The 138655-nt window shown below is 44.4% G+C and overlaps 13 protein-coding genes across 22 annotated transcripts in view; 9 read left to right on the top strand and 4 right to left on the bottom strand.

The window, feature by feature from the left end:
• The window catches only part of nhlh2 (nescient helix loop helix 2), a 3756-nt gene extending 1168 nt beyond the window's left edge, over positions 1–2588 (top strand). The window contains exon 2 of the mRNA XM_029143078.3: positions 213–2588. Coding sequence (XP_028998911.1) covers positions 254–625 — 372 coding nt within the window. The 5' untranslated portion in view covers positions 213–253 and the 3' untranslated portion in view covers positions 626–2588. The remainder of the gene's footprint in view (positions 1–212) is intronic.
• Positions 2589–9549: 6961 nt separating this feature from the next.
• Positions 9550–40770, top strand: LOC114844476 (vang-like protein 1). 6 transcript variants are annotated; one of them, XM_029131877.3, is made up of 9 exons: positions 9550–9714; positions 16227–16485; positions 22386–22512; positions 31254–31685; positions 31768–31943; positions 35703–35848; positions 37743–37899; positions 38112–38346; positions 38417–40770. In XM_029131877.3, the coding sequence occupies exons 2-9, from the start codon at positions 16415–16417 to the stop codon at positions 38675–38677; spliced, it is 1605 nt and encodes a 534-aa protein (XP_028987710.1). In that variant the 5' UTR covers positions 9550–9714; positions 16227–16414; the 3' UTR covers positions 38678–40770. The 6 variants fall into 6 exon arrangements, with proteins under 6 accessions (XP_028987710.1, XP_028987720.1, XP_028987735.1 ...); XM_029131887.3 differs by lacking the exon at positions 9550–9714 and adding an exon at positions 9831–10048; XM_029131902.3 differs by lacking the exon at positions 9550–9714 and adding an exon at positions 10249–10307.
• Positions 40771–42187: 1417 nt separating this feature from the next.
• On the bottom strand, positions 42188–46973 carry LOC114851220 (calsequestrin-2-like). Of its 2 annotated transcripts, XM_029142915.3 has the most exons (12): positions 46853–46973; positions 46514–46766; positions 44956–45040; positions 44776–44876; positions 44400–44508; positions 43680–43753; positions 43355–43485; positions 43224–43269; positions 43072–43126; positions 42880–42980; positions 42712–42786; positions 42188–42639 (listed from the first exon to the last, which is right to left on the bottom strand). In XM_029142915.3, exons 2-12 carry the CDS (start codon positions 46754–46756, stop codon positions 42424–42426), a joined length of 1236 nt encoding a protein of 411 aa, XP_028998748.1. In that variant the 5' UTR covers positions 46757–46766; positions 46853–46973; the 3' UTR covers positions 42188–42423. The 2 variants fall into 2 exon arrangements, with proteins under 2 accessions (XP_028998748.1, XP_028998747.1); XM_029142914.3 differs by having other exon boundaries at positions 46514–46959.
• A 395-nt stretch (positions 46974–47368) lies between these two features.
• Positions 47369–53011, top strand: poglut1 (protein O-glucosyltransferase 1). The gene is made up of 11 exons (XM_029139488.3): positions 47369–47525; positions 47995–48085; positions 48174–48317; positions 48413–48548; positions 48635–48756; positions 48949–49008; positions 49215–49314; positions 49451–49509; positions 49737–49904; positions 50851–50907; positions 51058–53011. Exons 1-11 carry the CDS (start codon positions 47453–47455, stop codon positions 51212–51214), a joined length of 1167 nt encoding a protein of 388 aa, XP_028995321.1. The 5' UTR covers positions 47369–47452; the 3' UTR covers positions 51215–53011.
• A 150-nt stretch (positions 53012–53161) lies between these two features.
• Positions 53162–57757, top strand: timmdc1 (translocase of inner mitochondrial membrane domain containing 1). Its single transcript, XM_029139499.3, has 8 exons — positions 53162–53348; positions 53951–54270; positions 54729–54894; positions 55138–55226; positions 55639–55706; positions 55935–56013; positions 57070–57180; positions 57254–57757. The coding sequence occupies exons 2-8, from the start codon at positions 53972–53974 to the stop codon at positions 57405–57407; spliced, it is 966 nt and encodes a 321-aa protein (XP_028995332.1). The 5' UTR covers positions 53162–53348; positions 53951–53971; the 3' UTR covers positions 57408–57757.
• Positions 57758–58826: 1069 nt separating this feature from the next.
• On the bottom strand, positions 58827–62176 carry LOC121202010 (uncharacterized). The gene is made up of 4 exons (XM_041069505.2): positions 60795–62176; positions 60157–60513; positions 59963–60079; positions 58827–59356 (listed from the first exon to the last, which is right to left on the bottom strand). Exons 1-4 carry the CDS (start codon positions 60862–60864, stop codon positions 59238–59240), a joined length of 663 nt encoding a protein of 220 aa, XP_040925439.1. The 5' UTR covers positions 60865–62176; the 3' UTR covers positions 58827–59237.
• A 125-nt stretch (positions 62177–62301) lies between these two features.
• Positions 62302–83573, bottom strand: abcc4 (ATP-binding cassette, sub-family C (CFTR/MRP), member 4). 2 transcript variants are annotated; one of them, XM_029137070.3, is made up of 32 exons: positions 83118–83149; positions 81272–81382; positions 78845–78965; positions 78645–78678; positions 78454–78504; positions 78263–78352; positions 76402–76565; positions 75920–76045; positions 75135–75384; positions 74579–74686; positions 73979–74068; positions 73663–73854; positions 71887–71981; positions 68898–68984; positions 67481–67577; positions 67181–67381; positions 66828–66965; positions 66689–66726; positions 66469–66572; positions 66230–66376; positions 66052–66131; positions 65691–65841; positions 65481–65600; positions 65282–65392; positions 65003–65103; positions 64669–64860; positions 64412–64567; positions 64072–64161; positions 63821–63993; positions 63539–63644; positions 63279–63413; positions 62302–63177 (listed from the first exon to the last, which is right to left on the bottom strand). In XM_029137070.3, the coding sequence occupies exons 3-32, from the start codon at positions 78952–78954 to the stop codon at positions 63088–63090; spliced, it is 3627 nt and encodes a 1208-aa protein (XP_028992903.1). In that variant the 5' UTR covers positions 78955–78965; positions 81272–81382; positions 83118–83149; the 3' UTR covers positions 62302–63087. The 2 variants fall into 2 exon arrangements, with proteins under 2 accessions (XP_028992903.1, XP_028992894.1); XM_029137061.3 differs by having other exon boundaries at positions 78454–78678; positions 83118–83573.
• A 3848-nt stretch (positions 83574–87421) lies between these two features.
• LOC114866516 (claudin-10-like) lies at positions 87422–90823 on the top strand. The gene is made up of 4 exons (XM_029168367.3): positions 87422–88268; positions 89256–89417; positions 89542–89623; positions 89723–90823. The coding sequence occupies exons 1-4, from the start codon at positions 87911–87913 to the stop codon at positions 89847–89849; spliced, it is 729 nt and encodes a 242-aa protein (XP_029024200.2). The 5' UTR covers positions 87422–87910; the 3' UTR covers positions 89850–90823.
• A 1286-nt stretch (positions 90824–92109) lies between these two features.
• Positions 92110–94276, top strand: cldn10e (claudin 10e). The gene is made up of 5 exons (XM_029142394.3): positions 92110–92598; positions 92671–92832; positions 93390–93468; positions 93571–93684; positions 93783–94276. Exons 1-5 carry the CDS (start codon positions 92367–92369, stop codon positions 94105–94107), a joined length of 912 nt encoding a protein of 303 aa, XP_028998227.1. The 5' UTR covers positions 92110–92366; the 3' UTR covers positions 94108–94276.
• Positions 94277–95500: 1224 nt separating this feature from the next.
• Positions 95501–97645, top strand: cldn10d (claudin 10d). The gene is made up of 5 exons (XM_029138731.2): positions 95501–95794; positions 96401–96562; positions 96655–96736; positions 96830–96937; positions 97022–97645. The coding sequence occupies exons 1-5, from the start codon at positions 95563–95565 to the stop codon at positions 97206–97208; spliced, it is 771 nt and encodes a 256-aa protein (XP_028994564.1). The 5' UTR covers positions 95501–95562; the 3' UTR covers positions 97209–97645.
• A 4920-nt stretch (positions 97646–102565) lies between these two features.
• Positions 102566–104552, top strand: LOC114845384 (claudin-10-like). The gene is made up of 5 exons (XM_029133317.3): positions 102566–102797; positions 103052–103213; positions 103313–103394; positions 103496–103603; positions 103732–104552. Exons 1-5 carry the CDS (start codon positions 102566–102568, stop codon positions 103898–103900), a joined length of 753 nt encoding a protein of 250 aa, XP_028989150.1. The 3' UTR covers positions 103901–104552.
• A 146-nt stretch (positions 104553–104698) lies between these two features.
• dzip1 (DAZ interacting zinc finger protein 1) lies at positions 104699–113297 on the bottom strand. 3 transcript variants are annotated; one of them, XM_029133274.3, is made up of 19 exons: positions 113162–113297; positions 112437–112666; positions 111639–112217; positions 110199–110283; positions 109910–110025; positions 109462–109620; positions 109224–109361; positions 109084–109146; positions 108865–108993; positions 108545–108593; positions 108408–108458; positions 108175–108234; positions 107604–107779; positions 107302–107503; positions 106941–107115; positions 105935–106314; positions 105551–105672; positions 105290–105449; positions 105103–105204 (listed from the first exon to the last, which is right to left on the bottom strand). In XM_029133274.3, the coding sequence occupies exons 2-19, from the start codon at positions 112437–112439 to the stop codon at positions 105113–105115; spliced, it is 2739 nt and encodes a 912-aa protein (XP_028989107.1). In that variant the 5' UTR covers positions 112440–112666; positions 113162–113297; the 3' UTR covers positions 105103–105112. The 3 variants fall into 3 exon arrangements, with proteins under 3 accessions (XP_028989115.1, XP_028989107.1, XP_028989124.1); XM_029133282.2 differs by lacking the exon at positions 108175–108234 and having other exon boundaries at positions 104699–105204; XM_029133291.3 differs by lacking the exon at positions 112437–112666.
• Positions 113298–126046: 12749 nt separating this feature from the next.
• Positions 126047–138655, top strand: part of LOC114845378 (heparan-sulfate 6-O-sulfotransferase 3-B-like) — a 16735-nt gene continuing 4126 nt past the window's right edge. The window contains exon 1 of the mRNA XM_029133302.3: positions 126047–127083. Coding sequence (XP_028989135.1) covers positions 126542–127083 — 542 coding nt within the window. The 5' untranslated portion in view covers positions 126047–126541. The remainder of the gene's footprint in view (positions 127084–138655) is intronic.

Consider the following 138655-nt stretch of genomic DNA (forward strand, 5'->3'; position numbering starts at 1 on the left):
ACCCAAACAAGTGCCCGCTTTGGGGTTTCTCATGCAGGGGCCTCGGGGTGACAGAAAAAGCTACGAATAATAATAATAAAATGTATTGGACGGTTTTTCATTATTTGTGGAGAGGGTCGATTCGGACTCGTTATATAAAATGTATGTAAGTTATTGTTTTATGGGAGAGAGTAGAATAAATCGGTGTTCTCTGTCTGGTTTTGTCTGTGCAGGTTCCTCCGGAGCAGCGACAACCAACCACCGCAGATCAAAAATGATGCTGAGTCCGGATCAAGCTGAGGCGGACCTCTCCTGGACCCAGTCCGATCCGGAGACGATGCTCAACGGTCTCAAATCCGCCGGCTGCACCTCGGACGAGCCGGCGGAAGGCGAGGACAGGGCTAAATGCAAAGCCGAGCAGCCCCTTAGCAGGGAGGAGAAGAGGAGGAGGCGGAGGGCCACGGCCAAGTACCGCTCGGCCCACGCCACCAGAGAGCGGATCCGGGTGGAGGCGTTCAACGTGGCCTTCGCGGAGCTGAGGAAATTACTCCCCACCCTGCCCCCGGACAAGAAACTGTCCAAGATCGAGATCCTCAGACTGGCTATATGCTACATCTCCTATCTCAACCACGTGTTGGATGTCTAAAAGTCCCCCACCACACACACACACACACACACACACACACACACACAGGCGACAGAAACGTGGGTTGGTAGTTCGGACTGGAGCGCACGCTGGAGGTCATTTGGGTTTGGCAAAGGTGTCAGTGAGGTTCGACCGATAAATGAGGGAGGGAGGAAGAAGGAAGCCAGTGTCGCAGACATTTCCTGCAGATGTGTCAGTGACTAAGAAAACCCGTAAACAAGGGTGTTTATTGTCGACAAACTCTTAAGAGCGCATCAACAAGTCTAACGAGATCAGCTGCAGAAAAAAACATAACCCGGAAATTGATTCTAATTAAGAAGAAGAAACCTGTTTCCATGCAGATGTGTTTTCCACAGATGTGTTTACTGCGCAACTTGATTGTAAAAATCAATATCAATATAAACTGTCTAACTTGAAACTCTTCAGAGCCAAAATTAGTCACATACTTTCATTCTACCAGATTCGTTCCTCCCGCAACCTGGACCTTTGCCATCTTACAGCCACTGAGTCGAGCCCAGTGAGTCCAGTAGGTTCAAAGCTGGTCCCGTGTAAAAGCCTCAACTTTAAATCCAGACCGCTCACTGAACAAAAGCAACACGCGAGAAAAGAGCTGTTCGATGCAATAATGAGAGTGATAATAATTGTACTGCTCGCAGTGGGGGAGGAGGAGCTGTAGGGGCCCGGGTCACTGATGGTTCCCTCCTGACAGTGATGTGCTGGAGGATGGAGCCCAGATTTCATTTTCCACATTAAATGACCTTACTATACGGTCATGAATCCTTCCCTCGCGTTACACTGGGGCTTTTGTCAAATCCAAATGAGCGGATGTAAACGATATAGCTGCTTTAGATCTAGTTTAGACGATGTTTCCGTAAAGGAAGAAAAAAAAGATTCATTGCGTAAGTGCCACTTATGACATATAAAATTGTGACCTTAATCATTTTTTAAAAAATATGTATGAAGTTATTTATTTAATTGTGTTGATATTTAAGGCTAATTTATTTATGTTGACATCATAGGCTGGCGTCTTTTTGTACAAATGTATATTGTTTGTTGCTTCTATATTTTAGGCTGTAAAATTGAAAGTGATTGTGTTCTACTCTTACAACGGCACTTTCTGTTGACCCATCCTGTAACTTATTGTTTTAATGTTCGTTTTATTTATTTATGTCACGTCTATTGTTTATCAATAGCAACGATAAGCACTTCAACGTGGGCTTCAGTTGCCCCATAAATATTTATTTCCCTTAATGTTTTGTGCTCGAAGATTAGGAATTGGAAAATTGGGCTGCTAAATAAAAACATAAATATAATTTTAATTTATTTTTTAAATTAAAGTCATCGACAAAATCATGTCAAATCAACAGTTTTACGACTAAGATGCTAATTTGAATTAGAACTTTTATGTTATTTATTTATTTATTATTATTTCTTTGCTGTGACCAAAAAATAATAATTTCGGAAAACTGTCTTCATTATGTTGTGGTTGTTTTGGTGTTTTAATTTTTTTATCAACTGTTTTATTTTTTTATATGATTTGTTTCTTCTTTGTATTACAAATCCAACAAGTAATTTTATAGTAAAGAAAAAAACATATCCTCTATCCAAAGATTTTTTGTCTCTTCAGGGTTGTGTAGGCTACTTGTTGCTTTATGCAGATCTTTTGTAGTAGAGGTATCGTGTGACAGCTGGTTTCTAATGGACAAACTTTTCATATTTTCCGGTGTTATTTTTAATTAAAACAGAAATATTTGAAAAAAATGTTTGTCCTCCTTTAAAATGTGCTTCAGTTAATTTATTGGTATTATTTTTAAATTTTTTTGCAATATAGATAAACGTCACAGGTATCGGCCAATCTAAATATTTAGCTATCAGTTAAGATGAGCACGGCGCATGATGACGTCACGCTCGCGCGGTCGCGCGTGCACGGGTGCACGCCACGGCGCTATACTGTAGGTATAGGTTTCACTCGCGCGCCTCTTCACAGCCTACACGCATTTATTCCACTGTACGGCGCGCGCACGCTCACGCGCACACGCAGAGCGTGTAAAGTAAAATAGAAGCAAATCATACAAGCATATTAATAAAACCTCTGCTCAACATAAAGACACTTCTTCTTACATTTATCTACTGTACAAGCACACACACACACACACACACACACACACACACACACTCTCACACTCACACACACTGGTCAGCAGCTAAAGGCAGTGGTAGCCTACATGTGTGCTCCTGGCTGAAAGGCTGTTTCCCTCCCCAGAGAGGGGGCAGGTGTTACTCCAGACGAGCCAAGACAACCAAATTACTGGCCGTCTGGCACCTCCCGTGGGAAACCCGGAGAGAGAGGAGGGATGGAAGAGATGGAAATTTATGAGCGAGAGCGAGCGAGCGAGCGCTGAGATGTAATATTGCCAAATGGTATGAGCAAAAATAAGGAACAGGATCCAAATATTTATATTCATTTGTTGTGTATATATATTATATATATATATATATATATGTATATATATATATATATATATATATATATATATATATATTATATATATATATATATATATGCCTGTTTCCATCGATTGTTCTATAAAAAGCCTTGCTTTGGGAGCAGGATGTGTGGAGGATGTGTGAATGCTTTCATCCCAGCCACATTAGATTATGATGAGTGAACCTTTTTTTGGCACGAGCACGGGTGGCCCCAGTGGGAATCGATCCCTTCACCCCAGAAATGCCACAGTTAAGCTGATCCAATTGAGCAACAGAATGCATTATGTCTAATATGTACCATTCCAAACAATAAAACAGATCTGTCCGTCGCTCCGTGCGTCCGTGCGTCCGTGCGTCCGTCAGGTAGCAGCTGCGCCGGAGCTTTAACAAAGCCACATTTCTCGTTTCAAATCTTTTTAACTGTGGCGACTGAAGGTGGAATGAAATGTTCTCTCCTTTCTCCGCTCAAGGGCCTCCTGCGTCTCCACTTTCCATTTGGCATCTGTCAGTTTGTCAGTCATCTGCCCGACTTGCTGCCCGTACCTTCAGCTGCGTCCCCGGGGGTCACGGAGGTCTCGCAGGGGGACACGCGTCGGCGGGAATGTTTGGAGACACGCGAGCGCGACTGCTTGGAAGCAGGAATAAACCATAAAAAAGTTGGCTTCATGTGCGTTGGAACCCGCTTCCGCCTGAGTTAGCCTCAACACGCAGTTGAGTTTCATTTCTGGGTCCCATTCCACGGACTCTCAGCCCGTTAGTGGCTGCTTGAGGTGAATGGCTTCAGTGTTCAGAACGGAGTTAGTTGGTTAATATGTCGCAGGGTTGAGCTGCTGCAGGACAGACGGGTTCCTGTAACGTCCTCCAACGCGTTTGTTCTGTGAATCAGAAGCTGGAAGGTACCAACCGCCAGTCCAAGTATGCGCCGTGGTTCCTTCTGGCTTGTGATTGGCTGAACACACCTGGTTAAGGTGAGCGGCTGTAGTTAGCGCTGGTGCGGCTGAAAATCTAAGATGCATGTCGACACACGCTTCCCAGCGCCTTTTAGGTGGCAGCCGAATGAGGGATGGATGGAGGCACCCGAGACCCCAACTCAGACGCACAGTGTCTGTGTCTAAATAGGTTTAGATGTCAAGCCCGGCGTTTTTAAGCTTAATTTGAGCCATCTGCCTTTGCATCAGCTGAACGGTGTCTCGGAGTGTCCGTGAACGGCAACCGACCGATGTGATGGTGGACGCCTGAAGCAAAAGCAACAGGAACCAAGGGTCAGGAGGGTTGGACCGGGTCAGTGGTGGGGGGAGGGGCAGCAGGGTCCTGGGTCCGATCCCAGCGCGGTGACCCGTGATGGACTGGGGACCTGTCTCAGACGCTGGGATAGGATTCTCTTACTTCAGTCTGTGTTTCCCCTTCGATAACTGATAAAACATCAGCTAATGCTGCCTCTGCAACGTTGTTCCTTCTAAAACCACAGAAACTGAAGAAAAAAACACATTGAGACTGGCCTAACTAATTAATTAGTATTTTATTGTAGCCTATTTACATCATTGGACTCTGATTGGTCCAATATCTCCAACTACTCTATCAATGAAAAAAAAAGAGAGAAAGAATAAAACACCAATATGTTGCATCAACAGATTGTCCTCTTCAGAGCACAAAACACGCTCGGCGGCTCTGGCGCGGCACGGAGACAGACTTCTGCTCGAGCTTATTGAATGGAGGAGTCCATCTGTACGTCGCCGTGGAGCACTACAAGGCCATTTGTGCTCCTCATCCCCCAAAAGCTTCCGTAGCATCGGTCCTCTTCAATTTATTCTTTACACCCCCCCCCTCCTCCTCCTCCCCCTCCTCCCCCCCAGAAGAAGGGGCAGAGGGGAGAGGAAGGCGCCGAGCGGAGGGCAGAACCGCTGAGGGCGGCGAGCAGCCTGGCTGACAGCGTGGCCGGTGCGCGTGAGAAAGCGCCACGTTTCACCGCGACCCCCCTGCACGCGCTGCGGGCTTATGTAATGGTGGAGGCCGAGGAGAGAGTGACCATATGTCGGGAGGTGCGCAGACGGCAGGGGATTATGCAGCGGCCATTATCGGCGTTTGGACATCAGTCCCCTCGTCGTCATTCAGGTACACTCAAAGCCAGCACTCCACGCGGCCGCTTCATTCTGAGAGAGGGAGTAAATTGGACGGGGAGAGAAAGTATGACAACAAACAGCCATATGTTCACGGGACGAGGAACAACATTTGGGGCTTTTTGTGCCGCCGCGTTTTTTCGCCCTCTCCTTTATTCCGGGCATTCTGAGGCGTTCGCGAGCCCCCCCCCCCCCCCCTCCCCCGTGCGCTTCGTCCCCGTCGCCTCACGCGCGGAGGTGGGTCCGTGGGAGCGCGTGGAGCGCGCCCGAGCAGCGGCGCAAGTACAGGCTACAAAGCCCGGTCCATGTGTTGAAATGCAGCCCCCGGGATGGGCCGTATTATGCCTGCCTACTTCACCAGCAGGGTCCCGGGGCTCGAGCTGGCTCGTGGCCCTTTGTCTCCAAACAGATGGAAATGGGCAGAGGAGAGGAGAAGTGGAGAATCGGAGCGCGAGCAGGAGGGAGGAGGAGAATGGACGGAGGAGGGGAGGGAGAGAGAGTCAGTCTGTTCTCATTAAGTGCTGTATTGAAGACGTCGTCTCCCCACAATGCGTCAGCAGCCGCGGATGGTACCCCCCCCCCCCCCACCCCCCATTCAGGCTCACGCTCGGGCCATCTGTACCTCGGGCCCGTCAGAAGGTGTGCGCGCGTGCATTAGGCCCCAACGCACGGCCCAATCTGGCGAGTTAAAACGGCGACATTCATTGGGTTTCAATTTGGTTAAGATCTTTGAAATCCAATTGCTGGGCCTTTGTTGGAGAGTCACCGTGAGTCAGGAGGGGAGTTTGTTCAGCCTCCTGCTGTCTCCGAGGACACAGAGGGAGAGAGTATTCAGATTTATGATTACCGAATCATAAAGACATTAAGGAAGAATCATCTCAACTTTAATCCTCCGCTCTAATCACGGATAATGCAATGTTTGCTTTTTACCAGCTCGTTCTGAATTTAACTCGAATTTAATGACTCCTTTACAGCTTTACATTCATCTTTATTGCCCTTAAAGGTCCTCTTTGTTAGTTGCTTATTACTGCACAAGACTTTATGACAACCTCCTAAGTAACACAAGTTTTAAAGTAAGGTTTTCTATTTCCTAATTGTAATCAAAAATATATTTATCCACTTCAGGTTGCTTTCAATCAGAAAAAAAATCGAAACTTCAGCTGTTTCTATAAGTAAAATAAAGGCTGAGGTTAAGGATAATGTAATGAAGAAATTAACTTTGTTTAGATTGTACTTTTAAACCCGTTTTGTTACACTTTCTGTAAAGTTTGTCTCGCACAGTTTCTGTGTGTGTGTGTGTGTGTGTGTGTGTGTGTGTGTGTGTGTGGTCTCACTAACTTAATGTCTTTTTGCTTCGTCTTCATTTTTAGACACTTTCATTTTCCCAGTATTACTCAAAACCTTCTTAGCTCATAAACTCCAAAAGGAATCCATCCATCCATCTTTCAGACAGCAAATTGAATTGATCCCAGCCTCCCCACGTCTTTCTCAATAGAGCCATCTGCGTGCGCGTGAAATAGTGACAGCACGTGCTGCTGATTGCACCACTTTCACTGCAGCTGATTGATTCACACCAAGCCATGGAGGCCTTTTGTTACCCTGTAGATGATGATAAACAGTTTCTATTAATCAGGTGATGATATTATTTTTTTTTATAAAAGTTTACCTTGAAACGTTAGAAATGCAAAGTTTTCAGGAGTAAATTTCACGAAATGCATGAGAAGCAGCCACCCTCCAGATGGTGGAGATGAATTTACGGTGGATGAGTATTTGGCGATCAAGTAATGGCCGCAAACCACCACATGGTGGCGCACTAATCTAACCTCTAATCTTAGATGGGCCTGACAGCTGCAGGTTCACAATCTGGCACGGGAGCAGCCTGAACACCAACACAAATGAAAATAAATTTGTGAATAAAGAAAAAACAATTTAAAATCAGATTTTTTTAGCATTTTTATTTTTTACAATGTTTAAAAGTATATAATCATATATCAACTACTTAAATCCATACACTGCTGCACGCTGAGTTTTATTGCAGTTTGTACCCTAATTTACAGAAATTTGTAAAGTCCTTATTTATTTTCGGAAATAAATAAATTTCCCCCCCGCCACACCTCAACCCCCGATTCCTGCCTCAGCTCTGGTGTTTATTTGACTGGTCTGTGGGGAGCCTCAGGGGTCGCGCCCCAGTCACGACCTCCATTGTGTTCTGGAGGGGATGAGATACGTCTCCGGCTGTGTTGGGCTAAGGATGCTGTTCAAAGGCGGACAAACTATTGATTCATATACAGCTGTGTAATTGCTGGAGGCATCTGTTGTCTTATGGTTTAAACTTGTGTGCGTGTGTATGTGCGGCCTGCGCCTCTTTTGTCTCGTGGTAGGAAAAAAAAAGGCAGCAACAGAAGAGAAAATGTGAAATCAATTGGTTGTGATAGATGTTGTGACCTTTATTCAACCAAATCTGCTCTTTAGAGTTAAAAGTGACCAAATATACAGACTTTAAATGTGATTCAGTGATTCTAGTTCTAATAACTGCGTCACACACAAGGACATTTAAGAGGTTTCTATTTAGTAATACCCCTCAAAAATACTAATGTAAATAGTTTTTTTTCTTGAGCTCAAGCCTGCAATACGGTGCTGCAAAGTAACTATTTACTTAAGTAGTCCAGTACTTAATACAAGACAAGTAGTACAAGACTAGTGCATGCATTTAATTGTACCATATTAATTCCAGATTGTTGAGGGAAAACCTTTTCATGTAGTTAGTTCCATTACAATCACTCAGACCCTGCTGTACCTTCATGTGTAATGCTGTATTTATATACACTTTCACATATACAGTATGATTCTAGAATGTGTACATCTACAATATGTCTATCCTCCAGATGTCATCACCTGAAGGTAATACTTTCCATGGTGATGTCATCAGGGGCAATTCTTCTGCTCGAAGCAAATGTATATTTAATAAAGGAAATTTAGAGCAACTCTTACATACAGTACAATTTACAGATATAATCTCATCCTGGGATGCAGATTAAATGTTTTAATATGTCACACGTTAGATGCCCCTGTTCTCTCATCCAGTGAATAAAGTAAGCTCACAGGTTGCAGCAGCTTTAACAGTCAAAGAAAAATAATGTTTACGTTCCTTTCTAAGAGACCACTTCAAAGGCCTGGTTGACTTCATTGTGTTTCCTTCGCTGCCTGTGCCCAGGTCAGATTGCTAACATTCCTCTGCTTGCTTCTGTTGCTTTGAGCGAAGGCATGGTTGTATCGCTGACAACTGTTTACCTCATGAGCGGTGACAAAAACAAAAACTGAGTGTGTGTGGCCGCTGGGCAGGAAAGAGATGGTGCTTATGTCGAATAAAACAATTTTGTTGCTACAAAAATGTTGTAAAGTGATTAACATGTAACTCTTCTTCCTGAGGCCCTGTGGTTAACCTCTTAACCACAGAAGAGGCTCCAGCTTGCTTCCACCTTGTTGACAGTTTTGTTGATTATTGTTATCTATGTGATGCATCAGTGACTAAAGAAGTCTTGCTTTTCTCCTCTCGCTGTGATAATCATCTGCTGCATTAGAGCAACACTGCTGATCAGAGTTTATATACAGTAACAGTTCATTTTAGCAAATACTTAGACTATTGTCTAAACTCCAAATGATGATGCATTATCAACGTTCAAAAGGTTGGTGAACTTCATCGAGTGAACTGTTTCTGGAAAGATTTGCCATCTGGCAAACATAGACTCAACTCTGAAATTATAACTACAGCACACTATATGATCGAGTCAGTGCTTGTTGTGTACATCCTGTTTAGATTCTTATCCGTTCAATGTTATGTTATTGTTGAGTAACGTGAATGTTTGTCTGATTCACTGTACAGAGCAACAGCCAGGACAACGTCGGTAAAGGACAAGATCCCAGATCCCAGATCCACATTAAGAGGAGTCAGTCGAGTAATGAAGCAAATGGACTGTAGTGGGTCTGTAGCTCCTCTTTTCCTTTAAGTACAGCATTGTCTCATATTTATTTTGCTATATTGATTGTTGCACACTTTGCAAGAGTGTTTATATTTAATGTGTTAAAACATATTCATATATTTTATTATTTCCTTTCTACCATTGTTATTAGCGTGTACATTAGTTTTGCGTACCTATACTTTATTCAGCTGACGATAAATGATCTGAAGTGTTGTCGTCGGGGTGCCCCTGTGGCCCCCGTGTAACGCCCTTATCGCCGCCTCTGTACACACTACTTTTCTGCGGCAGGTTTCTTTTCCGCCGAGGTGCCTGCGTGTCGCCCCCTAGCGCCGCCGAGTGCGCACTGCGGCCTCACACGCTGACAGGCTCTGCCCCCTGTGAAATTCCTGACTGCCAGGGTGATTCCTACGGTTACCAAGGGCTGGCGTGACGGGAGCCTCCCGAGCCGCTTCACAACCCCGGGAAAAATTATCAACTACGGGAATGTCACCTCCGCCGACGAGGGGTGAGTTACGGTCCAGCTCCGCCGGAGACGCTGCCGGTCATGTGCAGATGTGAGCGTGCGAAGTGCGGCTTCGGCGCCGTGTGACCGTGTGCGAGGCGTCGGACGCCGCCGCCGTCCGGCGTGTCGCGTGGGAAGAGCCGCCGGCGCGCCTCGCCGCGTTCGTACCTGCGCGACGTGACGCGCTTTCAACTTCGGCCGAATGCTCGCAGGCGCGCGCGCACGGGAAGTTCGCGGCGGTCGCCAGCGCGCGCGGCCGCAGCCCGGACGCCGTTTCGTTTTCCCCTCCGCGTTGCCGGCGTTGGTTTAATCAAGCGGGTGCGAGGCGAGGAACGCGGTGAGTGTCAGCGAGGTCCGCCGTGTCTCTCACGCTCGGCCGGAGCCGCGGTCGCCGGGCTGCTGCCGCTCAGTCCGCCGCTGTGACCGGCGGCGGCGGACGCCTCGCGAAACACTGGGCGACCAGACGGAAAGAGTCCGTTTGACGGCCGTTTGTTGTGACGTGTGTTCCATGGCCAACAGGCGGGAGAGCGGCTCCGAGGCCACGGCGGAACCGGGGACTTTCCTGCCTGTAGGTCCGCCCACCTGCCGGGTCACAGGTAGGGCCGGAGAGGGCGAGCCCGCTCCGCCGGCTCCACAGAATATGCTCAACGCGTTACGGCCGTACGATATGAAGCTGCAGCTAATTAGAAGCTGGTGGCAAAAATAAAACTAACCAGGTGCGTCACACGTTTAATCAATAACCACGAATGGTTCCAGTTTGTTTGCTAAATGGACGTTTTTAAATACAGGAAAAATGCACAATATTTATAAGAAGCTTAAACAAGCCTTTTACCTTGTTATTGGCTCACTATAAAGAAGGCCACAGGTTTCCTTACATACATTCTGGTTTGTTTGCCAACTGCTGTGCGTCACTGCTCTACTGTAAAAGTCCCCATTTGCAGGCTGTAATTACCTGCGTAACAAACGCACTGGAACCCACGTTGCCATTAAACTACAGCAAGTTTCTTCCTCGCTGTAAATCACGCAGGTCCCTCATTATCGTCCGTTTCCCTCCGGAACGTTAATGTCCTAACCTTTTGGATCCTTCCTCCCAGAACCGTGATTTGTGCGCCAGCTGTCAAGCGCTCACAGATGTGGGGCGTGTGCCGCGCGTGGAGCCTCCAACGTGCTGATTAATGGCAGCGAAACCCATCTGAATTAGCAGCTTCCTTAGTTAATGTAACGCTGCATGGTGGTGACTGCTGTGACCTTCCTGTTGCCACGGCGACCGAAATAAACAAGATGAGTGTGTGTGTGTGTGTGTGCTGTTAAAAACATCAGGTGACTGATGACTGAGTTTCTAGGGACGTGGTCAGAGAGATTTGCCTTTTTATTTTTGCTTCAGGTGCACTGTTAGAGTTCTCGGCCTTTCTTGTGATTTTTGATTTCATTTGATTTTTGTGCCTCTTACAACATGTCCAGTCACCTGCGGTGAGTGTGCAATCTGATTGAATTATTCAGATTTAACTTAAATATTTCATGGCAGCTTTTTGTAACACGCCGTGTCAGGAGCGATGACGACATATTCAGCTCAGACATTGCAAGATAGACTGTAGACTGATGTGTACCTTACATTAGACTGGTTACTGTGGTTAAGCTGGTCTAAACAGAGGTTTTATTCTATTGTTGTTGAAATCCAGAGCTGTAAAGTTACTCTTCAAAGATCCCAAAAACAACCAAATGCTTCTTTTCCCTGACTTGCTATGCGTGTTTATAATGAGAATTGTGGTTGCGAGCTCGTTTCATAAGTTCGGGGAGGTGGCGACCTTGGACTCGTGCTTTAAGCTCGAGGTCAAACTTCAATTTAATCGGCCTGTTTGTTTATCTCAGCATCTCGACCCCATCGTCTGTCTGTGTCCAGTACGATAGAGATCTCAGTAGCTCATTGGCATTCAGCCTGGGGTGGGGGTGCAGTTATCGCATCGCTAAATAACCTCACTGCAGCCATCGACCCCTGTAAGGATTAGCTTATCGCGGTTGCCTGGTAACAGCAGTATACTGCAACAGGTAGAGGCCCAATCAATAAGGTTCAGGGCTGGTGTCAGACAGGAAGTAGGTCGACATCAGCTCCAGCTTCCTGCTTGTGCCTCTGTTTGCCGTCTGAGTGGCTCAACTGAGGAATGCTGATTGAATTCCACACATTTAACGGCCCTCATCACTCTCTGGTGGACGCCGTTGCGGTGAGCATGTGACCGGGCCAGACTCCCACACTGACTTGTTTCCACGTCGCCTCATGTCCCGGCACGTCCCGTGACTGCGTCCGTCTCTTGCGGAGCTGCAGTCATTATTGTGAGCTGGTCGTGTCTCATCATGGTGGGGGGCGTGGGAGCGTAATGATAATAGAGGCAGAGCTACGAGGGCGTCGTGGTGCAGAGGAAGGAGGCGAGAGGGAGGTGATCTCAGATATCAGATGCAGAAAAACCAACTGTCAGATGTCTGATGAGGTTTTACACAGTGTTGCTGTTGTCATTTCCTCAACATTTATCTCTCTTGTCAAAAACATTCTTTAAAATGACTGAAACGGTTGCTCCTCGGGCCATCCAGCGCATTTCTGGATGAATTTCCCACTCTGTCCTGCATGAAGGCAGCTCGGGTGAGCAGCTTGCTTGAAAGGAGGCTCCAAATGAGTACCTGACGTCTCCTCTCGTCTGGCTCATTAGAGGCCTAATTGGCCGGTCCGCTCAGGAAAGCGGGGCCTGCCTGTTGTGTCTGCCGGGGGTCGGGAGCGGGTCGGGAGCGGGTCGGTGCTGCGGCGCGTCACTGACCTCGGGCTGCACCCGAACGCACTGGATCCCCGTGGCTCCTTGTTCTGTGTTCATGGTGTCAGTCGTGCGTGTCCCTGGAGTTTCCCCTCAGCAGCTTCACAAGAGTCGGGAACTGTAAACTAATTTAAACGAGCTGCAGCAGCACATGAGCGAGTGGAAGCCTCAGATATTGATATGTATTTGAAACGTGTAACACCTGTAAGTTGGACCAAGGGAGGAAACTGCTACGAGGATTTGTGCTCTCACTGGAATTTGCACAAACTATTATTTAGTGTTATCAGACTGCACATGTTATGAGACGGATCAACAGGTAGAGGCACGACTGATATCAAGGAGGAATTATTGTAGGATCACAACATCATGCAGAGGGTTAGAGAGTGGCGCTAAAAGATAAAGGACAAGTTTGTGGAATTTTTTTTTTCAAAGTTAAACGCGTAACGCAGTGAGGTCAGACCCAAAGCTTCCCGTTGGCAGGTGAAGCTTTGGCAGATGCTGCTTTCCGATGCCTGTGAGAAGGAGCTGTGGTGTAGCAGGACAGATGTTTCCTGGCCTCACCTCTGGCCAGATCAAGCTTTCTTTCTGGCCTGCTGTCGTGCAGGTGTTTTGGTTTGTTCACGCTTCCTGCTCAGACTGACGTGTGTGTGTGTGTGTGTGTGTGTGTGTGTGTGTGTGTGTGTGTGTGTGTGTGTGTGTGTGTGTGTGTGTGTGTGTGTGTGTGTGTGTGTGTGTGTGTGTGTGTGTGTGTGTGTGTCTTTTTACACATTTGACTACTTTTCCCCCCTTTGTGTTAGGTGCTGTCTTACATGTACCTGTGGGAAACGACTGCCAGAGAAAGTGTAGTTTATGTTTTCGGAGGCATGGCGCCCTTCGGGCCTTGTTGTTGTGATATAATTTTACGGTTCCTCCCCCACCGCTGCTTGCTGCCACTGTTTTCCTGTAGAAAGAGACGAGCCGGCAGCTCAGCAGGGTTCTTGGATTACTGTGGTGAACCTGCTGCAGCTCCCTCCTCCCTCCCAGACTCGGGGATTCCTCCTCCACTAACTTGAAGTGGTTCTGCTCACCAGCCTAATCCGGCGTGGAACGACAGAAACCACATGTGAGAACGCCCACGTATCCTGTTTCACTTCAATAAGACCTCTGAGTGGGGTCAGGGCGGCGCTCGCAGGGAGGCTGCTCAGGGCGGAGCGTCTGGAGTGGTCAGAGGTGGGTTGCTTTGAGAGGAGACACAATGGAGCAGGGGAATAATCGATGCGGCGCTCGTGGGTGCACCCTGAGTGAACCTGGACCGCGCTCTCATTTAACCCTGGTAATCCCCCATTTAGCCACGTGCCCTTGCCTTTAAGAGGATTAAAGTAGGTGATGAAAATGCCTCCGTGATGCTGCCCGGCCTGTTTATCGGCTGTTACTCACTGGGTCAATTCCGCAGTAAACCGCGCTGGTGTACGAGTTCCCGAAATGAACGGAAACGTCTCTCGGACACGAGTTTACATCTGAGAGGATGAGAAGCTGCTCAAGTTAACAAAGGCTCCCGGATCAGCTGGCGTACGGCGAGATGGCCCAGAACCAGTCGAGGGAGGCCCTGTCGCCGCGCGGATGATTCAGGCTTTTAAAATGATTTGCAGAACGAGCAGATCCAAATATGCCGTTGCGCAATCTTCAAAGCGTTTCCAGGAGCGTGCGACTGTCACGCAAGCACCAACGCAAACACACACTCTCAGATGCACCGACGCCACGCTCCTCAGAACCGGGTCAAACTCCGACGTGTATTTTTGGACCCAGTTTCCCAGCAAGTTACAGGATTTGTGTTTATCCTGCACCAAATCTGTAAAAGTGGGCTGTGAATGCAGAAAAAGTTGGGTTTCTCGTGGGGGGGTGTAGGACGGTTTGTTCAGTTTACCACCTCCTTTAGGGCGAGTGGAGCCATAAATCAGCTGTAAATTCTTGTGGCTGCGCCCGGAGCTTAGCCTCAGAGTTTCAGCGCATGCTTCTCAGAGGAGGCGTGAAGCGGCACCGGGCCGCGTCCCGATAAGGTCGGGGCATGAAGCGGGAGACAGGAAAGCCTTGATTCACTCATTAAAAATGAAAAGGCGCCGGTAGCAAAGTGTAAAGCCCACGGCATCATGGCATCACTCCACCTCTGAACGCTGTCTGAGCCGAGGACTTGGTCGTCTGGTTAACGTGAGCTGAGATTTAATATCTGCTATATTTGTCCTCTCCTCCGCAGGGTTTACGGCTGTTCAATACCAGCGTAGGCGGGCGCTTCTCAGGGCTGAGTGTGTTGATTTAGGTTCCTTTGTGTAAAATTTAAACCACTTGTGCTTTTAATGCTCACAAATGTTCATCCTTTGGTCTGAGACTCTGCGCCTTATGCGTTTTTACAGCAGGCCTCGGGCTGGCTGCCTCTCGTTTCCGTTGTGCACCTACTCAAATATGTAGTTTTATTCTGAGCTGGAGCCAAATCTACCTCCTTTAAAAACCTCTGCAGCTCCATCTCCTTCTCACGTGTACTAAATCAAGTGCACTCAATAAACAGCCTCTTTTATTAATGCCGCTTTTAAAGCCTCCACCTGGTCTAGACACGTACATGGAGCGTGTTAGCGTTTGGGCTCATCTCTGCATCTAGTCGTGAAACCGTCAGTGTTTTTACTACATGGAGCAAGAAACTAGCTTGATTTAACTAGAAAAGTACTTCAAATCACCTTAAACTGCCCATAAAAAAGTCACAGTGCTTTGTATAAAAGCAGCGGCACCGCTGAATAAACTGCTGCTTTACAAGTACGAGGCCAAATTGCAGCGTGTCAGTCGCATGCTGTGAAGTGAGCATCACCCAGTTTGGCTTCTGGTGTTTGTTGATGGGTGGTGTTCACATTTCCAAACTGTGGCGTGCCTGTGTGTGTCTGTGTCACCACATAGGAATGCTGCGAAGAGGAAAAGAGATAGGTAATAGTCCCATGAGCAATTCTGCTGCTCTTAAATTAAAACACTGCTGCTATTTAAACGTGCTGAAAATAGCTGCTCCTTCCACTCATAAGCCTGAATTTCGAATGTCTAAACATGCTCGAAGTTTCATTAGATGTTAAGAAAGGTCTGATTTGCTGCTTGTGAGGCATTCAGGGACTGTAGGTTGAAAGTGTTGCTGCGTGAGGTTAGTTCCAAAATCCTGAATTCAATGCTGCGTACAGCACTTTACACATGAGGTAGTATTTAGCGTTACAGGCTACAAGAGTGTGTGAAAGACGACGCACAGAAAATCATTAAACCATTTGACTTCATGATCAAAACAACACGCTAGGTCTCGCCGAACCCTGGGCAGCATGGAAGCCATGTACACAGTGTTAAGTGTTCGAGGCGTTTGATCGTCTAAGGTTCTTGTGTGTGAACGGCACTTTTGTCTTTGCTCTGTCCTTCGTGCTTCACCTCGTCAGCGTCAGACTTCAACAGAGCACTGTTTGATGGTATTAAGGTTAGTTTTCTGCTGGGGGCGCGTGGATTAAACCGAGCAGGTTTGCGGCTACAAATGCAGATGCTTTCATGCGCGAGAGGAGCCCCGAGTGTTTAAAATGCAGATTCCCAAATGCTCTTTATTCCGCGTCAGACACACTCTCATCCTTGTTGGCTGCCCTTGTCTCTAACAGTCAAACGTGGGCCCGTTTCCCAGACGCCTCGCACTTTGAATTCAAATCCTCCATCTGTCTGCCTCCCCCTCTCCAGGTTGATGTTTCCTCAACGGGCGCCCCCAGGGTCGCTTTTCAAGCCTGACTGCCGACAGCTCGCCACCTCTGTCGGGCTCCTGAGCGAGCCCATCGATTGCCTCCAGCTCCAGCAGACAGCGGGGAGGGCTAGGCTGTAGCCGCCAGCGGCCGAGCGGAGCCCACCTGCCTGGGTGGGAGAGCATCGCCATGGACACGGAGTCCACCTACTCGGGCTACTCCTACTACTCTGGACGCTCCCGGGGATCCCACAGGCACGGGTAAGAGTTCCTCCTCCTCTGTGTTCTGGGATGCATTCTGTATGTATGTACTACTTGCACAGCGCTCCGCAGCCCCTTCACCTCCATAATCCCACTTCACATGCATCGCTGCCTTCCTCTCCGGCCCGGCGTGTGCGGGGCCCAGAGCTCGTGTAAGAGCATTAGTCTGTCATCGGTGAAATGGCTGCGGCTGACAGGTCTCAGGAAGGCGGCGGGGGACAGGTGCTGAGGAGGCCCGACTGACTGACGGCTCAGTGGATACGACGAGAGGGCGGCTCCTGTTCCATAACAGCCCTTCCCCTGACACGGATGGGCCCCACGGCCCCGCTCACCACAGTATATCAGTATATCTCTCTCACTCCACTGATGCCACCTGTTGCACTTGAAGGGATTTTATTCCCTTTGGGAAGATGTGAAGTTTGCCCTCAGTAGTCTCTCAACCCCTCGTTCTCGTCCGTTTTATCGCGCTCCTCTCTCTTTTTTTTTCTTGCACTGAATGAATGACATGAATGCGGCAGTTGCCGCTTCCTCTGCCGGCTCTTGACCTCCTCTCGGTTGCTATCGCCTCCAACAGCCCCCCGCCCCCTGTCCTGAATGGATTCCTCACTGCCCTCTGAGGATGGCTTGGCGCAGGCGGCTCGCCCGCATTGCTCCATACAGGAATGTGCCCTTGTAGCACAAAGTTACACAAAGCAGAAGTGGTCTCGCTTCATTTAGACGCTGAGCTCGAGGAGGGAGGTCAGTGGTTGGGAAAGGGATTGAGATCATGGCAGCGATGATCGTGGTGTAGTTCCCATCCTCGTCTCTTTTGCTCCTTTTGCAGCCTTTCAAGCGTGTGACAGCAAATTGGGAATATCATACAGGCGTTGCTGCCAAGCTCCTGTTCTGCTCCCCTGCTCCTCTCTTCTGACCATGACTGTGCCAGAGTCACCAGCTGGCCTCTAATTTCATATACAAAAAACCCAAACTGTTGCGTTTAAAGCCCCTCGCCGTTAGACACTTTTGCTTTTACTGTAGTCTAATTAGACTGATGCTGGGGACATGCAGGCACTGGGCCTGTGTGTCAATAGAAGATCCACTGAGTACTTGTCTGTGCAGTCCAGATCTGTTGAATGGGTGCTTCTGTAATGTTCATTGGACTTTACTTCATGAGTTTGTACAGAAGAGCATTAGAGCCAATATAAAAACAATATTCAGTATTCTGAGAATATAGTTCAGTTTTTAAAATTAGTTCTGGCATATAACAACTATGTACTTTTATAATGACCCTAATTCTATTCTGTACCTTTCTAAGGTGCCATGTAATATTTGGTGGAGTGCAGTTACAGAATCATCTGCATGCTCTTTTAAAATCTGTGTACTTAAACAAGAGCAGCTTACACACTTTTACAGCTTCTTCAAACTATAGGTTTCTAATCCACTTTGAGAACCATGATCCACTTCTCAAAAGTTCCCCAAAGCCTGCTTCTGTAAACCCAATCATCATTTATGAGTATGTAAATGATTATTAAATTGCAAATCTCATATTAGCAGCTGCCCATGTGGAAAATTGGTTCTTTTGATTGGTATAAGTCCAATTACAAAGCAGCACACATCTGCAGGGAACTGAGTGAGTAATTTAAGCTAATTCATTCAGTAATAAAACCATTTGAGCTTCCTCAGATGAACCTTCTCTTAAAGGGGACATTTATATGCATTATATATAGATTGGTGAATTGACTTGCATAAGTAAGACGAGAGAATATTAATGTTAGTCTTAGTTAAAATAATCTGCGATATGCTGAATAATGACCAATTACCCAATTGTTGACCAGACTATTTTCAATTATGGCCTTTAAAGTTTAGAATGATCCTCACTAAATATTTTAAAAATGACATATTTGTGAAATGGGATCTCACTAGGTTTTGTTGTGTATGCTGCACTTTTTGCCACCACTTTATTAGAGGCTTTTCAGTCAACATACATTCTGTTCTGTTCTGTTCTGTTCTGTTCAGCAGAGTAGGACTAAACACAGTACAGCTAGTACGTGTAAACAGTGCACCTAATTAAATAATCAGCCGGGTCAGCTGCCGGGCTCACTAGTCGGAACCCAGTCTCCAGTCGGACCCCTCTGAAGGAGTGGGACTGTGTCGTTGGGTAGTGGAATGTATCATCTCACTGCTGTGCGTCTGTGCATTGGGATTTGTTTGGAGTTGTGATGAAAGAGTTCATGAAAGTGCATTAAACCAGACGTTAGTTGGTGCAGGAACAGCTTTACCAAACTTTGTGTCATTATAGGTAAAGACAGGGTTTTTTATAAGTTGCACATAGTGATCGCCATAGACATTTTCCCATTATCAGATAAAAGTTGCTATAAATAAGCACTGAGACTAGAACTGATAAGAACACCTTTCAATTTAGTTTATTTATATATGTAGCACCAAATCACAACCAAATTTACTTTCCAAGGTAAATCCCACAAATAAAAGGGAATCAACCTCCAGCAGACAAGCGACCGTCTACCTCGACCGGGTGCAGTATAGGTTTGAATAAAAAGAATTTAGGCATATTTCCATCAAATTTAAATTAATGATGGAGAGAGCTTTCATTTTCAAAACCCCAACGCACTCACACACTTGTTTCCCTCACTCTCACTCTCCCCCGCCCTGTCTTGCTCTATATAACACGTTTATAGTTTCAGAATGAACTAGCTGAGTGTGTTGGTTGGTCCGTTTTTATTTGGCTCCATGACTCCAGCAATTTGGCTGTGGTTGAGGTGTTCACCACGACTTTGAGTGAATGCAGCCATCTGAGACAAAGCACTGCTTTACACAGGTGTGTAAGTGTTGCTCTGCCAGCCAGCGAGAGAACAAATTGGTCCACAGACAGTTTGGCATGCCGCGCTTGCTGGCTCTAGTCCTTCAGATGACATCCTGCTACCACCCTCCCTCTGTGCGAGGTGGAGGATGCGATCACAGCCACACTTGATTCTCAGGTATTAGGGGGAAACTGTACTCTCTCAGCCTCATTTGCACAATTCTGGCCGAATTCAGCAGCCATCTCATCCCTCTCAGGACCCCTCCTCTCTCTCCCCTCTCACTGTTTCCAAATAGCCATCCCTGTTTCAGGACTACACTGGAAGTCAAATTCCATTAATCAAATCATAGAGCAGTGTGCAGTTGGAATAGCAACGAGCCAACTGCATGCTAATCAGGCAGGAAGAGGATGTGGGAAGGGGAGGGAAGGAGGAGAAGGTGTGTGTGTGTGGGGGGGGGATTGCCCACGAGCTTGCTTCCTGAAGGAGGGCAATGTGAACTGTGGAGAGGAGCTGATGGAGAGAGGTCAGTGAGTTCAAACCACTCACGTTCGTGTGCACAGTTGCCTCATCTGAAGCCTAGGCAGTGTGTGCACCTACAGTAGAACTCTAATTCCAGACCCACCTGCTTTATCTAGTGGCTAATCAATCTGTTGATGGTTAATCCGGTGTAAAGTGTTGCCATGGTGATTTCCCTGCTTCTTGGTGTACCCCCTACTCATTTCTAACTCTTGAATAACAGGTTTAGAAGGATTTTTCTCTTCATGCTTACAGAAACAAGGCCCACCCACCTCCTTTCATTGGGTCAGTTTACTTCAGGTACATTTACTTTTTTAGACACAATTTCTTGGCACTCACACAGGTTAGAAACCATTGTCATCTGCAGTTATGAGTACCGTCATTTCCCACAATTCTTTGCAGTAGCTCTAAAACAGTTGCATACGTCGATAGTTGTAGAGTTCTGCCATAGAGTTCAGTTATTCATCACTAAATTAAATGGACAGTCACAGTATTCTGACCTATTAAAGCTATTAGTGGAGGAATCCACTTTTACGTGTTCGTCATGCTCGTTTTCACACACAGACAAATGCAGTTAGTAATGAAATCATTCATTTATAGTTGGGATGCACCTCAACTTCACAATGAATACTAAAAGCAGACTCTCTAGTTGACAAGCATAGAAAATGACCTCATGACCTGCTCATTATTCTGCTGATGACTCTGAAGCAGCAGAATTGCTGGTTGAGGCTCATTGCTCCTCCCTCATCCCCTCCTTGTCCCCCTCCTTCATCAATCCTCCCTAATTAATAATGGTAATCAGCAACAACCGTTGACTGATGACCACTTCCCACTGGAGTAGCCATCATCAACAGTGCTGATGATAGTTGTAATAATAAGTAACACTGATGGCTGTAATGTACTTAAGGCTTACATCACTTCCTAATCTCCTGGATTTATTCGATAAGTCAGTCACAGTCTGTGAACAAAGCTGCAGCAGGCTTTTCAAAATGAACTTTGTCTCATTGTGTGCAGGTTAAATTTTTTTTGTTAACTTTCCGTAGGAAATCATGTCCACACTCAAAAGGAAGTGCAAGAATAGAGGCGGAAAGCAAAGTGGGTAACACCCTTTAATAAAAAAAGCCTCCATGAGGCTGCAGCAGAGCCTCTACTGATATCACCATTAATCACAGACAGGATGTCCTACACATTATGTGTATGAGTCACTGAGGCCAAATTATTGATGGACAACAGATGTTAATTGGCCACGTCAGACTTTTCTTTCTAATCTGACAGATCTGATCTGTTACTGTACAGTACATGCCCAGTAGACATTTGGCTTCACTCACAGTTTGGTGAGCAGGATATTAGTGTCCAGAGACCAGAGAAGCCCTATAAATAGACTCAATATATTTCCAACATATAGTCCTATATGTTTATATTTTCCTTTTTTCTTTTTAAGTGCTAGAAAAAATGTTTTAGCTTCTCTGTTCAGTCAGTTGGTGCTTTTTCATGTAAAAAAGCCTGTACATTGTTGCTAACAGAACATTTTATGCTTTAGCGTCTTAACAGAAGAAGGCGACAAGGAAACGTCCCCTCAGTGGTGGAAATTAGATTTGTCACACTAGTTTTTATGTTGTTCATACAAAGAAGCGACTACCATGAAAGCAGCAGTCCACTCAATAAGGACTTACTGTAGCAAGAGAAAGAAAACCTGTGGAGATCCTCTTCAGTGTGTACGTGTCTTTCTCTCTCACGTTTGTCCAGTAATCTCTGCACAGCATCTTCAGCCTGTAAAATCTATATGAGATCTGACACGTGTGGTTCTGGAGTTTGGTCGCGTGTCAAACGAAACATCTGGATGTAAACAACAGCTTTAATACTAATATAACTTGAAGTGTTGTGTTGCATGAAAACAGGTTTGCAGCGAATAATTAAATGTGTGTTCAAGACACCAGCAGCTGGAGGGGAAAGGAGACGGATGAGGGATTAAATGGGGGGTTACAGAGTGGGAGCTGAACCATGTGGCGACAGCGATGCTGATGCTGGGTGGAGGCTGCGGCGACCCGCCCGCCGACGCTCTACACAGGATTAGTGCTGTAAGTGCAGGAGAGGTCAGTCTGGCTAATGCCGCTCATATGCTGGGACAGAAGGCCTCCCTCATGAAGGGAGCGGCGCTGTGCTAGGAGCGAGGAAGGATGCGGAGGGAGGGGGCTGCTGTGGGGCTTCACACTACATCATTACTCGGTACGGTGTTATTTCACAGTCAGCTGCTCTGGTCTTATCTGACGCAGACAACAACTACATGCCTCGCTGTTGCTGTATGCACGCCGCGTCCCTATACTATTTTACTCTACATATTGATAGCAGACCAAAAAATGTGCTGACAGAAAAATAGTCAAGCAAGGAAAAGATCTTGAATAATAGCCCTCATGATCAATGTGTAAATGGAAAGGTGCCATTTGACATAAGCTGATTGCAATCTACTGTATGTACTTTAGGGTTTGGCGGTTCTGGAACTCGGCCCCTAGTAGTCCTGTCTATACCCCGGGTCTCATATGTAGTCAAAAAATCACAGTTGTCATCTTATTTTTTGCTGTTTTCCAGGGAGCGAAGCAAAGACCGGCACAAGTCCCGCAGCAAAGACAGCCGGTCAGAAAAGTCTGTGACAATAAACACGCCCCCTGCGGAGCCGCTGCTGGGCGACTCGGCTGTTCGTGGCGAGCAGGTCCAGGTAGGACACCGATCCAAACACTGCACCCTGTTAATCGCCTCCAAAGCGCAGCTACAGTAGCACCAGCGCTGTGTGGCGTTAATACATGCCTCTAATACAACATAGGATTGGACTGCTAGGTTGATTTATATGGGATTTGGAGCACAGGAGATTTATCAGTCACTAGTTGAAATGAGAGGGAGTGATAGCTGTGTTTAGCAGCCTGGGCTGGGACAGGCCAGCTGGTACGTCAGGGCACAGAACCAGGAGGGACAGTCCACTTTCAGTGAGGTCCAGTTTGACCCATAGACGAGACGTAAAACATGCTACAGGATGTAGACACAGCAGTCGTCTTCCTTTTCTTTTTGTCGGAGGAAAGCTCTGTGCGTCACTGCAGTAGTGATGGGTTAATCCGTTAAACAGCACAACCCCCCCCTCTAAGATGGAGCAGGCCGAATCAAAGCAGCAGCAGCTTAGCTGGTGTTGACTGTAAAATTCAAACTGCACTCGCAGAAATCTACGATGGAACGATGCTGCAGCCGACAAACATGGATCATGTGATGGATTATTTGATCAAGCAGAAATGTAAGGTAGGCAAGTGTTCATTGGATAACATGGTGACAGGTGTTCAGCATAGGTGCAGGAAAGCCCATTGGTCTGTGGTTAGCCTTGGTTATGTGCAGTCTGACAGCTTTCCATTCTCATTTTTTCTTCCTCATTTATTTTCATAAACTGAAAAATGAGAGATATAAAATCTGTTTAAATGGATGCTTTCTACATAAATCCTTTAAAAAACCACTATTGTAGCTGTATTTGTGGTTTCCTGCTGAACTTTAGCGTTGCCAAGCGTTGGTCCTTTACTCCACTTTACTCATAGTAGGTTTTACTTCAATTTTACCTCCTGGCAGGAGAACAAGCAAAATGATATTTTGACTTGAGACCTTTACAGTTACTGTTATGTTCATGGACACAGTTCAAATTGTTGAGCAGAAAATCAAACATGCTAACAGCAATTAGTAATAGTTTTAATACTCGTGAATAATACTACTCCTGATGATACTTGAATGTTTTCCTTCCCAAATGTTATTTAACTAGTGAACTTGAGTTAGTAAAATAAGTTGCTTCAACTGATATGGAGTGAGTCAACTTGTTGAATTACTTCCATCGCTGTACGGCTCCTGACACATTTTACGACCTGTAGCTTTTGCTAATTCAGCAGCTCTTTCTTTCTATAAGACTCATAACACCTGAAACCTATTTTCCACATGTGTATCACAGTGATTTCATTGTCTTGTGGTCTCTACGCAGCTCAGTTGATGACAGCCTTCTGATTTTACTTTTTTTATGACCATGAGCCAGAGGAATAAAGGCTTTAGCGCAGCCTGTCTTTTTCCATAGTTTGGTTACAAGCAATTAACTCATCAGTCATTCACATCTGCTGCCCGTCGCTGAAAGCCTGAACATGTGCAGTTACTGTTCAGGCCAGTCCAGATGTTCCCACTGCATTTTGATGAGCAGTGAATTGTTGGGCCTTATAAAATATTTGCAGCTCAGAAGGCAGACATTTCAAGAGCTGCTGTTGACAAGAGTCCAATGCATTTACACACACACACACACACACACACACACACACACACACACACACACACACACACACACACACACACACACACACACACACACACACACCATTCTTAAAGCCAAACAACTGCTACCTTGGACTTCATCAAGTGTTGAGTTTAACCTGCCTAAGGGAAAAGATGAGAAACACCAACGTACAGACGTCCTACGTTCAACGTCGCTTTGTTCCCTGACCTACTTGGCGTTCTTCTTTTCTTGTGGGGAGCCTCGTTAGCGGTGCCCGCGTATGTGCTTTTTTCTGCGCAACAGGATTTGCCACAGAGCACAGACGTCCTCAGCGCCGTATTTTGCTCATTATGTCTTATTCATGCCGAGGCCTGCAGTGGTGCTGCTGACAGGGCGGGGAGTGTTTAGCTTGAGTTCGAGTAATCAGGGCCACGGATTCTTCTGAGAGACGGGCTCAGCACAGATCCGTGTATGTCTGTGCTCCGCTCTCCGGTCTGTGATCTCACATGTGCTACCATATGAATGTTTCGTGTCTGAGTGCGTCATGCTTATGTCACTGTCTCACAGTGCGGCGCTGCCCTCATTACATCGCTGCTGGGACCTAATCAGAGTCTTGACTGGAGGAGAGACTCAGCTCTCGGGGCGGGGATGTCCTCACAATCCAGAACAACCAAACTTTCTCATGCCTCACCACAGGAATTCAGAGAACACAAGAAGACATGAGGCACGACACTAAAGCAGCAGAGAGCTGTTGTGGTTGAGGTTAAGATGATTGAGGAATCTGTGGACAATTTTGAGAGATACATTCTTTATTTGATCCTCACAATTAAGAACTACAAACAGCCGTTGTGTCACCCAGTTAAGTTATTTTAGACTCTTGTTTCTTTAGCTTAGCTGTAAAATGCATCATTGTTGCAGGATATCAGTAGTTTCTGGACTAGCAGCCAACTGAGGTTCTTCATGTTACCTAGGATTGCTTGATATGTTGAAACAAAGTGCTTCCATCAGGTTGCTTCAGTTCCAGGAGGCAGGCCAAAGCTCCAGGCTGTATGCTAATGCGTCAGTGTGAAAAATCCACCCCGGGTGCTCATCAAGCAGCAGAGTCTGTAGGTAGGAACCAAAGGTAGTCTGGAGTCTGCCTGTGCTTCATTTAACAGCTGGGTGTTTGTAACAGACAATGGGAGTGACTACGGACTAGGTGGTGTGTTGGGACGGTTGCTGGGATCAGGTCATTTGTCAGTTTGGCTCCACACACACTTGGTCCAGTTTGAGGTGTGATTGCAGGACCCTCTTAAATCACAGCTCTTCTACGACAGAGCCTTCAGTTTCACTGCTGCACCCTTTTCTCACCCTCCTTGCAGCACAGGTCACTAAACCCAAGTAAAGTCACCTCCTTTGTGATGTCAGCTGCTCGGCACCTCCACCAAGGCCTCACCGTTGCAGCAGCAGCATCAGTAGTTGCAAGTAGCTAATCTGCCTCCGAGTCCCACATTTGTCATGTGCGTCTTGTGTTGACTGCCTCCTGGAGCAGACAAGTCCTGGTTAACTCTAGTCACTTAAAGGAGGCCTTCAGGTTCTCTTCTGCTGTGGTGTGTTTTTGTTTCACTTTTGACAATTTGTTGGCTTTATTGTGTCTCTGAGTCGACTGATCAAATGTATCCTTTAGTTTTTATTTTGCAGCACAGTGACTTTTTATATTTTATAAGTGTGTCCAAATCTCTCAAGCCAACAAAGCTTTTATTGCATAATTAAAAATGATACGTGCACATGGAAGCCTGTCACATCTACTTTTGTTGGATATTTTTAAGGTGGTGTTAGGAGAATCGCCGATTCACCCTTAAGTCTGGTTGGGCAGGTTTCTGGGCTCTGACACACATTAGCGCACACGTAGCCGTGCTGGCGGCAACTCAGCGACACCACAGTGCTCATTGGGTCAGAAGCAATGTATGGAGAGTGGTGCTGAGGCAAGAGACGAGAGGAATAAAAGAGGATGCCTTCAGGGGGAAGAGAGAGGGAGAGGGAGGATGGTGGAGACACATCTTTGGATGGATGGCAATACTGTGTAATTTTGTTTACTCCGCTGTTTATTTAGTATCCTGCACTGCTTCCCTTCCCACATGATGGCCTCATCACCCCCCCAGCTTCTCTTTCTCTTCCACTCTCCCTCACTCGCTGCCTTTGTCCATAAAGACCCTTGCATTATAAGGCAAGTGAGCGCACTGTCCCATACAATACCTCCCAAGGCACGATGGGGGAGATTTCTTCATAAAGACAGATAAAGTGGGGGCTGGACTGGAGATCGGCAGAGTCGCAGCGGTCGCACACACCGAGGGATGGATGTGAGTGAGTTCAGAGTCGATGCTGGTTTGAGCTGGATAAAGACCGGGTTCGAGGCAGGATGCAGTCGCCAGCAGTGATGGAGGCAGGAGACGAACTGTTGCAGGTGTTTGAGCTTTGCGACATTATAGAGGATAAAAAGGAGGTGATTGTCACCACTGTAGGAGACACGAGTGCCAAGTCCCTCTCATCTGCCAGCTATGGAGCAACTCAACCAAGTGTGGTAAGATGGAACACTGTGCATAAGTATAACTGCATATTACAGTTACTGCTTTCACATAGGTTAGGTAGTGATATCGTAAAGTGTTACACGCACATATGCTATCTTCCAGTTGTTTTTTATGCTTAAAACTGGGTCCAGAATTGTAGAGGTCCAACATGTCGTTATAAATGTACCTCAAGAATAAACGTATACTGTAGTAGGAGTGGTGATTGAGGAAAAAATAACCTTGTGGAGGTAGAAATAATGAAATAATGGCTAGTTTTCTGTTTCAGACCGAATTAGACTATTTCAAGTGGCCACTTTAAATTTCAATAATTATCTACATAGTAGTTGTTGTTCCCGGTCTGTGTTCGTGATCTGTCTGTGTTTAATCCATTTAATCACCCCACTGTCCTCCTCTGTACCCAGTGCTCAGCTGTCAGTCTCCCATTGTCTCCCAATTGCTCAGCTGCTCTGTGAATTAGCTCTACAGAGAGTTTTTCTTTTTTCTTTTTTTTTTTAAGCGCTTCCTTTCCTTGTCGTGACAAGTTCTTGGCATGTGGTCTGCTGTTAGAACAAAGGCACTTCTAAATGGCTGCGAAAAGCTCCCTGGGACCGTGTGTAGCTGCATTTCTGCACACGCACAACAACACCTCACTTCCCAGCAGCGAGTAAAGTGCACTGAGAGTGGCTTTGTTTGCGGGACATAGCAGAGCATCAGAAAATAGGCTTTTAGTGCACGTTTGATTTACTGCGAGAGACAATAGCTGCTATTTATACCTGGTGCAGGAGATACATCCTTGAAAGCTTTGGAAATGCACGCTGTGTTGTACAAAGCTAGCTATATATATATATATATATATAGCTGCTCATACTGTACATAGCAGTGACAGGGCATCAGTCTTAAACAATAGTTTACTGCTCAGGTGTGTGTGTTTGACTTTGCCTGTCTGTCTTCAGCCCAGTCACTCGGAACCATGATTAAGATTTCTTAGACTCTATCTGCCAAAATGAGCTGTTTGTGGAGTTTTGGCAAAAACAGCTGAAGCTGTCTCGCCGTTTGACATGGGAGTCACCCTGAGGGACTTGAACAGGGGCCATGCCTCAGAATTTCCCCTGCATCCCGACATTCTGCTGTGTGATGTCTGTAACTGAATATGATGCATCCGAACGAGCGTCTCGCTGGTCTGACTGGGTGAGTTCAGAGCTCAGCGGCCCAAGTTTGATCAAAGAAGTGCTTGATTGAATTATCAAGCGGCTGTTCGTTATGCTGCTGGATCCTCTGCTGCCTGGAATGTGGCGAGAGAAAGTGATTTCCTCCACAGGTGGCTGCACATGATTTTGTTACGGCCTCTTGCCTTCGTGCTAAACTGCTGCTCCTGTTTCTGACAATAGGCTCTTTTTCACGCTGCTTTTAGTTTCAGTGAGTGGCTGAAATAAGTAGTGCTCGTGCCTGAAGAGTCTGGGAAAACATAAAGTTCAATATTCACAATTTTTGACAGTTTTAATATTAAAAGGATGCTGTCTGGACTTGTATGAGACGCTTTTACTCATTTGCTTTGCATATATGTGAAAGAGGCCCTAACCATTGCAAACTAAACCTTTGCTCTTTTTTCAGATGAAGTTGTACCATTTTAAAAGCTTTGATGTTTTTTTATTAGAAACATTTCCTGGTGAAGATAGTAAAAGAAGGGGTGGCGGTATCTTTGAATGCTGATGGTTGTTAACTGTCGTCTCTCTCCCCAGCTTCCTCTCTCTGACTACAAATGTCTGGTATGACATGTTCAGAGGGTTGCTTGTAAAACCTTGCCTTGGTTGAATAAATCACGGCAGATGAAGGACAAGTCAGCGTGACAGGCTGTGACACGTGTATTGATGACTCAGAGTGAATGAAGGATTTCACAAGTTTTAAATTAGTAGTAATTGTCATTGTCAGGGGTACTAAACAGATCCCTCGCTGCCTTTTAACGGCCTTGTTATCAAACCTTCCTGTTGAGCTCTTGCCCTTTTCTTCCTCCTCTCCTCACGTGATGAATGGGCCTGAGCCTCTTGCATGGCTCCTGGGTCTGAGGATCAGATCAGCCCGTGGCGATTGGTTAATCCCAGGAGGAAATGTGGGTCAGTAGTATTATTTATAGACACTCCAGCAGAGGGAAAGCCCAGGTCCAGTAGTGAAGCTCCAAAAGCATCCTGCAAATCAGCAGCAAGTACAGTACAAGAGCGAAGAGCCTGGGCAAAGATGCCTTTTTATTGTTTGAAGGCACCACACCTGAGTCTGTTTCAGGCTATGACACAGGAGTGATGAGTGTATTACAACCACGAGACCGCAGAACAAGTGATTCACGCCTCCCCTGGGCGTGCTCGAGGTGCAGCCTGGTCAGACGGACACTGCTGCTTACAGCTAATGTCTATTGATTTCCTGTCTGTCTACCTGTCTACACTAAAGCTCCTGTCTGTCTTACAGCAAGCAATAAGGTCATATCTAAGCATTGCTGCATGGTTTGCTCGTCAAGCGAAATTGTGGCTCATCTCTTTAAATAATGAGGCTTTGCTCGCTCCTCTTGCCTGTTGCATACTGTAAACCACTTCATTATTAATGAAGTGGCTTTTACTGTTTCAGAAACAATCTCCAACCCTGAAATGCTGAATAATACATTATTAATTATTGTTTGTGTGTGTTGGTTTTGTACGTGTTGACAGATGCAGTGACTCTCAGTTAAATGCATTTAAGTTTTAATGTTAAATTAAAGGAAGGATGCATCATGTTTGTTGACATTTTTTGACATTCTGCACCCCCAATAAATGGCACAAGAGCCAATGTTGGTGGAAATGTTCTTTTATCAGGATACTTCTCACTCACAATAATTTCAGTGTCTTCAACTGAATAATCACACTAAACAAAACAAACCATAGCCATGCTCCCGAAGATGTAGTAAATTTTTAAAGAAATCGCATTTTATTTTTCTAAATGTCAGTTGTGCTTTATTGACTTGCATGGATGAACTGAATGCCATGTGGACACACTGTCCGTCACAGGCAGATGTCAGGCTGCGTGCCGGCGGGACCGTCTTCACTCGCTGACCTTTTGAACTCCAGTCGTGCATTCCACCATGTGGTTTACTGCTCGCTCGTGATGTGTGGCTCCGTGGGACGAGTATTTACGGACACGTTGGGCTGTCAGGTCACAGGTCAGATGGAACTGGTTTTGACTGTCGAAGCTCATCAAAGAGTGAAAATCTATGCCCGCAACCCAACAGTTAAGACGTCGCCTCCTGTGACGGATGGCGTGGCTGTAAATAGACACGTTGGCTCTGCATTTTGGGCCAATGGATTTAAACTATGTGTATTGTGTATGTATTTACACATTCAAATCAGTGTGATCCAGTTCTGCTGTATGTGTAGGTTATCTGAGCATTTGTTGTTGCCATCAGACTCACTTCTTATAAAACCAAATAACCAAAGGAAATTCCGTTCCAGAGCCAGACACCGCGATCTGTATCGAACTTGGCTCAAACTGAAATAAGCAGCACATTTGTTTTGGTCCATTTCCAGCTGTGGGTGAACAGACCACACAACATGGAGGGCTGTTCATTTGTGAATTATTAAACTGTGGAATAACATAAATCAGCATTGGGCTGCTAATAAGCGCTGTCAGTGCTTATTAGATGAATTACTGCTTTTGGCCTTGACTGCAATAAAAAAAATCACTAGACTGGTCCACTGCATACTATACATATAATCTGTATACGTTTAATCTGTGTAAACTGTAGCTTCTTTCCAGCTTCAGCCCAACTGCTTGGTTCCCCCTCATTGTTCTCCCACATCTGTGCTGTTTTACACCCTGAGGCCAAGGGGATATTCGCAGTCCACTTCACCATCCTCCACCTCCCAACCCCCTCATTCTAACCGGATCATAATGCGATGCATTTTTTTTTTTTTTTTTTTTTTTTTTTTTTTGCTAAAACCATTGGCACAGCTCTTAAAATAGGATTCTTCTGTGGTGAAAGTGTCTCAGGGTTCTGTTGTCCGAGCTGCTGCCAGTTCGTCGGCCCTTCCTCTGGTAGCGGGTTCCGCTCTCAGTCGCTCACAGGGCCACATTAGTCCATTAGTCGCTCGCAGTGGCTGCCGAGCAAAATGGCCTTTATCTGTGTTGTTTTAACGGCCGCGCTCCAGCACCGCTGACCTTCATTATCTGCGGATGCAGTCAGACCCAGACGTCAGCATAAAACCTAGTTGGCAGCTCGTCGTGTTTACTTTTTCCATTTCCCTTCTTGTGTTGGTTTCTTTCTCGCTGCTTGGCAATGACCTCCCGGTGATTTTTTCAGTCAGAAGCAAAACATGTATAAACAGTGCAGGTCTGCAACAGCTAAAGGAAAATATTTTCAAAGGTATTAATGGACTTTATCAGGATTTGAGTTAAGACCAAGCTACATTCTGTAGGCACAATTTTAGTAAAGGTTTCTCTGTGTACATCCCCAAAAGCATCATATACATCAGTCTATGTTTTAGTATCAGTATTTAGTATCTCAAAATAATACTAATATAAATAAGTTAATAATACTTCTTACTCAGTTGGAAAAATATGTGTAGATGAAGGAATTGAGATCTACGTGTTAACATCTTTTTCCGTGTCCAGGATGACAACTGGGGCGAGACCACCACCGCCGTCACAGGCACCTCCGAGCACAGCCTCTCCCAGGAGGACATCGTCCGCATCACCAAGGACCTGGAGGATAGCGTGGGGCTGGACTGTCGCCGTTACTTCACCCTGACTCTGGCCGTGATCCTGGGCCTGCTTGTTTTCCTCACGCCTTTGGCCTTTCTAGTCCTGCCCCACCTGCTCTGGTTCGACCGGCTGCAGCCCTGCGGCACGGCCTGCGAGGGCCTCTTCATCTCTGTGGCCTTCAAGCTGCTCATCCTGCTGCTGGCCGTGTGGGCGCTGTTCTTCAGGGCGCCGCGCGCCAGCCTCCCGCGCGTCTACGTGTTCCGAGCACTGCTCGCGGTGCTGGTGCTGCTCTTCGTGCTCTCCTATTGGCTGTTCTACGGCATGAGGATACTTGACTCACAGGTGAGACACACGCGGGTCAATTTGATCTGTTTCGCCTGTGTTTTTCAGCTGGTATAACTGCTATTCGATTGGCTGTGTCCAGGATGAAAACTACCAGGGCATCGTGCAGTACGCCGTGTCGCTGGTGGACGCCCTGCTCTTCATTCACTACCTGGCCATCGTGCTGCTGGAGCTGCGGCAGCTGCAGCCGTGCTTCTCTGTGTGCGTGACGCGCTCCACCGATGGGGAGACGCGGCACTACAACCTGGGACAGCTCAGGTGAGACGCACGGAGGCGTTGGTTCCATTATCTGCGAGGGTTCAAAGACAATATTTGTTATTTAATCCTCAGTAATTATATTAACTAAGTGCTTTAAAGCCTCTTGGCAGTCTAACATGAAAAGACATGGTCTTACACCTCACTGAAACACGGCTCTGCTGTTGATGACTCATTGTTTCAGACATACTTGCGTGTTCTTGGTTTGTGACAGATCAAAAGAAATGAGTTATGAAATATTTTTTCTCCAATAAGTAGTTCCTAGAATTATTTATATAAATCTACTTTGCTGCTTTGTTCTCTGAAAACAACATTTAAAGTTTATCATGTCTGTGCATCTTGGAACTGGCTTTAAATGTTTGACATGGCTGGATGGGCCAAGAACAGATGAGCTGTTGTTTCAGCTGAACATCCTTTAGCAAAAGATGGGACACAGTTTAAAGAATGCAGAATAATCAGATAACCACTGTGCACGTACAGACTGGCAATAGGAAGACAGGGGCACGGATGAAGGAGGGGAAGCGGAGGACGTGTGGGCAAGATGAAGGCAGAGGAAAAGACAGAAACTGGGACACTTCAAGTGAGAGAGATGGGGAAAGGAGGAGGAGGAAGTGAGCGGTTACGCGCCCAGCAATGCCAGGAAGGAATTCAAACAGGAAAAACCCACAAAAGCCAAAAAGTGGAGGGATGCGCCTGAAGGGAATCAGCGGTGCTCATGTAGAAAAAGGAGATTTAGTGACTTAGAGATGGAAGTAAGAACACAGAAGCAAAGAAAGACGGTCAGAGGGAGTGGCTGACAGGCAGAGGGAAAATTGGTGCCAGAAGAAAAGGGTAGAGGGTGGGAAAGACTTCAGAGAGGAAACTCCTCAGAACAGAGCCGCAGACAAAGGGTGGAGTACAGAGGAAGGACCCTGGAGACCGAGGCAGGGCGAGCACTACGGGAGGGAGCGAAGAGAGAATTGGGAATGAGGGATTAATAGTTAATGGGTGGGTAGCGTTGAAGCATCCTTAAATGTATGTGGAGAAGGTGTGTGTGTGTTTGTGCACGGGAGGCGATGGCAGCGACAAGGTTTTTATGACCTCACAGTCTCTGAGGGAAAACAGGAAGATCCCGTTTTTAGCCTCTGACTGGTACCAGTCTCTCTCTCTCTCTCTCTCTCTCTCTCTCTCTCTCTCGTTCACACGGTCCTACTGGCGGGTGGCTAATAAAACCTGATGGATTCATAATGCACAGCTTTTGTGTCAATGCAGATGAAATATGATCATCTTCTGTTCAAACATTGTAAACTTTTTATCTTTGTGGCTGAGGTGAAATCCCTCCTTAGCGTCTGCTCCGATTTTATGGCACGCAGTAAATACCAGTACGATAAAATACAGTTTGGCCTCTAACCAGACAGTGATAACAGTAACAGAATAAATACAGATGGATGTAAAGATAAGGAAGAATTAATGTATCTGATACTTGCAGTAAAAATGTAAACCTTTGTTCAGGAACTTTAAATAATATCTGAGGTCTGCACTATATGAGGGAAATTTGCAATGTGTAATAACATTATGATGAAGAGCAATGAATCTGACACGCGATAAAGCGACTTTGAAGTGTGCATTCCCCCAGTCAGTGTTTCAGTCTTAAGTAGCTACTATGTAAACAAAACCCAGCTATGTATCAATATCCTGTTCTACATGTACTGTAAAGTGTTTGACTGGCTTGACGCTAGCTGGCCTCAGGCTAACTTCGAAGTCACCCAGTATAACTGTTGGATAAAGGATGCATGAACCCATGCTGGTGGTTTCACACCAATTGGTGTTTAAAATGACTGTTGAGCCTCTCATAGACATGTACCTGTAGAACATGGATGTGACAGCTGCCATTTGCTGTGGGACCTGCCATACTTCTGCCAAATGTCATTCTTTTTATGGCTCATATTGATTTTGCATTGGTACTAACAAGTCAGAGTGTGTGTGTGTGTGTGTGTGTGTGTGTGTGTGTGTGTGTGTGTGTGTGTGTGTGTGTGTGTGTGTGTGTGTGTGTGTGTGTGTGTGTGTGTGTGTGTGTGTGTGTGTGTGTGTGTGTGTGTGTGTGTGTGTGTGTGTGTGTGTGTGTGTGTGTGTGTCACTGATGCATCGGCCCTGGGGAGTCGGGCCTCTTGAAAGCTGTGCCGCCGGTCCCAGCTTGGCCTGGCAGCAGGCGACGCTCTGTTGTCCATGTGCGACTGTAAACATGCAGCTGATGGCTGCTCCGTGCAGACAGCGTCGCAGCATACGGTCAGCCTGACACGCGTGGACACGCACGGGCACAGACGCGAGTCCCTGCGTGGCTCGTCTCGCCATATACATGCAAATGACACCAAGTGTGAATCTCCCAGAGAAACCAGACACGAGGCCGGAGCATCTCCTCCGCTTCAGAGCGGCTGCTGCTCACATTCCTGGCTCCGGCGTCCGTCCGCAGCCTTATCGCACTGCTTCCTGCCGGGGCCCTGAAGGCTCGTCTCTGTCTCCCCGGCCTTTGATGCCAATCAGAGGCCAGAGGACGCTTGCCAGGCGTTACTTACAGCTTGTTCCAGCAGGGTGGGGTTGAACACTGACTGGTCAGTCGGGAATAGCAGCTTTACAGCAGGCAGTGGTCTCCACGGTAACCGCCGTGCGCCGCTTTACTTCATTTCCTTATCTGAGTGTACAAACCAAACAGCCGTGAGCCAATCGACGCGCTCGGTTCGAGCACCTTTGTGTCATGTTTGCACAGTTTAATAATTGAGCGAAGTCTGACTCAGCACTTATACAAGTGGCTTCTAAACAATGCCGCAGTCTTCGCTCGCTCTGAGTTGTGCAGCTGCAGCCACTGACCTGCGGCTGAAACGATACGGCCCTGGTCTCGCTCCAGAGCCGGCGCACCGTTGGTGAGTGAGCTGGTTAACGAACTCCTGAAGAAACCCCACCAGGTCTCAGTCTCCGGTAGAAGTGGCCCCACATGAACACAGAGCTCCCATCGTCTCCCGACCCGTGCGTTTAATCTGCAAACCAATCTTAACATCTGTCTTGTAGCTCTATTAGCCTGTCATCACTTCGCTGTCTGTACTTGTCTCGACTGTCTGTAGCATCTCAAATGACCCGCTGCTTGAAGCAGGAGTGAAGGAGGTTAGAAAGAATGCGAGGGCGCCTTCATCCGTGGCTCAGAGGCTGCTCTGTGGTCAGACTCTGCTTAATAGGAAGCGCATGCTGCAGGCGAGCGTGTGCTGCGGCTGCTGTGGATTGAGTTATCTCCCCGCACAGTGAAGGCTCTCGCACACAGACACTATTAGCTGAGCTCATTGGGTCGCGACTGCATCTGGAAAACCAAAAGCATCAAAATAAAGTTGCCAAACGCAGCGAGAAACTGCATAGGTGGGTAATAATGATCAGAGCATTAATCACTGCGTGCATTGAACTGGGCCTGGTGTATTTCTGGCTGCTGAATAAGATGATGAATGTCTGTCTTTAACGGCTACAGTAACAAAAAGGCGGGAGATTATCAAGGAGCGCACAGCATGTGAAAACACCGATTTGTGTACACTTGGTTTAATGGTTCTGATTTATGACGGACAAGATCTGGCATCTCCGGTGTGAAGGCTCAGGATCTGGGTGGGACCGACCTCTGACTGCCTTTCCCATCATTCAATATAAGCTCCACATTGGCGTAAACCCAGTCCCTTGGTTAAGATTTCTCCCCTTTCCTCTGCACCTGAACTGTAACTGAACCAGCCCTTTTGCTGGTCTCCTCCTCAGCATCCAGCGCGCAGCTCTGGCCGTCCTGCAGCACTACTACTGCGACTTTCCTGTGCACAACCCAGCGCTGCTTTCTGCCTCCAAGTCCCGCGCCGCCAAGCACCTGGCCGGTCTCAAGGTGTACAACGTGGATGCCCCGGCTGAGGGTATGTGTTTCCTGTTTTTCCATTAGTCAATCATTTGTGAATATATTGGTTAAAAGGCTGGACTGTGTGTTGACAACATCACCGACCATCATCGTCTGAATTGTCCAAACCTTTTTATTAGAACCAAATCTGGACCTTCCCTGAAAGGTACCAATCTCAATGTAAACTACCTTTAATAGTCCCTGGGGGTTGACATGCTGGAATGTTCCGGCTGCCTATGAGCCAGGAAGTCCATCTGCAAAGGTAGCTCAACTAGAAAACCGCTGATCAGGACGTGAAGCAGGGACGAATCGTAATCACACAATACAACAAGTGTGGCTGTTTTAGCATCATGCGCTCTGTGAAGAACCGAACACACGCTCAGCTCCGCTGTCGACTCTCTCCTCTCCTGTGTGTCTCTCCACTGGTGCCGACTTGTTAACGAAGCTGTTAGAGCTAAGCTGAAAGCCTACCTCCTGGACAGTAAGTGGACACAGCTTCTAAGTAAAGCACCTTCACAGACTGCTGCTGTCCTGTCTCCTCCTCCCCCCACACTCTTCGCATGCCACCGGTTGAAAGTTCAGCTTTCCTTTGCAACATCCTGCAGACTGCAGCACAATCCCTCTATTAAAATATCGCTCCCCCTTAAGTGTACTCAAGCTCCACATAAGTGCACTAACCTGACTCCCTATTTAGTTTTTTTTTTTCCCTCCTTGATTTTTTTCTCCCCCATCTGATATGTTAGAGGGAGCCTGCTGCTGATAAATCAATAGCTATTACGCTGCCGGTCATGTCATTTCTCTCTAGTGTCTCATCCTCCTTTATTTTCATCCTCTAGCAGCTGCTCAGAGGCCTCTTCATCTCCCCCCGTCTAGAGTTTTCACTCCCAGTGTCTTCGTTTGTTTTTTTTTTTGTTTTTTTTTCTGTAGCCACGCCAACATCATAATAAATAAATCTAACTCCGGGACGGATAATAATTTTGGCTTGATTAAAGTGAGGTGGCGCCCAGAGAGCAAAGCAGCTGTAACATTTGGTTTCAATGAGGTTCAGGTGATTTTATGATGCCTGATGAGCTATTTGATCTCCACGCTGTTTTCTCAGCTCTACAAATTGGGAATTATAAATTATTCCTGCAGATTTCAGTCCTTCAAAAACATGGTGTATGTAAAGTCCAAAACTAAACCCAACCTACGAATCCTAAACAAGAGTCAAATCACAACATCACAAATTTGCAACCGTAGAGAGAGCGATGATGTTCTGTTATTACTTTTCTCTTTAATTTCATTGTTTTAATGCGTTGATCGTTTGTCCTAGTACCTATCTAGTCTTTTAAAGGCCACTGTATCTTCCTTAAGGTGTTTTAGCTTCGTCTGCGCTAATAGATGCAGCAACGTACAGAATTCTCTGTTTTCTCGCCTTCTGATATTGTTCATTTCTGTCCGAGTGCACTAACACCTTGAGCATCATGCGCTAAAATCTTTCTCGTCTCTCTGCATGAATTATTCTGCTCATGTACAATTCCTGCCCCGCATTAATAATTCAGCACTTCTGCCTTCTTTTAACCTGCATTAACATTGAGCTCAGTTCATCTGCAAGATGCTCGTTTAATTAGAAACCTCCTCACTGCTGAAGGCAACGAGTGGCACAGACATTTGAATATTGATGCCAAAATGTAAAAATAGATTTGCATAGGTTCACAGGTGATGACGGTGCTGGGAAGAATTAGAAATGTGACTTTGTGTGAGCTCCCAGTGGCAAAAAGCAACATATGCATTCATAATCTACCCCTGTCGTCTCAAAGCAGCGTGCTCCCTCGCATTGCACCTTGTGTCATCACCACGGGTCGTCTCACGTCTTTCCCGTACCGTGTTCTTGGGCTGTGGCTGACTCCTATCCTCACTGTGCACTCTGACAGGTCCGGGGAACAATGCGGCGGCCGCAGCGGCGGGCCTCGCACACTCCCAGTCCAGAGCTATGATCGCAGCCGCCGCCCGGCGCAGGGACACCAGCCACAACGAGCTGTACTACGAGGAAGCGGAGCACGAGAGGCGGGTCCGCAAGCGCAGAGCGCGGTGAGTCCGTCAGCAGGTCGGGCACAGGTGGAGGCTGAAACTGAGCAATGGAGAATGGATCGGGTCAGCACATCTAGTGAAGCGCTCATGTGACAATATTTGGCTGCCTTTTATTTTAGATTTGCAATTAAAAGGATTTACATTGAAGGTAAAATGTGACTAAAAACAAAATGCAATGATCTGTGCATGGTCCAAACTGTTTTTCCCTCCAGACTGGTGGTGGCAGTAGAGGAGGCCTTCACACACATCAAGCGCATGCAGGAGGAGGAGCAGAAGAAGGCCCCAGGCGACGTGATGGACCCGCGGGAGGCAGCTCAGGCCATCTTTCCCTCCATGGCTCGGGCCCTGCAGAAGTACCTGAGGACCACCAAGCAGCAGCACTGCCACAGCATGGAGAGCATCCAGCAGCACCTGGCCTTCTGCATCACCAACAACATGACCCCCAAGGTCAGACCGGGCCCTGCAGCCCGTCGTGCTCACACAGAGTGGTCTGTTTCTGACCGCGTCTCATCCACAGGCGTTCCTGGAGAGCTACCTGAGCCCAGGCCCCACGCTGCAGTACGGCCGGGACCACTGGCTGGCCCGGCAGTGGACGCTGGTCAGCGAGGCGTCCGTCACCAGCGGCCTGAAAGACGGCACCGTCTTCCTGCTCAAGTGCGTGGACTTCAGCCTGGTGGTGACGTCGAAGACGATCCCGTACATCCAGATGTCGGAGGAATACATCGACCCCAAGTCGCACAAGTTTGTCCTCCGGCTACAGTCTGAAACCTCCGTGTAGGGCTCCACAGCTGTTACTTTGTTGCTCTGAGATGTTTTCCCTTTGCTTTTGGTTGTCTTTGTTTTCATTTTTATTTTAAAATTTTTATATATTGTATTTGAATCTCTATCATAATTATATTTGAATATATGGATCTTTTTTATGTTTAATTGTGGTTACAAAGAGTCATCACGGGATCACGCTCACACTTTGTGGGTTAAAAACCCACAAACTTTTAATCCTTTGGTTTGAGACGCTGAAGCGAAACATTTGCCGTTTCTGGCGTCACCACTGACAAATGACGACGGACGAATGGATGTTGGAAACATAAGATACATGATGTTACAATGTTACATCATGTATCTGGAAATGCTTTTGGACATAAAAAGAAAGTAGATGGAATCCTGTTGTCTTAAAAGCCAAATTAAATGTTTACCAACAAACTTAAACTAAACCTTTATCATGTTGCATCATAACTCACCAGTTTAGTTTAAAAGAAAACCCAAAGGGTTGAAATTCACGACACTCTGCTCACGGACATGACTGTTCTCCTCATCATCATCCGCCGTCAGGACGTCTGCCGAGCGACGGGGACACGCGCCACCAGCCTAAGATGAACATCAGCAGCCTCAAGTGCTAATGTTTGCAGCCAAAGTCAGACTCTCATCGTTGTTCTGCTGCTCCATCTGTTTCCACTCCACCAGGCCATGTTGGACACTGGACTCGGAACCAACAGGATCATAGGAGACGCACGCGTGCCCTCAGTCACGAGCTCCTTCTGCAGCAGCTGCCTGACGCGATGGACAGGGAAGGACGAGCAACGTGTAATAAAGTACTACTGACTAATTAAACCCAGTGACTGGTAAATACTGTGTACTGCACATTTCCACAGCGACAGAACAATGTTCTCTTCAACAAACTGATGATGCTTCAGTACCAATGTCAGACCGTTCTTGTTTGCTGTGGTGTTCTTTGATGTCAAGCTACTGTCGACAAAACTCAACACAGCTTCGTTGCTCCGCAGATCATTGTTCTGGCAGGTTCAGAGTTGTGCATTATGGGCAGAGGCAAAACATGGAAGCGTGACGTTTTCTGTGTACACCTGCCTCCTAAATACACTTTTATCGCGTTGTTGAACAGAGGTGTGAATGAGAGACCTGGAGTTGAGACTAGGCCCAGAGGTCACCGATCTGCTACTGGGAGCCTCCACTTCGCCTCAGCTTGGGAGAATTAAAACCAAATCCCGTAGGAAAGGTTGAGTTTCATCCAAGGTTCGATATTGTTGCAGAGCACACTACATTGATCAGAACGAGAGGGTAACTGGTTCTCTCTCTGTCTGAGCAAGAATCTTTAATGTATGATAATGAGCGAGGGTGGAACCTCGTTCCCAACTGGACCGTCTGGTTTTCCTCCACCGCCGTGTGTCACCTCTGTTCTCTGACAAACAAGCTCACAGCGAGTCCCTCGAGGGACGATGGCCGTCGCCAAAACACTTTCTCTCGACGAATCAGTGGAAGTCGTGCATCCAGGAAACCACCGATCGCACAAACGTGACCTTTAACTCTGACTCTGGAGGCCTGATCCACGTTGAGTCGGACGGATGGTTTGGTCTGTGGCCTACTGCCCCCTGGCTGCTGGCACCAGTATTGCCAGTTTGCCTGAGGGGAGCAGCAACATGTTGTCACATAATGTAACAAAAAGATATTGTATATTTAGAAAAACCAAACCGTTAAACCACCTGGAGGAAACTCAAGAAACACTTTGTTCACTGTGTGGAGCACAAACACCCGCCACTGCTCTCGTTCTAGACCTGCTGACAAACTTTGTACGATCTCAACGTGACGGTGCCTCCTGTTTTTACACTGTGTCTATTTATGTAAACAAGCATGTGTGCGTGTGTGTTTGTCATTCCAGTTCACACAACCAGCCCTTCTCCCCCTCTTCCCTCCATCAGCACCATCTGTCACTTTGTTGCCAGGTTACAGGCCTTTGTCGTGGTTGGGGTTTTGTTGGACAGCTTTATGACGATGGCGTGACATTGCAATGTACCATGTTTCACTGTCGCAGCTTTGATATTTGTAAAACAGAAGAAGAAATAAACATTTTTACGACCATTTGCAAAACTGCTGTAAGAAGTTGCACTGTAACAACTGATTTTAGGAATTTATTAGTTTATTTGTTGTCTTTTTCCTACATACCCCAGAATGCATCTCAACAACAGCCGAAAACACTGAAAATCATTCATGCCGCAATCATTTTAATGACAGTGGAGATTAAGGGAGGGTTTCTTTAACGGTTTAACACTTAATCGTCATAAGCCTTACTTCCGTCCTTTTGTGGTACAAGCTGTAACTCAGTTACGTTTTTGCTGTTTGGAAGAAAGATCTTTTAAAACACCTTTTAATAATGGAAGCTGCAGACGAATGAGCTCCAGTTTCATATTGTAGCCTCTATTATGTTACACTGTATCTTCCAAAATAAGGTGTAGTTGTTGTGAGGCTCTTACAGGTGTGATCCACGCCTCTGTCACTGCCCATTAGTCATGTGACCCGGTTCTGTGACACGCTGGAGCCCAATGTCAAAACGCTACTCCGCCGGCTCCTCGTAATTGGCTCCGCCGTCGTCTTGTCGGGCCTCGTGGGTAAATGAATGTCAGCGGCGGCCTCGGCCCTCCGCGACACGAGGCGGCCTGTCGGAACTCATCTGTCCCCGCTCCTCGTCCCGCTCGCGCGCCCACCTGCTCCGCGCGCGAGCGGGACGAGGAGCGGGGAGACGGATGCGCAGGGAAATGAGGCACATTTGCATCTAAATAGAATGTTTTTCTTCCCGGCTTCCTTTTCGCTCTATTTGTTCGGTAATGACTTAGTTATGTGCAGTTCAGCGCGCGAGAGGAAATCCCTCTCTTCTTCTAGTGCTTTCATTTCTGGATGGAAATTCGCTGCTAATACATGTCGCCCCCGCTTCTTCTTTGTCCCTGCACTTTTTTCTCCGTTTGTGTTGAACCAGGTGGGTCCTCGCGCCTGCTGCGGGTTCTGTCCTCGTTCTGGGCCTGGGTTTAAAGGAGGTGATGGCGAGGTCCGTCTTTATCTGCCTTCGCCTCAGAGCCGGCGTAAAGCGAACACGCGTCGGGCCACGTTTTAATGCGCAGCCAATCAGTGCGTGACTGTAGATTGTGTGTAAATCCCACGGCATCGTACGAACATCCTGTTTACACGCGGCGTCGCGTCCACCTCCAGGGGAAGAACGATTCTTGTACTGCCCTGTATTATTAATTCATGTCCAGCGGTCCGTTCCGCACGGGTGGGTCCTCTCCTCATGGGTGGGCGGCGTTTCCGCCTGTCTCACCCTCGCTCCCTCACCCCTGACCTCCCCCAGCCTCACCCCCCAGGTCCCTGCTCCCTTTAAGAGGCAGAATCATCCTGAATAATTCACCGCTGTTTGAATAATTCAGGGACCGTGTACATTAAAGCTTAAGTGTGTGCTCACACTAAACTTTTTTGATTCATCGTAAAACACATAAAAACTACGTAATTATTCTTTATATTGTTTTATTACGTCATGTTTTCATACAATTTTCAAAAAAAGCACTTTCACACGAATTAATATACAGAACTATTTGTATTAATACTTAAGATACTATAGTTTATTTAGTGCCACAATCTAATTGTGACTTGACTCACAGGACCAACATTGCAGTTGGTGACATGTTCATGTGTAAGTTTTTTTTAATTTGATTTTAAAATGAAACCACTTTACTTATGTGACGTTTAGTCCCTACTATCATCATCATCATCCTCATCTGGGTCACGCCCTTCATCGGTGTCCTCTCTGAAGTAGTCATCTGGCTCTTCCTGAGCGTTGGCCGGCGCGTCGTCGTCCTCCGTGTTCACCCTCCCCGACAGCACGTCCTCGATCCAGTCCTCCAGCTCCTCGGACGTGGGCAGGTCCTCGTCGTTGGACATGTCCAGCCACACGCTGTCTGCCTGCGAAGCACAGGACACGAGGGTTGGTCGGCCCTCACCTCGTCGCCCTCTGCCATTCAACGCTCCACTTACGTCTGTGACGTTGACCACTCCGATCTGAGGCCGGAACAGGTCCAGCTTGAAGGTTTTCTCCCAGTAGGTGGTCAACTGGTGGGAGAACGCAAACCAGTTCCACTTTAGACACTACGCAAGTCTACACATATATGAATAATCTTTAAATGAGCAGTTACGACACAGAACTAATGGGAAGTCATCAGGATCGATCCAGACGATGCTCAGCTCTGGGTTGTTGGTGTTGTCTCTGGCCACGTCTTTCAGGATCTCCAGGAACTCGTAGCCGTCTGTGGACGGAGCAACGGAGAACGCTAATCTCAGCTTCAGGTTCTTAACAAGACTGCAAAAGCAAAAGACAAAGGGCTCCACAGCACACACCCGGATCTTCCTCCTCTGCAAAGGCAACAATGTGTATTCCGTCCATGTCGTCCTCCTGGAAACGGAAAAGAGTTTCAATCAGAACCTGCTTTGATGAAATTTTGTTTATTGTGAAATAGTTCAGCGAATGGAGGCTGAACTCAACCGCTTACCCATGTCTCAAACATGTTTTCTGCCCGCAGCTTCCTCAAAGTGGCCCTGAATAGGACATATTATACATATTTTACTGGTTTACAGAAATATTAAAGGCCCCAAACTGTAAAACACATAAATCGAGATAAACCTTCTGTGTTGGTTGACGAACTCAACAATGTCCATCTCGGACAGAGGTCTTCCAGGCAGGATGACCGGCTCCTCCATGAAAGGCTCATAGAAATTCACCTCATTCATCTTCAGGGAGAGATGTTTGGCCACCTAAAAGTCCAGGAGAGAAACACAGTGGAACAACGTGCACGTGTATGTGCTTCATTTGTCTGAGTGAGGCTGAAGATACAGTAGCAAAGAGATTACTGTTCATCAAACCATGTGAGGGTTTTGCCTGTGCAGTATATGAACAACAAGTCATAGATCCCTCAGGATTCGGACTTATTTTGTACATTAAGACTCACAGACTTATCAAAGGTGGCAAAGAACTTGATGTAAGGTTGGAAACGCTCCGAGGCCTCTTGAAGGGCTTTGTAATCTAAGTGGAGGAGAGAGAGAGGAAGAGATTGATGAGGAGCTGAAGTCAAAATGTCAGAAATGAAAGTAAAAGAAAAGAGTGAGCTGGACGGAAGCTGGTGATTCTCATGCTGGTCACACTCGTAGCTGGATCTACAGTATGTGATCAGGAAACCGAGCAGCGAGAGCCGCTCCCTTCATTCAATTCCTCATCATGATTCAACTGTTTTCACCCTGGTAACAAAGTCCTTAATACAGTTTCGTACGCTTGTAACGTGTTCCTGGCTCTGCTCCCAACAAGGTCACCGCCAAGGACCAGCCTCTCTTTGGACAGAAATGGGTTCCGTAATGAAGCATGCCACTGTCATATCAGACCAGACAGCACCTTCCCTCTCAGTTTTTTCAGAGGCGCTATAATTGCAGTTTGACCTATTAGAGAACTAGAAGCTATTTAAAAGCTCCCGCGGGGCGGAATGAAAGCACCACAGTGTGGAATCAGGTTTCCCCTTAACAGCCAGTCAGGCTACGTGAGGATTTAGCTCCATTAGCCTCTAGAACCCACCAGTGTCAAAGGAACATAGGAGACAGTCCAAGGGGCTGCTAGATGTGTTCTCAACACAACATATTCAAATTACTGTAAAGTTAAATATATGTGGGTAAAAACTAACGTGAGTCTTGTCCCTTGAAGTAACCAATGAGGCGAATGTCCTCCTCCATTCTCTCAAAGGCCCGCAGCTCCATAGCGTTATTGATCATTTCCACTGGGTCCTCCAGCACCTGCAGAAGAGAGCAGCACAATGCAGGTGGGTCACCTTCACTGCAGGGCTGCAGTAGCTGAAACGGGCTTTTTCAGACAATGAGGATCTCAGCACTACGTCTGTCTGTTATGAGTGACCCTACAGCTCGTAGCATAGCTTTTTCTGTCTTTCAGTGACGCAAACATAAAATAGAAAATAGAACTACTACTTTAAGGAGGCTGTAAACAACAGAGAATTTCTCCTCTCCTCCAATTTCACAGCAGTAGTAAATCAGTTCTCTTCTTACGTCCAACAGAAACTCCACCAGAGTGTCCGCTGACAGCTCCCCGTCAAATTCAATCACGCGGTCGTCCTTGAAAACGTACAAGCTGCCCACTTCCTCAAGACCTACGACACAAAAAGTGTCGTCCATAAATTCAAAGTAGCAAAGACGTCGTTGTAACAGTGGGTAGTGGCTTTGCCGTACCCAGTTTTTTGGCCACTTTGGCGTCCCGCTGGGAGTCCACCATTCCAAAGCCGATGTCTTTGTTCTCCAGGACCTGAGCTGTGAGCTGGTCGGTAACACAGACAAATGTTAGTGCACCAAACACCCTGACATGTGTCAGAATGATGCTTATTTGCATAAAGACAGAAAATCGTTGCAGACACTACTGTAGCTATGAGCTATAAAACCGTAGCGAGGCCAGAGGTTCTTGGACACAGCACTGGGCGGTATTCACTGTATGTGCATTTGAGCTGCTACTTACAACTGCTATTGTCTTTGTCAACACGTCTTTTCATTACCAAGGTGTGAGCTCAGTGCCCTCTGTGGAGCTTTCTTGTTAGAGAGAAGCAGTGACTCAGTGCCACTTGCTTTTCGCCATACACTTCTCCAGATCCAAACTGAGATTTGGCTTTTATACCCGCTGTGCTGTGTAATACATGAGAAGTGATCCAGTCAGGACAGAGATTTGAGAATGCGCTATAATTAACAGACTGACCTAAAAACAATCCCAGGACACGTACGAACCACTGAGGAGTGTGATAATGGGATCGCAATCACCGCCTGCCAGTTAAGAACCAGGGCAGGTAAAACTGAATCTAGATGTAACAGCAGCTTCACTTGCAGTTTGCAAATCATGGAATCAAGACACGAATGATGTGTTCAGTGTCTGGTTTTCCAACCAGGGGGATCACTGACTACTCAGTGACTTGCTATGACAGGTTTGTTTTAATTGAGCTCGGCTACGAGGCTGCGAGGCTAACCCACAGGGGATCTGGGCTGTAGCTTATTGAGATATTCTTATGTGACATTACAGTAACAGTGACATTAGATACAAAACAGCACAGTATGTCACAATAGATCTGTCTCCTACTCGGCGTCTTCTTGGCAGCATTCCAGGGTGGCATGTACCGTAAATGAAGAAGTCACTTGTAATTAAAGATTAAAAGTAGTGCTGTCCTTCAAGCAGCTAATTTATAAATATAAGATGTCATGGGTGAGGGTGCTAAACATGTCGTGACAAAGACGAATAGATGAGAGACAATGTGTTGTATATTGTAATAACTATGGGTCGTCAGATGTCTAGTTAACATGTTTACCTTTACAGCTACATACTAATGGTTGTATATATATATATATATTAAAGTCTTATCAGAAGTCAGAAATAGCTTATTAACATTTGTAGGTTTGTAGGTAGCTGTTAAAAATTGAGTATTTGTTAATGCAAATAGCAGCATAGATCACAACCTGGCAACCCCACCTTTGTTGTAATTAATTGCATATTTTTAAAGGTATAATGTAAGTAAATTACTATAAAAGCAATAATACAGCCACACTTACAATTGTGAACTCAGTAGTCAAGTGTGACTAAACATTCTAATGTGCCGGTTCCGCATCTGTGGGATCCAAACTGTTACGATCACAGACTGTACTTTTACATTTGACCCAGTTCAGTAATAAAGATTGCTGGTCTTCATATTTTTCTGTGTCTCTTCTCGTTCTTTAGGTTCTGAGTTTTCCCTCTCAAGATCCCATTTCTTACCTCCAGCACCAGCTCTGTCATCTGGAACCGCTTTTGCAGACCCTTGTTGGCCGGCAGAGGTTCATGGTAGAACAAACACAGTAAGTCGTATCTCTTCAGAGCCTTCTTGTAATTGCGCTCATTCATATCCAGCACCCTGTCTTTCCCATCGAAGTTGGGGAACTCGAGACCTTCTTCTGCACTGCAAAGGAAAACCAGGCAGAGGCAGAAGCCAGATAGTAAAGACAGACGCATCTTCTGCATCACTGTTCACCTGTGAAGTTAGCAGAAATAAAGGCCTGACTTAAGAGATATTATACACAAGAACTAGAATTCCTCCACTGGTGTGATATCTGTTACCTCTCTAGCAAAAATGAAACAACCTCTTTAATATTTTATCTCTAATTTCTCTGTGTTCCTAGCCAGTGTGAAATCTCTCCCTTCTCATCAGTCTTCTGTCACCTCGTCTTTCTGTCACGTTGTTAGGTTCTTGCTCTAATCTCAGGAGGGACTCCTTCCTCCTCCTTTCCTCTCTCCGACTGGGTATCTCATTATCGAGCATATTTTAAAGACAAACATTCGTTTGTTATTAATGACCTTGAATTAGATTTAGAGAGTGAAGAACCTTAGTTATTTCATTAGACATGTAATCACAAATGCCATTTTATGAAATAACGATAAAGGGTGTGCATTGAGAAATTATGTATAATGCTGATAAATTAATGAGGAATCAAAGTTTGGTGAATGAAAATGTGACATTGAAAAGGTTTGGAGAGAAGTATCCTTTTATTTCTAATTTGACTAGGAGCTAATCGTTTAAACATTACGGTAACTCTTACCTGAAGTTAGTTTGCGCATTACCGTAATGACCGCATCTACTACTTCAGACATAAGTAGCAGATCACAGCTCGCGGCTTTGTGTTTTTTTTCCATCAGACCAAGCTTGACGATAGAGAAAAAATGGAGCGTTTTTGTTTGTGGAAGGTGTTAATGCTGTTGCAAGTTTGTAATTTAGGTTTCCTCGGAACATCAGGTAATTTGTAATTAAGCATCACTATTAAAGAGCTTTAAAAGCAGGAAGAAGACTTCTGTCTCAGTTTCTTTAGTTAACTTTTGTTGTTTGGCTCATTCAACACTAACTAGCTAACGTTAGCAAACGAGGTCACGTCTGAAACGTCAACACATCAGACATCGCTAACTTTTAAGTTGATGTATAAAAGGCAGCGTTCCTCCGAATAGCAACAATGTAGAATAACAAGCAAAGCTATCGTTGCCGACATCTAGGTCAATATTTCTACTGGAGATCGATGACTGCTAAAGATCCAACTAGCATCAACCAATGAGCCACGTACCAGCTCCCACCTGTTGCACAGGACCTTTATCAAGACTTCAAGCATTCTATTTATAGATCTGTCCGTCTATAAACCCGTAAAATTAGACACGCCTGCTTCGTTTAAAAATCATCTTCTGGCACAATTGTCAATTTGTATGTGTTGTTGCAGGTGAACAGTGGAGAAAGACTAAAGAAAAGATCTCAGATAGTGTTAAAGCGTACAGTCCCTGCAGCCCTGTCAACTGTAGCTGCCACCTGAGGTAGGTGACAACATTCAGGCAGAAGGAATTACTATGGGGAATTACCGATTTGAGACACATCTGAAGATTCTGATGATCTCTGTCTCAGTGTTCTGCATCAGGATTTGGGGCCTTTCAGAAGAGGAATCTCTGAAGATGTCATGGCTGCTACAGTTCAAAGGGGAGTGGGCACCCACTACCAGGTCATAGGAAACAAGTTATATAGAGAACACAACTGTATGTTCCCTGCCAGGTAAGATGATGAGCTTATACTTAATGTTTGACCAGTATGAATTATTGTAAATGGAAATGAACAGTGATGCTATTTCTCTGTACTGCATTTTCCAGGTGCAGTGGTGTGGAGCATTTCATTCTGGAGGTAATTGACCGGTTACCGGACTTAGAGATGGTGGTAAATGTCAGGGATTACCCTCAGGTCCCCAGCTGGGTGCAGCCAGTCCTGCCTGTCTTCTCTTTCAGTAAGGTCAGGCTATAAGCATGCGTTTTCTGTACACTTAAAAGTACACACAATTCAATGTACTAACTAAACTGAATTTCTGGTCTGAGTAGACTGCAGATTATCAGGACATCATGTACCCTGCATGGACATTTTGGGAGGGTGGACCTGCTGTCTGGCCCATATACCCCACTGGACTGGGAAGATGGGATCTGATGAGAGAAGATCTTAAAAAGTAATATTTGACCCTTAGTATGTGATTTTGCTTGCAAAATCTTCTTACTCTATTTTATTTTATTTTCTAAATGCACAGAAATTAACAACTTCTTTTCAGCTACTACTCTTACTCCTCTAACTCTAAAATTGATATCATTACATTTTTGATTTTCACTGGCCAGTAAATAAAGCATGTAATGTTCTCTGTTAGGTCTGCAGCACAATGGCCTTGGAAGAAGAAAGTGTCCAAAGGATTCTTCAGAGGTTCCAGGTTAGTTGGTTTGTGTGTGTGTTTTAGGTTTGTTATACTATTAGGTTTATTTTAGATCATTCTGTGCATGTGTCACTTAATTTCTCTGATGTCAAGGGTTTATTACTTTGAAACAAAGGTGTTTTTTTTCTTGTTCCATGCTCATCTTTAAGCTTCATTTATTTTCTTGTTTCCCCTCTCATTGTCTTCTCTTTTTTTATTGACAGGACCAGTGCTGAGCGCGACCCTCTTATCCTTCTGTCCAGAGATGCTCCAGAGCTGGTGGATGCAGAGTACACCAAGAACCAGGCCTGGAAGTCAGAGAAGGTTAGTTCTCGCAAAACCCCAGTGTCAAACAACTTTACTTCAAGTAGTTCCCATCTGTTGCTTCCCCCAAATTTTGTCTGACTGAATATTATTTTTGGCATTATAAACCAATCTTAGTCATTTTATGTTTGTCTAGGACACATTGGGGAGGCCACCAGCTCAAGAAATCCCTCTGGTTGACCACTGCAGATACAAGTAAGCTTGTAAGACAAGTAAGACGTGTAGCACATCTCATCAGACAGTAAGAGGTCTGCAGTGTGTGGGCTGTCATTTTCCTATTTGTTCCGGGTTTGTTCTGGGTGTTGTAAAGCTGTAAATATATGTTAGAAAAGTATTTGCAATGTGTGATGAATCAAATAACATAAACATGTACTTATTATAAACCACCACCACCTAGAACTTCCTTCTCTCATCTTCCCCAGGTATTTGTTCAACTTCCGTGGTGTAGCAGCCAGCTTTAGACTGAAACATCTCTTCCTCTGTGGTTCCTTGGTGTTTCATGTGGGGGATGAATGGCAGGAGTTTTTTTACCCGCAGCTCAAGCCCTGGGTCCACTACATCCCAGTCCAGCAGGATCTCTCAGACGTCAGGTACCAGCACTGGTGTCCTTCTTTGTTTACAATAGGTTTGCATGTCTGTGTCCGATGTGAGTTGTCCAATGTTTTTCTTTTCTTATCCACATCATATATATTTCTGTTTTGTGCTCTTCTTTTACACAAATTTATATGTGCAATCGAAATGTCCTGTTTGAGATTTCAGGATGCTTTCTTTGTAGAAGTTATAATTTTAGTTGATCAATGCAAAATTACAGTGTAAAGCAACAGGGTACAGCTTTTTGTTATAGAAATATGCTCAGTCAATGGTCTTAGTGTGAAGAGATGCTGTGAAATTCTCTTGTGACAAAAATCTGTCAGCGTGAAGTTGAACATTCTCTGATTCTTCTGCTACTCAGGGAGAATATTTGTTTAGCAAAATTACAGTTCTTACACTGTGGTTGTCTCTTGCTGTTTCCGTTCTTTTAGTTTGTCTTGTTATATAGTATAGTTTGGTATTATAGTACAAAGGAATCCTATACCTGTGTTTAGGGGACAGACTTAGCGTTTCCAAAAATATAAAAAAAAACTTTTCACACGACCAGAAATGTTGGAATGATTAGCATTTATATGCCCACACAAGCTCCAACACCATTGTTGAGCGTGGAGGTGCTTATTTATAATGTGAGGTGTAATAAAAAAAACACATCTTCATCCAGAACATTTGGCCAAATAATAAATTAAATAATTATTTTGACATCTTACAAAAAACTGCGCTTCAGTTTGTTTTTAACTGATGGTGTTTGTGCACAGTGCGCATCACACACCTGTGCATGTGCAGTAGCAGAACCTGAGAGGTTTCATGGTAACATGCAAACACCTGTGTCCATACATTAATTTCACAGTGCAGGTCAGTACTTGAGTGAATACACAAGTTATGTGTGAAATCTCCTGTGTGTGCATGGTAACAGTTAATGTTCTCTTGCATGCGCTATGTCCTCAGGGAACTTCTGGAGTTTGTGAAGGAAAACGATGCAGTTGCTCAGGAGATCGCCACAAGGTAACAGATCATGTTCTATGATTTAGTTTTGATGGCAGCTCAGTAAACGGTCATGATTCGCTCTGTTCTTGTCCCAGCTGGGAATTCCACTAAGCGATGTGCAGAAACTCGAACCCATGTGTCTGACTCTCTCCTCTTCATCCCACACAGGGGGAAGGAGTTCATCCTCAACCACCTGCAAATGCAGGATGTTTCCTGCTACTGGGAGAGACTCCTGAGCGAGTTCAGCCAACTTCTTACCTACAACCCCAAAAAAAAGAGCAACTATAGCCAGATTGTCCACAGACCCAGTAAGACGGAGCTATAACTAAGAGAGCTGTACTAGGGTACTAGGGCAGCTGTACTGAAAGAAATGTTAGATGAATGTAATTATTGCACCATGAATTCATCACAAGTAGCACTAAATGTCGATAGTGTTCCTCTTAAAAGTTTTTCTAGAAAATAGTCATAGAAAAGTTCATACCTTTTCATCTTAGAGTTCAGTGTTTTAGGCTAACATGAGGTCTGGTTGGACCGAGTGACAGCACAGTTCACTGTTGGGGTGTAGATTGGCCTTAGATGCTGCCTGCTTTTCAGAGGCCAAATGCCATCAGCAGTTATTGGTCACTTTGTGGTTCAGGAAGTTCATCGGCTTTTGAGAAATAAGAAAGCATTTAATTCTTAAAAAGAACTTGCCTTGGTGGTGCTTGGTTCTCCAGTTTTACACAGGTCAGATGTCTAAATGGACCCAACACCTGGATGTTCTGATCTTAGGTTAGGTTATAGGTTATCCAAGGACAGGGGAGTCCAATCCTGGTTCTTGAAGGCCACAGTCCTGCTTGGTGTCCAACTATTGTCTGCTATAACTATTTTGGATTGGTTGAACATCCCTGGTCCAAGTAATCAGAATCTTTGCAGGTACAGTTGAAGAAACGAGCAGGACAGCTTCTAGTGAGGACCAGGATTGGACGCCTTGTTTTAAACTTCTTTTTGTGAATCCTGGGTGGATGTAATATACACAGTATGTACTTCACTACAGAGCATATGTGAAATGTACTTTGAAATATGCTGAGTATGCTTCTGACAGAGGGGTGACTTGTGTGGTTACACATAGTATTGGATCAATTCACATCTTACTTTAATTGCCTCAGTTTTAGATTGTCACTCACAGAGAGAACAGAGCATCTACATGACTTCCCTTTTTGAATGATTTTAATGGTAATGGTAACATGTTATTATCTGCATAGTTCATCACATTGGGTTGACACGAAAATCAGACCTCTACCGTCTTGTACACTGGTTGCTCAGTGCATTTGTCATAGGAAATGTGACTCTGTCCCTCATGCTTCAACCTGATTCTGCACAACACGGAATCAAAAACATTAGACAGTAACCTGCTCGTCGCCTGAAACTCTGAATACTTGAATAACTGCATCAAGGTGCATGATGTTGACTCCTAACAGCTGCTCAAATATATTTGAGGAACCTACAGTACTGATTAATCATATCATGCATAATATGTATGTTTAATGTGATCTAGTGCATTGGAAGGCGATTCAGAAGGCTAAAAGGTCTGGACAGAGAATAATGCAAAAAAATATTTCCTATTACATTCATTATAAAAAAGTACTAATTATATTAATGCAAAGAATGACTAAAAGCACTAAGATCAAATAGCCATTTGCTGCCCTCTAATGGATAAACATCCTAAATGATCCTTTGCCAAGTGTCACTACATCCATCACATTTTCTGTAATAAAGACACACAATGTCACAGGTTGCCAACAGTGAGCAATAATGTTGTGTTCTATTTAGAGGGGCAGTTTCCAAGAAACACTTAAACACTCGCACAACATGTGGATAGATTTTACCTATTGAAAGTAGTCTTGCTAGAGGTTAATGCTGAATATGTTGTAGTATTCACATTACACTGTAAACGAGCAGGAATCTCAAAGTGGTGTTGAGAAAATGAACCAGGGTAAACATGATTGTGTAATGTTCGTTTGACCAAAAAACTGTGATTATTTGCTAGATCAAGTGTCAAGGTGTCACATTTAGATTTCTGACATGATTTGTGCAGCATTTTTGTTGTAATGGCAATAAACAGTTTTGCTCTTTAAAGCCATGTATGAGTTCATGCTTTGCTCTATTTACGTCTTCTGTCTAAACAAACACAACCTAAAATGAAAATATGCTAAGTTAGTGTTGGAATCCAGAGTAAATGACGCACGTGCAGTTCAGTCCTCCGCCGGCGCGTGTCGCTGTCGCGCGTCTACGGGTGATGAGTGACTGGTGAGGTCAAGGGTCGCAGAGCCGGTCAACGGTCGCGAAGTCACCGGTGGGACTCGGGCGAGGGAAGGACAACAACCACCATGTGGAGATTTTAGCGAGGACTTGAATTGACGTGGATTAAACGTGGTGCCTGCACTTAATGAAAGCAGAGGAACCCGCGCCGTCTGCTGGTAAGCTGCTTTTCAGCCACGACGCCACATAGCATGCTAACAGGTGAAGCTAAAGCGCCTATTGTCGGACAACCATGAGCAACTACGGGGTTTGTGGTATAGTCGGCATGGCAACAGTATAAAACACCGCTAAATTACACGCTCAGTCATACGAGAAGTTCTATTGCAAGATACTTAAATACTTTGTTAGAGTAACGTTAGCTTGTCGTCGTTGACCCTAAACGGAGTGTGACCTGACAGCTCGACTGCGTTAGCAGTGACTGTTGACTCTACTGCACTCGACGCGCTGCTTATGACGTTACATTACACTCAGAGCTGCGGCAGAGAGCATTGAAGCCACGTTTTTATCCGCGTTCGACTCCACATCCTGGAGGTGAACGCTCCGCTGCATTGACGTGTAAGTCAGAAAGAATGTCTGCTCACGTGCCCAGGTTGTTGTGATGAGACTGCACCACTCAGCAGCTGCTCCCATGAACAGCCCGTGCGGCGCTGCTAGGAGTTCACGTGCCCCGAGGCTGTTTGTTTTGAGGATGGATCTTAAGTTGAGGCAGTGAGTGCAGCATCCCAACCCACTGCCATGTGTTTCTGTCTCCCTGCCGCAGCCTAATGCCAGCTGAAGCGTGATGCAGCCCAGAACAAGCTTTGCCCCCCAGAGACAGCAGGCAGATTCGGGCCCCCGGGGCACCCTGAGCACCGGCCCACTCGTTCAGGGAGCCAGGCCTTCTTCCTTCTGCTTCCTGCTCCCCAGGGTCCACGCAGCTGACGTGGCCGCTGCCCAGCATGCACAGATGCCCTCTTCCTCCTCCTCCACCAGTCGTGCTCCTGCACCCATCGTCTCTCCCAGCGTCCTGCCGAGCAACCTGGGCAAGCCAGAATTCCCAGACGCAGGATGGGACCGCATCAAGGACCTCTTTGAAAAAAAGTTAGTGTTTGCCAGATGTTGTTGCTCTCAAGGTTTTTAAGTAATCTATTATGTTGTTTTAATTACCTGAATAATTACTTAATAAATAATAAATAACTTATAAACTATTTTGAAATAAAATTAGAACTATAGTTGACCAAAGGATCAGGTCTATTCCTGGATTTCAGGTAGATTAAATAATGTCACAATTAAACAGCTCTCCGTACAGCCCATTTATAAGCAGTCAGCATAGTTCACAAATGCAAATGCAAATTGAACTGCTTTGTATAATCTTTCCTCCATTTCTGCTTTGTTTTATTTTTATTTAGAAGGCTGGATATAGGCTCTAGGTGTTTATGATGATGGGCTTTTGAGGAATGTTTAATGTTTTGGTTATTTATTTTGATAATTTAATGAAACTACTGGAACTGTTATCCAAGAAAAAATAACTGTGCTTTTTCACTTTCCTCCTCCTGTAGTGCGACACAGAACTATCCCGAGGAGCTGACCAATGTGCTGAAGAGTGGTTTAGTGGCTGCACTAGCAGGTTTCATCTACGGTGGGCTGCCGGGTTCTCGCCAGGCCAGGGAGAGGTATATTCAAATCAGCCAGGCAGAAATCTATACGAGTCGCGTGAATGCAGTGGTAAGTGAAATCTGTATTTGGACGTCGGTTTTAAACAGCTGCATGCTCAAAGAGTAAGAGAAAAGGTTGCGGTTTGAGAGTAACATTAGCTTCCAACAATAAACCTCTACGTAGAGAGCCCTAAAGTGGCTTTGTTGTGTAGAACAGTACATTTTAGTCATTTTACAATGAAATTGCACAGTCAAAAATGAGATTATGCTGCCACGTCCTGACAGTGTTGTATGTCTGCTCTGTGTGCACCAGCGCTCAGCACATAACGCAGCCATTCGTGGTTTTGTGAGATACGGATGGAGGTGGAGCTGGAGAGTGGCTGCTTTTGTCACCTTGTTCAAGTAAGTAAGCATGATGCTGGGTTTAAAGGCTGTGAAACACTGGACTGACATCAAAGAACTGGTGACAACTGTATATCACTCACTAAATAAAGCAGCACTGCTACAGCCAAAATCAGTGCTGTCTAATGCTCACCAGTAGCCTGTATACCTAACTTCTGTATAATTGTATTCGTTTATTTCTATTTAATATTAAAATGCTACTGCTTAATAAATTGCAGCTAAATAATATATCAACCAGCTAAGAATGAAATTAAATTAAATGAGAAGGTTTTATTACTGCTCATTACGTTGGAACACTGATGTTGTGGCAACACCTTGGAATTAAGTGTCCTCTCTGTCCAAGTTGTCTGAGTATTATTGTTCATGTAAAATTCTGATCTGCGTTTGTGTTTTTTTTCTTATTGCTCTGTAGTTCCGTCAGCACAGGTCTGTCTGTGTACAGAGACACCTACACCCTCAGCCATTACTCTGCAGCTGGAGGTGAGTCACATGGGACTTTGATCAAACCTGTCACACCAGCAGTTTCACGTTACCATCTTGTCTCATACAAACACATTATTACTCTGTAATATTAATAGTAGTCTATTCCAGTAAGCTTGCTGCTGCAGCTTGTGAATCAAATCATCTCGGCAACAGCATCAACAAAATAAACTTTACTTGCACAGTAAGAATTAAAAATTTCTAACAGCAATGTTTTTGTGCCAACAGCTGTCACTGCAGCCCTTTTTAGAGTGAACTTGGGCCTGAGAGGAGTGGTGGCAGGCACCGTTATCGGAGCAGTACTGGGGTGAGTTGGGTTGTTTCCCCACTGGTCGACCTCATCAGACGTTTACAGTAACCGATCTGACAGAAGCATTTCAGTGGTTACTGGACGGAGCTTTAGAACAGAAATGTTACAGTAAGTTGCTCGTGCTTGTTTGCGTTTGTGCCCGTGCACTCTGGCTGCCAGCTGCGCCCCTCCCAGCAACCCTCTGTCGCCCAGCTGAACCCCCCCACCCACCCCTGCTCCCCACCTCCGACTCTGTCAGTGCCAGAGGGACTCATGTGCAGTGCAGAGTGCCATGTTTTGGGTACTAGAGCAGGGAGGCGGGCCAAAGCAGCAGCTGCCCCTCTCCATTTATATCATCTCTGTTTTCCCAGCCTTTCATTTCCATCTACCACAGTCTGATCTGACCCAGGGTTGTGTTTCACTGTGTTACATCTTTCCTCCCTCACTTTATCCCACTTTTCAGTTGTAGCTGAGGCTATAGAGCCAAGAGCAGATTTGAATGTGATTGTGTAATGGAGATTGAGTGTGAGGTGTTTGATGGTGGAACAGGCTGCAGGGGCTAGTTTGGATCCTCTGTGCGATCATCAGCTCCATGCTGGCTCCGCTCTAGTCCCTTCTCCTGTTGGCTCTGCACTAGCGTTGCCTCCTCCTCACTGTCTGCCTCGGTGACCAGCCACCTGGAGCGTTTGATGTGTGCAAACAGCCCCGTTCCCATCGACGCCAGGTGCAGTCAGGGCAGAAAGGGGTGAAATGAAAGCAGGCGGCTAATCGGAAAGCACATCACGCTCCAGATCTCATTCCAGAATCGTTCCCTCGTCCGGCACGTGGTGAAGGTGTGACTGGAGGGAGGGGTGTGACTTTGTTAGAGACAGCTGAGAGGAAATGTGTCACTGAATTGTTACTGTGGTGTAAATGGACAGTTTAAAAGGTTTATTCAATTAAGCTGCTTCAGGCAGAACAATGGATATGAACAGATCACAGGAGGAGTATTGATTTGTCCAGTAAATGGGTTGGAGTGGCTTCTTGTCATTTAGCTTACTTTTGTTTTTTCTAACGTAAACACATTTTGCTCAGGATTCCTGTGGGCGCTCTGGTCATCGGCTTGCAGTCACTGGCAGGAGAAACCATTCGAGAGAGGAGGAGGAGAGAGCGCAGGGAGCTGTACGAACTCCGACTCGCGGAGTGGTGAGTTCAAGAGAACTCCTCCATTTTTATAACATGTTCCGTCCTCACTGCCGTTTTCTTCCACAATCACAAGGGCGGCCCGCCTGCAGCTGACAGACGAGTTGATTGGCGATCTGAACGTCAGCTCTCAGACCGAAGTAGTCAATAAGGACATGCAGAGAATCCAGGAACTGCTCAGTTTGCCACAGAATGAACGCGTGGATCAGGACTCGAGCAGGGTCCAGTAGCTGCCTCACTGGCTGACGTTGAAGGTGGGACCTCACACATCTTGAAGGATAGATGGGCCACTTCTATGCCTGGACCTAGCTGCACACCCCCTGTTGGAATGAGGAGAAACAGAATCACATCACTGTGTAAAGGCACAAAAACACTGACTGTAGTGAGCTCACCAGTAGAAGCTGTTTGTACTGGACAGCTACTGGATGAGAGAAAGATCAAATGAGGCTTCTCCATGAAAACTACACCTTTGTTGTACAAATTGTTAATATCTGGTTAATAAATGACTCCATCAGGGATCATTTGTATTATTTCATGGCTGCGTCCTCAAACGCAGAATAAAAACATGTCTGTAACAGAACAGCCTCTGTCTGCTCCCTGTGTCTCTAATGTGTGATGAACTTCTGACTTTGCCTCTTGGGCCATTTAGCAACTAGGTCAGACGTAGTCTAGGCCCCTGGTGTAAAGAAGACGCGACACAGCAACAGCTGGGGCCCCTCGATGCAGCGGCATCCACTGACACGTGTGCATGAAGGCTGGAAAGCAGCTTGTTCAGGTAAATGCAACACAAAACTAAGCTTTGCAAGCAAATACATAAAGCCGCTACATTGTTTAGCGGTTGGTGTCTCTTCTATAGTCTCTTCAGCAGCAGTGATTATAGACCAATCAAGACACAGTCTCTAGCCACATGGTTGGTATAGAGCAACTGTAGTCAAACAATATTTATACTAGCATGACCCGATACAGGCTGATGGCCTGAAGCTTCCTTTGGTTGAAGGGAGTTTGCCTGGTGCTGCTCAGTGGGATTTGTTGGGTTTCACAAAAAAATCTTGACTTAAAAATTTGTCTCGAGTTTATTCTTTTGAAACTTGTTTCTGTATAAATTAAATTAAAGTATTTGAATGTCGCCTTTTGTGTAGGACTTCACTCGACTCAAAATGATTGAAGTTTATAAATGGACTCTTAGCGCCATCTACTGGTGGTGACCTAGGCAATCTGTATCTGTTTGCAGCGTTCATTCTAGGAGAATTCTTTTTTCTACCATATACTATAATATGACACTTGTCACTAAATACCGACTCATTTTTAGTCATATAATACTGACACTTTTTTATCGCATATTGACACAATTTTAACACATACTATACTATGACACTTTTCTAATGTCATATGATTTGATGTTATATCAGTTTTTGACTCTGTAGTAGCCTAGACAACTGCTAGACAACTTATCACATTCTATACTATGACACACAGTATAATATGGACAGAAAAAGTGTCTTAGTATATAGTAAAAAAACATTCTCATACAATTAGTATGACGATAGAAAAGTGTCCTAGTATATTGTGTGGTGCCCCAGTCATGCCACGCCCTATGTTTGTATGTATATGGACGTATGTATATACATATAGACATCCAGAGGTGTTGCTTTTTTGTGTTGTAGCACGGTTTAACTGGAGTCACCATCTGTTCATATTTAATACTTTTATTGTGACATGGAGCTGAAAACCAACAGAAACCTGCTGAGTTACTTGAAGACTGTATCGGCAGCAGATGGCAGCCTTCGACCAGAAGTGAAGCCGTAGTGGGCGCACTCGCAAATAAAGTCAAAATTATTAGTCAGTATGAGAAAGACATGAACAAATAGATAGTAGTTAATATATAGAGTACAGACAGAGTTCAACATACTTTTAGTAGCAGTACTTTATATTTCTATTCTAAGAACAGCGTGTATTACGCTGATGACTGCCACAACCCAAATCAGATTAACTGTTCACCTTAGAAAACGAGTCCCACAAGATTTCACATGTTTAAAGACCCAACACAAATGCCCAGCTACTTACACCCCATCATGTGGATGATGTTCAGTGGGGGAGTCAGTGATGACATCACCCTGTTCATTCAGACTCTCCGGATGCTGATCGAGAGAAGACGTCATCACCGAAACAGATGAGTTTCCTGCAGAGTTTGGTCATTCTATTAATCATCGCATAGTTTAAAGACAATGTGGCAATGTGCGTATCAAATAGTCATTCTTCACTTCATCTGTTTATTAAAGTTCTTTGAAGTTGCTTTTACCACTTTCCTGGATTCAAAACCAGAACTTCACAACAACAGACACAGTACACCAGGATATGTTGCACATTGTACTATTGCACTACATCATACACATTCCATAAATTACTTAATAATAATGAATGAGTTCAGTCCTACTGGTTTCTAATACTTAGGAATAGACGGTGTCTCTTTGGTCACCAAAGCTAAAACAATAGAATTTGGATCGTTTGAATTATGTCAGTGTTAACTGTTTTGCAAAAGGAAGGAGGAAATGTGTCAATCCAATGAGAACGGGTTTACACATTTGCTACATGTGTCCGAAGCACCGCTGGAATAGTGATGGTGAAAAAAAGGGGAACCTAGTTATGCAAAACAGGTCAAAGGGACCGATAAAAACTGTACCATATCAAGTTCAATTCTCTGCCAGTCTTCAATCAACATCCAACAACAGTAGATCAGGTGATTCACAGGTCCAGTTCAAAGCCTCAGATATTAATTCAGAGTTACCTGCATTTCTTTTCCGGCACAGAGACACCAGCTGTAGAGTGGAGATGAAGTATGGACAGCACACCACAATGAAGAGCATGATCCTCAACAAGAGCCGTTCTCGATCAGAGTCTGGATCTGTGTTAAGAAAAATCACGTCACAACATATAACAGACAAGAATGTGAAACTTTTCAGAGCATTGGTATTAAATCACCTGGTTGAACGTTCAGAGTCACGATGCTAATGGGCTCTGTGTCCAGAGAAACTCTTTTCAATGACACTATTCCTTCCTGAATGACACGACACTCGTAGGTTCCAGTGTCATTAACGACCACGTTCTTCAGAATCAAAGACGCGTCTCCATCATTCATCTTTTTGTCCTTCAGCTCCACCCGATCTTTCAGCAGCGGGTGTTGGTTTTCTGCGCCAGGGTGTTGGTCCATATAGAAAACCACCCATTTTGGCCACAGGTCTGTTTTGCTCCACTCCACTGCTGAGACGTGGGCGTAGCTGTGGTCCTGACACGGCAGCATGACCGTCTGTCCAGGTTCAGATGTGATTTTAATCATTCCTCAAGTAAAGAAGACAAAGCACAGAGAGGTGAAGCAGTTCATGTCAAGTTTAACTGAGGTGTTGCACAACATCAGTTTGTTCAAGACAGATGATGCAGCAGAAAATTCGCTTCTAGAGAAGATAGAATGTGAAACAACCAACATGATCTGATCCTCACTTAACTCCATGTAACAAATGTCAACATGGAAAAAACATACCACTGTAACAAACAGCCAAAATGTGCTTAACTTCCCAGAAAGTTCACTCTTTGATACTCAAGTACAAGAACACACATCTTACCTACTGCTAGAACAAAGTCCCACAAACACGGGAACAAAAGCACAAAGGCCCTGGACGTTATCGGAGCCATGAGATCTCAGCTGGAGGTCGAGCTGCTGAATCCGGAACTTGTCTTCCTGTTCCTCAACGATTATCTTAGCTCACACCGCAGCCGATGCACTGGTTTTCAGGAAGCTGTGGCTTATGTGAATTCAGCATTAAAACATTCTAGTATTGAATTTGAAAGAATAGACAGTCGTAAAATGTGGGTGTTCGTCCCAACCTGCTCCTTAGAAGACATAATCAAGTAACACATAAGGAAGACAAGTTGAGATGTGCTCATTCAGCAGCTTTCTGATATTTAAAGTATTTCATTATACAGTATGTCAGATGCATAGAACATAATATGAGATTATGTTGAATCACTCACCCTCTCCTCCAGGGAAGGCATTGGGGTATGGATAAGCTCAGCTTTAGGGTGTAGCTTTGTTTCATCAGGTTTAATACGCTGGTCCCAAGGGTCAAACATCGGACAGGTCAATGACACTGAAGCTGAAGCTTTAGCAGCAGCCACTGATCGTGGAGGTGAACTTAGCAACTGATCTCAAAGACGAGAAACCCACCGCGTCTCCTTCGTCACTCAGTCTCAGATTTTGCTTCATCTATTACACGCTGTGCTTGTTTTTACAGTTTCTGTGCTTCTGCAGAATGAACAGCTCATGTCTTTAACCTATAAAGTTACAGTTGATCTGCGCTTTAGTTTAAATGTTGAAACTGTGATGGGATCACAAGTAAATCTGGTGCAGGAAATTTTGTATCTGCTCTTTTAAATGACGAGAAGTTTTACAGCGGAGCTACAAATATTTATGGGAATTGACTTTACTCTACCTGCATGTTTGAACATTCAACAGTCAGTAGGTGGCGTCATAGGAGCAGACATGTCACTAGTGAAGGTGAGGTGATTCAGTAGAGCAGTAAAACCTGCCAGCGTCTCCTGTTCATATCGGTCACCGCAGACACAGTTCAAAGCGTAAAGGAGCAGCTTTGTCAGAGTTCATCATGGAGCGATTACAGTACAGATGCTTGAACATCAGTATTCTCAACTGAATGAATGAAAAATGGAGTTCTTACAAGACATAGAATAAAAATGTGTTCTCATGAAGACTGCAGTAAATTGCACTGCTGTATCTTCCTAAACTTACAGATCAGGTTCGGTAGTTTCCCTCTTGTTGGCACAAGAGATCAGCTGAGCTTTGACTACAAGTAACAACAAGCACGTTGTGATGGCAGATTCTCATTGCATTATGTTCTCTTGAGAAACTCAACTGTTCATATGTCAAGACATTGTGAGTCTTCCTGTTATTCTATGTGTGCACTATTTTACACACAAAATCAATTCATGTCTGTCTCCATAATATTACAGAGAAACTAGATTTGCACTGGACCCTCCCACAGAAAGCTGCTCATCTGGATCACCCTCCTGATGAGACCACACCGACCCAATAGGAACGCAGCACTTTTGCCAGCATTTGTTTCTTAGTCAAATTTTATTTAAGAAAAGTACAAACCTGTAGCATCGTCAACACTCAAGTAGTTAAAAGCAGTAAAAGGAGGCTCTGACACCAGGGAGGAAACCTCCAGTTGTGTAAAGAGATGCTGCTTGTACATTCTGTGGGCACAAAGTTTCATTCAGTCTTGACTCCACTGTGAGCGATTGTGTCCTAAAAGTATTTTTCCTGTTGAACACCAACTGTGTAAACATTTAACAGAAACCATAGTTTAAACCAAACACATGAGGAGCTATGGTTCTGTGCGGCCATTTTGGTGCATTTATTACGTCATGCAAAAATTGTGACACATTTAAAACAAAATTTTCATCATGAAAAAAAAGGCCTCTCCACCTGAGCTGTAGCAGCTGTGCTCGTGCTGCAACCTTCCACTTCGAGTGTTGAACACTTTAGTGTGATCTTAAAACGTGCACTAAGGTGACTAAGCAATAAACATAAGGCTGTGTGGGTAGATCAAAGTCTAACTGTGATACAAACAAAGTGTTGGGAACCTGTATTAAGGCATCTAGCCTCTCCAAGGCAACAGTGAACTAAGAAGCAGCCGTACACCCCATAAATAGGACAAATAAAATAAATAGTGTCCGCTGTCAGTTTCTGTGCAGCAGAAGGGAATGTAATGTGCGTAGAACGTGTGAGCTGTTCTGAACCAGAGCTCCTGTGCAGGTCCCGTCCGCCCTCCATTCCTCACCAGCAGACGCAGATGAGCTCACTCTGTTTTCCATCAGCTCAGGCAGGAAGTCCAGTCCTCACAGAGCTGTTTCAAAGATCACCAAGTTCCCTTGTGCTGTTTCTGCGTGTCCGTTTGATAAGTCAGGACGGGTTCTGCTACCGTACGCCTGGAAAGACGTAGTTGTCAAAGGTTAATGTTGGTAAAAGTCAAAAGAGAAGTGACCTTTTACAGTAAATATGTGCACAAAGTATTGGGAGTGTGACTTACCTGTTTAGCCATCTGCAGTAGAGCAGCCGCCTCCTGTTTTCCTGTTTGCTGCACCATTTTGAAAAAGATTCCACCTGGATCTTGAAGCAGGACGTAAGGTTCATCATAGGCGTGGATCTTCCCTGCATCGAGAACCTGGGGATCCGAAAGCGCAGTAGTGGTTATGAAATTAATTACTTCTTTTTATGGCTTTATTTACAGACACTTACTTACACAAGCCCTAACCCCAACCATTTACTTCAACTACACAACACACTCACCAGAATCCTGTCGCTGTCTATGATGGTGTTGAGACGATGAGCGATGGTGAGCACGGTGCACTCCCTGAACTTGTCCCGTATGGTTTTCTGGATCAGCTCATCAGTCCTGCAAACACAGCACATGGACTTAAAACTATCTACAGTTTATTTAGGTGCAGGGGATGCTGCGGAGACTACACTGTGTGCTATCACCACATTACATACAAAGTAACATGGAGTACGCATGATGAACGGCTGCTACCAACACATTAGGTGCAACTACAGCTGCTGTGTCACCAGTACCTGGGGTCAACGTTGGCTGTGGCCTCATCAATGATGAGGATGCGGTTCTTCCTCAAGATGGCTCTGGCCAAACAGACCAGCTGTCTCTGGCCAACACTGAAGTTTGAGCCAGACTCGGCCAAAACTGTCTCCAACTTGGCAGGAAGTTCCTCCACCACAGACTTTAGCTGCACCTGCAGACAACATGTCATATTTTAAAAATGTCATAGTTTCATATATACCCAGCAGAACACCTAGAAATCCCACTGTACCTCTTGCAGCGAGTTCCACAGTTCCTCATCTGTGTGCTGGTTAAAGGGGTCCAAGTTCTTCCTCATGGAACCAGTGAACAGCACCGGATCCTTTAAAACGAAAACAAATCAGGGGCTGCTGTGCTAAAAAAAACGTACAGTAAACACACAGCACATGTAAAAAAACAGTAAAAAACAATGATGAAGACAAAGAGGCCAAAAGCAACTGATTATAATTACCCATGTTGTATAAAGACTCAATCATCAACTTAAAGTGAACCTTTGGGAAATGACAATGCAGCTGCACACAGACATTACAGGTACGTATGCAAATTATCACCCAAACTCAGATTCTGCTTACTTGAGGAATGATGGACATCTTCTGACGCAGGTCGTGGAGGCCGATCTCTGATGTCAACACACCATCGATGTAGATCTTTCCCTGAGGTTCTGCCAGTCGAAACAAAGCTGACACCAAGGAGCTTTTCCCAGCACCTGTTCTGCCCACAATACCAACCTGACACGCAGCAGACAGAAACCTTTTTTAGTACATCAGCTGAATTCAACATCGCACTGAACTAACAGGATTTGTTGCTGGGAAAACAAACAGTGTCTGACCTTCTCCTTGGGTCTGAACATTGCCTTCAGTTCCTGCAGCACCAGCGGTCCATCAGAGCTGTAGGAGAAGCTGACCTTGTCAAAGTTCACCAGACCCTTGTTGGGCCAGTCAGGAGGAGGGCGCTTCTGGGTTTCCCAGGGAGCTTCACTCTCCAGCTCCGTGTACTCCACCACTCTCTCCACTGATGTCATCTGAGAACAGGAGAAACACACTGTTGATTACACACTCACAGCTCCAATATAAACATGTATCAGGATAAAGGTATATTTGAAAAGCAATGCAGTATTTCTATTAGGGTGGAACACATCTTGTGATGCACCACATGCAACTTACCATGTTCTCCACCTCTGCGCTCTGTCTGATGCCCCACTGGAACATCCCCATCAGTGTAACGGAATAGGTCAGAGCCAGACCAACAGAGCCAGCATCCAGCTCTAAGAGGAACAAAAAACTCAAACTTAATGGCCGAGTTTAGTCGGTCCCTTTTAGAAATTTCACATAATCCTTCTGCTACAACCATCTGGTTGTAACATCACTAAAATAGTGACGGAGAAAAAAAAAAGACATGTAATAAGAAAAGAATTCAATACCAAAGATTAAAATATTTCTTACGTTCTCTAACCAACAGGCAGCAAAATGTGGTGATGGTAACAAAGATGGAGCAGATGCCATCCAGACGGACAGCGAACCAGCGAGAGGTGGTCAGGAACAGGAACCAAGCCTCTGTTCAGAATGACACACAGTTAGTGATGGTGGAGTAACACAGCAAAACCATCAATAGTGAATGTCAATGATGCGTGGTGAGACAGACCTGAGTGAAGGTCCTGATGTGCGTCAAAAACCTTCTGGAACCTCTCCTCAGCTCCAAAGGCTCGTATTGTCCACAGTCCCTGAAGAGATGAGGAAAGGTGGGAGAAGACGGGACTCCTCGCTGCAGCAAAACAAAACAATGTCAAAGCCAACATTCACAGACAATATTTTCAGAAGGCTTTTGCTACGTGATGCACTGGGGAAAGCTCACTGGTGGACTCGAGGCGTTTGATGTCTCTGGACGTCTGCAGGAAGTAGCGGCGGAGGTAGAAGAAGAAAATAAGGAGGGGCACCACAGGGATGAGGATCCAGGGAATCACCGAGGCTGCCACAGCAATCACCCCGAGAATCTGTAAGAACAACTGCTTGCACAAGAAACAGCACAGCTGTAAGACAAGCATTTTATGTTTAACTCAACAAAGAAGACCGTAGCCTGCAAGTTATGCAAAGCTGAGCTTGTTTATCATTTATGTTTCATGGTACTACAGTAGTCGTTATCAAACTAAATGATAATCACGCCAGCCCCAACTTGATAAGTTGCAACCCTAAATTTATATAAAAACGTGACTCACCTGAATAAAGTCCACAAAGGTCCAGGGCATGTTGGAATCCAGCTGACCGATGTCCTTGGAAAACCTGTTCAAAACTCGTCCTGATGGCGAAACAGAAAATAAATTAATTTCATAGCATTAATATTTTCTACAGTAAAATCATGCTGGTTCTATGCAATGATGTCTTATATTTTCTCACCAATTGGGTTTATGTCAAAGAAGCGCACCGGTGTCCTGAGTATGGCGCTGAACATGCGGTTGTGCAGGCACTGTGCACACCTCACCAGCACGTTGAACAGCACGAGATTCCGGAGAAAGCCAAAAACGATGGTGGCCGCTGTCAGACCTGTAGAAGACAGTGGTAAATGATTGGGTTCCTATTCGCCTCTAAAATAGCACAGAGAACCTCCACAGGAAACGCTGACATGTCCACATCACCTCCATAAATTCCCAGGTAGAAATCCAAATCCAGCTCTTTGGTGACGTTCTGTTCGTTCTGGACGATGGTGCCGTTTATATTGAGCTTCTCTTGCTCATCGGCCCTGATCAGTCAGAATATTAAAACAATAAAGATGAAGACGACAAATTAGAAAACCTTTACTTAATAATTAATGTACAGTATAGTATTTTCTTTCCTTAAGGTGTTTTTGATATTTACCAAAATGCCAGCCACCAGTCCTGCATGATGTAAGCTAACTACAAGAGAGAAACCATTGAACTAAATTAATTCAAATAAAAAAAGTTATGAAGTCCAGTTCCACCAAGTTTTCCCATTCCTCATGCTTGGATTCTTGTACCTGAGCCAGTAGGTTGATGAACATGACGAGAACTAGGGCCACAACGCTGGCTCCAGCTCTCAAGTACTTGACGTACAGACCCATTCCAATGTTTCCCTGAGCTCGACTCTCCTCTGCCACCGCCAGCATCGGCTCTGCCTGCGGCAGAAACATATGCAGGCATCATCAGACACGTTGATACTTGAAGGATGGTGACAGGACTATTTATGACTTGCATATATTTTGGTGTAAAGTTTTATCTCATTAGGACAAACTGCAAAAGGAACTACAAACCAACAGGTCAAGAATTTTGAGCCATTCCAATTTGTTCTGAGCAAAGAGCACTCGTCTCAATTCTATCGTGATGTACTGACCGGTAACTGGTCTCCATCTTTGGCTGAGTTCACAGAGGACGCCTGAGAAAGCACTGAATTCTGGGATAAAGTCCTGGTTCTGCCACTGATGTCCTGTGAAGGCTGCTGTTGCTCCTCCTCCTCTTCCTTTTTCAGCAGGGAGGTGAAGTCCACCCCAGACCGCTGCAGCTCTGCATATGTCCCCTTTGCCACCATGTGACCCTGAAACACACAAACGTACAATACTAAACACCTGCCTATATGCGTGTGTTGAGGGACTATTAAACAGCCATAGATTATTTAACAGTAAGAGCTACCAACCTCCTTGAGGACCAGTATCTGGTCTGCTGCCTTCAGATACTGCAGCTGGTGGGTGACCAGGATACGAGGCTTGTTCTTCAATAGGCCACAGATACACCTGAAATATTAAAACAAAGAAAGTCCGGGATGATTCCAGTTTAAGAACAAACTCTTCCAGAAAAGTCTTTCAACATTTTTACAGAACACATACAGTATATTGTTTTAAGCAATTTGCAGAAGTGGACGTTTAGCAGATAATTATTGGATACAGATTCGGCTGTGGTAATTACCGTCATGTTCTCTGTTTTGTTTTGTACAGTAGACAGTTCTGGAAAACAGGAAGCCCTGTTGTTTCACACTAATCAGGCCTAGCATTTTGAGCACTGACAAATAAATACTGCTGATCATCGCTTATTCGTGGCTCTTCTTAGTGGTTGGATCTGTTAGGCAGCAAATGGATGGCTGGCCGCTTAGCTGAGAAACACATGGCACCAGGATGTCAGCCAAGGCAGGGTGATGATTTGGCCGTTTTTCTGCTAGGAAACTTGGGACTGACTTTGAGATATTGACTTGGCACCAAATTCACCAGCTCTCAGTCCAATTGAGCATCAGTGGGATATGATGGACAAACTAGTCCAACTCCAGGAGGACCTGCTGCTAACATCTTGACAGCTGATACCAAGGTTCACCTTTATGGTCTAGTAAAGGCTTCACACACAGTAATTTGAAGGAGCATCTAATAATAAGGTTAAGCGCCATGTAATTTAAATCATGGACAAACACATTTATAAATGAATGTCTCTGTGCATGTGTGTGTGTGCTTTCCTATTGCCTTTTACAGTTGTTATGTAATGGTGGAACTTTGGGATAATAGGAAACAGGAAGAGTGGGGGGTGAACTTCATTGTCTGCCTGACAGAAGCAGCACCGCACCTCTTCCTGGTTTGGTTTTTGATCTTTGTCTTTGCTCAAGATGTATATTGTTGCAACATTGTCCAAACACAACTACTGTACGGTACATCAACAGCACCAACTAATGGATGCCGGTCGATATTCATCTCAGTGTAAACTGAGAAGGTTACTGTACACTATGTACAGAAAGGTTCTGCTTCTCTTTTTCCAAGAACCTGTCCTAATGGAAATCATAATCTAATGGCAGTTATTCAGTCATACTGCATTTAAACCTAGATGTTACTGTCCACTACTACAAATCACTGTGTAAAAGTAAAAGCCGAACTCATTGTTCCAGTAAGAACTTGCCTTTTTGTTGACAGTTTCCCTCAACTTTGATTCATACAATTTTAAATATATACTGAGAGAAAATAATTAAAAAAATACAAATATTGCAAAATTTTTGTATTTTGTGTCATTGTACTATTGAATAGTTAGATCCTTGCCAAGGTATTGTGTATGAAGACTTTTCCCCTAAAGTCACTCACTGTTCAAAGAGGTGTCTCCCAACCTCAGCATCCACGGCGCTTAAAGGATCGTCCAGGAGGTAGATGTCAGCATCCTGATATACGGCTCTGAAACCACACACCATTGTCAGCACATGGCAGCATATAGCAGCTGTGCCATGCATCTGAAGTGAGATCTATAGTTCATTGTTATATGTCCATCATTATCTTGAGAACATTTCATTAAATTTTGTAAAGACACTAGCAGTTGAATGCAACTGATATCTGCAATTCTGTGGTGACAAACTGAGGATGTATTTACCATGAATTTGTCTGATTACATGCATATTATTTTTGGAAAAATACTGCATTTAATCATTGAAACCACTTTTGCTGTAACCTCCTTAGCTGTGCTATGGCCTTGGAGTTTTCTCCCTTCTGCTCTTAAATAATCGGTGTGTAGCATCCTTATCTGATGAGCCCAATGCTTGCTTTGTGCAGAAATTATTTCACATGTACTGTGTGACTATGCACCTCCCAGAAGGGAATACATATTATGAGCTGAATCATTGTCTTCTCTTCAGTGAGAGGAAGTTGCCTTTGCTGTAAACTGCTCACTACTTGCAAGTAAAGTCCTAAAGAAGGTCTCAATTGATTTGTTAGGGAACTAACAATTTCCCTAACATAATTGGGGGCTCGTCTGGGATCCCAAGATCCTCGCTTTGCCGGGACATCGAGTCGGCGACTGAAGTCTGTGCACAGCCCTGTTTGGAAGCTGCAGAAATTCCTGGCCAGGTCAGACGTCGGCTGGTGGTCCGACGAGGCGAGATAATGGGATCCTGGACCAGAGCCAGGACACAGATTAGGCCAGTATGAAAAGAGTAAATCCTAAGGTATCTTCAATTCCGTGAGTGGCTCACGAGGTAAAAGAAGTCTGGGTCTTCAGAAAAGTTCTGTGACCAGGTCACGTGGTATAAGAGGACCGGTTCCTCGTAAAATAGATTATAGATAGTTTGGCTGATTGAAGCAGCGGCAGAGTGGAAACCTGACTGTGTTAACATAAACTCTGTGATCAGTTGAAGTAAATCAGACTATATAAATGAGTGTCATTGTTTGTTGTTGATTTTTAACTTCTTAGATAGCGCCATGTCTAAAAGATCTATAATAATATATATAATATATAACACAGTGGAAAAAGAAATTCGAAATTAATGGAAAGTTAAAAAAGTAGAATTGTGTAAAAGATTTGATGGTAAAAATAACTGTGAAAACTGTAACTGTTTAAAGAAAGAGATGGGGAATAGAATTCGAGGGACCAGTTAAGAATTCATGGTATATGCACAAGGTGGAATGATAGAAATATAATAGAAAATATATAATAGAAATAATTTAATAATTGTTTTATGTTAATATAAAAAAAGAACCTATAAGAGAACAACAGTAATAGAATTGATGCACCAATTAAAATATAGGAAGGAACAAACTCATTAATTAACTGATTAATTAGATGGAACACTGTGGGAGTGGTGTACAAATATTATTCTATTCTATTCTATTCTATTCTATTCTATTCTATTCTATTCTATTCTAATTCCTTATTACTGTAATACTTTAAAGTGAGTGGTGATGAGGAAGAACCTCAAGTAAAACTGTACTTATGTGAAAGACTGCTGCTTATGCATGATTACCCACAAATTACCCTAACCACATTTGGCAAAAAGGAAAACCTGCAGATGAGATTGTTAACAGAGTTTATGGTTGGCAACCACAACAAAAGTGTGAATACAGCTCAATGACGGCTGGAAGAGAATAGCTCTGAATTGAACAGCCCAGACTGTGCCCACGAATCAACAATCAGCAAGTGTGTGGTAGAGAGGAACACTGGTCTCTAAACTGCCAGTCCAATGAGGGACACTGCCCTCATTGGCAGTGGCTGAGTGGTTGTGACTGATAGTGAAACCTTGAAAGCAGAACCGCTACCCTGACACTACAGTAAAGCAGCAGAAGTAATTGCACTGACTAAGGAATGTAAACTCATGACAGGTTACATAGTTAGCATCTATACTGACAGCACATATGCACAATGAACTATTCATATATTTGCCAGTCAATAAGAAAATACAGGCATGATGACATTAACGGGAAAGAAATTTGTTAAAAGCAGTGCAACTACCAGCAAAAATAGCCATTTGATGCACTGATGCAAATGCACTGCTCATACATACTATGCCTTCCATATGTCAAAGGTGTTAAAACATCACAAAAAATGTTTTTCTAAAAAAGCTGTGCCTTGTCCACAGGAGGGACCACTGCAGGCTGGTGACTGGGTGTTCATCAGAGTTCTAAATCGCAAGAACTGGACCTCACCAGAGTGACACTGTTAACACCTACAGCCTGCAAAGTCGAAGGCATCTCTAAGTGGATACACAACACACACTGCAAAAGACAACAGGTGCAGGCAACCGAGTAGTATTGTCCGTGAGAAAAAAAACCCAACCGAGGGAGGGGAAAAGTCGCCTACAAAGGGGGTCAGCAGCATTTAGAGCACAGGTCGTCTCAACCGCAGTGAAGAAACCAGCGGTACCTTCTCTCACTTAGGGGACATTCTTATAAGGAGATACTATGAGGGGACACTGTCCAGCCATGGGAGTTTGACTAACAGCCCTTGTACTGTTGATTGATGCTAAGCCACTCCCTGACCTCATGGAGGATGAGGAGAGACCTCCTGACCAGTATCACGCTAATTTGTGGTATCGTTACATGAAGCAAAACAGAGCACTCATAACGTTACTGAAAGTGGCTGTTATGTGTGTGAAAACATGCCAAAGTCTGTTGCGAACCCTGATGTACAAATTCAGCCTGTAGACCCACAACAAGTGTGATTCATGGAGACCCTCAATTTCCCTAATAATTATCATTAATGGCATCCTCCTTTAATACCGACGTAATAAAACAAGCACTCATCCAATTAACTTCTCCATTAAAACTCACTGTTCTCTTTAAAAAAGTGACATCTAATATAAACTTGTACCTCGCTAGGTTGACTCGAGCTTTCTGTCCCCCACTGAGAGTGGCTCCTCTGTCTCCAATCAGTGTCAGGTCTCCATCAGGCAGCAGCTCCAAGTCCTGCACAAACAGACAGTACTTTAATTGCAAGTTTTTGCCAATTTCTGACGTTTTAAAGAAAATACTGAATTGAAGAATTTACTAATTGTTCATTTATAATAATTTTGTGAATTAAGCTTTTTCACCATCATCTTGTTTTTGAATGAAACCAACCTTTTTCCTCTCTCCTGTCATCCAATTTCTAACAGTCAGAAAACATTTGCATTTATTGAACCAGCAAAACACCTTAAGTGTTAGTGTGTGGTCTCATGTAATGATTTACACTGAGTCAGCATTTTGCCCAAGCACATTATCACCCGAATAAAAAGACAGATGTGGTTTATGGTGTATAGATAACTCGAATGACAGGGAACGTGTGTGTCAGGTGGCGTTTTCAAGCTCGGCCTTATCAAAAGGTGATAAAGGGTCAGGGTCAGTTCAGTTCAAATTGTGCAATAACACAGGACACAGTCGCAGGACTTGATGGGGCAAATGATATGTGACTTAAACCAGGTCCAAACAGGAAACTCAAGGAACTCCAGGAATGAACGAGGCAGCCATTCAGACATAATTACAGTCAGATTCCACTCTTGTGTGTCACTGTTTAAACCTGGCAACCAGCCAGTCAGCAACATTATGTTTTTGCCTATGGGCAAAGACTTGTTGCTGGCTGAGGCTCCTTTTGTCAGTAAATGACTGAATGAGCAGCAACTAGTCAGCTTGTTTTCATATATTAATTACAAAGGCCTTCACACGAATATAGAAGAATAGAGCACGCTTACTGCCTACGTGCTACCTTTCTTAGCATAGAAACAAACCCAAGATTAGTTTTCCAGGTCATAATCATGTTATGACCTGGAGCAGTTATATTATGGAAATAAACATTATGTGCTTGCGCATATTTCCTCTGTTAGTATTCTGCATTATCGTAAATTCACAGACCAACGCAGACAGCAGAGGGAGGAAGAGAAGGACCTGTTTCAGAGTAGGATGAGTGGGTTTGGCACTCAACACTTGGGCAAACATGGGGAAAAACAGTCCCACAGTATTAACAACCTGCATTTACACATCAATCATCAGCTATCAATGGAAGGGATTTTTACTTAAATATAAAAATTTAACCGTTTTTTAACCACACTCAAATACATTTTGTACCAAACAAAGTCTTTCCAAATAAACACAATGATGATAGCATTGCCTCAATACTGTTAGTTTGTTTAAAACCACAATTCATTCAACTTACTGTACATCTCTCTATTATTATCATTAACTAACAAGCAGGTTGGTCTTCAAAGCCTTAGTATAACAATACAGTCCTTAATCTAAAGTCCTTATAGCAAAATGAGGATCAGGTCAAATATGGTCCTGCTGGTTTCTGGGAAGACAGAATTCTCGAGGATCTTAGGTAACCTGTTACTGTCCTATTAAATTATGAGACTACAGGAGAACACTCTAAAAATACACTACACAACTGTGCAATAGTTCTGCATCTACATTTATGTACACTGTATGTGTTGACATTTTTTTAAGAATGTTAAAGTTCTTTGTTTGTGTTATTGTTACTATAATAATATTTGCTTTCATTGTTTTTTCTTTTTACTTTGACACATGTTGTCCAACAAAGTTTCTAAAATGGTCAAACATATCTGGTAAATCTACAGTGAAAAGATTTTCACTAATTCTGTGGTCTGTCTGCTCTCACCCTCTTTAGAGCGCAGGCTCTTATGACCTTCTCGTACATCTGTGGGTTGAGCTCTTTTCCAAAAAGGATGTTACTGCGGATGGTCCCGGGGTAAACCCATGGCTGCTGGGCAGCGTAGGTTAGCTGGCCTTTCACCTTCAGCACTCCCTTCTCGTTGGGCAGCTCTCCCAGGATGGAGCTCAACAGGGAGGACTGGATGGACACGCAGAGACAAACAAATGTGAGATGAAACGTGATTGCAAAAGGTAGAAAAACAGACAAATTGGACCTGCAGTATCAATCGTCCCCTGTAAAGTCGCTCAAACAATGAACTGACCTTTCCAGCTCCCACTGGTCCAATTATGGCCAACAACTGATTTGAGTTCAGTGTGAATGAGACATTTTGCAGGGATGGAGCATCTAGACTCTGCAGGGAGTAAAAAACATGTTGGCGCATGTTGTTTGACTTGTGCTGTATTATAAGACATTGCACCAACAGCATAATCATTGAGCAAATAAAACATCTGACAGGTAGTAGGGCTGTCCCAGACAACAACTTCTAGGCTCTGGTGCTGGGTTCCTTAGGGGTGCTGTTATGATCTCTATTACAGATATGCTGGCAACCAAAACTCAGACAGTTAACTGAGATAGCATGTTCTTTCAGTTTTTTATAATAATAATAATAATAATAATAATAATAATAATAATAATAATAATAATAATAATAATAATAATAATAATAATAATAGCTTTATTTGAAGTATTTGCACTGTATTATCACATAATTGTTTAAAAAGACACATTCATACATGATAACGTTTATTAATGACACGGAACGGTCATTCAAAAACAATCTGTAGTACTGCAATACTGTTGGATTGTAAGTTTTTACAAGGATACTTTTGAATGTGTGAACAAGTATCAATGAGTTTCTGACCTTGTCCCAGTAGCAAACCAGGTCCTGAATCGTTACAGAAAATGTGTCCTTCTCCTCCTGAGGCAGTGCAGAAGCGCTTTTTTTGACCTCGTCCAGCAACAAAAACTCCTTCACAATCAAGGAAAAAAAAGCTGTAAGACATGACCCTGGTGACCTCTCAGTGGATTTACTTAGGAACACTCAGTGATGTACTGTAACAATAGACACTATCTATCCACCCGGTTCAAGTCACATGCTCACATATTGTAAGGGATCAGGTCTATTTTCATAAGTTGTTTCATTATAGCAGGTTAAGAGACACAATTAATAATTTGCAAGCCTGCTTAGTTTTTATGGGGGAAACAAGGAGAAGGTGACTTTACTGAGCCTGACAGGAAGATTATTGTGCCACTGACACCAACGCAAAAGCTTCACACACAAAATAAATACGTATTTCATTACTATTGTTTCCCTGAAATCAAACCTGTAATTTTTTCTACAGCATTTCTTTTGAGTCACAACTTGCTCTAATGGCTTTTTCCTGCCAATTCAATGAGCACACTATAGAGTATAGTACCTGAATCCTGTGGATGCTGACGCGGCTTTCAAACAGCTTCTCAATGGCACTTGGGAAGAACAGCGTGACAGTGAGTCGCACAGATGAGTACAGCGACACAGTCACAAACACGCGGCTGGCTGAGATGGTGTTTCCCAGAAGAACGTAGATGGTGAAGGTGATAAAGACGATGATCTTGCTGGCGCAGAAGAAGGACGCCATGTTGAGCCCTCGTAGATAAGAGCTCTTCATGATCTTGGAGATCTCCTTGCTGAGACAGGTCAGAAAATCACTTCTGTTATTCTAATTCATTTAAATTTGTTTCTGTTTATGAGACAACCTTCACTGGCAGGCGAAAGTCAGAGTTTGTCTAAGATTTTCTCAGTGGAATTGTAAAAAAACATCTAACAAAAAATAGTTTAAATCATTGGGTTGGACTAAACTAAAAGAAGAGACAAGATTTTGTCCAAAATCAGACCAGTAAATAAAGTCCACATCATCACGTGCTGTATGCAATAAATGTTTATGCGTATCATTCTAGTGAGACAATCTAGTGCATGATAAATCTCAGCCATTAAATGTGTTTATAACTGTCTGACTAAAGCTCAGGGTGAACCTGCACATGTAGTGATCTGTGATTAATACAATCTAACAGTTTGTTGTGTAGTTTTTTTTGTCAAAGATCAAATAAACAACTATTCCCAACTTCAACCAGCACAAACGGGGACTGTGGCGTCATGCTGTGACATTTGCGATAAAAAGATCAAAAATCACGAAGACAGAAAATAACTTGTTTAGGGTTTTACCTTCTAACGTCAGAGACCAGTGCAGCAAATGGTTTCTCCCAAGCATACATCTTAATGATCCTAATCCCAGATACCACCTCATTCATTGTGCGGATTCTGCTGTCAGTCAAAGCAGCTGTCTTACTCCTATAGGGAAACGTTTGATGGAAATTAGTTTAACACAACAACTATCTTAACATCTCCAATTCAGCTTTACATGACTTTATACTGTAAAGACATTTCTAGTTAGGCTACAACTCCATTTTATGCCATTTAAGTGGTTTCAGTTGAAAGGGAAATGCTCTTAATTGCGAGAAATGGATCAATGCTCAAGTGGGATTTTAAATGTTTCTAAATAATTCTATATTTCTATGTATGTTTGTGTTCTGTAAAGTCTTAACCTTAGTTTGTCAACTGACTGGAGATTGAATTGATTGTTTGTAGCATCAACAACCAAAACATGCAGGCAAAATAGGTCTTTTGGTATTTTCTGAACACCTTACCTAAACGTGGAGAAAAGCCTTCCAAACATGGTTTGCAGGGGCAACAAGAACATGAGCACCACCATGCCTGCCAGGCACGATGGACCAATCTCAGCCCAAAGCAGCCCCACGACTGCTGCAGCTTGGAGGGGTCCCACCCACAGGAAATGCAGGAAGATAGTCACCTATTTAAAAGAACAAGTTAAATGAATAATGTGCAACAACTGTAATACAGTGTGTTTCTCATGAAATTTGGGTGGAAACAAATTTAAGTCAACAGTGATCGATGCCTTAAAGGCTGTTCATCTTTCAACAGAAACTCAGATAGGCTTCAACCCAGAGCAACATGGAGTGGAGTAATTAACAGCCTACTGCCAGAGCACAAAAAACACTTATGACCTTTGAGTTTTCACAGCAGGCTCTAACCCGCTCATTAAAATGAAACCCAACACACCAACAGGGAAAAACAGGGTTTGGTAACACGAAGGCTCAGAGGATAATTGAGCCTGAACAGCACGCAATGAACAGTGCTGGCAGCTATTTTCAGGAGTGAATGCAGTCAGGGCAGTGCTGATGTGGTACAGCACACACCTCGCTGCTATCTACTGTAAAATCATGCTAAAATTTATTTCACAACATGCAAAGATAATTCAAACGCATTCCTGGAGTTCAGCCCATCACATTACTTGCTCCTGTTAAATCTCACCAGATGTACCCGTAAAGTCTTGTGACTCATCCGGGTGGTAGGATATGCACAGTGGTGCATCATGGGTAATGCTCAGTGACCTAATTATAAAACTGAAGAAACCACCTAAAACACATTGGATTAGAGGAAACGTCCAACTGAATAACGGTAACTTCAGTGTTTATTTTAACTTCAAGTTTTGCCTACAATAGTTGAGAACCCATACATTCAGATGTGATCAGAGCAGTAGCTTTTTATCTTGATTTGATGCTGTGGTAATTAGTATAGGTGCAGAGTAAGAAGTGGAAGAAAATATACAAAATAAACCAAAGTCACCAGAACTGATGGAGAGGCTGAAGGTAAAAAGTCTTGCTACAACTTTGCACTAATTGCAACAGGCCATCAACTAATTAGTGCATAACAAGTTGAAAATTATGAGCCAAATACCTGAAAACCTGGTGACAATGGTGCATTTGATTAGTTTAGAATCATATAAGATTAAAATATTATTTTCAAATGTGGTAAAATATTTGTGGTGGTTTATTTCAATGGAAATAGGCACATTGATGCTGTTGGATATTGTTTGAGGTTGTTTCTAAAATTCCCTACCCTGCCCCTGTTGAACTCCCACTAAACCTATATAATATGGGAGAGGCAAAAGCGATGGACAATAATATCATCTAAGCAAGCCTGCATTGCTTAACGATGATTTATTATTCTGCACGGTCAATTCTTTATAATATGCAAAAAGCAGGGCTTGTATTTCAAGTAGATTGTGTGTCAATTACACACAGGTCCTTTTAACACATGCACTGGGATTCTGAACATTAACTAGGTGAAGTACAACATAGACCTGCTCCCACAAGCTCAAGTTTGAGAAAGTTGATGGGTGGAGTTTTCTGTAGCACCTGCCACAGCAGGTTAGTTGGTTTTTAAAGTGCCATTATTACACTGTGCACACGGCATATGAAGGAAAAGTAACTTTTGTTATATTTCCACCAATAATTGTAATGCACCACAATTAAACAAGTTGTGAAGTGAGAACACAGTCTAAAGGATCATGTGTTTGAGCGCTGCATGTGAAAATTTACAACTCAGCTCAATACCTACATGTTGTCTATAGACATAGTCAAGAGTGCACGTGTAAAAGAGGCATATAAAAATAAGTTTAAAATTATGTATGTGAATTATACATACATCATCAAACTTGTTAACGTCATTCGAGAGGAGGTTGACAATCTGGCCTGTGGTGGTCTTTCCCATGGCTAAACTACTAAGACACAGAGCCTGTAAAAAAAAAAAAAAAAAAAAAAAAAAACAACATGCAAAACATTTGCTATTTCATTGGGTTGAGCTATCTCGTTCTTATCAATTTCCTTCCTACTGACCTTCTTGTAAATCATGTGACACATTGCCACCCTGATCTTCATGCCCACTCTCTGGACGTGGTAGAAGTAGAGGTGATGGAGCAGCGCCAGTCCGATGGTGAGGATAGACAAGGCACAGGCATAGCCGATGGTCTCGTATAAGGCCGTCATGTTATTAGGGTCATAATTCTCAAAGTACTGAATCACCTTACCCAAAATGACAGGCTGCAGCACTTTAATGCCTTCCTGGTGTGCAGGAAAAGACATAAGAGGATTAGCATCACAGCTCATTAAAAGGTGGCAGTGATCATGTGTAACTGTCTGATATTAATATACAGTGCAATGAATCACCGCATGGTCTGATCATTTTCTCTTAATCAGGTCGGTACGTATCCATAGGTGCAACACTTACCTCGATAAAGGTAAACAATCCCAGCACTGCATATGGCTTCCAGTAGCACTTGACAATGGCTTTGCTGAGAGCTGGTGTACGCATTTCTTTTGTGGCCACATGGACCTCATGATCCCAGTATCTATCAAAGAAAGATGAAGGTCACATTGAGTAAAGTATGTTACTTTGCAATTTTATGCAAGGCTCACATCCAGATGAGTCAGGGCTTGTTTGTCAGTCAGACGCTAGTAGATGGCAGAATTAACAAGGAATTCCCTTTCACTTAGAATATTACTTGTGACACAGTATTACTCTGATCATTCTGGTCTGAAACAAGTCCCAACTGGTGCTGAGAATCCTTATCAACAGAAGACTCAGGCCTTAGTTTCCTGTGGTAGTTCCAGGTGTTAGTAATAAACATCCCACAAAGTGCTGACGTAAAATGTAACCACACCCAAAAAATTATATTGCTGTCTTTACAGTGCTGGAAAGGTATGAATATCAGTCTGTCATCAGTCTGTCTTCAGTCTGTCTTCAAATAAAATTAACTGTTTAATATTCAACCTTTCACCAACCCCTATTTTGATCCGTCACTTACACTCTGTCTAAGATAAAGTCTACGAACAACAACAAGAAGAAAGGTAATCTTGAAATTTTGCATTTCTAGAATAAGACAAGACAGACAGTTTTTCAACAAACCGTAACAAAACAATGAAAAGTGCATTTGCACTGTAACTGCAGGTAAAATAGGCCTGTACTGCCTATTCTTTTCATCCTTTTGATTTCTTTACTTGAAAATGCTACTGTAATTCTTAGAAGATTTGGTCTTTACGTAACTAGTAAGTGAGCTTTGGAGACAAAAGGCTTATCTTCTTACTGTAGCAGTTATACTTTAGTGTCTTTACAAGTAACCAGACTTTGTACCCTACTTAAACCCTTATAAACCGTGTATTTCCCTACAGTGACAGCAGCATTCATAGGATAGATTGTACTGACTGATCCTTGGAAAAGGTCATAGCTGTTAATGTCACTGCACTGTCATGACTGGAACACCTCTGGAACACCAAGTACGAAACAATGTGCTATGATCGTGTGCTGTTTATGTCTGAACACTAACTAACACTAACTTAAATGGTCCTTTGAATTGGCTGCACTTTGTATTGACTGTATACCATATAGCCATTGATTAAATTGACAGACTCTTTACAAGCAAGTAAAATCCCAAACAACAAACCGTATTGGATAAAGTTATATAAGTACACTATTGTTCCAAAGTTTTAGAACACTCAGATTTTACTGGTGTTTTATAGTAAACCATGCAGTTTAATGCATCTTTGTACACTAAAATTAAGGCATACAACAAAAACAACTAAAGTTAAAAAACAAACCATGGAATCAATTCATGAACCAAACAGCTAAACACACTTCAATCTTTATACACTGGGAATCAAATATTCTTCATCCCAACTCTGTTGCAGACGTTTCCATAAATGCGTGTGTCCAGTTCATCCCACTTTCGTGCAGACAGAGACGGTTGTTAGTAATCCAGTTAAGTTGGGATGCTTGTAGGAATTGGTAGCGGAGACTTTCAAGGTTTGGAATATTCATCCTTGTAACATTTGAAGCTATTCGTTAGACTAGACTTCTGACCAGTAGTGCATTAGTTTTACACTGATTGCATCGGATCCTGTTTTCTGCTTCCTTACTTTACTGCATTAAAAAAAGAGCTCCAACAGACAAATAACCGTCAGCTGGAACTCCAAATACCACAAGGTTTTAATTTGGAGAGCCGCACACCAGATGTTTGCAGAGCCGGGTAGGAAACGCACGCCATGTTGCCAAGCTAAAGGACTTTTATAGTAGTCATAGTTTCTCTTTGTATACACAAACCAGTGTTTCCAAACACTCTCAAAGATATTTTGAAATGTTTAATGTTTGATCATTCTTTTAGGATGAGACTATCGTCAGACAATAATTGAAGAAGTATTAACAGAATTGGAAAGGTCAGTTAATAAAACTGAAGTCTTGTTTACTAAAATGTATACAGTAAAGAACTTGAACTCTGCCTGCTAAAACCATATTTTCTTTATACACACACACAAGAAAACAGGTTCTGCCCTCATCCTTGGTTTTGAGAACAGTTATTTCTAATCTTAAAGACAAATTATAATTCCTTTAACTATTAAAGTTATTATAACTTGAATATTAAAAAAAGTTCCAGCCAGTTAAAACTAAGACTATGGGCCTACATTAATTACATCTATTACTGGTCACCGCTGAGGGAGGAGGTAGAGGATGGACACCCCAGCCCCTCTCCTCCTGTTTGCACCCATGATCGGACTCCAGAACTAGCTGCCCCCAAAGAACAGCATGAACAGCAAGAACAGCACCAAGTGATAATTCCCTGTTCTCCTTTTTTACATAACGATACATCACAAAGTCTCCTACCTCTTCAGGTCCTGTCCCAGATTCTCTGATTTGTCTTCTTGAAGCACTTCGTACATGTCATCTTCCTCCAGCCTGCGTTTGTATCCAGTTTTGAACAAAGGATTGAGCCACCTGAGAGAGAAACAATGACACAAGTGAAGAGAAAGAAGCTGATAAGAGTTCATAATGTTTGCTGAGAGCGCAAGACACAGCTACTGTATTAACACCTGCTGAATGTCCTAATGTGAGAAAACAAGTAATATAGTGTTGCTGTAACCTTTTTAATAGAAACAACATTTTACAAAACACGAAAAGAGCACACAATTAAAAAAAACACAAAAGGAGAGATACACTCAATGGTATGTCACAAAACAGAAAAAAAGTAGAAAACAAACACCACAAACATTGCATTATGGCAAATATTGATTTAAAATGTGTTAAAATATATATAGAATAGAATGGACTCAAACATTTCCCATGACGAAAATCAAATAAAATGACATTAAACACTGCAGTGTGTACGCTGATAGTGGTGAGTGAAGGCTAATATATTAGTAGTTACAAGAGAGCTATGAAGGGCAGAGTATGTTCATCTACATACTTACTAGAATTTATGGATTATCACCAAACATCCATTGTGTTTTTTTATGCATTTATGTTCAGTAATCATTTTGTGAAGTCTTAAAAATTAAACGTAATCATTGTTCATGAGTTCCATTCATATCTACATAGCAGGCTTAGTACTGTACATCATAGACTGGTACTGTAGCAATGGAGAAACATCTTGGTTCTTCTTCTTCTAGCATTGTGTAGTCTGTACATCCACAGTCCCCTCTCAAGCCTTCTTGTCATAGTGCAGTGGTGGTACCGGCCATCCATGTGTATGCGTCTGCGTCCTCCAAGGCTAATTCCTTGTTACCATATAAACAAATATAGGCTGGCACAGCTTCATACACATAGGTTACATATCACAGACGCCTCTTCTGCGAGGCCAGGCGCCATCCACCGACACCAAAAGGTTGGTGAGCAGGGGAAAGACATCTGAATTAATTCATTTAGACTGAGAACATGACACCTATGGAAGAGACCTATACCATGGCATATATTATTGTTAACCTAAAAAACTGTAATTACATTAAACGCTTGAAAAATAACCCCACAAAACAAAAAAATGCAGCATTGTACAAAATGCAACAAAAGAAAGAACACAGTATGTCATTTCACTAAAACACACTTAAACAGATAATACAACAATATTTCACATCAAACCACAATTCAAGAATTTGAAAATGCACGTGTCACTTTTATTCTTAGGTCAGACAGTTTCCAATACGAAATTTCATTTCCTGTTTCCTGCTCCACTTCCTACTGCAGACGTGAATGGAGTCTAAAAAAATACGTAGCTAATGATCCGACGAACCCGTGGACTGGACCGGAACAACGCGCTTCGACGGACGGGACGCACTGGACTGTTAGTGCGGCGGAAGGGGCGTCCCGTGCTCCACGGGATGACACGCGTGTCGAACTTCCCCATCACTTCACATGTGCTAAGTAGCCGAAGCAGGAAGCACGGGAATGCCGTCAGTGGACCCGACTTTAAAACAGAAGGGGGTTTTATAACAGACACGCAACTTTTTTTAATAACCCGTTGTGAATTAACGCGTTAACGTGGTATGACAGCACCCCTGGTTTCCTTTAGCTTTTGGTTTAAGTTTTTTGTAATAGTTAATAGTGTGAAAAGTCACGGTAACACCTGTCAAATTACTATATAACGGAACTAAACAGGCGTTCACACCGAGTCCATTCAGCGTTTCCCACCGCTAACGTTAACGTTAGCTAGCGATAACGACGCGTTTGGCTAACTTACCAGAAAAATATCTTGGAGATGAGGCTCGCGGTCGCTGCCGGGTTGGTCTTAGCATCTTTACAGACTTTCTCCATGGTTGACTCGCGCTCACTGAGTGTCCTTCCAACTTTAAAAACGGCTGCTCCGGGCGCAAGTGGCGTAACTTCGGAGCACGCTCATGTTCCGAGGAGGTCCGTGCCCTCTAGGTGCGTAACGTACTGTATCCTGTATCCACGCGAGCTGGGCGACGGAAAAAAAAGAAAAATTAAGAAGTGTATCAAGAGGCCCCGCCCCCAAACACCGTATTGGCTGTCACCACGTCTTCATTCACACGATTGGCTGTCTGTCCAAGGTGAATTCATTTCAGCACTTTATCTGGAATATATTAGAAAAGTGGGAACTCAATGATTGGATTTACGAGTATACAATTACATTACTCTGGTAGCCTTTTAAAAGTGTTGAATAAACATCTCACCGGTCTCATCTACTTATGTTAACGTAAAAAAAAACAAGCAGTCAGTTTAGCAAATTTCACTTGAGGTTTATGCTAAAAATGAAGTTTAAAAAAAGGCAGTTTCTCATATTACAACTTACATTTGTTAAGTAAGCAAGGGGTCGGATTCAACCTCCCTTTGTGTGCATGACTTAGAGCAATTACTCAGCAAAATCTCAAGTTCCTTATTTTGTGTCTCCTGTCATGCACACATGGTGTTAAACATGTACAAATGACTGGTTTTTACCCGTACAACAAAGACACATGTCATCACTGATAGAAGGAATTATTAATGTGTAATATATGTAATATATGTAATATAAATATATATGTAATATAAATCTTCCTTCTAGTTATATTTTGCTTGTTTGCTGTGTCTCTTTTTGATACCTTGTACAAACACGCAGACACACAGGGGATATCCTATAAATACAGATCAGGCTGCAGCGCTGATGACAGATGCCCTCTGACACACTGCAGGTGTTCCCTGCACTGACATAAAAGACTGGGGAGAGAACAGAGAGACTAAAACACCTCCATCTCCAGCCTTATCCTGCCATTTTATTGTGCACGGAAACTTCCAAAGGCGCTCAGTCACATGTAACCGAGGCAAAATCATCTGACATTGTAACAATAACACGCTGAAGAAACCCCGGTCTCCATTCCTCACGTGTTATCTTCCTGTTGATGTGTTTATCTAGTGCAGGCTGAGAAAAGAAGCTGAAGGAAAAAAAGCTGCAGGAGATTATTACAGGCAGCTGAACTCAGCCCAATAACATTAAACCTCAGGGGATAAACAGTGCTTTCCCATGCTGGTGTAGATCAGCGATAGGCCTTTTCTTCCCTCAGTGAGTACAGGCTGTCTTATTAGCTCAGTTCAGGTACAGTCAAACTGCGTCAAGTTGTACTTTTTAAAGACAATAGCAAGTCCATTTGTTTTCAGAAGGAAATATCAGAATACACAAACACATGACAAGGAAGAGTTTATTGTTACTTTACAAAAACAGCACTAGAATAACACATATATGAAAAGAGGAGGAACAAGAGAGGTCAACATATCAGAACCTCACATAGTTGTAGTCTTATACAGTACTAAGCATTCAATGTACACCGTGACTTGTTTTTACAGGTAAAACAAAGCTAAGTCTTTTAAGTGAAAATTGATTTGTAGCGGGTTTGACTCAAAAAGTGTCTATTCATGAAAATTAAGTCAAAAAACAAAAGCTCCTGAGCCACAGCAGGTGTATAAAGTAACTGGTTGTGTTTCCAGTTAGAGAGTTACAAAATTATGCTAAATAAAGAAAAAGTGGCAATAATATTGAGCGCAGTCTTTTTTTTTTAACATTCCACGATTAGAGCTGTAACCTGTTACTCACTGATAAAAAATCTTTTGTTTTACAGAATGAGTCATCGGTAAAAACTTCCTGCTTACATCACTGGCGATTAGGTGCCCAAGATTAAAATCATATATATTCACGGGTTTAATGGGATATCAGTGACATCAACAGGTTTACACAGATAACAACATGTTCCAGCTGCTTCCCTTTCATTAGCAGGTCAAAAGCAAAGTCTCTAATGAGATTGCTCAGCAACGGCAGCCATGGAAACGCTCCACCGAGGATTTAACTATCGAGAGATTTAGTGAACGGTGCTCCCAGCACCTTCTTATTCCAGTTTGTAGGTAGTCAAACAGCTTCAGTATGATTCATCTGGAAAGTTGACAATGGGAGAGTTGTGCCCGTTTAAAGGCCTCTGTAAAAGTCCCAGGATCAGACTCAGCAAAAGGGAAAAATCCAGTAGAACCAATGGGTTTCAGGTGTCTTAAAAATGTTTGTGAAACTCTTTCACCTGGACTGCATCCTGATTATGCTCATGTTTTATCACCATCCTTTGGCTTTAGTTGTAAATTTATACTGATGCTGACGTTAATTTTTAACGCAGTCATAAGCTGTACTTAACGTTGCTGTTTCTCCCCATCGTGATTCTTTTCACTCCCTCCTCCCAAACCCAGTGCTTAAAGTTCAAACCTGTTATGGTAGTTCAACGACCCGACTGAGCTGAACAGGACACACTGGAACCAGCTAAGTCTCTAAGTATCATATTCCCGCTGAACGTAACCCTGCCTCGGGCCATATTGACTTAACCTTCTCGTAGTTGTAACATTATTGCTACTTATTTCATCATCTTATCATTAGTGGTTGCTAAACAATGATTCACGGTGCTTGATTGAACCAACCATCAGAACACAATACGACCAAAATGCTGATAAAGAAAAGAGATTAGACGTTACAGAAAACACATGATAAAACTAAGAAACGTGTGTGTACTTTACAGTGTGTGTATATTGAAACCATATATACTTTTCATCATTCTTTGTGTTTTACTTTATTATATTTCAGAGGAATCTTTGTCATATTGACTGAAACCACAAACACCTGACCAGCTGGATTATCCTTATTACAGTTTTATTGATTGCTTTGACCTGTTTTAAGAAACTAGGTTCCTCTCTGTCTTCATCGTCACTATTCCATCAGAGCATCAGACACATCTAGCAAATGTGTAAACCTGTTCTCATTGGATTAATGCATTCTGGCACTCTTTTTTTACATAGATTTGACTGTATGTTGGCTTTAATGTATTTTTTGTAATATTTATAATATTTCAGTTTTCAGCCACAGCTTGAAAAATTATTGTCATGGATTCAATGACTCAAAGCCTTTCTTCATCTAAATCCAATATGTTGCATAAAAGGTAAATTTGACATAAACTACAAAGACAACAAAGAGCAACAGGCTTGTAACAAGGTCAGTGATGATCAATGATTTGTTTACACAGTTAGAGCCTTTTGCAAACAAAACATGTCATTTCGACATTGGAGCTGCTGTTCAGGCCTGTATGTGAACTGTTACAAAAATGTGGAGTTTAATTGGACGGCTGCATCAAAGCGATCAATAAAAACTGTCAACACACAGGCCTAAACAGCTAATTCAATGTCAAAATGACACATGTTGTTTGCAAAAGGCTCTAACTATGTAAAACATTTGAGATAAGAAGAAACAAAAGCTAATTTTGTCTGCAAACAACACAACTTGTAAAAACTTGCATAACACAGTGGACAGCAGAATACAAACCACTGATCTCAGTGTGAATCAGTGCTTCATTGATTATCATTGTAGCCTGTTGGTATTTGTTGTCTTTGTAGTTTATGTCAAATTTACTTTTTATGCAAAGAATTGGATCCAGATGAAGTAATGATTTGATGCAGTTTTCAGTGAATCCATGACATTCATTTGTTCAAACTACGTCTGAAAACTAAAAAAATTGTAAATATTACAGAAAATACATAGAAACCAAAACACAGTCAAACCTTTGGACGGATGAGACACAGCCACTGTTGATACCCAGTCTCTGCTTTAGACCTTCTCCATTCATGCTGGTGAAGAACAACACAGGTACCTTTTTTAAGGCCTAAAGACTGATAGCAAATTGAAGATTGTGCGTCATACAGGTGCAATGGTGAGTTCATACTGGTCTTGCTAGTTTCAAATACTTAGTATTCTAGTAGTTTCTTTTTGGTCACCAAAGGTAGAACAATGGAGTTTAGACAGTTTGAGTGACATTAGATTTATCTGTTTTGCAAAAGGGAGGAGAAAATGTGCCGATACAATGAGAACGGGTTTTACAAAGAGACAACCGTTTTCGTTTTTGCTTTCTTTTTTCTTTTTTGTTTTAGACATAGCTAACACACACACACACACACACACACACACACACACACACACACACACACACACACACACACACACACACACGCACACGCACACACACACACACACGCTTTGAGCTATAGGCTAACATGCTTAAACTCACTCTTTGCTCAAGCTGTATTGGCACTATTTCTACTTCTTAAGGAAAGCCTGATTTTGTGTTGTGCCACTTGAGGGTGCTGTAGTATCATATAGTAAAAGTAAATAAGTTTCCATTTTAAAATTGTGTTTGAGCCCCATTTATTTAGAAAGCAAAATTGGTTTTTACTATGTTCAGCTTCATGACTGTGAAACAAAGGACATACGTTCCAGACACCATTCATTCATCCAGCCATTCAGCCCATCCACCGCAGTCTCTCCTATCTCGTGTTCCTTTGAAGTCAAAGACTTGTCAGATCGTTCCAATTAAAGACTTCCTTCCTCTGGAGATCCCCTTGCAGACCCCTCAGACACCGTGTGGAGTGATGCCCGGTGTCGCCTGCGCCCCTGCACCCTCTAGATTGAGCGCCAGTGAATGAATGAATGCATTGAAAAGTGCCGGTTCTTGGGCGTAGATGTTCGGGCGAGCAGCTAAAGGAGAAACATTCTGCAGAACGGCCAAGGCTGACGCACCTGTTGCGGTCCGACCCTCCCTCCCACCTCCTCTGCGTGATCTCTCCTGTCCCAGTTCAGATCTCCAGGCCAGTGGGAACATGGGAAACATGGCAACAGAGATCGTGGCCTTTCTCCTGACTGTCTCAGGATGGATCCTGGTGTCGTCCACTCTGCCAACAGATTACTGGAAGGTGTCCTCTGTGGACGGGACCGTCATCACCACAGCTACCTTCTGGTCCAACCTGTGGAAAACATGTGTGACTGACTCCACTGGTGTCTCCAATTGCAAGGACTTCCCTTCAATGCTGGCTCTGGACGGTGAGCTCTGAAGTTGATTGTTGCTATCAGGTTAGACGCAGTCGTGCACCCGGCTTTATGTGTGTTTTTGGGTAACTGTTGATTTGTAAACATCTACTGTAGAGATCCTCTAATGATTAGAATCTCCTGCTGTGCTTGCATGAATGCGCACCATTGTAAACAAACGCATTTGGAACTCGATATTTCCTTTTCTGGGTCTGGCTCCAGGCCATTTACAACCACCACATTTAAAGCTAAAGGCCATCAGAGTTAAGCTGGACTAATACAACCTCCTAATGTGTCTAAATGAGGCAATCTGAGAAAGTCATGCAGTCACGCACAGGTCACTTGTTCCTTCCTAGTAACAATTAGGAAAGGTTTGTACACATGTACTAATGTCGAATGTCAAAACTGGGCTTCTATTCCTGAGGTTTGTTTCAGTGGTTCCCAGCCTGAGAGACCAGAATCCTGTCATTAAAACATCTGAATAGTCACTAGACTGTTAAATACAAAAAAACAATAACAATATGTTATGTTGTTTGCTTATTGTAAATAAAGCTTATGATTTAAATAATAATTCATATAAAAATACAGCAAATGTTCCATTTTCTTTCCACAGCCCTTAAACATAGTAATGCTTTTGCTTGTTGCACCTCTTCAGGACACAGAGAGGGAACACAGCTACGCTACTGTGGTCAGGCCACGTGCAACAGCCCCAACAACCGACTCTGACATAATCTCCTCTGAAGCCATTCAAGCCAAGAAGCCAAACAATATCACATTCATTTAATATGCAGGAAGAAAATGCCCATTCTCACCCCACAGTGTCAAATAGCTTCTTACTTGGCCAAAGATCCCTGTGTCAGTAACTAACTAATCCACCTGGGAGGGCATGATTACCTGTTTAGCATCACAGCCAAAGGCTTCCTGCACAATAAAATACACATGAATCCTAAGCTGTTTCTTAAGTAAATGATGGCCAAACAGCCTGTCGTGTCTGTCATAAAGCTTATATCCAGGTGTGTCGGGGTTTGATGATCGCTGCTGTGTGCCTGGGTTTCTTTGGAGCCATTCTCGCTTTGGTGGGAATGAAGTGCACGAAGATAGGCGGCTCCCAGTCCACCAAAGCCCGTCTGACGGCCCTCTCAGGCTTTCACTTCATTCTCAGTGGTAAAATGTCTCCTGCTTATCGCTCTGCATGATTGGAAACGTTCGGAAAGAAGAGAGAGAAAATGCATTTCACGAACCTGCCACCACAAATACTGTAAAGACATCATCATCTGTTTCTCTGCAGGCCTTTGCTGCATGACTGCGTGCTCCATTTACGCTCACAGGATCACCACTGACTTCTTTGATCCCCTCTTTTTCGCCCAGAAGTGAGCATTCGTTAGTAAAATCAAGATTCATGTGACGGCAGGTCAAAAGCACATCAAGATGAAAGGAAATCCAGCCGTACATGTTTTTCAACCCCGCAGGTTCGAGCTGGGAGCGGCCCTGTTCATCGGCTGGGCCGGATCGGCGCTGTGCATCCTAGGAGGTCTCGTGTTCTGCCTCTCCCTGTCCGAGGGCTCCAGGATCAGGCAGGTTCCTTGCTTTGTCTAACAACGTGATCCCACATCTGTCGTCGGCAACAAGGACTTAGGCAGATTGTAAATTGCACCGAGTTGTTCCTAAATCAGGCAATTTAAGTAATTACTGTAAGTGGAAAGGAGAGATGATTAGACTCCCAAACATCCAGTAATCTCTGTCATCATCTTGTCTCATATTTGCTGAACCTACAGGGCGGACTGTATTATTCTCATCGTGTTAGTTACCGGGCCGACGGCGGCTGAATGTTTTCTTTGTTACAGTCCACTAAGTACTGGTGGGAAGCCAAAGTCACCTTGACTGCGAGCAGCTATTAGGCGGATACAGGCAACAAAATAAAGGCTTTGTTTTGTTTTGGCATCATATACACGTTGAACTTGTTACTTTGCGAATAAAGGAAATCAAAGAAGGAACCACAGTAAAGACGACGATACAGAACCCACTGTACGCACTAACTGTCCCCTGGCCTTTGCAGAGCGGAACACTCGTACAGTGGAGCTGCTTCGTTTGTGATGACGGGCAACAGGCCCGGCAACGCAGCCAACAGCCTCCACAAGGAGCGCGGAGGACCGTCCAAGCAGTTTGGAAGGAACGCTTACGTGTAGCACGTCTTGTTATTACTTGCCTCCAACGTGCTATTTATCCTAATAGTTTATCGTCAGCAGAAGCTATTTCCACTGCACGAACCTTGTGCCTGGACAAGGTAAAAGCGCTGACTGGAATGAATGTGCCCAGTTTACATGTCTGATTCATTTTTAAGCCTTGTTCGGACTTCTCCGGCTTGTTTTTTTTATTTAACCTGGCACAAAATACAGTTCAGACCCTCAGGTCACCTTCACCTAGCAGGCCTTTCCTTAAGAAAGCCCTCCGTTTATAACTCTCAAGTCAAAGAACAACTGAGCCACAAACGGAGCACGCTTGTCCTTCTATGTCTTTTGTGTGAACTTAATGCTCCAGCTTCCAGTATCCTAATAAAACACTTTATAAGACTGTCTGTTTAATTATTTTCTCACCGCACTCCATTGCTCACAGAAAAGGTGTCCTCACAGAATTCTAGACGCTGCCTTCCATTGCATTGCGCCTTATTCCTCAAACAGACAAATACGCCCTACAAAGGCCTTTCTCATTTCTTAGTCCAGACTAATCCGACCTCTAAGGTCACGTCTGTCCCCCTCGCGATGCCGATCTGCAGCTCCGACTGGTGGCGTCCCCTCCTATCAGCCATCCATCTCCACCTAGGTATTACTATCAATAGGACCCCTGGGCTATGTTACGCAAAACCTCCCGGCCCACGGACCGAATGCTTGAACCAGCTGGCAGGGAGCCGTCGCCCTGTGCTTTCCGCCGCCGCGCATCCGTAAACAAGTGTCAGGTGTCCCGGGCTCACGCTGATTTAACAGCGGGATCGCGTTGCCTAATATGAACATCACGTAGCGACAAAGAGATAGAATTCATCGCACTGCCTCTAGGTCAAAGTCATGTCTGACAGAGCCATCGCTCCCTTATTTTCCCTTCCACCTGCTGCAAGCACCTCACCACCAGAGAGCAGTATTAATGCACATTTAACAGCTGACAGTCACTGTGAAGTACTAAATATTTTAATGTATTCCAACATATATTATTGGATTTTAAATTGTCTTTCTTTTATACAGTCTGATCAGCTCCAACCCCACAGCAATTACTCCACCAAAGGGGACAGGAGCAAACAAAGAGGGGCTCTTTTACACACCCCAGGAGAACATTCATGATTCCCCATAACTGTCATTACCTCCATAATTCCAATTAAACATGCCTCAGGTAATTATGAAACTCAGAACAGTGAGGTCCTGGTAAAATTACTAATAACTGCCAGCTTAAGCCCTGAGGGGAAGAATTAAGCCACAAATGGCTTATTTCATAGGAGCCGTGTCATTACATCATTTATGGAATCTGTGAAGGTCAGAAATGAGGAGAAACATACTGGACATTTAAACCTAAACAACCTCTCATATTTTCCCCAATTCACTTTATTTTGTGGCACCCAAGCCCCTAGAACGTCATTCCTTCATAAAACTAAGCAAAATGGGATTTTTAGAGGATTTGACAAGTAATCTTATATTTAGAGGTTCTGCCTGGACTGAACAGGCTAATACTGGAAGGATTAATTAACAATATTGTTTTATAAAAGCAAAATAATGTAAAAAAAACGTTTAAAATGTAGGGTGTGGCTATATAAACAGATTAATTGAGCATGTCCAGTAATTTGAGACAGATGCTGAAGCGAGCATTGTTTAGATCGCTATCACCTGTGGCCTGTGGGAAGGTGAGGGACTGATGTCTCTCACCCACGCTACAGCGATACCTGAAAAACACCGACTAGCAGACCCGTGAACAGTTGTTCTCATATTTTTCTCAAAAGAACATCAAGCGTAGGAGACAGGATGGACGGGATTCGTCCCCAATAAAGAAGCTGAAGAACATCAGTGCTGGACGGGGGATAAGTCTGAAGCCGAAGTGACGCTAGAGTGAAGTCCAGAGGAAGCTGCTTACGGCATGCAGATCCGCGTGGTCCAGATCTGGGGTTTCCTGATGACGGTGCTCGGCTGGGTTTTCGTGGCGTGTACCATTGCCATGGATGGCTGGATGAGCAGTTCTATTGGGGACATGGGAGGCAGTTACATCATAAAGTCCATAGGTTACTGGTACAGCCTGTGGAAGACCTGTCGAACTGACGCAGCCGATATCAACAAATGTTACGATTTGCCAGGGCTGTGGTCTGCAGACGGTACGTCATGTTGTTCATTTATTTAAGTAACTCTACGGTATAAAGAGGATACATGTCCTTCTTTGACTACAGTTCACCTCCAGGTGGTGCGAGGCCTGCTAGTTGCTGCTCTCTCCCTCGGCATGTTGGGCTTTTTGTTGAGTCTCTTGGGAATGGAGTGCACCGTCATTGGAGGCAAGGACCGCTCAAAGTCTGGGAAGATCTACACTGGAGGAATTTGTCACATAATCAGTGGTAAATGACCATGTTTGTCAAAAGGGTGACCAACATTGACTCTTATTACCCGTGGCTTCCTCACCTGTATGTTTTAATCCATCTTTTGCCATTGTGGTTGAGTGATAGTGGTAGTATTCAAAAAAACAAAAACATCTTTGTATACTTTGTATTAGTCTAAGTCACTGTTTCATCGGCATAAAAATCACCATCAGGACAAACAGATGTAAATATTTACATGTAACCTAAACCAAAGAGGGCTGAGAACACTCCCCTGTGGGACTCAAATCATACATTTGAATGCTTTAAAATGTAAACATTGTCTCAAAAACGAAAAAAAAGACTTTTGATCCATAGCTGAGATGTTCAGAGGTTTAATTCAGTTTAGACAGACATGTTGTCATCCTGCAAAATCTAAAACAATAGTGAAGAATAAGGATTAAGAGGTTATCAAAGACCTGTAAAATGTTACGTAATGAGAAAATTGTCTAATTTGTAAAACATCATATCATAAAATATGAAAATATAGGTTCGCATTTGTGTTTTGTTGTTTGAAGTATTTGTTTGTTTGTTTTCAGGTTTGCTGTCCACATGTAGCTACGCTGTTTATGTGAACTATGTCCTAATTTATTTCAACCCCGACCCCTTTGGAATGGAGTAAGTCAAAAGCCCTGAATGTTGTGAACTATGCAACCAGTCCTCAGTAATAAATTGTAAGACAGAATAAAACAGCACCTCTTTTTGGTTTTAAACCGACAGGTATGAAGTCGGCAACCCTGTGTTCATCGGGTGGGTGGGATCGGCGTCTCAAATGACTGGTGGTTGTTTCTATTTGTGGTCAGTCTGTACGTCGCTCTGTGGAGAACACGACAAGTTAGTACAGACACGCGTGCGTCACTGTCCACTATGACTCGCTACTGTTAAACTCAGCAGGTTAAGGGTGAGGACTGACAACGTCTCTCTTTCCCCAGGGGAATTAAAGTCCAGCCACTGGTGGACCCTGAGCAGGCCAAGTCGCCCTTAGTGCCAGAGTCCACCTCCAGACCCCCCACCAGCTCGGTGTCTGAGTCGTCAATCAAGTCTTTGTCTTCCATTCCACTGAGATCAGAGCGCTCACACAAAACCGGACAGACGGCCCAGTCAGGGTACCAGAGAACAAGGCCAGCCAGCGGGTCTTCCAGATCCAAGTCAGCGTCTTGGTCCGACTCGGAGTCCAGCCGCTATTCACAATCTGCATCGAGTCGCAGCAGCGGGAGCAGCAGAAGCAGCAGCAGGACAGGGTCATCACTATCATAAAGAAGAGGGAAGAGCGAGCATGCTTCAAACCTGTGTGACTCCCCGACTACAGCTAAACTAACACAGAATGCTAAGTTTAATGTTTAAGGTACGAATTGGTGACTCACTAATGTCACCATGAGTGTGTTTAGAATTCATTCACAACCTTGTAATAAAGTACTGCAAAGCCTTTGTCATCAGTTTAGAGATTAGACTTTTTGGGTTGTTTGGGCTTTTTGGGTAAAAACCAGGTTGATTTAGATCACAAATGTCCCCAAAGTAATAAAAAGTTATGTCAGAGATGACATTTGAAACTGAAACGTTTAGCATTTTTTGGTTAAAGGTGAGTTTTATTAGCTACTTTGTATAGAAAAGCTAAATATTACACTGTATAAGCTAAAAGTTTCAGTAAATGAAAGCCTTTTTTTGCTGTTTTTGTTTGTTTTAATGGCGTGTTTTAGGGTGAGATGAAAGTTCCTCGAATTATACTTTAAATGATTAAAAAATTAAATGATTTTGCTTAAACTCTGATGAGTGGCTACTGTAATAGGTGAAACAAGCTGGACATGGGCTATTTTCTAGATCATTTTATCTGTCAAAGAAGAACTGAACATAAACTGTCCATCCTTCAGAAAAAATCCTTTCACAGCGACTTCTAATAATTTTAGCACAATCTCTTGGAGTAACAATAATAGCTTTGGCTGTTTACATTAGGAAAGATCATAAAAATTAAACATTGCGTACATCCAGATGGACCACCTACAGCATCTGCAGACGTGGGACCTCAGCATCTTGTTTCTTCCTCTGGCTTAACCGTGTTTAACAGAGCTTATGCAGGCGTATCAAATGTGGCGGCTGACTGTTTATACATAAACAGAGTAGTAGCAGATTATTTTACACAGAAAAACAGATCTAGCAAAACCGAGGAAACATTCAGTTTATAAATAACCTGTCATTAGAAAATGCGAAAAATTAAGTAAAGGAAAATTAAAACGATGCTTTATGACCCAAGAGGCTAAAGTACAGGAAATGATGCTGCTCGTACAGCACAGTATTAAACTAAAACACAGTTAGTCAGTCAATCATTCACACTATTAGAAAACTCTGAAGTCAGTAAATGATGGATTTCTGTTCGGCCAGTTCAGCCTCCTTGGTTCAACAATATACTTTGTCAGTAGCTGATAATCATTTCAAAATATTGGAACTCCACTTTCTCGAATGTGTGAATGTATTGGAGTTGATTTTGCATCAGCCGAGATAAAAAAGCAAAATTGACTGAGGTGACCTAATCTTGTAATGAAAACACACAAGATGCTTAGTGGACAAAATGTCCTGAAAGATGAGATAAAAGCCAAACACCCACTCTCCTTATGACTTTCCACTCCTTATAACACATATGACCAGCACTGATCTGCTGCCGTCCTCAAACCTTACACATTATCACTCAACCTTCAGCTGATTGTCTTCCAGCTCAGGATGCAGCACAGGACGATGGTGATGTACATGGAGATCGGGTGCTTCGTGTCCAGCCTGTCCGGCTGGATGCTGGTGTGTTCCACGCTTCCCTTAGACTACTGGTCCTACTCAGAAGACTTGCAAAACGTACTAACCACAGGGGACTACTACTTCAACCTGTGGAGGGACTGCGTCCTGGACGGCACGGGGGCTGTTGACTGCAAGGAGTACCCGTCCATGCTGGCACTGTCTGGTAGGATGTGTGGAAAACAATACCATCAACCAAAATTTTTGCACGTACCAAAAAGATTTATTATTATTTATTAATATAGTAAAAATGATTAACTTATGATTTTTCTGTGCAGAGAGCACAGAAAATGGGCTTGGAGGAATGTACACTGTCACTTCATTAAAGGAAAAACAATATTATATTACAAATATAACCAGCCGGAAATCCAAGGAAAAAACTAATTAGATCCAAGAAGAACTATAATAAAAGTGATGACGTCTGAGTGCATGCTATGAGGGGCTGAGGTTTTTTTGTTATTTTACCAAATTCCTTGTAAATAAGTTTTGTCATGAAAGTATTTGATCTTAAAACCTGAATCTGAAAGAGAAATATTTGGGTTTATAAAAACACTCCCCTGTGCTTAAAAACATACCTCAGGCAGTTCTCCCTTCAGCTACAGTAATGCAGGAAACCCTCCCTGTCCAACATGGGGCTCTAGCTCTAAACCACCTGTGAACGTGGCTGCTGTGGGTGAGAGAACGGCACGACGCCGTGTCTGAAGGCTCTGCTCGTACATTTAACACACTGGCTTCATGTCAAACGTCACCTGCTGAATCTGCTCCCTCTCAGCGTTCCTCCACGCCTGCAGAGCTCTCACCATCTCCGCCGTCATCGTCGGATTCTTCGGAAGCGTCCTCACACTGATCGGCATGAAATGCACTAAATTAGGAGGGTCAGAGGTCGCCAACGCCAGAGTGACCTTTTCAGGCGGCATAACCTACCTGGTGTCAGGTAAATCATTTGAATATTTGTTAATGTCAGTCCTAAAATATCACATTGATCACACAGCAGCCCACACGTTTACAGTAACCTGTGCTGTGTAGGGTTCTGTGGCATGATCACCTACTCGATGTGGGCCAACAAAACCATAAATGAATTTGTGAATCCACAGTTTATGGACTTGAAGTAAGTTCCTGTACAGCAGCAGAAATATTATTATAAGGTCAATATAGGTTGTGAACATACACTGGTTAATTCAAATACCTCTATATCCATTAGAAATGAACTTGGAGCTGCTATTTTCATTGGCTGGGGAGGCTCCGTCCTCCTGATCCTTGGGGGAGCAGCGTTGATTTACTTCTCTGGAAAAGAAGCGCTACCATCAAAGTAAAAATAGCACCGATGCATCCGCATGTGCAAAATCCACAGCCCAGTAACTGTGTCAATACTTCTAAATGGTTACATTATTAGTTCCCAGGCAGTTCCTAAGAGGCCAGTCTCCTACGCCACTGCCCGGACCCGGTGCACCTACAGGCTGCCGGCTTCGGCGTCCAGGGTGAGTCTGGTGCCACCGCTGCTGTATGAGGGCAGGCAGAGCCGGACCACCAGAACCACGATAAAGACAGGACGCGCCTACAGCCAAGACAGCTTCGTCTGAGTCACAGCGGAAATCTGAGGCTGTAACTTCATATGACGCCATATAAGAATTTATTATTATTATTTCCTCTATTCTAAGAAGCCAGACCAGCGCCATGCAGTGGTTTCTGTCCTCTATGTGAGTCTAAACTCAGCCACTTGAAGTGCTCTGGGTTTCAGCCTGCAGCCACTGGGAGGACTGGACTGAACCACGTCACAGATTTATTATAGAAATGTAGCTCTGATGATTATTATCACATTTATGCTTATTTCAGGAAGTCTACAGTCAACGATTTAGTATAATAAAGTTGTTAAACAGATAAATCTTCTAAAATGATTCATTTAATGATAAAAATAAGCAATGTACCTTGCTCATGGACACACCTGGTGCCAGAAGCAGGGATTGAACCTGAGACCTTCTGCTTGTTACTGTTGCAAAAACACCCTCGTAAGAGGGAATCTTTCCTCTCCTTAGTTGCTGTCAAATTACAAATAAATGTAACCACATCTATTTTGCCATTTTTATGTTACGATGTTATTTCCATTATTACATGACACCTTCTGTACCTTCAGTTTATAATTTGCGTATAATCATCTAGCAAGATGTTTTTTTTCCATCCTGAGAGGGTCATGAGGCCAGGTATCAATGTTTTTGTCATATCCGGATGATAATTTGAAGGAGTATTATCGCTTTTCTCAAGAAACGTTAATGAACCTTTTGAAACCTTTCATCTCAAACATAACAAACCGCGGGTCTGCACTTACCACAGAAAGCATTCTGTGCGTTGCTCTTCGTTTTTTTTGCATCAGGACATTTTTTGTATAATCTCGGCGATGTAGAGCATGTGGGAAAGGCAACAGTGTGTAAAGATGAATTCCACAGAGTGGCGGGTTTCCATCTCATCACTTATATTGAAGCCAAATGAATAGGGTCAGTTCATGATTCCACAATCTTCAGGGAATCATCACTGTGCCACGCGTTTCAAGAGGGTATGTTGTAATTCACACAAGTTCATGTTTTTACTGTATTGTTTTATTGTTTTACACATTTCAATCATTACAGGACACTACAATGGCTACTTGCTGGTGGACAGAGGGTTTCCTTCTCTGCCCTAGTTAATGACACCCTACACTGAACCTGAGCCTGGACCACAGACACAGTTGAACCCGGCCCAGAGCAGAACACGAGCCAAGGTGGAGACGACCACAGGCATCCTGAAGGCGAGGTTCCAGTGTCTACGTGGCCTCAGGGTCAGTCCAGAGTGGGCATGTGACAATATAGTGGATTGTGTTGTCCTTCACAACATTGCTACATTAAGAGAAGAGAGCCACCCTCCTTGTCCTGATGAAGATGACCATGAGGATTCAGGAGTGAACCAAGCAGACCACAGAGATCGAAGACACCAAAGCACTCGTTCTTCATTTCCTGAAAAGTAAAATGGAATATCAATGCTTCACACAACCACACTTGTATTAATAAATAAATTGTAACATTAATGTTCAGATAAAGTCCTAACTTTAAAGCGATTCTCCAGTATTTCAATTTCAAGTGCAGCCGTTTTAATAGCCAGTCTCTTTTGATCCACCTTTTTGATTTGTTGTTTAAGATAGACCTTTTACAGCTCCTTTGCTGACAACTACAGTAGGAAGACATTAAAAAGGGAAAGTTTTAATGTTTTAAATTGATAATAAAGTTTATGAGATGCAAATATAACTGCAGACAGATTCTTACACTGTTTAGATTTAGTGATGAGATAGATGGACCGTCATCTGCATGGAAATCCCCAGGAATGTTCTGTGAAAGGACAATGACACTTTGTTACTCCCTAATGTTTAAAGGGGTCGTTTGTTATGTTAAGGTACAGTATGTATCAGACCCCTGTGGATCTAGCGGCACTGTCCAATTCTGTCACAGCAGAGGTGGTCTCTTCATCTTCATCCAACAGTAGAAATATGCATGTATACTTTATCTGGCAATTAAACAACATAAAATGTAAATGCAACAAATCACTTACACAGTGTCACAGGCTGTGAGCTTTCTGGAAGGTCCAATAATATAATCCATCTATCAGTGACTGCAAGACAATGCAACCCATTTGAACAATGTAAAATAAAGTACTACAACAATGTAGAAGCCTATGCAGTATATGTAGTTAAATAAAATAAGCCTGCATACTACTGTTAAGCAGATTCATATATCCTAGTGATAGAGACAGTAGTTCATTTAAAGTCCTAAGAAATAATAAAAATTAGTACTACTGTGGTAAACTTACTTAACCAAAAGTTACTTATGTAGTGGGAGGTAGTGTGAGATGAAGTGACCCAGGACAGAGCCAGCTCCCCACCTGTCTGACGAGCCTCTGCCTTCTTTCTATTAGCTACATCACAGAAAGAATATGCTAAAACACGCTTAATGCATAGATCCTGTAAATGTGTAATCAAATCTTACCTTTTTGTAGGATGTTCTTGTGTTTCATTTTGACTTGGGACAGAGTTCTTCTTGCTCCACAAGGATTACACCTTATTAAACAAGAATATTACTATTATCCAATATTATTCGATAGTACCAACGATAAGAGAGGAGAGGGCTACATAACGGTAATTAAATAAACTCACGCATTTACTCTGTCAGTTATTTTCTTCCAAGCCAACTCTCAGCTGTATTACATTTTCTAATAATAATCGGCTTGAATTCCCCGTACGCCAGCATTAAGCCCTCCAACTCCGCCTCTGTATAATATGCTGCCCTTTTAGTGTCGCTTTGATTTTCCATTGTGACTCGTAAATTTGGCGATCCACTGACAATGTCTTTATATACAATATACGCCGTGCACGTGCGTTACCTCGGGGTTACCGACAGGAGGTAGATTAACCTACCTCTTCTCAGGTGTTTTGGAACGACATACTGAGGGTAAGCAGGTTGTGGGTCAAGCCTGCTTTCTTGAACACACCCCTGATGTGTGCTTTCAAATTAGAGGTGGCTTACCTAGTGAGAGTCTCTGGTAGAGTCCACTTGACCGAAAGATTCCAGAGTCATGGACTGGGCCAGGACACTTTGCCTCTAAATGTGTAATAAGGCAGTCCGCATCACAGATCATCTATACAACACTATACAACTATGTAGGCAGTTATTAGGGTAATTAAATGCACAGGTTTAATTTATGTAGCGCTGATATTAACCATAATTTGAGCAAGTGATTTCAGTGCTTAACAAACGGTTCTTATTGTGAGACAAATTGTGCCTTTATTGAGGTTCTCGGCGTCTCCAACTGAAAAAAAAAACATCCCACTTGCCAAGACTGGGATGCTTCCTCATGTAGTACATCATTTAAAAATGGGCCTGCCATAGTGAAGAGGAGATGTGGATACAAATATTTTATATATATTATATAAATATGTATATTTATATAGTTTTTATATATAGGTTTTGGACATGCTAATAAATGATGTACCATATGTACAGGAGTATGTGGAATTGTAAGAAACATTGATTTCTAGTAGGATTAACAGCGGAGCTGACTGATAAAGCACTAGGATTAATTTTAGCCTGGTTGTTAGCCTGCCCCGGAGAAGGCTAGCCGCAAAGCATAAATCTCCATGGTAACTTTACTTGGCTTAATTTAGCCTGCTTTCATGCAACTGAGTCAGGGCAAAAGCTCACCCAGGATAACTGGAAAATCCTATCTTAATCTCTTATTGTACAATAGCCCCCAGAACAGACTAATAATCTTGCATTTCTCCAGAAAGGGGCTGGCGCCCCCTGCTGGTTGATTAGGCTTCAAGCACTTTTGGCTTTAATTTTGTTCTTTGGCGGAAAAAAAGGTGGAACCAGAAGTCATTAAATATATTTTTATTATTTCTTTTTTTTCCTTTCGATGAAGATTCGCAGTCATCCAGATGAAGTTGATTTGTGTCAGCAGGACGTTTTCTTTTCAGTAGAAAGGTTTCCCGACCAACCCAGGTTGCTTCTTCAGTCTGGGTGAAGCTGGCTGAAGGCCACACATTTATCCTTCAGAGAGGTTTCCTATCTCACCAGTAAAGACTGGCTCGTTATGTGAACATGGGGCTGAGGGTCGTGACTGGTGTGAACTCCCAACTCCTTGGCTCCTCCTCCATCGTTACAGGACGCTGGGTGTGTCCTTCATGTTACAATTGTGATGTGGTCTTGGGTGAACAAGTTTCTGTCGGAGTGTGTTAGTGGGTGTCAAATGTAGCATCCAGGTTGGCCTCCACAGAGGCCACAGGTTTCACTAGCAAGTCTCAATGTCTTGTCTCCATCAACATACTTTCACAGCAGTTCCATCAGTGCTACTATGCGTTTGTGAACCATTTTCTCCATAGCAACATTTGTGTGTGTGTGCGTGTGTGTGTGTGTGTGTGTGTGTGTGTGTGTGAACCAAAAGGCTTATTTTCCTACAAAGATAGCAGATTTGACAAAGTGAGGATTTTTTGATATTGTGAGGACGTTTTGGTCCTTTTGGCAGGTGCTTCTTTCTTTGGAGGCCTGTTTGAGGGTTAAGATAAGTTCAGAAAGGCAGGGTTAGGGTCAGGAGCTAGAGAAGGCATTATGTCAATGGAGGTTCTCACTTCCAAGTGTGTGTGTGTGTGTGTAAAGGGAGGGTCAAGAGTGAGTGTAAGTAGAGAGCTGAATACAGAAACCCCTCACTGCATTAACAGTAATGAACTGTTATTGGTTGAAATAGTAAACGAGCGGGCACCAGCATGCAGTGCACAGAGCGGACAGGTGGGAAGAACATCCAGAACAATGATGTTGAAGGCACCAGTGCTGACACTGGTGGAAGAGGCAAAATCTGCTGAGCTGCTCCATTTATACTGTAACTTTTCCACGGGTTCAAAGATGCCTTCAACAGTATTCTTGTTAAATAGAGTGACATCAGCTCAGGCAAAACTCTTAAAGCATTTATTTTACTTTATTTTTTTCAGCTTGATTTATTACATTTATATTTTAATTCTTTAAAAAAAAAGAACTTGGAACAAGCTGGAAATTTTGGAAAACTATTTATATTTATGTATCTGTAGACTACTGAACTGTACACATACAATAGCTGAGTTGCATTAATGATATACAAGTTATTGATGAAAACTGGAGTCAGGTAGGCAATAAATAAGCAAACCCTTTAAATGATCTATAGGAAAAAAAAAGAACGCGGGGTTTGTCAGTGATAGAAAAAAAAAAGACACGAGCCGTGACTGCTTGCGCCTGTGGTGGGAACACGGAGGATGCTTACTGGGCAAAACTGCCTCAAAGATAAGCTGAGCTAAAACAACATCCATCCACACGTGCTGGCCCGGCTGCTGTGGGGCACCGACACGTTTTGAAAACTCAGCTCTGCTGGTATTTGCTGCAGGAATGAAACCATGATGCATCGGACGGTGGTGATGTACGCGGAGATCGGAGGCTTCGTGTCCTGCCTTTTTGGCTGGATCCTGGTGTGCTCCACCGTCCCCACACCGTTCTGGAGTTACTCAGAGAACTTAGGAAGTGTGATGACCTCCAGTGATGCCTTCTCCAATCTGTGGAAGGACTGTCTGTCAGACAACACAGGAGCAACCACCTGCAAGGGTTATGCCTCCATGATGGCTTTGTCTGGTAGGATATTCTGAAAACTTTAATAATGCAAGTAACTACTAAACTATTAAGTTTCATTAAGGTAAAGACTGTGCAAAAGGTATTTCAGTGGAAAAGAGGGAAAAGTGGTAATATAAATAGCTAAAATAGTTTTCCAATGAATCTGATATAGTCTGCACTGGTAAAAAAAAACAAGATTAAAGTGGTGTAATTTATGAAATATGAACGAGGCTTCTCCTCTACTTCTTGCTTGTCTAACACGTATTTCCTCTCAGCGTTCCTCCACATCTGCAGAGCTCTCACCATCTCCGCCGTCATTACTGGCTTCTTTGGAAGCGTCCTCACACTGGTTGGGATGAAATGCACTAAATTAGGAGGGTCAGAGGTCGCCAACGCCAGAGTGACCTTTTCAGGCGGCATAACCTACCTGGTGTCAGGTAAAACATTTGAATATTTGTTAATGTTAGTCCTTAAATATCATACTGTATATTGATCACACAGCAGCCCACATGTTTACAGTAACGTGTGTTGTGTAGGGTTCTGTGGCATGATCACCTACTCGTGGTGGGCCAATACAATCAGAGTACAGTTTGTCAATCCACAATTCATGGGTGCAAAGTAAGTACATTTAAAGATGCATGATGATCCTTACAAGGTATATTATAATGTATGTGACTGAAGAGAAAACATGTTGATAGACCTTTGTATTCATTGTCAAGGCATGAACTTGGAGCTGCTCTTTTCATTGGCTGGGGAGGCTCCATCCTTCTGATTCTTGGAGGAGCTGTGCTGATTTACTTCTCTGTAAAAGAAGCTCTGCCATCAAGGTGAAAATAAAAAAATGTGCTGCCAATTTCATCAGTATAACTTCTCATCAGTAATCGCATTGTGTGCATTTAAAGATTACATCACTGCTCCAAAGCCTTTTGAGTAAAACTGACAAAACCAACATCAGTTCCCAGAAACGGAGGCCGGGTTCTCACACCACCGGCCGCACCAGACGGACATACATGTTGCCCAGATTGACCCTGGCATCGTCGCTGCTTTACGAAGGCAGGCAGAGCCGAACTACCAGTGCTACGACAAAGATGGGTCGGGCCTACAGCAGAGACAACTTTGTCTGACCTGCACAGTGGCGGAGGGTAGGTGGAGCGTACCATTTTTCCCACAAGAGCACAGTAACAGACACTTGGCATCACTGGCTTTGCATATAATTACTTCTCATCTTTTTATTTACAGTAAATCAAGTAGGATATGTGTTTCCTTAGTATTGAACTCAATGAACTGAGTGGATGCAGTCAAGTTTAAATTTAAAAAGCAAAATCTTTACTTCTTTTATTATTACTTTATTAATTATAGAAACATATAAGTTAAAATTTTAGTCAAAGTTTCAGAAATACAAGAAAAGTACTGACAAACACAACCAACCAATTAAAGTTAAATGATTTGGAATAAAGTAAACTATTCTTTGGTTAAATTTCTTATTTGACTGTAGTCTCCAAACAGAATTATAGCATATATATTAATATAATTGTATTATAATAAGCATCTTGACAGGAAATTCAACAACTAGATTAACTGCTTTTTGTTGTATTGTATTGTATTAGAACTGGTTGGTTACAAGTTAATTTATTCTTTTTTATGACTTAAATGCAGAGTATTGTTGGACGAGTGAGCCTACAGTTAATTGTAAACGGAGCAATGTAAATGTCAAACAGAGAAGCCAAACAAAGACTTAGGATCAGCAGTCACACACAGAGAGGGTGATGTTAAGGGAATATGGCGAGGACAAAAAGCACAGAGGGAATAACCAATAACTGTGAAATGAAAAGGATCTATGTATAATCTGATCTTCCTCAAAACTGTATTGGTTTTTTTTCTTTTTAAATGTAATAATAAATAAATAATAATAATAATAAGTGTTTCTTTTGAGATTTTTTTTATTGTTGAATATATATTTTCTGTACAAAAAGTATTATAAAATTGTACAAAATGTACAAACAAAATGTGCAAACTTGGGAGCGCGAGTTCGACTACATTGAATGTACATAGAAGAGAGTGAAAAACGGGGCAAACTACAGTTGGCACAAGGCTGAAGCTAAAAATGAAAATTCAGAGTAAAGTAATCTCATGTCTTTCCAACACAGATATCAGATGGTCTTTTCTATACAAAAATATCCCTTTTCTTATATATTGCTGGTGTTTCAGTTTCCATGGAATTACAGAACAAAAAAGGCTATTTGGCAAACTGTGCTATACTAATGTCAGAAGACACTGAGGTCTTAGTGTGTGTTCTTGGTGAGGTGCTACATCACCTGATCAGCTGTAGTTTTTACTTATTTATTGCTAATGTCCTCAGAGTCACTGATGTCACTGAGGGAACACAGGCTGCTCTTCAGAGTGCTTCCTGTTCCAGCTTCAGTCAGACCTGCTGACAACAGGACAATGTTTATCCCCCAGCTGTGACTATCCAACCAATCAGTCCTTTAACAAAGCACACACACAGCACTGACCTGATTTGGGGCCCTTCCCTGTAGAGGTTCCCCATACACTGGTGGACTGTGAGTCCAGGCTCCTCCTCAGTGGTCCAGAGCTCTGGGCCGGTTTAGACCCTTCCTGCCTTTCCTCTAAGGAGGAGACCACCCAGTCACTGCTCTCCTCTGGATCTGAGAACTATCACCACACATACAAAGACATCATTCAAATACATTTTCCACTGAGTACAATGTGCAAGCAAAAAAAGACAAGCACTGAACATCCAGGTCCAACCTTACCATCAGTTCCTGCACCACGTCCTTCCTTTCTGGTAAGATGCTGACTGCCCCTGCAGGTTTCTTTATCACTCTCTCTGTAAACTGCTTCTCCATTTTTTTGGCCAGGTCACTAATTTTGTTCTCTAACAAACAGAATGCATCAATGTGAATGACTCAAAACTGTTTCCACTGTTTTCTACACATTAATTAAATTATTAGTTTTTATTGCAAAGAAGAACAAGTTTTTTAACATGGGATGGACTACAAACAATCAAAATCTATGTGCACAAGGTGAACTATAATGAACCAGAACAAACATACCAAGAGTTATAAAGCATGAACATGAAACTCATGGATGAACATAAAAGCTTTGCAACAAGATGCTAAAGCAGATAAACTCTTTACCTTTACCAAGGCTTCTCCTGTCCATGTTGCTGTTCTGGTCTCTGGTACTCTGAAGCTGTATGGGCTCAATCAGCTCGCTGACTTCTGACGACTCATCATCATCATCATCATCGTCGTCGTCATCACTCCCCACCATCGTGACTGTTGTCTTGGTCACTACACCCACCGACCCACGAGATTGCTGAGGGTTGGAGGAAAAAAAGTGTCTGGCTGGAGGTTGCCTGGTCTGGAGCGGATTGGCTCTGCTTGCTCGACTTTGGACTGGAGGTGCCTGACGCTGTGGAGGTCGACGCTGTGGTGATATGGCCCTCACGTCTTTCTCCACCTCTATGTCTGACACTTCTTCCTCGGATTCCTCATCTGAGCTGAAAGGAGGTGTCCTGAATAGTTGCAGAAACACGACCCATGTTATCTTTGTATGTTAATTGTGATATTTCAATATAAAATTTAAGTGTAAATCACACTGTTTTGTAACAAGCTCTACTTATGTTACACCTCAGATTGTAACCAAAACACTGCAACATTATAAATAATGATTTATCACAGGCAGCATGAGAAAGAAAAAGTAAAAAAAAAAGACAGTAAAGAACTATATCTTGCAGTTAAATGTTCGATCTAGCTAAATAAACAATTCCCACATCAAAAAAAATCCCCCATTAAGGTGTGGAGTGGTCAGTGGTGTATACGGTCACACACCAGCCTCACTCAACACTGTATACGCTCACAAGGAGTCAGATTTCATTTATTTCTCAAACATCAGCAGACCTGCTGATTCTTCAGCCTCATATGTTGGTATGGAAAACAATTAATCTTCTATTTGCGCACCTAGCAGTTTGTCAGCAAGATAAGAAGGCTGCACATTGCTGGTTTCATGAAATATAATGTGTGGTGGTTCAGATGCAGACACAAAGTGTGTGCTTCAAAGCTGATTAGATGCCATATCAGCAAAGTTAGGTTGATTTCAAGTGAGCATCTATGAACAATAACATGCAACAATTTTCTTTACTTGGTTACAAAGGTCCTTGGAGTCGTCTTGTTGTGGGGTGTGGATGTCTTAGGTTGGGTTGTGGTTTTGGTTCTTGGCGTTGGCTGTGGGGTCTTGGGCTGTTTGACAGCAGGTCCAGACATCACCTGTACCGCTCTGGAGGGAAGGCTACTGGATCGAGGCCTGATTTGTAACGCTACACAGAGGAGAACAAGTACAAGAAATCCTTAAAACTGTTAAAACTGTTACTCGAAATTAAACATTAATATATGGAAAAAACATGTCCACCTGAGCCAGCTAGAATTAATTTCACTATAGCATATTGATTATCTCACAAAACAAGAACTAAGAGGCTTTTTGATGACTCAGTCCTAGAAATCACCTTGGACTGATCTGGATCTGGCCTGTGTTTCAGGAGCAGGGTCGCTGCCTCTCCTGTGATGGCCCAGCTTCTTTTCCACAGCAGTGGCTATCTCCTGGCGGTGGAGCCAGTAGTCCGACATCCCCTTCGCAACACTGTTTCGCATTGAATGAACCTTAGACAAGATGGAGGTGAGCTCTTTGTTCTTCAGACCACTCTGGTCCTGAAAAGAAAAATAAAGCACAAGAAAATATGTGGAATTTATAGTAACTGTATTAAGAGGTTCCCATTATTTATTATTATCCTTCCTGAATTGTACTTACAGGCTTGACCCCCAGGTCCTCCAGTCTTGCGATGGCGGCCTGCTCCAGCTCTGGTCGCATCTCTCTTATGATGCTGGGGTTACTTTTGAGTGCACCGATGCTCACTCTTTGTTTCTTCTCCGGCACAGGCCCTGGCTTCTTCTCCACAGTTCTCCTATCGGTGATGCTGCTCAAGTCTGTAAAGAGAAGCTCGCTTAATGAGACAATGATTGCGCCAATCGCAGGAGGTGGAGGCATGCTGTATATGTAAAAAACCAATGAGCATGCATTTTCCAAATTTAATCAAGCTCCATGCTACAGGCGATCATAGACCCAAGTGTTTGACTGTAGTATGGCAGCAAAAGGGGAAAATGTTTACAAGTGTGTTCACCACAAACAAGGAAACAAAATGTGAAACACTGATCATTATAACTGACATGTCAGGTATCGCAGCACAGAATGAGATCATGTGAACACCTGTCAAGTCAGTGTAGAATGTGATGATCTGATCTCTGACATGAGGGGAAGATGCCGCTCAGGACAGACTGATGTGTCCATGCAGACAGCATGCAGTCGACCGGCTCTGTTTTACCTTTCTCCTCCTCTGACAGCTCCTGTATGGGATCCAGCCTAAGTGTAGGGACTGGCTGCTCTAATTGGACAGCACATGAGGTCAAAGGTCATTTGACGTTAAGGGAGTTGGATAAAATAAAAGAAAATGTGGTGGGCGGAAATGTCTAAACCATAATCATGTGACTACTTCATGCAGGAGAACACATGCGGAGCCTTGTTGTACTTGCTAATGACTGCTGGCTTCTTACTTACCAACTTCAGGTCTCCTTGATTTAGGCTCCGGTGCTGCAACGCTAACAGCAACTGAGAACAGAGAGCAGGATGGCTTCATTAGGCTTTCTCATGCAGGTCCCTTCTGTGACACAAACTCAGTGAAAACAAATCCATACCTGGTACTTCTACTATTTTGGTGGGTGGATTTGAGGAAATGTTCTTTATCTGCAAGTTGAAAAAAATCATTACAACATGATACTTAAAACAGAACCATGCACAAGCTGAAGTTACAGCTATCTATTTAACGTGCAGGAAAAAGCATCAATTTCCAACTTCCTTCCTACACTGTAGCTTCTGTCAAATGTACAATATCACACAATATGAGCCCATGTAGCAATTCAGGAAATCCTGAACAAGGGCTGACCCTCTGGCTGGCTTCCGCCCCAGACATAATCACAGCGGGCGTTGATAACAGAGTGTGTAAATGAGCTGTAACCTGCTCTCTCTGAGCCCTGATGGTTTGCTCCTTCTCCTGCAGTCTCTTGCTCATCTCCTGCTGCAGCCGTTGGCTTTGCTCCTGGTGGTCGGACACTGACAGCTGCATCCTGCTCAGCTCGTTCAGCAACTGGAACACAGGAAGGGAGCATTTACATTTTCTAGAATAAAGCTTGTATTAAACATCCTCAAAAGGCAGAAAAACTAGAGGGACCAATACCTCATTCTTTTCAGATTCGTGATGGGTTTTAATTTCTTGTAGCCTCAATTCCCACTTTTTATCCTACAAAAGAATATTTTGTGAATGTTTGTCACTGTATACACGTGTAGGCCTTAAATACAGAAGAGTGACCTTTCTACCTGTTTCTTTAGCTGCTGTTCCAGCTTCTGGATGGCTTGTATCTGCATCTCTTTGTAGATGTCCAGCTCCCTTTCTGCCTTTGGGTGAACAGGGCTGGCTGGTTTTTCGATCTTGGCTGTGTGACTCTGATTAGCTTCCTACGAGAAACAGAAATACATTGGAATGAGTGAACACAAGTGAATGAAAAGACTGATATCTTGACGTTCAAGACTGTATCAGGGATTATCCTTTTCGTACATTAAGAGCTTGAATATTTCTTGTGTAAAGAAATTCCATCTCCCTGCGCATGCCATCCCTACTGTCCTCGATCTTTCTCTCCATGCGCGCCATCTCCTCAGCCTTAAAGCGGTCCAGCTCTTTCAGCAGGTCTTTGTGCAGGGACAGCTGCTCTTTCTCCTGGAACCATTAAAGATCAGCTGCATTAGTGACTTTGATACCAAAAATTATCAGTGTTGACTTTAAAATAAAAAAATGATACAGTATGCTGTACTTTTGAAGAAGAATTAAGATTTTTGTTTTGAATTAGAATTTAGAAGGTAGGGCAAGAAATACAATTCATAATTTGTTGAACATGACTTCTGTCAGCAGGTATCAGAACTTCACAGACTCATTAAGTGTTCTATTTATGGTGTGAAAAATCACGTTTCTGAATCATGATAGAGGTTATCAGCACATGTTTTCCTACCTGAGCTGCTTTGGTCTGTAGGGCCTGCTGTTGTTGAACAAGCTGCTCCTTCAGACTGCTGATCTCCAGTTTGAGACTTTCAATCTGAGATTTCTTCTCACTGTCCGAGCACAACTCTAAAAAATAACAATTACACTGTGTGAGAAAATTCTTCACATTTCACCGACAACTCCAAAACTAGACTGTTTACAGAATGTTTAATAGCTTTTATTCTTTGACATTTTACTGGTACTAGTAAATGATCTGACTTAACATATAATAACCTAATCAGCAAACCTAAAGGACTTACGTATCTCATACTCATCGGGGTGACGGCGCTGCATGTGGTTCTGAAGAAACGAGGAGTTAAGGAAGGATTTCTCACAGTGGAGACACTGAAAGATACCAAACAGATGATGGGCGTTAATACGGATGTTACTAAGAATGTGGCGATTCCTGTAAACAGAACGTAAATAGGTCAAATTTAGTCTAAATTTATTGGTGATATTTAGTAGTTATATATATTTATCTAGCCAGCATCCTCATACTATCTTTTCTTCTTTTGTCAGTAATTGCTTAAATTGGGAGCTTGTCTAAATAACGCAAACACGTGAAACCTAATTATATTTACTGTGATCACAGAATAAAGCTAGAGATCTCAGCAGCATCTACAAAATTCAGGCATGTGTTTCCACACATGGTGTGAGTGATGTTGATTTGTTCTACGAGGCAGAAATAACCACACTGCAGCTCGCTAACTTTTAACAGCCAGAAGATGCAGTCTGTGCTGCTCACACACAAACCCACAGATCATACGCTACATTTAATACTGGTGGTGACTCCATTTAATGTTAAAGCTCCTGTTACTGATATCAGACCTTATGGTAACAGGGATCCAAGGTCAGTCACATGACACCCAGTCATGAAAGGCTGTCAGTGAATTGGTCTAACTGATGCAATTACATTAATGATATGTAATAACTGTGAAAATTGGGACTGAGATTAAATTAGTGAAGGTTTATATTTGGTCAAACTACTAAAGCGAAAAGGTTCTCAAGGTAACACACTATCAATTATTGAACCAGCTCTGTTAGCTGAGCTGCCTGAGCACACCTAGCAACCACATGCTGCCATGACACACAATATCTGTTGCCTTGGAAACAGCTCGACCAGGTCAGTGGCAGCTGTACACTTGAAAAACAGAGGGAGATTTTTGATTTGTGCCTATAAATAACCTAAAGGCAACAGAGCAATGCTACAGAGGCAGAGTTAAGGAGAAAGCCACAAGGATGAACACAAATGTCTTCAGTAACACACAAAGTATAAAATATTCAGGGAGATCATTTATATGAGGGTGATTTTCTTAAGTGCATTAAAAACTAATTGCTCTCAAATGTCACCATCTGTTCTCCAGCTTCAAATCCTATTATTTCCTTCTGAAATGTAGCTTGCTATAGCAACGCAACAACATCACAACTACAGCAGGTTTCACAGTAAATAACAATTATTATTAGATATCTACGATTTTAGGTAGAAATTCTATATGGAATGTTTCTCTTTCTCCCTACAAACCCTGTTGTGACAGGAACAAAGCTGGAGCTGTGAATAGCTTTTGGGAACAATAACAGAGCGGGGCTCCGAGGAAGCGTGGAAGGAGGTGGGGGAGCGAGCTGCTGGCTTTCCATACGTATGCAAAATGCAAATGGACCCCACCCCCTCAGCGAGGGAGCGTTTAGCACGTCAGCGGTACCTTGTGGCTGCTGATGATTCGCGGCGTGAGCATGGACTGCTGCGTGCGGATGACCTTCTTCCTCTGCTTCAGCTCGGCCATCAGCATCTTCGCCCTCTCCTCCTGCTGCTTCTGCTGGGCCAGCAGCTGGCCGCGCTCCCTGCCGGCGGCGGCCAGCTGCTCCTCCGCGCCGCGCAGGTTGAGGGTGAGAAATTCCTGACAGTGCAGGAGCCACTCCACCGTGAGCTGGGCCAGCCGCAGCAGCTTGACCAGCGCCGGGTCCACGGGGCTCTGGCACCGCTGGCACCGCTCCCCGTCCAGGCTGCAGAAGGTCACCATGCTGACGTGCTCCTGAAGGGCGTCCACATCCAGCTGGCTCACCACCATGTCCACGTCCACGGCGTTGATCCGCCGCCAGTCCACGCTCTCCCGACGTGGGCGAAACTTGAAGGGGAGGACCGTGGCGGCGCCGCTGGACGGAGTCATGCCGGTCGCTGAGTGGTGGCTGAGCGGCGAATTCAGCAGGGAGGGGATGCCCGCGGACGAATGAGTCCCCTGGGTGTCAGCGGTGTAGGGGTAGTAGACTCCGTCATGAAATGGCTGTGACGAAAACCAGAGGATCAGATCCTCAGACGAGACACAGCAATTCACAGAGCATCAAACGTCCCGCACGCACACCACGCGATTGCAGAAAGACAGCGCGAAGGGAGCCGGCAGCTCCGGCTTTGTTGAGGTAGAAAAGGAGCGACACAGATTCCACCAGTGCTCTCATCTATCTACCACACCGCCGCCGTCCTCATGCAGCCCGCCGCCTCTTACCATCTTCGGCCGATCCCGCCGCTCACTGGGGGGAAACGATCGAAGCCCCGTCGTCCCTCTCCGCGGTTCCGCCCCCTTGCAGGCAGCTCAACGCGACGACGCCGAGGCTGGGCGTCCACGGCGTTACCATGGAGACAGAGACGAGCGTCCCCCCGGGAGGGAAGTGTTACCAAAACACGGCAGGCAATCAGCAAATGTCTCCCGACGGTGTTCGGAGGGGCCGCTGTGTCCTGTGGGAGACGTAGCAGCGAACATTACAGCGCCGATCATTTGATTCTAACTCTCTCCAAATTGCTTTCTTGCCCATGAGTAAGAAATAAAAGGCCTAAAGCTAACTAATCTCCTAGCGTCACGTTACCGAGACAATCGCGTCAACTCGTGCCAGGGCAGGGTCCTCATCCCCGCGTCGGACCGCAGCCCAAACAATGGCACGCATGCTTGGACTTGTCCGAGCATTTTAAGATGTCTCCTCAAGGAGGGAACGTTACTTTGAAGGGCATTTGAAAAAGGCCCGTGTCTTTGCATAAAAGTCTCAAAGTCCCGCTGCGGGCTGCGGGTGGCCGCTCACTTTGGGAGCTAGCTAGCCTCCAAACCCCGCTAGCTAACGGACACGTTAAGATGAACGTAAAACTACGTCAAAAGCACAACTGTATTTTACATCAATAACAGGTAAAAGTATGAAATGTTGAGCTTTTATACACCATTGCTTGAGTGAGAGGACTCACCGGAGGGGTTCACTTAATGTTTTATAGCCTTTTGAAAAGTTTTCAGACGACGAAACCCCAGGCGGTTTGATTTGAGGGTGACGTAGCAGATGGTCTCCACATTCCACAAAACAGGGGGAGAACACAGGGCCGTGAAGTTAGCCGCTGTATGTGGTAGTTCCGGTACGCTCTTTCAAAGTAAAACAAGGTTTCGCCGGGTTCTTTCCGTTTAAGAAACGCGAGTTAGGGTGTGTTACTATTACGATTATGGTAAACAAAAGAAAATAAAGACAACCCGCACACGCAACTCGGACAAATGCACACGTTTCTCCTCATAAAGTGAATGTAGGCTCATTTACTACAAATTATTTTATGTGAAAATACTATACACGACACAAAACCCTGTAACATTTATAGAAGCTTTAGAATGTGAATGTTGTTGCCTTCACAAAATGTTTCTACAAATGTATAATTGTGAGGCCATAGTTTACATATTTACAGTATGCATGTGCTTTTCTTTATTGCCTCTATGACTGTTCTATTGTGTTTGTGTTTCTTATTACTTGATTTCATTTGCAATTTCAGCAAAACATACATTTGTGGATATGTAGAGAAGCTCTAAAGTGTTGAAAGACCTTTTGACTCTCACCAAAGTTTTCTGAAAGGGCATTGAACCCGTTTCCGGTGAAGTTGTGGTGACTTGACACCCATCGCAGTGGAAAAGGGGGAGGGAGAAGCAGACCGCCGAGCTTTAAGATGGGGAGTCTGAAGAGGGATAAGAGACTGCGGTTGTAGGAGCCCCTCACCCCCAGTCTAGCACATGGAAACGGAATATATATATACTATATATATTATAGTAATCTCCATCCCGTCACTTTTTACAATAGCACAATTTAAAGAAGAAAGAAAAAACGAAACATTTGAGCATTGCTTTAACTCAGTTACAGTTTTAAGTTTGCTTGATATTTTACTTTTCAGGATTAATCTTTTTTTTTTACAATAATTTAATGTAACCATATTGCATTTATTTGGCAGCTGTACTATTTACGTGTCAGATTAAGAAACCAAAACATCCTAAAATACAAATAATTAATGACATTTTGTAGATAAAGCATCTCTTTATTCAGTTAGCATATAAGATGTAAAGCGTTGATGTAGTTTACAATAAACTGTACAGATTGAATATTATTTATTTTTTTTTAATTCCAGTTGATGAAACACAAAACATGAAACAAATGGAAATAGGAGGCTAAATCAGAGATGAGATGGTCCAAGCTGAGAGATGGCGAAGGTGGGCAGGACCTCAGCGGGAGACGCCGGTGTGTTTGATCTCCATCCCGCAGTCAGTTTGTGTCCATCACGCCCAGCATTTCACCAACAGAGGTCAGCAGAGACCTGGTCTCGGCTCTGCAGGCGCTGTCAGATGAAATGCGGCCTACTGCTGCTGTGATGCAGAGCGGCTGCAGGGGGCGACGCAGTCTCTGCTTCAGGCAGCCGCACGCAGACACGCGGGTTGCATTTACAGACCACATTTAAATTGTTACGTGCACGCTTCTTTAAAGCATAACATGAAAGAATGATTCACATTCAGGTCAGTGCTGGAGCTGGCGCAGAAACAAAGTGTGAAGCTGTGATGAGTCGTTTTTTTTTTTACCTCTACTTCACACGTGTTGTCAAGAAAGAAAAAAAAAAAACAACCTGCAGGGGCACATCTCTGCGTGATGAACTCACCATCAGAGTCCCAGTGACTGTGCCATTTCCCCCCGACCCGTCCCCAGACAGCTCCAGTCCAGACTTGATGAATAGAGATTTTAATTCCCGCGGACAGGGCCTGTGACGGCCAGGATAGCCTGAGGCGAGCAGGGGAAGAGCCTCCTCGCAGGTTGGAGGACACGCAGCTCCCACCAGCGGCATCACAGCGAGCCGGCCAAGTTCAGCTCCGGGACAGGCAGCCGACGTGCTCCTTCTTTGGGCCCCGAAGTCTTTTCTGCGGAGTTCCTTCCCCTCCTGGATGTTCCCTACACTCGCGCCGCAGCCTCCAGGCCAAAGTTATTACGTTTCCTTGAAAAGAAAATCCACACTTTCTGATAAGAGTTTAACAGAGCGAGAGACACACGCAGGCAGAGAAGTTTGCAGTTGCATTAGTCATGCAGTAAAAAGGAGCAGGGTTGTGTGGAGGAAGAGGAGCGGACCTCTTGAGATGAGTAAGCACAGCCCTACACTCAATTTACTGCTTGATTTATGAGTTCATTTCCTGCACCAAGTTCTCAGCGGGGGTGAGGTGGTATATCTTTCCCACTATAGGTAGCGGTGGCTCCACTTCCCAATCTCCCTCGAGACCCACTCTCACCACTTTGGGCCTTAGTGGGACTATAAATAATGGCCACTGTAACAAGTACACATCGAACACAGAGGAGAGGATGCCTCAACATCTTTATTCATGAAGGAGGGTCTTATCTTCCCTCTGCAGAGGACCAGATGAGATGAGATATTTTGGACTCGAATGATAGAGAGGTTGAAGGAGGGTTTTTTTTTGTCTGCATGCATGAGCACCCGTGCAATTTTGAATTTTGTTTTGAATTTGATTTTAGTTTTCTAAGCAATTTTAAGAAAAACAAAGGCAGGAAAGCTGCAAAGTAAAAAGGCATCGCAGTAGGAAGAATCGCATCCGTCTACATTTTTAGACACCACACCACTGAAGTGAAATAACAACACAGGAAAATGAAGCAGTATCCTGACGCTCGCTACGCTGACCCAGTACTTCTAAATATACTAAGTATTCTTGTTTTTGTGTATTCGTCATCGATCACGTCTTACAGCAGAGTGCAGAGCTCATTAGCATGGAAAATGGGTCGAGTTCTGTGTAAAGCAGAAACATGTGATGAATAAGAAGGTGATCAGAGCTCACAGTCGTTCATGACTGAGTATGAACTCAGTAGGATCCAGGGCGCAGATCTGACCTTTGATTGTACAGGCTGAGTTACTGCTATTGGCTCATAAGAATTTTTGAGAAAGATTGTTAAATTAGACTTTTTCATTATTTAGATGTGTTTCTGGGGCTTATATCATGCTTTGTAAAAGGGTTAATTTTAATACAGTTTAATATTGATTTTATTAGTTATTTTTTTTATTAGTTAATCTTTGAAACCTATACAATTAACAAATTCAACATTTTATACAACTGAATTGGATTTCACCTACAATTACTTTAAATGTGACGTCATTAATTAAGCAGCCAATTGTGTAGACCTTCGTTAAATGACACTGATACTTCAGGCTCCTACAGGTGCACACACGAAGGATGCAGCCTTTTCACGCACACATCCGTCACCTCAGCTCGCTTCTCGAGGCGCGGTTTAGATCCGGCCGGTCCTTACTGGAGGATCTGAAGCCCAGGCTCGCGCCGATGCTCGTGGCCGCCAGCAGAACCCAGACGGAGGCGCGCGTCGGCCCAGCGCGAGCGAGCGCCCGCCGACTGCCCGGGCAACTCGGAGCCGAGCGGCAATCCGGCTCGCAACTGCCCACCCGTTTTCATCTCAGACACTTTGTTGTCTATTTTCAACGAGGCAGCCGCAGGGGTCACAAGTGGTGAATCAGCCTTGTGGGAAGGAGATATGAAAGAGCGCTGTGGTGAGGAGGGGAGAAGGAGAGAAGCATCCCACCGTTTCCTTTCATTGTCCCCTATGAATGCGCTCGGGTCAGAGGAGCTACCAGCACTAAAGAATTATATATAGCAGACAAATGGCGAGGTTGGCGCCGATTCTTTCTTATCTTCCCACTGAGCGAGGTGGCCCGGGCTCCGCAGGGCACATCAGACCCGGCAGCAGCTGTGGATCCTTTAGAGAGAACACAGGTAATGGAGATCGAATATGAGCAGAGAGCAGCGCGCGATGAATGTGCTCCCGAGGACAAAACCCGCGGAGCACGGCGTCGGCAGGATTACAGAACCCGCGCACGCCGTCGTATCAACGCAGCCGTCGGCTGCCGACCTTTATCACCTGCCAGTCAGCCCGGACATGTGACGGTTTCAAATGAACGCGGGCCTTGAAGCTCTGGAAGGAACGGATCCAGGCAGAGTGAGAGACGGGAGGACGACCATCTCGGTAGCGCCTGCGTTCACTAGTAGCATTTGAGCTCTGCTAGCAGTCCAGAGGCATTTAGCTTCACAGCTAACCTCTCCAGGGTCCACCTAGCGCTGGCCTGGTGGCCTAGGGGTCATGTGGACCGAGCTTCTGTAGGACGATGCCTCCGCTCCCAAGCTACGCTAGGCTAATTATCTCCCAGCACATGCTGACAGACGCCACAGTGGGACGGAGCTTCTTCTCCTGTTCCGTCCACAACAGTAGCGCCAACGAGCCTCAAATGTCAAACCATTCCCGCGAGAACGTCCCCGCGAAGAAATCAACTTTGTGCTCCGCGCCGAAGTCAGCACACGTTTTGCACATTTTCTAGACGCACTTTTTCCACCGTGCGATTGGTTCTTTGCGTGAATTACGCTCCAGACGGTGGAGTAACAGGAACCCGACATGAAGGGATCTCATTTCTGGCTCACACTTGTAGCCCCGGGCTAAAACTGCACCTTGTTATGACGCTAGCGTTTCAAGGAGTCATTATGTCCCAGTATGCCGCCGCGTTCCTGCAGTTTCTAATTAGATTTTCCTTTTAGTGCTAGCTTACGAGAAAATGAGTGCACCGCCTGTGCTCGTGCCGCTCATAGATACCTGCACCAAATCGACTATGCTAATGGCAAGTGTCTAAGCAGCAGAGTTGTGCTGCACCCAGATTCAGTTCGACGCACGAGTGGAGGACTCTGCCGTCCTTCGGGCAGCCCCATTACAGACTAAATGTTACTTCTGACAGTTTGAACGAATGAGGGAGCGAGCGAGAAAGAGGGGAGCAGATAACTGTCGCTCCCTCTGAGCAATGGCAACCGTCCAGCTCCAGCCTCCTTTGTATTCAGGCAGCGCCGCGGTTTTTTTTTTGTGTCAGCGCGGGACCAGAGAAGCACTTAACGTGACATTTAGAGATGCTCAGAGATTCTCTCTGGAGGCCGGAGGGAGGGAGAAAAGAACCAATGATGTTATCGCAGACATGTGTTTTAAATGCCAGGAGGGCCGCTTCGCCAGAGAGCTTCGGCCACGTAGATAAAAGAATAAGCCGGCCTCTGGTCCTGCACCTATTGCACCGGTTTTAGGGCTCGCGCTAAGCTTCGCCCGAAAGGCTCCCGTCTCATTCCTATCAGATATGATCTTTAAAGGCTCACAGGACAATCTTCTTAGATTCTACACGGGAACTTGTGTTATCCTTAGAAGAAATCCACAAACGCACAAGGCATTTTAAACAGGCGGCCACGGGATTGGGAAAACGCTGAGCTTCGCGAGTGGGCGACACGAGCTTTCTGAATCGCAACCAGATGGTCCTAATACTCATCTTAACTGTGGATCAAAGCCATTTTTAAAGACTCTCAGTCCCCCAAACAATGTGGAAAATCGCCTTTTCATTTGTACCAGTCAACATATCTCTCATCGATTTGGTTTTTATTCTGAAGAGACCTCCACAACAAGGGTGCATAAATATTTAACAGGTAAAAAAAAGGTCAGTGTGGTGCCGCCATTGAACCAATCAATCATCGCTTCTGTGTGAAGTGTTTGCCAATTAAAAAAAAGGTACAGGTTGCCATTGGATACAATGCGTTCTCGCCACAGGTGCAACCAAAACAGTTGAACAAATTAATGCATGTAAATCCGTGAAATAAGCCTGTGAATGCTCTGAGCTTGGCCTCGCGCGGCCGTCGTCCATCCGTCTTACAAATGGATCTCTCCGCACGCGCGGCCCCGTGTAAGCATTTATATTTGTGCACAAAACGCCTCGCCGTTTGACGCAGGGCCCGGCGACTCCGCCGCAGACGCCCATAAATCAGGCCGCCCGTTAGATGCATGACGATAGGGCCGCGCCGTGATGAAGCGGCTGCACGCGAGCTGAGTTCAGGAAACAGGGTTAGTCGTTCATCATCGGGCGTCCGGGCCACAGATCCAGGAGCTGCTCTATGTCACGTGTTCGTATGGATGGATGTCAGGCGCCTTGTTTTCTTAGGAATGAGTAGGACCCCCCCTGGTGGAATCACCTCTTGCCTTTGTATCCTTTTATATATCTCTTAAAACACTTTAGCATTTTTTTAATCACGTTGAGCAATTGCAATTTGCCCAATGGCCTCCTCCAAACTCCTTTTCTTACTCTGCCATGCTTATATTTTGTGTTTACCGAAGGACAAATAATCCACTTGTACAATTCTCACCATCTCAGGGCTCCTTGAATATTTAAGGCTTTGATGTTCGGTCGTCTAATGCAGTTACCTAAGCAGCTTGCCATAACCGGCCTCTCAGAGATTCTCCCCGCACCCTTCTCTCCTATTCCTGCAACAATAAAACATCCTTTTGAAGCCTCGCGCTCGCTGCCTTTCTGGAAGGTGTTTTCTGTAGATAATGACTTATTTCAATTCACACCTCACCCTTAGAGTGCTGCACAAATCTTACCCCCCCCCCCCCCCACACACACACACACACACTCTTAAAGGCTTGAGTACCTGCAGTGTTGTGACATGAATTTAATCATGAGCCACTGGTGTGAGCACACATGGCAGATTTAGCCCGACAACAATTATTCCATCTCTGTGGCTAATACAACCAAGAGGCCCAGCTGCCAGGTAGCTGGCACAGATGCCGCTGGGATAAATGAAAGCATAAACAAGGCTGAGGAGCGGGACGGGTTCCAGCGCGAGTGTGTCTGGAATGGATGATGAGCGAAGTCATGCGGCGTGCGGTCTTAAGCAACGTAGCCGTAAATTGGCTGTAAAATAGTGAACTGTTGACTGCCGGAGCCGCTGGCAGGGTGCCCAGGCAGCCCCTGACTCAGCTCAAAGGCACGGGTAGCCTGGCACATGCCGCCGCGCTCGCACCGGCTGGATGAACACTTCACTGTCATAATCACACTTAACAGCGTTAACACAAAGGACCGACGTGCTCGTGTCCCGAACGTTCTCACGCACGGCTGATACAAGCCGTTAGCTTGGAGGGGAAACTCAAGGCCACTTGTGTGCGTGTGTGTGTGTGTGTGTGTGTGTGTGTGTGTGTGTGTGTGTGTGTGTGTGTGTGTGTGTGTGTGTGTGTGTGTTCCTTCATCTATTTCCATTATTTTCATTTAAAATGTGAGACATAAGAGACATAAAGTCTCGAAAAGCAAACGTTCAACAGGCTGAATTCGATTTTTAATACCTGAGCAAGAGCTTCTCTTTTGAGCAACAGGTGGAAAACGCTGTTGGAGCGGAGAGGCAGCGTTATTTTGCAAACAGGGAGCGAAGCGGGAACGGCAGCGTGGCTGAAGACGAAGCTGCACGGAGGAGAGGTGGAGGCAGGAGCAGAAAAAGGCTGGAAGGAAAAGAGAGGAGACCTATAAAACCTTTTAATTTAACATAAAGCTAAGTTGGAGTATGAAAACATTCTGTTGCATTAGGGGAAATAGAAGCCACCTCTCAAAGCCTGTTTCCTGTGAATCCAGTTGAGCCTCCTTCACTCTAAGCAAAACAATGAATCTGATGAATTAAATGAATTGCTCAGTTACATGTAATCAGTGAGGCTGAGAGCTATGTGCCGTTAAGAGATTAACACGTTGGTTGGTATAATTAATACAAAAAATAGAGCAATTAAAGACACACTGATGTCACAGTCAGTGTTTTCTACAGTAAAACAGAGGCTCCAACTTAAAAACTGGGAAATCGCGTCGTGTGACCTCTGACAATCATTGTGTGGTTCAAATCAGCGGCGAGAGAGGTAACACATGAGGACAATAAACATCATCCATCAGGGCTGATGGGACAAACAGGAAGGCTGATTAGGCCAAGACATGTTGGTTCACGTCGCATCCCACCCAAAGCCCAGCAGCTGCTGCAGGATGCAGATCACTAACACACCTCCTAACGTCCAGGTCCAGCGTTGATTCAGTTCTGTTACTCGGGCTCATTGATTTCTGCATTATAGACCAATGACAGTTTCTAGGGAAAAACATGCATGAAAAGGATCACAGTGAAGTTTGACCTGTCGGGGCTCACGGCGCACGATGTACAGCAACAACACTGAACTCTGGGAGTGAAGGAAATGAATGTGCAAACGAGCACAGAGCAGCGGGGTGTTACTGCTTCATGTACATAATTATCACACGAACCTCTGCTTTTTCTCTGGAGTACTTTCTAAATTATTTCAGAGCAAAGAGTGCTGGAAAACCTTTTTAACAGAGGGAACTTAATTATCAAACGAACGCCAGCTTCTCCTCAGAGCACTGTCTAAATAATTTGAGAGGGAAAATTGCAAAAACCGTTTTAACAGAGGGAACTTAAAACTAACGGCACTACTTACATAATTTGGTTTCATATGTCACTGTACGATTTGTACAAGAAGACCGACAGTATTTTTATTTATTTTTCGTCTGTAACATGTAACATATGTAATGTAAATAAATTGTAAAATGCACAAAATCTCTTGTTTTGCAACTTCATACTATTTTCTTGTGAGCAATTGAATTTCCCCAATGTGTCTGGAACCTGCTTGTCCGTCCTGTAGGTCGTAACCTTTGATCCAGGCGGCTTCATCATCAGGAAGGTTGACTAGAGACCGCAAACACATCCTCCTGTTAGGTTTTCACTTCCCATCTGTTAGGAATAGGCTTATTAGGTGGACAAAGCTCTGGTAGTAGTGACTGGGTGTGAAACTCTCACCTACCGTGACTCCACCTGCCTCCATGAATTCATTATTTATCAGGATGGTTGGGTGAGTCCTTCCTGGGGGACGTGAACTGAACTGGTCTTGATCTTGCTGGGGACAGATGAAAGACAGCAGGATAAATGGGAGACAGGCTGTGTATAGTCGTCTTCTTCTAATTATTAATATTATCATAAAGCTATTAGGCCAGATTCTCTTTCATAGAGAATGATGAGATGATCTATTTACGGGAATTGACGTGCAGCATCAACTGCTAAAAGTATGTAGATGAAGCTAAAGATGGATTGAATTTAAAAATAACCAATACTTAAAGAACAGAGATGAGACTTTTCATCATTAGGCCGCCTACTGTTCAGTACGTGAGGTAAACAACCCAAAGAGTCTCTGTTCCTGTGTGTGCGACGCCATCGTCTACCTGATTCCAGTGACTTGACTCCGACAACTGCAAAGCGGCTAATGAAGGCAGTGGGTCCAATGAGCAAACCCCATGCTTGTAATCAGCGGACAGCGGCTCAGCAGTCAGGTGACAATCAGCCGATCATCAGCAGCGGCAGGTGAGACGCGCCAGAGCAGCTGCAGGGACGGATGAGAAGCTGTCGCCATGACAGCGCACACATCTGGACTCTAACCTATATATAACTAGAGATGAAGCCCCTTCACCTGCAGATCAAAGCACTCGTTTTGCCCTCCTTGTATTTTTATAGCAGCAGGTCCTCCCGCTCCGCCCGCCGACCTCCCAGCATGAACTCGCGCCCGCTTCCCCGCGTGCTGCCGTCACAATCTCTATGACGACTCTTATTGCTGTGGCATTTGCTGAAGACGTCTCGTGTGGCTGCCACAGTGGCTGTTGCTTAACAATAAGAAGAAACCGGAGTCTTTCTCCGCGAATGCCTTGCGGGATCGTTTTATGGGACGATTTTACTCCTTATGCTTGTTAGAATGATTCATTTTTATTGTCTTCCCTCTTCGTATGTGTCTTATCCTCATTTATATCGTTTTACACAAAGCCGGCAGCAAGAGGCACGTCTTTATTGATGCCACGAGGCAGTCAAGTTTGGGATCATCTTTCATGTGCTACTAAATGAATCTGCACCAACAGCACCGAACGCCCTCTTATATACCACACATTGCCCCCCCCCACCTCCCTTTCAAATTTTCTCAATATTTCTTGTGCGGCAGTTTTACATTCCATTTGCTTTCCCTAATAGCGTCCCAGGCTGCTCATTTGCCACAGATGCCCAGAAAGTCTCCGTTCGGCGGAGGCCCCGGCGGAAGACTTAGCAAAGTGAACTTTCTGGACGCCTCTCGACATCATTTTAAAATCAATACTAATTCCAATAAATACATAGGCATCTGTGGCGTGCCGCTGAAAATGAAAAAGACAAAAGCAGATAAATAGAAATCCCCAAACCAATCCAATCATAATTTCCAGGAAGCTTGCGTTCCATTATTGGGAGGCCTGTACGCCGCTGCTGCCTCAGCACTTCCCGGCGGTTATTTCTCATAAGGCCCGTGTAGTGTGGCGAGCATCGGGAACCTCGTAAATATCCCGGCCGCGCGGCCAGAACAACACAGGACCCGCTTCACTGCACGAAACATTAATGCAGATTCTCTCCCATCAGGCGTCCTGCTCAGATTTTAATCAGCGTGCCGTTTGTAGGCGAAGGCTTCCGTCGCAGGAGGGCGACGCTATCAGGTCACATTGGGGAGAGGCCCTGAAGGTAAAGAGCACGCTGACACGCGGCATTATCATCACTGAGCCCCAAATTAATAAATTCATAAATAAATAAATAATATTAAGTGACACGACGTCCGCTTCTGCGTGACCTTTAGAAAACGAGCTATTTCTTCTCCGGACACTTTCCGTAACAGATTCCCTCCACGCTCCCCATTTCGCCCTCTCTTCAGATGGGACACAAAGAGAGGTGAGCCGCACACTAAACTCCCATACAGATTAAGTCAATGTCAGAGCAAGAGGACAGAGTGCGTTTAGTGCTGAAAGAGGATTGAATAGAATACATAGTAAAGTGCATCCTGGGTAAATCCCTTGATGGAGGGCATCTTAGGCAAAATAACAAAAGCTTTTGATCAGTGCGGGCTTAAAGGAAATCTGTTACAGAGGGCTCAAATGCCTTCAGTTGTATCCCTCTGTGTTTGCACAGTCCATTCAACTAGTGGTAGTGTTTAAATGCAGTTACTGGATAAAGTGATGACACTGTTCTAGTTTTTCCTGCAGGAGCTGGTGAAATGTGATCATAAATGTGTAAAGAAAGGGGGTGATTTGGTAGCAGGGCTGGATATCTGGACGCCAGTGGCACAATGGCAAAAAGCTTGGAACTGGTTAAGGTCTTCCTTCATGAATCGGGCAAACATCTAAAACATGCATGGCAGGATGCCACACATAGAGGCTTCGCTATTTAAACAAAGCACTGCGGCTTGGCTGAAGCTGACACCGTGTACTGTACAACCTCCACAACAGCGCTGGGAGAGGATCACAGACACATGTAACAAAGGCAGAATACACAGCACTGAACATGAGAGGGAGCCACAAACACCAAAACATCATCCCAACCAGACTCAACCTTTAAAATTGGCTCAGTGAGAGCACAGCATGTTGCTGAGATGCTGTAGAATGACCTCAGGTGAGATATTTACACCACACGTCCTCAGAATATGGCTGAGCTGAAGCATATTTGTGGGAAGGAAAGAGTCCTCGTGGGAACTGACCAGGTGAAATGTACGATTACATGTTGCTGCCAGCTCTGCTTCCACTGGTCAATAACAGCTGGCGCTTGTCCCTGTCACTCTCTATGTTTAATGACTGTGTTCAGTACCAACATAAAAAGGTCTTGTCTGTTTTATTTTATCAGCTTTGCGACTTTGCTGAAGATCGCGTAACATTTCATCCCCTATTTATGCATAAGACCAGCAAGCTGCAAGTGGTGCCATTACTTTTTCCTGCGACTGGAAAGAAAAACCTGTGTGGGATGAAGGCTAAGTGACACACACACACACACACACACACACAAGCACACACACACACACACACACACACACACACACACACACACACACACACACACACACACACACACACACACACGAGGCAGGCGCATGCATTTCTCCCAGCACATGATGCCAGTTATTGACTTGACATGTTGGAGTCTGTCCATGGTGCTGAAACGACTCGCTGCACGCTCGACTGGGAATTTAACTCTTTCCTGTTGCATTAAAACCTCCGTCACCACGTTTTAGAGCTCACACTGTGCGGATGTGCTCACCAGGGCAGTGTAGACCTACAAACACACAATACATAACTACATCAAGAAAAGACCTGAGCCCTTCATCAGTAATCAAGTAATCAAGTTCATAAGTAAATAAAATTTAATTAAAATTACAGCCTACAAAACATGTGAATATATGGTTTTAGACCATATAATGTGACTCGTGCATATGAGCAACAAAAATGAATAAATGAATATTATTCTGAATAAACTAATATGCCATGAGAAATGCCTCCTGTTATTTCCACGCAGCTTTAAGTACCGATGCGTCTACTCTGTTACTGTAATTCTAGCGGTTTTGCAGCAGCAGTTGTTCTAGGCCACTCAAATTGCCAGTGTGTGTGTGATTAGAGATGTGGTTGCGTCACCGGCTCGGCAGCCGGGACAGATGACTGGCGCAGATGTAGAGTCAAAGAGCCCACAACTAAACCGGAAACGCATTCGTTTAGGCTTCAAAATAAATGCAACACAGAACGTGAGGTTGGTTGTAAAAGGTGATTGGGTTGATTGGATCACGGGTTGCAGATGAGATCCCGGTTTCTGAGTTGCATGACGGATTTATTCTTATTCTTACAGAATCTTCACATTAAAAACGCACTTAGCCCCAAACACAAACTTTCCACACACCATGGAAAAAGGAAAAATCAACGAACCACATTTACGCTAGAATAATGAATGAACATTACATTTAAGGTTTTTACAAGATAAACAGACTACACTTTACAAACTCCGACATTTCTTTCAACGCTGGACTGGGAACTAATCAATGGGAAGTAATTAATTATGGGTTCAGTAAAGCCCAGTGCTGTTTACCTTAAATGTTTTTGTTGATAATCGTAACTCTGTAAATTAAACTGTTATTTTAGATATATCCTTTAAAATCTAGTTCGGTCTAAATGTACTTCAGATCACATTTTAATTGTGTCGTTTTAACTTGAAACGGTTGGCCGGAAGTGGCTGCGTTAATCTTCCGGCGCTTGTCGCCGGGGCTCCGGTCCTGGCTCAGATACCGATCAGCACTTGGCTTTGGCAGGACAGCCGAGCCCGGGCGCTCCTCGTGCCGTTAAGTGTTGCTGGCGCTCGAGCTCATCCACCCTGACTGACGCACGCGAAACCCTCAACAGCTGCACCGTCCAGGGAACAAGTGCAGCGGAGGTGTCCTCGCGCGGGAGCAGGAGCAGCGCTGACCCCCCCAGGACACGCGCTCACCTGGTGGCGGGACTGTAACGAGCAGCTGCTCGCGGGCTGCCTGCGCGGGACGTGCAGGATGCGACGGGGGGAAGAGGAGAACGACTCGGACATCGCGGTACCGTTCGTGCCAGCGGCGTGATTCACAGTTCGCCACCATGGAGGAGAAGTTCAACAGGCTCATCTTCGTCCCCGTCGCCGCCGTGCTGTTCCTGATGATCGGGTACCAGTACGTGTGCCCCACGGACAGCAACACCTGCTACTTCAGAAGTGACGACAAAGGGCTTTTCCAGCGCTACTCGTCCCGGTTCGACTTAGTTTACACGGAACCGGACGGGGATGAGGAACTTCCATCCAAGATCACGTCCAAATTCAATTTCACCGAGCGGGACCTGGACAGGTACGTGGACTTCAACATCCGCGGGGAGGATGTGATGGTGTTCCTGCACATCCAGAAGACCGGCGGGACGACGTTCGGGCGGCACCTGGTCAAAAACATCCAGCTGGAGCAGCCGTGCGACTGCATGCCCGGCCAGAGGAAGTGCACCTGCCACCGGCCCGGCAGAGCCGAGTCGTGGCTCTTCTCCCGCTTCTCCACGGGCTGGAGCTGCGGGCTGCACGCGGACTGGACCGAGCTCACGAGCTGCGTCCCGGGGGTGATGAACAAGAAGAAGAGCGCCGGCAAAACGGAGAGCAAGAGGTGAGGCGCTACCTGCGGGACAGGTTCAGCCACTTCATTCACTCTGTCATTCGCAGCCTCGTGCCAGTTATTAATCCGCTTGATTCCTCTTCCTCATTCATGTTGTCATTCACTCACTCATTAACACCCTCTTATTTTCTTTATATGGAGTCACTCATTCATTTATTGGGTCTTTCACTGACTCACTCATTCATGAACTCATTCACTTAATTTGTCGTCCAGTACATGGACGACAAATCGCATTCACTCACTTCATATTGTAGTTACTAAAAACCATAAAACACATTCATTAATTCATTTATTCATCAATATGCAAGAAATATGTCACCTAAGTTACAAAACTCGTTTATTCTTTGATACAGTCACATAACTAAAAGGTTTTACACTCGATCGATCGATCACTCAATCACTCACTCACTCACTCACTCACTCGGGTTGCTATTAGCCAGGGGCTGTTTACGTACAGTAGCCATCCGTTTATTGATTCACTCGCTCACCGGCTCATTCAGCCATTCTAATCGATCCCGTCACCGTGCAGTCAGAGTGAGTGAGCAGGTGAGTGGATGAACGCACGAGTGACCGGCCAGTCGAACTAACGAGTGAATCAGCATATATGCTAATTAAAGCGAAGCTAATGAAGAAGCAGAGGCGTGTGTGAAAACTGAGCTCTAAAACGCACAGCGTCTGGACGGAACGAGGCGTTCACGGCCGTTCCCCAGTTTCCTAACAAGCGTCGACCCGGTGAGCGAACACGGCCGGGGGGGGCTCTGACGCTTTCAGGCCCGCTAGAGGAGCGGTAGGACGTAAAGCCTACGCCGGTTCCTCCGGGGGGGGGGGGGGGGGGGGGGGGGGTAAGTGTGTGTCCTCCCCAGCATGCGATGCGCTGCAGAGCTGGTGTTAACATGCACACCACATGGCGCGTCAACACCAGCAGCAGACGGTCCGTTTCAATTTCCTGTAATTACAGAACCAATGGAGCTAAGCTTAAGGGAGTAAATCACTTAAGAAGGGCAGGGTCCTTTGAGGTGTGCCGCCTGGTGCTGAAGCCAATTTGCCCCGGCGTCGATTCGCAGAGCAAATCTCCATATGTTACCGAGGGCGTTAAAGGGGCTCGACGAGGACCCGGGGCGCCTTCAGGAATCCTTTGAATCCATTTAGTGTCCTCCGTGGCAGCCATCAGACTTAATTTAACACTTTAAACTAGTTTTGGAGGGCCACCTCGGGGGCCGGAGCGGCGCCGCGGGTGAATCAACAACGCACCAGTCAACACTTGTCAGCGCGAAACCGCGTCGGCGCTCATTAACGTTAGCACTCTGATGTGTATAAGGTTGATTACAGGCAGGAGCCGAGACCGAGCCGGGGCCGTGAAGCGCATCTCCAGCTATTAAGTGTCAATTTTTCATGAGTGATTTTGACAGGGGAGGTGTTGATTGGCGGGTCGTGTTTCCGCCGGCGCAGCTAATGACTGCAGAATGAACCGATGCAGGTGTTGACTTACAGAACGGGGCCCGGCGCTGCTCGTCGCACCCGCAGACAACGCGCGGGGCAACGCGACACCGCACGGGGGTGATTTTGAGAAAGTACTCGGGGATAATGCGATACTGCATCGACCCCCCCCCAGCGCGGTGGAGTACACTCGCAGGCGGGCAGCTCCACGGGGGGGGTCAAAGGTCGCCTCGGCCTGTGAGCAGCTTTTAGGGACTCAAGGACAAATGCGCGCCTGCTTCGGCTAATGGCTCGGCGATTGATTGTCATCGCTTCCCTCTTCGTGTCACATTCACACTCCATCACGCATGACAAAAAATGCAGGACATGTCAATACACACGCACACACACACACACACGCGCGTATATATAAGATACTGTACATCATTTTGAAGAAATCTGCAGTGCATCATGAGTTACAGCTCATTCTATACCCACGACTCTATTGGAAGAGTGAGTCATTCAGCAGCCACATATCTGTCACACGAAGTTCTCATTTCCTGAGGATAATGTTTGGTTGATTTTCTGTCCACACGCCCCGAAGAAATAAATAAATAAATATCGGGCAGCCATCAGTTTGCACCGATCGGCCTGGAAACGGATGAACAGCTAAGTGAGGGCTCCTTGTCGTTTCGGATTATAACTGCTGAATAAAGACTTCAGCGTGCGTATTCTGCGCTCGGTGATGTGTTGCCACGAGGTTCCATGTCGCAGTTTTATCGGACCTGAAAGGCTCTTGTCCTGTCACTTCGGGCCATGTCGGCTCCCCGTGATGGAGCGTGACGCACGCGATGATGGCAGCACGGGGAACGGAGCAGGGCGTATCAGCCTGAGTCGTGTTACAGCACAGCTTAATACAATATTTAATGCTCCCCTGATCTATTCTTTAAGATCACTCTGCTCCAGTACATTAGTTTGTACTTTAGCCTTTATCCCTCTGTTTTAAACAGAGGTTAAGACAGGTTAAAGAGTATTATAGTTGTATTTTCCAGTATATGTACTTTATAATCTTTATTGCTTTGTACTCTACTAAGTACTGTACCTGAAGATCAGGAATAGTTTCTCATGTATCTGAACCAGTTTGATCCATCACTGATGAACAATGACTCTGGAATAAGATCACAGGAAGCTTAACATTTGCCTACAACTCATTGCATGTGGTTTGCAGAGATTGGCTAATCACAGGCCTCAGGTCTTCCATACAGTAAAATGAAGCATGACAGTAATGCAGCTGGTGCTTGAGTAAAATCTGCTACTTGTAACTACATTTTATACTAATACAACATTATGCTTCAGAGGAAAGGGCCTCATATACTCCGTAGTCAACATTCAGCTCAGGCTATTGTTGTAAATTTGGATTAAAACCACATAATGTCACATTTTCTAATATTTCCTTTAGTAGAAATATTCTAATGTTGCGAGATTCTCTGGCTTGTGTAGTAAGTGCTCGGGTGGCAGCGCAGAAATCTTCCCTTTTAGAGGTTTTTGAGTGAGGCCAATCGTTTCTGCGAGACTGAATTTGAACTGTAATTTGGTACCTAATTTTATTTTCATAACGAATATTACTTGAGGGGCTGGGCAGAGTTCAGGGCAGCTACATGTAGTAAATATGATGATGATGATGATGATAATGATGATGATGATGATGATGATGATGATGATGATGATGATGATGATGATGAGCAAAGAAATGTTCTATGGTTTTATGTAAATACTGAGAACTGAGAAAAACACTTATTTGGGCTAACTTTTTATTCAGAACCATTAGATTACTAGAAATAAAAAAATATACTAATATATAAAAGAAAAATTGTAGAAAAACATATGGAACCCTGATTTGTTTCCTGTATTCATTTAAGAAAGGTTAAAGTTTGGCCATGGCTCCACACACCTCTATTTTTAGTTTCCTCAGCGGAGCAGAAGCTTGACCTCAGGAAGCCTGAGCTTGTAATGGATTTGCAAACTGACAATGCAGTGGAACAGGTGATATTCTGCGAGTCCACTATGGTCAAGGCTGAAAAGAAAATGTTTGGGTTTGCCCTTTTCACAGTAGCAAGAGTTTCCTACAGAAATAATGGAAACAGCTGCAGCCAAACGCTCTGAACCCGCAACAAATAACGTGTGAGGTGAAACCGAGCTTCATACAGGAACAAGATATGATCAGCAAGCAGGAAACACATACAATTATCAGCCAAACGTCCTGTTTAGCTAAAAGCAAGTGAAGTAGTTTGAGTTATGCTTTCACACTGATGCAGAAGCAGAAGCGTGTCTCATTTCTCCGCGTCCTGGCCACTGATGAAATGTATGTATTTAGGTCACAGGGGTTGTTGTGAAACGAGGTGACAATTCCCTCAATGTACACGGAACGTACAGCTGATTTCCTCGATCTCCATCTCAGATATGTAAGAACATCTGTCCTCCGTTCGGACCAGTGCGTCAGTAACCAGCAACCACTTCCACCTGGGCTCGCCTTATTCCGCTGTAGCTCACGCAAAGGCGAACATTCTTGCACATTTGGTGTTTGTTGTCCTGCCGGTTTGTTCTGAATGCAGACGCGCCATCTGTCGGCTTCGTAGTCACCTTGAGTTCACCTCTCTCCTACACAACAACGCTGGCAAAATGCATGAAACACACAGCGTGGCGTCTCCAAAACACGGCTGCACTCTCTGAGTCTGAGAGGTGGGGATGTTTTGTAATCGAATCGCATTTTATGTGGGCTGTTGACTTATGAAAAGTTTCTTCAAAGTGGATTCGTGGATGAGAATAAAAACCAGAAGAGTAGGGAGAATGATCATTAATTAGCTCCTTGGTAACTAAAGGAGTTGGCATAGCAACCACTCTAGTGATGCTTTATAAGAATTAGGAGCCATCTTTGGTGAATCAGGGCAACTGGAACGCGCAGCAGCTCATGTTGAGGAATGGGTTCGGTCAAAATCTTCCCATACAATACTGAGTGTCACACTGAGACTTGGAATTCACCTCCTGCGGATTTATGCCCGTGGCATATGCTGCATTAACTCATCCGGCCTCCCATATGAATCGCCTCCTCGCTTCCAACGCCCGTACGTCACCTTGTAACGCGTGGCCATGTCAAGTAGCTTCTGATGGGCAGCCTGCTGCTCGCGGCCCCCCCGCGGGGCCTTCGCTCCCAGCAGCGCTCGCGTCACAGCGGGCGAGAGAGCCGCCACAAAGCCAGACGTCAACCCGTCACTGCAGCCGGACCCACGCTGGGCTGTCGGAGGGTGTGACCTTTTCACTGACCTCATTATTTCAGATTAGAGCAAAGAATACAGGCCAACGCACCGATCAGACTAATTAGACCAGTTCAATCCGGACACAGTTAAGTTGGTGCTAGCGATTAATTTGGCAGCACCACCATATTAGTAACGGTGATGGAATATATGCAGAGAAACTGACAGATGGACAGATTTATTTAGATAATATTAGCATATGTCATTATAAAGTTCTATAACTGCTAATAGCAAAATAAATGTACCCAGACCCACTTAGGCTAAAGAGCTACAGTAAAACTAGTGGGTAGGAGTCTTTAAATTTCTCACTTTAGGAGACACTTTGCGTTTGAGTCAAGCCCTGATTCGTCACTTCTGGTAGGTGGTAAAGCTTATGTACAGTACCTGACACTGGAGTGGTATTTATAGTACAGGGTGAGTGTACAGGTCTGTTGGGAGATCCTATGCTGCAGCCTGACATTGTGATGTAGGCTGATGAGGCATAAAAGTCTCTTCAGGTAGCATTTAGTCTCCGTCAGGACTTTCTCTGCTTACACAACCTGGATTTGACGCAGCCGACACATTTACCGAGCGCTCGCTAATGACGCGCAGACGTCAGATGCAGAAGTACGCGATGAACATGTTTCCTCACACTCATTTTACATGTCTCCAGCGCCCAGTCACCGGCATCCGGCGGAATTAAAAGTATGACCTTTTGCGTGACTTAGCATATGGTAATTTCTGCCACAGTCTGCTGGGCCTGTATCGCGGCAAGTGTGACCTTGATCACATGCCTCCCAGCAGAACGGTGATAATATTAGCAATTAGGGCCAACAGAGAGCTGAGTGACCTTTGAACTCCCTGCAGAGGGAGGCGCTCGAGTAGGGAAGTTGTGGTTTATGAAATATGGATGTTTGTACCAAGGTGACCCTCTAAAATTAACTTTACCCTCAGAGAGATGAGCTTTTTCACAAAACTTAAAAATCTTAAGAAAATATTTTTCCTTGGGAACGATTGCTAATGCTAATGCATTAGCTACTTAGCTACCATAGCAGCCAAACGGGAGAATGGTACTGATCATATTTTTTAAATTTAAGGTTTTTCTTACTAACATCAGTTTAAAAGGTCTATACTGTACACATCATCCTGCACGTATGATATCTATAAATAGAGTCTTTTAGCTTTTTAATATACATCTTTTAAGTCTCTATCACTTTAGATGTAAAAGTCCTCCTCTGGTAACAGATCCTTGACTTGTGTTTCACTTTTAATTAAGCCAAAAGAGCAGGTGTGCGGTTTTTTCAGTCTGTGCACGGCCGCGAATCCCATCATGAATTCATAATAATGTCAGCTACAGCGGCTTGTTCTGCTGCAGCGGAGGCTTCGGTTGTTATGTCTGCTGCTTGTGTTGACACACTTTTACAGTTCTTATGGTCTAATGGGAGGAATCTCAACCCGCCAGTAATTACCATAATAGAGACGAATGTAAACACATGTTTACACGGACAAATGACATTTGCCAGCAAAACTACACTTGTAAAGACATTTTGATGAAACCCCATAAGTTAAATGTCTTCTAAATATCTCTCATAGCTCTTTTGTGTGAGATAAACGAAATGAAACGTCCCGTAAAGTGTGAAGCACTCGGCGCTCACCCTTCATGACAGTGGGCAGCGTCTTGTATCCTGGCGAGAAATGTGAGATATTCAGAGGATTTTGGTAATCTCCACACTCCTCAGGGGGATTAGGGCCAGTCGAAGACAGGTTTTATTACACAGGGGAGGAGGAAGTGGGGGATTAATCCAGAAGTCTAGATTCCTACAGAAACCTGTCGACTGCTTTAAAGATTTCGTCTTTACAAAACAGCGAGTGTCAATTTGTTAAAAGAGAAAAACAAAAACCACACTCGAAGAACGTGTCTGCTTGACAGATCATTATGTGCGATCCATCGGAATCCCTGTTGGTTCCTCCTCGGTGCGGTTAGACGTCTTGTAGGGCGGACGGCGGAACGTTATTTTGATAATTATAGGAAAGGTTACACGCGGCGTATTGCTCACCACTCTCAAAGGCTCGGTGTCAGAGTGCTGCAGGAGAACACCGCGTTCGAACACTTGCTAAAAAGTGGATCGCTTTTCAGAAATTCCTCGGCAGCCTGTGTGGGTGGGGGCGACCTTTGCGGAGCACTGTCTCCAATTTATCCTTTCCACATCTACATGGACCTGGAGGAGCGGCTGACACCTTCACAAAGCTGCAAAGATTAAGATGTCAGGCAAAGGTTAAGGCTAAGACGCCAAAGCTGCGCACGCCAGGCTGTTGTGCGCGCGGATGCGAATGATAGTATGCGTGGGCGCGCGCTGAAAGCCGGGCGAACTCTGCACGAGTGCAGTTAGCGCACCTGAGACGCGGCCAAATTTGAATAAACACACGTGGGTCTGAGGCCTCATTTTGATGGTGCTGCAGTCTGTCGCCCACTTCTCAGCGGCCACATCTTCACACTCCCGCTCGTCCGGACGCCTCGCCTCCGTTCCCCCGTCTCCACGCCAGCGTCCCCGGGGCTTTTCCTTCTCTCGCCAAAAATAGCATCTCATATCTGCAACTCGGGAGGATCGCGGAGCAGCGGCGGGCCTCCTTGCTCATCATTTCCCCCCTCACGCGCTCTCCCTTCTCAATCTGCGCCCGCTCTACGGTATGATTGATTCACCTGATTGTGTGATTCATCAAGGCGCGTTACCTGCTGATGTTCCCTACAACTGGGTTAAGCTTCGGAGGGGAGAGTGCACCATTAGCGGATCATTTTGGACCCAAGGAGAGTGAATTGCGTGTGTGTGTGTGTGTGTGTGTGTGTGTGTGTGTGTGTGTGTGTGTGTGTGTGTGTGTGTGTGTGTGTGTGTGTGTGTGTGTGTGTGTGTTTGAGCACAGATGGCGACTGGGATCATTTCGCCTGTAATTGGCACACAAAGATTAAATTAGTCCGAGAGAGAGAGTGAGATGAGTGAAAATGGATCCCGCTTGACCTCTCACTCTGTGGAGGGTTGTGATGGGACTTGCTTAGTGTCTGTGCTGCCGGGCGACTTGATAACATCTATTTGAACTCGCTGCGGCGGGAACCTCCCCCTCTGACGCTTGCTTCTTATTTGTGTAATTGCCGCTCTCGTTTGCTTTTTTTGGAAATCGCGCGCCTCCGCTGTTTTTTATAGCTCTCCCCATTTGTCACTCCCGCTTCCCAGTAGTCATCCATTCAGCCACAGTGAAGTTAGTTAAGCTGACAGTTGAACCAGGCTCATATTTTATCTGCTTTGCCAAACGCGGTTTCCAAAGGCCGTATGTTCTCCCCGCTGACACGCTCATTCAACACTTCCCCTTTCGCTGCCTGTTTTAGCCACATTTAGTTTCATTCTCAGCCTCGCTCTGGAGTAAACGCATGAGCTAGGAGAAATTTTCTAGTTGCTGGGCTTGCTTTCGCACTTCACACGTTCATATTTGTTCCTTATTATCCTCCTGGACTTTACACATAATACAAACAGCGATAATTGATCTTTTTTCAGTCCCAAATAAGCACCTTGTCTGCAGCTTTACAGACATTGCTGGTATTATTATTATTATGCTTCATGTAGAAAGTGCTTTTTGGGCAATTTATGTTTTCTATAAAGAAAGTGTCCACTGGGAAACATTGGCAGCCGTTTAGTTCGGCTGAAAAGGCACCAACCTCGGTGGATCAACCAAGCTATGTAAAGACTTTAAAGCAAGTTTTGCCACTGTTGGTGTACTGGCCCCAATGCATATTACAACAAACCAAATACATTTTCCTGAGGGTCATGAACCCTGCGTGTGGGAAGCCAAGAGGCACGTGCCAAAAGGAACACATGGACCCACTCATGCAAAGTGTCTCCAGATACATTCACACAAGAATACTGAAACAGAAAAAGACTTTTTCAAGTTTTACCGTTGTTGACTGAGCATCTGACATCTTATGCATCCATGCAAACTTGGTTGACAGTTGGAACTTACAGTGCAGTAAGTTTTAGTCCAGAACCAGAACTAAGCCATGAGTATTACAACTGAAGCTGTAGAGCCGTAAACCTGGTATATAGTAAATAGTCCTAGTACTAATCTAGACTCAGACTTGTCCTGAAGGTGTCCACTGGCCTAGTGGGTCATTGTGTTACACAGGTTCTTTTTGTAGCAGTGCTACAATTGGCCACTTTGAAGATTGGAAAATACAACCCTCCAAATATTATTAATGCTAATAATGCAGCAAAAGGGCCCAAACCTGTCTCTGGTTCTATTGTTGTTATCATTGTAATCACTTGCTCGCTGCAGCAAATTCTCCAGTTCAGCTGTTTAAAGTTCTGACATGCTGGTATGTGAAAGGGGCTTGTGATGAAGTTTACTTGTCTCTGGCGTCTTCAGAGTAGAACGTCACTGCTGTTTAGTGACACTGAAAGAAGAACACAGGAAACACCGGGAGCGTTTGACCTTGAACAAGCGATATTATGCCACACATCCACCGTTTAAGCTGTGACTACATCCGGGAAAGCTCACTGAGCTCTTGTTTCTCAGCGGGTTCACTCTCTCTGTGACAAACAAGGCGTGACTCACCCAACAAAAGCACAGCAAACATTGTCACGAGCGAAGGGAGGCTTTTAAAAGTCATTTTTAGGGAGATAAAACTGAACCGTTGGAGGCGACGTGTGGCCGGAGGCCGTCCCGTCAGACAGTAATTCCCTTCTGGAGCCAGTGGTTAGGGGCGTCCCTTGTGTGCACAGAAACACCTTTAAAATGGATTCGCTCCAACTGTGTGAGTTATCAACACCCTGACTTCAGTGTGAAATCGATGTGCAGCCCTGTGCTTGTTTTCAAAGTCACTTCTTCTCCCAACTTGGCAGATAGAAATGGTTCGGAAAGTGATAGTTCATTGACGCTGCTCAGTGGACCAAGAGGAGGTTGAGTCGGAGCACTGAAATCATTCGCCATAAATTTCTCCACTAAAGCAAAAATGATGTGGACGATGAAATCCAGATGCTTTTCCTTCAACGGGCTGCTTCCACGGCAGCATAAATAGTTCCCATCAAGGCTTTTATCACGAGACTGACGATGTCCTTGATGGCAGTGAGTGAATTAACAAGGCAGATATTGATCTCGGTGCTGTGAGTTTCCTCTGTAGCTTTTTGATGGTGATTTAGAGCACGAGGGAGGGACAATTGGGGAGGGGGGAGGCAGACGGGGCCGATCAATGTGTGTTCGCAGGTTCGCTGTGTGGGAAAGGTGACAGGCAGGCGAGAAGGGCAGGAATCGATCTGCGGCCAAACGCGACAAGCTGATTTAACTTTGAGGGACATCCGCGCGTGATCGCCCACAGGAAGCCGTGTGTGTTTAGTCAAAACATTCGATCTTTGACTCAGTCAGCGCAACGGAAAATGTTGAGCATGTCCCCACTTTGTCCTGTTCCGGCGCGAAGGACCGGAAAGCGGTTCAGCGCGTTGGCACAGGGTTCGACGGCGCATGACCGACGATGTTTGAGGGCGAGACGCAGTAGATGGAAACCTCTTTCGAAAGTGCAGAAATTTCACAAGAACAGCAAGATACTGTCGACTGCTAAACTACGTAAACCAAACCAAACCGCATCCTTATCATGTCCTTACAGCTACAGCACAAAGTCTAATGCACCAAATAAAGGAAGTCCTTCTTTCAGCTATTTGATTATGAGCTGCCTTGTTTTTTAGTGCAGGGCAGAATAGAGGGGGAATGATGCAGTTTACCTTCAGCAACCTCCTACAGCTCTGAAGCAGGAGAAAGGACCTGCCATCGTAGCTTATCATGGTTTTATAGCTTTGCATAAAACTACGCCCTAAAAAATAAACCGGGGGAGTTTAGGGGAGGGAGCCACCACCTTTTGTTTCTGCAGTCATCACATAGTCCAGTGACTGCTGTGATTCCGTGCGGTGATAGAAAAGAGTCTGTAATTTGTCATTTTCTTGCCTTGCACTTTTCCAGGGCAAAGCACGACTTTTGGCTTCTGAGACGAGTCTAAGACGCATCCCAGAACGCCAGCGCTACCTCATCCCACCCGAATGTTCCTCCGCTCCCACCTGTACACGACGCACACAAACCCGGCGCGACTGCCGCGTGACAAATAAACATCTCAACGATTTAATCCAGGAACAGGTGTCAAAATGTGAAATGTAATGCAGTGGTGCACAGCCGCCAAACCTCCGGCGTGTCACTTTCTGTGGTCAGACGCGCTGTGTTTTAACGCAGCACGATTGATGACATCGCTCGCCTCATTTACATGTTTCTTCTTTGGTTGTCAGACTTTGGAAATAATAGGAAATTCATAAACTAGACTCAGCAAACTGTTACTAACGCACTGACAGGACAGCAATGCTGTTGAATAAGTAGTACGTACTTAAAAACCCAAGACATTTCATTTCCCATGAGTGAAATATTTCCATTAAGGCACTTTTAGCTTTTAGTGCCAACTGTAACTTCTGAGCGCCTCCTACTGGAGAACTGGGCTCAGTTTCTTCTTTAACCACTGCTATCAGGTGTCTCTTCCAAGTGACACAATGCTTCCTGCAAGAAAAAACCCTCTGCCACATCAAGCGACTGGTAATTGTTCTTGACCTTCATAGTCTGACCCTGTTCCTGTCCCTGGCAAACGTAAGAGGAGAGCTCTGACATTTGCAGCCCTCTGTCAATAGGTTACGATGAAAGCGCAGACGCAGGAAGGCGGGGTTGCATGAACGCGTATCGATCTGCTCGTCTCGCTGTGGGCCGTTGCAGACAGACGATAGGCACAGGAGGTGGAAAAGACAGCGCTGTTTTCCAGGAAGTTTATGATGCACTCGCGAGTGTCC

The sequence above is a fragment of the Betta splendens genome, chromosome 2, assembly GCF_900634795.4.
Source record: "Betta splendens chromosome 2, fBetSpl5.4, whole genome shotgun sequence".
NCBI lineage: Eukaryota > Metazoa > Chordata > Actinopteri > Anabantiformes > Osphronemidae > Betta > Betta splendens.

What these genes read in the sequence shown, in the direction of transcription:
- LOC114866516 (XM_029168367.3), top strand. Translation starts at nt 87,911, where the DNA reads ATGTTCGGGCGAGCAGCTAAAGGAGAAACATTCTGCAGAACGGCCAAG. An exon ending in TTCAATGCTGGCTCTGGACG is followed by an intron (nt 88,269 to 89,255) that starts GTGAGCTCTGAA and finishes TCTGTCATAAAG; the next exon opens with CTTATATCCAGGTGTGTCGG. An exon ending in CTTTCACTTCATTCTCAGTG is followed by an intron (nt 89,418 to 89,541) that starts GTAAAATGTCTC and finishes GTTTCTCTGCAG; the next exon opens with GCCTTTGCTGCATGACTGCG.
- abcc4 (XM_029137061.3), bottom strand. Translation starts at nt 83,191, where the DNA reads ATGGAGAAAGTCTGTAAAGATGCTAAGACCAACCCGGCAGCGACCGCG. An exon ending in CTGGGACAGGACCTGAAGAG is followed by an intron (nt 78,966 to 81,271) that starts GTAGGAGACTTT and finishes TTTCTTTGATAG; the next exon opens with ATACTGGGATCATGAGGTCC. An exon ending in GACTGGTGGCTGGCATTTTG is followed by an intron (nt 66,573 to 66,688) that starts GTAAATATCAAA and finishes CTGACTGATCAG; the next exon opens with GGCCGATGAGCAAGAGAAGC.
- cldn10d (XM_029138731.2), top strand. Translation starts at nt 95,563, where the DNA reads ATGCAGCACAGGACGATGGTGATGTACATGGAGATCGGGTGCTTCGTG. An exon ending in GTCCATGCTGGCACTGTCTG is followed by an intron (nt 95,795 to 96,400) that starts GTAGGATGTGTG and finishes GCTCCCTCTCAG; the next exon opens with CGTTCCTCCACGCCTGCAGA. An exon ending in CCACAGTTTATGGACTTGAA is followed by an intron (nt 96,737 to 96,829) that starts GTAAGTTCCTGT and finishes TATATCCATTAG; the next exon opens with AAATGAACTTGGAGCTGCTA.
- LOC121202010 (XM_041069505.2), bottom strand. Translation starts at nt 60,864, where the DNA reads ATGGCTCCGATAACGTCCAGGGCCTTTGTGCTTTTGTTCCCGTGTTTG. An exon ending in GACTCTGAACGTTCAACCAG is followed by an intron (nt 60,080 to 60,156) that starts GTGATTTAATAC and finishes TTCTTAACACAG; the next exon opens with ATCCAGACTCTGATCGAGAA. An exon ending in GTGCCGGAAAAGAAATGCAG is followed by an intron (nt 59,357 to 59,962) that starts GTAACTCTGAAT and finishes CAAACTCTGCAG; the next exon opens with GAAACTCATCTGTTTCGGTG.
- LOC114844476 (XM_029131877.3), top strand. Translation starts at nt 16,415, where the DNA reads ATGGACACGGAGTCCACCTACTCGGGCTACTCCTACTACTCTGGACGC. An exon ending in TGAGGATACTTGACTCACAG is followed by an intron (nt 31,686 to 31,767) that starts GTGAGACACACG and finishes GGCTGTGTCCAG; the next exon opens with GATGAAAACTACCAGGGCAT. An exon ending in TACAACCTGGGACAGCTCAG is followed by an intron (nt 31,944 to 35,702) that starts GTGAGACGCACG and finishes TCTCCTCCTCAG; the next exon opens with CATCCAGCGCGCAGCTCTGG.
- cldn10e (XM_029142394.3), top strand. Translation starts at nt 92,367, where the DNA reads ATGCAGATCCGCGTGGTCCAGATCTGGGGTTTCCTGATGACGGTGCTC. An exon ending in AATTTGTCACATAATCAGTG is followed by an intron (nt 92,833 to 93,389) that starts GTAAATGACCAT and finishes GTTTGTTTTCAG; the next exon opens with GTTTGCTGTCCACATGTAGC. An exon ending in CTCTGTGGAGAACACGACAA is followed by an intron (nt 93,685 to 93,782) that starts GTTAGTACAGAC and finishes CTCTTTCCCCAG; the next exon opens with GGGAATTAAAGTCCAGCCAC.
- LOC114845384 (XM_029133317.3), top strand. Translation starts at nt 102,566, where the DNA reads ATGATGCATCGGACGGTGGTGATGTACGCGGAGATCGGAGGCTTCGTG. An exon ending in CTCCATGATGGCTTTGTCTG is followed by an intron (nt 102,798 to 103,051) that starts GTAGGATATTCT and finishes ATTTCCTCTCAG; the next exon opens with CGTTCCTCCACATCTGCAGA. An exon ending in CCACAATTCATGGGTGCAAA is followed by an intron (nt 103,395 to 103,495) that starts GTAAGTACATTT and finishes TTCATTGTCAAG; the next exon opens with GCATGAACTTGGAGCTGCTC.
- LOC114851220 (XM_029142915.3), bottom strand. Translation starts at nt 46,756, where the DNA reads ATGCAGAAGATGCGTCTGTCTTTACTATCTGGCTTCTGCCTCTGCCTG. An exon ending in TGACAGAGCTGGTGCTGGAG is followed by an intron (nt 45,041 to 46,513) that starts GTAAGAAATGGG and finishes GTTACCGACCAG; the next exon opens with CTCACAGCTCAGGTCCTGGA. An exon ending in TGGTGGAGTTTCTGTTGGAC is followed by an intron (nt 44,509 to 44,775) that starts GTAAGAAGAGAA and finishes TCTCTTCTGCAG; the next exon opens with GTGCTGGAGGACCCAGTGGA.
- timmdc1 (XM_029139499.3), top strand. Translation starts at nt 53,972, where the DNA reads ATGCAGCCCAGAACAAGCTTTGCCCCCCAGAGACAGCAGGCAGATTCG. An exon ending in CGAGTCGCGTGAATGCAGTG is followed by an intron (nt 54,895 to 55,137) that starts GTAAGTGAAATC and finishes TGTGTGCACCAG; the next exon opens with CGCTCAGCACATAACGCAGC. An exon ending in GCTTTTGTCACCTTGTTCAA is followed by an intron (nt 55,227 to 55,638) that starts GTAAGTAAGCAT and finishes ATTGCTCTGTAG; the next exon opens with TTCCGTCAGCACAGGTCTGT.
- poglut1 (XM_029139488.3), top strand. Translation starts at nt 47,453, where the DNA reads ATGGAGCGTTTTTGTTTGTGGAAGGTGTTAATGCTGTTGCAAGTTTGT. An exon ending in AACTGTAGCTGCCACCTGAG is followed by an intron (nt 48,086 to 48,173) that starts GTAGGTGACAAC and finishes TCTCTGTCTCAG; the next exon opens with TGTTCTGCATCAGGATTTGG. An exon ending in AACTGTATGTTCCCTGCCAG is followed by an intron (nt 48,318 to 48,412) that starts GTAAGATGATGA and finishes TGCATTTTCCAG; the next exon opens with GTGCAGTGGTGTGGAGCATT.
- dzip1 (XM_029133274.3), bottom strand. An exon ending in CAAAATAGTAGAAGTACCAG is followed by an intron (nt 108,459 to 108,544) that starts GTATGGATTTGT and finishes CTCTGTTCTCAG; the next exon opens with TTGCTGTTAGCGTTGCAGCA. An exon ending in CAGGAGAAGCCTTGGTAAAG is followed by an intron (nt 105,673 to 105,934) that starts GTAAAGAGTTTA and finishes TCTGTTTGTTAG; the next exon opens with AGAACAAAATTAGTGACCTG.